Here is a 117522-nt window from a genome sequence, read left to right on the forward strand (position 1 = left end):
GCATTCTCAACCTGTGTCCTCAAGGCACACTAATACCCCTTTCACACCAGCCTAAATTCCTGGGTTGAGTCCGGGAACAACCAGGTACTAGCACTGGTGTGAAAGGTTCCCAGGACAAATTACCGGGCGAATTTGCCGGCAATCCAACCCTGCTAGGTAGGTCCTCGGTGTCCTGTCAGGCTGGGAATTGACGCAGGCGGCGGTCACAAATGATGGGACACAGGGGCTTAACTAGGACTTGGTGGGCCCCGTAGCAACATTTTTAAGGGGCCCCCCTTCTACAGGGTGTGGAGGTACACAGGTACAGTGTATAGGGTGACACACGCACAGGTTGTTTGGGGGTACAAGGCATCACAAACACACAGGGATAGGAGGGTACATGGTGTAACACACACTGACACACATACAGGGGTAGGGGGTGTGTATACTGTCACATACATTAAGGAGGGGGTTATAGGGTGTCACAGGCATAGGGGTAGGGGGTATACAGTGTCACACAAGGTGGGGAGAGGAGGGAAGCACAGTGTCACACAAAAGGGAAGGGGTTACACACTTAAGCTGCCCATACACGGTCCGTTTAACGGATCCGTTTGGGACTTAAACAGCACACATCGGATCGGATCGCATCCCTAGTGCATGCAGTGTGCATGCACTGCAATCCGATACGATGTGTACCTAGTACAAAAAGTATGTGCAGCACATACTTTTTGTACCGTACTATGTGATACGCGGGAGCGCGCATCGCATAGTACAGAACGGATGCCGGCGAACGGCTCCGTGTATGGGCAGCTTTAGACTCACAGTGACACTGTGTCTCACATGCACACGCAGTCACACACACAATGAAGTAGCAGTTTTACACCCACAGTAATTTGTCAGCCGACCCTGCTTACAGTAGCAGACAGCTATTTCATATACATTTGGATTGATAGAGTTGTATTGAGTGATTGTGAAGGTGTAAAGGATGAAATAGGGGAGGAGAGAGAAAATTAATTACCTCAAAAAAGCAGCCTGACTCCTGAGCAGTCAGCCAAAGGTCTCTGATGGGGGCGGAGCCTTCCCGGCATTAAGCTCCACCCCCTAAATTGCCGCGAAATTCGAATTGCGTCTTGGACGGTGCCCGAAGTGGGGCCTGATAGTTAAGGCTACGCTAGTGAAAACTGTGGTGGCTGAGGTAGGACACTGCCACCGCTACATCCTCTGTGGCTGCTGCTTCTGCGGGCCAGGACTGGAGGAGCAGGCTCTGCTACTGACCAGGGATAACTGGTGAACATTGATGGCAGACTTCAGTGGGTGCAGGGGGAGCTGCGGGCCCTGGAAACAGCTCGGGCCCCATAGCAGCTGCACCCCCTGCACTCATGGTAGTTACGCCACTGATGGGACAGGCAGTGGATTATGGTGACGCAGCTCTCCGGCGGCAGTGAGGGCGCCGGAGAGCTGCATCCTCTTCATCCGCCTGTGTGGATCCCCGGCCTGCACAGAGGACAAGCAACCGGGGTGAGTATTCTCACCACCTCCTGCCCACCTCCGCCGTCATCATGCCGACTGCCGGCCTCCTTCCCACCTCCTGCCGGCCTCCTTCCCACCTCCTGCCGGCCTCCTTCCCACCCCCTTCACACACCAGAAAATGCAGGGACTTTTCTGGTGTGAATGGGTCCAAACCCGGGAATGTCCCTGCTTGTCCTTGGAACTGAATTCCTTGGTTTGTCCCTGCATTTCTGGTGTGAAAGGGGTATAAGGCCCCGTACACACAGTGCGATTATGGCTAATGGACAATTTTGACTAAGCAATTATGGGAGAGATTTTGGCTAGATGCATTGGAGATTTTGATTTAAATGATTGTGTCTAAGTAATGATAGTCTTTGATCTAGTCAAAATTGCCTTGTCTGCACAGTCAATCTATGCTAAACAATATTGACTAAGCAGGAGAAAAATAGGGAGATTTTTGACTATCTATTCAATATCTCCTGCCAAAATCTCACCATGTGTTCACCACTTTACAGTACATGTTTTAGTGGTATCCAGGCTTCATCACCGGTGGTTAAATCAAAATAGCTGAAGTCAACTGTGTTGAAGCAGAGTTATTACTAAAACCTGCACTGTTAGGGCAGTATTCAATGCTCCCGCTTTTACCGTTTTTTTTAGGCGAATCGGGCTTTTTTCACTCCTTGCGGTGAATCTTTTTCACTGAAAATCTGGTTCACCCTATTCAATGTTCACTGTTCGCCGAAAGTGAAGAGTGAATGCCGGCCAGTTCTCTGTTTCATGCTTACTGCAATTCGCTGGTGTATTTCAATAGGGTTTTCACTGTGATTCGCAGAGAGTGTATTCAGTGCTAGAATGGAGAACTGCTTTCAGCATGATTTTCGCCATGATTCACCGTTTTGCATTCGACATCTTTTAAAGGTGAACTGAAAAGTGATCTTTTAAAATAAAAGGGTGTTTATTTTTTAGGTGTCAAAAAATCAGATTTTTTTTTTTTTTTGTGAAGGGGCATGCTATTTTTATTCATGTGCTTGAAGCACCTGAATATATATTTAATTTAAAAAAAAAATTTACTTTTTTTTTTACACATTCACCAGCAGGGGGCTGAGAACCGCTCATTACATATTCATATATTCACTTCACACTGCTCCCGCTCATTACATATGCATGAGCGGGAGCAGTGCAGCAGCTCCCTACCAGTGTCCCCTGCCAGCTCTCCCTGTGCCTGTGTCCCCGGGAGCCCTCCTTCTCCCCCACACGTTCTGGGGCAGTCAGGGAGGCTTCTATCTGCCTGCCGCTGTCCCCTGGCCCACAGGGGTTAAAATTTGCTGTCAGGGGCAGCAAGCCCGTGTGGCGTTGAATAGGATGACAGGTAGGGCTGGCAGCCAATGCTCCAGCCCTCCGGAACCCTGCGAATCACATCACGTAATTTATCATTGAATACTGCTATTAGAGTTGTTTGAGGACCACCATGGTTTGGAATGCCTGCCTTAGGGAATGAGGAAGGGCCCCAGACAGTAGGGCCCACCAGTCTTTTCTTAAAGGAGTTAGATCGATTTTGTTCCTTCACCTACATGATAGTGATGTGCCGGGAAAATGTTCAAGCTAATACATTTCTTATGTCTACTTACAATCATGGTAGATAATCTGCTTTTAATGCAAACGGAGCCCTTACATGTCACTTTTCCTTCCCTTACTACATAATTATTCCTTGAAAAAGGCTTTGTAAGTCGAAACATGTTGGTGTGATGCTAGAGGGCTCCTGAAAACCTGATCCATGCCCAGTTCTACGGTTGGTGATACTACATCCTGGGTACCCGTCCCAATCCTTTTGACCAGATGTTTTCTGGGTATATGTATCTGTGGGTTTTGAGGTTGCCCCAAAAATCTTTTTTTAACATTTGGAGTTTGTAAACAATTTTTGGGAGAAATAAAAGTATTTGGTTTTTAAATCTACTATTGGATTGGTATATTTTGGGGGGTATTCAATGTTTGTCGTGCACCCGCACAGAAGATGGCCGTGGGGCCTTATTCAATGCTGTCTTCCCCGACAGCATTGAACAGGGGTTTCGTGCAGAACGAGTCCGACAGCACAAGCTGTCGGGATCGTTCTGCCGAGAAAAGCCGGAAATAGGCGAGCTCCTGGCCGGAGCTCGTCTATTTTCGTCATCAACTCGCGGCCACGCCCCCTTCTCGCCGCTCGGCGGCTGGGTCATTGAATGCCGACTGCCGAGCTCCAGGCGAGCAGAACGGGACAGGGGCACAGCTGTCGAGTTTGCTCGACAGCCGTACCCCTGACATTGAAAATCCCCATTTGTGTGGAAAAACCTGGCCCGTTGCAAAATAAACAGATACCATTATAGGAGTGTTTGTGCTTTAGCCAAAGTAAGCATACATGTGAGCATTCACTCTACTGTTAAAATATACCTTTATGTGATTCGTCCTCATTATCTGATGTAAACTTCAAAATGAGTTTCCACTTTATATTGCCTCCACATGCGGTGATCACTTTGAGGTCCATGTGCATCAACCCTGAGAATTTCTGGATTAAAAAACAAAAGGGAAAAGATGACTCTCTTTTTGGGGCACTCTTAATTATTTTAATATCATTTATTAATAGATGTATTTAAAACATAGTATGTTGACAGCTTAATTACAAATGGGTGCAATGATATTACCAGTTCAGCACTTGACCACGTGAAAAAAATGTATAAATGTATCAGCAGGGATATTTGATGTTACTCAGATTGCGGGTTAACACAACCCTATGAGACATTCATCATCCCCAGCTGAATTTGATGTGCAAGTGGTACAAATTAAATAATGATAATAATAAGTAAACATAAAGAAATTTTTTTGTGTTTTTCAAATGCAATTAAAAATTTGACGAAATCTTAAACATGCTTATGCTTTTTCTGACGGGATACCTCTATTCATGACCCTCGTAAATTGAGGCATTCATATAGTCATGTATGGGGATACCCTTAGGATCGAGATGAGGTAGGGATAGAGATAAATACAGCTCACCGATAGATTTCCCTTAGTGGGCCTTTTAAGCTCAGCCGTGTGTCCCAAGGACAGTGAACGGAACTGAGAGGTTTACCTCCAAATAGTGGGGTCTCTATCAGATGAGTGAAGGAAGGTATGGGGATCTGCTGTTGCTGACAGAACTCAGTGGCACCCCTGTTGGTAAGACCAGTGCAGGGGTACTTAATCTGGGACCGGCAACAATGAAAGTCCCCTAGTTTAGCAAGAGAAAGGAGGACAGTAATATTGTGCTATATTTGATACACGTTTTTCATGAACTCATAAAAATTGATCCCCTTGAAACTCCTTGCCTATTATCCTCTACAAAGGCTAATTATCCTGGTGATCTCTAATTGAGATATGCAAATTTTCAAAATTATCATTCAGGATCAAGATGAAGTAGGGATAGAGATAAATATAGCTCACCGATAGATTTCCCTTGGTGGGTCTTTTAAGCTCAGCCGTGTGTCCCAAGGACAGCAAACGGAACTGAGAGGTTAGCCTCCAAATGGTGGGGTCTCTATCAGAAAAGTGAAGGAAGGTATGGGGATCTGCTGTTGCTGACAGAACTCAGTGGCACCCCTGTTGGTAAGACCAGTGCAGGGGTACTTGATCTGGGACCGGCAGCAATGAGAGTCCCCTAATTTAGCAAGAGAAAGGAGAACAGTAATACTGTACTATATTTGATGCACGTTTTTCATAAACTCATAGCAGTTAGTCTCCTTAAAGCTAATTATCCTGGTGATCTCTAATTAAGATATGCAAATTTCAATATTATCATAATTATGACAAACAAATTGTTTCCAGACAATATCAGCGGCATGTTCCTAATGTTTTAAAAGTGAGCTGACAAAAATTCTCTCCCAACCATGTAATCTCCTCAAAAAATTGCTCAATGTGTACGCTAAATGTTATAGAAGAGACACTGTTATCTGTCAGCAAAAATATGCTATTAACCAGAAGGATTTTTAGGCTGGTTCACAAAATATGTACCAAAAAATAATAATAATAATAATAATCATTGTGGGAATACACCCCACGGTACACAGATGACTGATCCTTTTGGAAATAAAGTTGCCAATACAATTGGAGTATGCCACTCAGAAGTGTATCACTTTAAGCAGCCTTTTTACATGTAGGCTGAATATCAGCAGCTCAATTAGACTTGTCTGGGATAACCAGACACAAATACGCTATGACTGAAAACACAGTTGCAAGTTTAAATAGAGACATTTAACATAATCTGCACATGAGAAGATACACTTAGCCTTTCCATGACTCGATCCATGTATGAGGTCCCATCAGAATTTAAGCATATGCGTGATGGACGCGCGTTTCGCCTTGAATACCAAGGCTTGTTCACCCACCTTTTCTCCAGAAAGTCTCCAGTTTCCGTGGAGACGAAACGCGTTGACGACTTCCGTTTCTACGTCACATCCGGGTCTTGAAAGTTTCCATGCAAGTCCTCCTGTAGCGTTACCGCACGCTAGACTTCCTGCTGGCTGGATTCTCGCCACAAACAACAGAGGCGAACGAGAAGCCCTTATCACCAACACAGCGCTTCTAGGGTGAAGAATCCCAAACCCCTCCAACAGCGTGTATTATCCACGCCACCCACCCGCTGCTGCGGACCACTACCTGAAGCCGGCTTACAAGTGAGTGTGAACGAATAGCCTTCATTACCAACACAGCGCTTTTATGGTGAGGAATCCCAAACCCTCCAACAGCGCTATTATCCACGCTAGCCACCCGCAGCTGCGGACCACTACCTGAAGCCGGCTTACAAGTGAGGTGACTATTACATCGTATTCACTCAGCCTGCTAATTAACAAATTAAATCTACGCTTACACAGCTTGCCGCTTATCTACTATATGAGCTTTCCTGCTTACTAACTGAGTTCTCTTACTAACAAATCGGATGTATGGGAAAATCACCCTGCCTATGTTCTAACTGGTGAACAAACAAAACCATATGTGCTCATTAACCCCTTAGCATGTGAGCATACACGCACGAACCACAGTTCAATTGACCAGCAGATAACACAGCAGAAAAAAGGGATACTTATTGATTCACTTCTTTTTGCTCTAACAAGCTAAATATTATTGGAGGCATCACCTCATATTGGAAACTTTGTACCGGATGTGATCTTTTATTGTAATTTTATTGCATTTAGATCTTAATTGATCGTAATTTGTATACATATGTCTTTTTAAAATTAAAGTGTTCTATTATATTTTTTTGCATATATAAATTGCATTCGTAAAATCTGAACAGTGTGTCCGATCTCTTTGTGCACAGCAAATTGATACTACTACCTTGCAGCGCAACGTAATATTCTTAATTGTTTTTCATTTTCTAGTATGAGTAATTGGCTGCTCATAATTTCGTTGCTGCAGCATTAAAAACTACTTTTTATTTTTCAAATTTAAGTTTATTGTTTTTCTAAACAAGCGCCAGGTATTAGATCGAGGAAACCTTGTGGTCTAGACCATTAGAATTCCCGTTCTATCTCCTCCCCCCCACATTTTAAAAGATCCACAGGTGGAGCTAATTATTTTGCCTGTGATTCTGTGTGGAGACCTGGAAAACGTGCACTGTTGGGGGTACTTGAGAACCAGGGTTGGGAACCACTGGTTTAGAGCACAAGGATTTTCCATGTCTGGGTAGACACAAGGTAACAAAACTCACACCTGTTATTGCCATTAATCGGTATTCTTCAGGTATCACATTGAAGGTATTTGGAGGAATATAGATCTATGCACATGTACTCAGTTTTGACTGGTTCATTTGTGCAGCCTAAAGGTGCGTACACACGGGGGTGATTATAGCAAATATCGCTGGCAATATGGTCGCTGAGCGACCATATTGCCAGCGATGGGAGTGTGCACAGGCGATAAATCGCCAGTTGCGCGCTCCTGTTCTTTGCCCGTAGTGATCGCTGATCCTGCGACCAGCTGGTTTCCACTGCCGAGCTCCCCAGGCAGTTTCTTTTCATAAGTTACCATCTCTGATGCAAATGGGACACCGAGCGATATATCGCTCAGTGTGAGCGATATATCGCCCCGTGTGCACAGGGCTTAAATATAGGAGCCTTGCACTCCTGCTACTTGGGGTAAGTGTGATAAGGATAACTATCCTTTGAAATATTTTTTTTATCAAATGATTGTATGATGATCTGCTCTGCACTGTGCTAAGAAGATTGTGCTACTCGATGAATACAACTATACAACCAAGAAATCACAATGGTTGCCTAGTTCTGCAGCATGCAAGTCCATCACTTTGCTCATATTAATGGGAATGTAAAAGAAAAATTTTGGCGATGACCAGGTTTTGGGAAACGAGTATGACCTGCAGGTGGGGACAGGAAATTTGCTATAGAGTTTTATATGCAAATGATTTAAGTAGTATCTAACAATCAACTCACTCCTAGATAATTTGCATAACTTTAATATTTTATCTTTTTGAAATGGAACATTTATTTTGATATGGTGTCCAGACGGTGGGTAGACAGTACCATGGTCAACCACTGAGGGTCAACGGTGTCTAGTTAGATGCCTATACTTGGTCATTGGCGTTTATATAAACAGTGATGCTAGATTGACGACAGTAAGGCATTGATGGGTACGAGGTCGGCACAGGTTTTTCATCTTTTTAATTTTTGAATATGATGCCACAAGCTTGGCACACCTATCTTTGAGCAGTTTCGCCCATTTCTCTTTGTAGTACCTCTCAAGCTCCATCAGAGATGTTATTCAATAGGATTTAAGTCTGGGCTCTGGCTGGGCCTCTCAAGGACATTTACATAGTTGTCCTGAAGCCATTCCTTTGATATCTTGGCTGTGTGTTTAGGATTGTTGTCCTGCTCATTGATGAACCGTATCCCCAGTCTAAGGTCAAGAGATTTTTTAAGCAGATTTTCATCCAAGATGTCTCTGTACAATGCTGCATTAATCTTTCCCTCTATCCTGACTAATCTCCCAGTTCCTGTCACGGAAAAACATCGCCACAGCAAGATGCTGCCACCACCATGCTTCACTGTAGTGAAGATATTTGCCTGGTGATGAATGATGCCTGGCATTTACTCCAAAGAGTTAAATCTTTGACTTATTAGATCAGAGAATTTTGTTTCTCATGGTCTGAAAGTGCTTCAGTTGCATTTTGGCAAACTCGAGGTGGGCTGCCATGTGCTAATTATGAAGGAGTGGCTTCCGTCTGGCTACTCTTTCATACAGGCCTGATTGGTGGATTGCTGCAGAGATGGTTGTCCTTCTGGAAGGTTCTCTCCAAAGCTTTAGCTCCGACAGAAGTATAACTGGGTTCTTGATCACCTCCTGGCTAGGTCTTTTCTCCCCCGATCCCTCAGTTAAGATGCCCTGTCTGCTCTAGGAAGAATGCTGGTAGTGTGGTGGTGAAATGATGAAACTGAGGGTATCACTTTACTAATTTGGGCATGAATAAAAAGTAAAAGAAAACATGGAGAATTAATAATGGTGGTGTTAGGAAAAAGAGCTGGTATTTTGGCCTGTTCTGGGAGGTTTGATGGTTCCTCTTAATTGGTGTTTTAGTCACAACAATATGGGGTTCCCGGTAGTAGGAATTTTTTTGGTACTTATGTAGTATCTGGGCTCCCATGTTAAATGCACCCCATTTTTTCATACCCCTACTATCCAACTACGCATGGAGTTGATTTTATATAGTGTGGCGAGCGCAGCGAGCCACCGTGCCCGAAGCGTGGCGAGGGGACGCGGTCTCATAAGAAAAACGGGAGCCCAGATATTACATAAGTACCATTTTTTTTGTCACAGTAACACTGTACGGAGATTCCCTATTGGGGTTCAGGTGGTCCTTTTAGAGACTCCTTTATACTCCCATAGGTCTTTTTCTGCGGCCTATGGTCTCCCTCAATGATTTGTGATGAAAATATAAATGGCATAAGAGTTATGTTTTTTTTTTTTATTTATAGTCGTGTTGACACATAGGAGGGGAGCCTTAGGGGCTTAGGGCAATTCACTGAGAACCCCTTTACTAGGTGAGCCTATGTCCTCTCCTGGCTGTGCCTAGTCTGTGTGTGTCTCACTGTTTAGTTACTGATCCTGCCTGCGGCATCCCGCTGGGCAGGTAGTGATGGACAGTCTGTTTGGCACTCACGGTTTGTAGCCTCCGGCTGCAGTCAGCTTGTCCGGTCCTGCGCTTGCCTCTGTGGGTCTGCAGTGCAGACCTCGTTTGGTGGGCGGCTGGCTGGTCAGTGCCACTGTCCCTCTTCGCTGTACTTCTGGGTGTGAATTGCGGGCTGCTAATCATGGCTCTTGAGAGTGTTGAGGGAACGGGTTGTGACCGCAGCTCGTTCTCCCCGGCGTGTTCTTTTCTGTGCACTTGTCCTGTGTCCAGGCTATGAGGAGGGTAATGCGCTGTGCAGGGAGGGGCTGAGCATTTGCAGGTGTGTTAACACACCTGCAAATGCTCAGCCCCTCCCTGCACAGTGCATCACCCTCCTCATAGCCCGGACACAGGACAGTATGTGTTTCCAACCATTGAATATGATTGATTGTCTCACAATCGTATGCATCACAGTGCCCCGGGAGAATGCCAGTCAAATGACGTGGGTCGTACCAGTCATCGACCGACAGATTGCATATGCAAAAACCCACTCACTATCTGAGCCCAATCATGACTGATCATATGTGCAGCACATATGATCTGAGCATCATCCTCTCAACCCGGGACCACGCATCATACCGAACATCACGAAGTGCGCCAACGCACAATGCAACATACGACCTGTTGAAATTGTGCATTCGGGCCTGAAATTGTTCTGATGTATGGCCAGCTTAAGCCCTGCCTGCAAATTGATGCAATGTGAAGGTCTGCAGGGGTGTGTGGCTTAATGTTGCACATTCACCTAATTTAGTCCTTACAGTTCAGGGACTCTCCTGTTAATCTACACATCCTTGCTAGCAATCGGGATGGATGCAGAAGGTGTGGGCCACTCTTTCATGGGTGCTGGGGACTGTCTAAAAAATGGAGTCTCCCAGGACTTGTGGGAAAATATGCAAGAATGCCATTTAGCCCAGGGCCATGTTAACCACATTACGGGCCCTCTGGAAAAGCAGTACAGTGGGGCCCCTATACAAAACTTCAGAAAAAATGTGAAATTGGCTGGCACTAATGGAACAACATGGGGAAAAGGTAGATTGGGAAAAAGAACCTGTGCACCAGTGCCACTTTTAAATTGTATAGGGTGTGTATATGATGTACTTGTATGATAAAGTCCACTATTTTTTTATATCAACTATGCGTTATACATTGGTAGATGATGTGGAGGTGCTCCCCTGAGAGTAAGAAATGATGCAAAAAGAGAAAAGAGAAAGTACTCTCTGTTTTTGGGGGCACGCTTATAAATTAAAACTTAACGTTTATTTATTAGTTCATTACAATAGATTTAGACATGACAAGACAGACATACAAAAAACATGTACAATTCTTGAGACTCCAATACACAGAGTTCTCTGTTAGTTATTGAGGTACCACAATATATGGAGTGGACCGCGAATATTTGTTGTTATGGTAAAATACCTTAATATGCACCGAAGATTCTTAATATTTCAGGCCATTATAGTTTTCTATTGACAGGAAGATTTTTGATGTAAGGAAAAAAGAGAGAGAGAGGAAAAAAGAAAAAAGAAAAAAAAGGGGAAAGAAAAAAGAAGAGAGAGGAAGAGAGGGAAGGGAGGGAGGAGAGGAAAGGGGCGGAGAAGAAAGGGAGTAAAAAGGAAAAATAGATAAGAACCAATTAAGTGTAAGTACACCCCTGCAGTTTGTTTGTGGTCACGGTGACTGCTGCTGATTGCTCTGTATGTCTGGCCAAACCAGACTGTGCAATTGAGCGGGTCTTACCATGCGACAGTTGCAGATAAGGGTGTTAGATAGTTGGGCTGTAATTCCCTCTCTGTTAGAGTGGGCGACTCCCTGATTGGCTGAGCCCTTGCAGGGAAATCTACCCTCAATCAGTAAGGTTTTGAGCCCAGAAAGTGTACAGTTTTAGAGAACAAAGTTAATTGCTTTGTAGGGTGTATGTGCACGCTGCTGTCTCCCACTTGCTTTGCAGTATTGGTGGGCGATGAGCGGTGAACCCCACCTTTAAAGACAATTTTGGAATTTCCCAGTTGTGTAGAAAGAGATATTTTTTAGAGAATAAAAGAAATAAGATGACAGGTGAAAGCAGTGATATATAGAATGTGTGATATCACCAAGGATCAAAAGAATGGTCCTTCGGTCACAGTATCATTATATACACCTGTATATCAATTAACAACTATCATACATCAGGTTAATCACCTGTATTTCCAATCATGGAAAGTATTCCTGTCACTAATAATGTAATTTTTACTAAGAAAGAGTAATCATGAATCTCATTCCTAAACATAAAAGGTATCACTCTAGGTAATCTTAATGGTTCTAAACCAATCAGAGCAGATAAAGGCAAAACAAACGGGAAAACAATGAAAACCTTTTTCCCAAAAATGATAGCAAGACAATACAGTTTCTGTGGGGTCGTATTCACAATTATATAAAAATGGTTATAATGCTAGCTGCCCCTTAATAGGGGTCTTACCATCACCTGGATAGTTGTCTGCTCTGATCTCAGGGACAGTCAGTCTGCTGCCAAAGGAAAGAGTATACTGAGGAAGCGGGACCTCCGCGAAACAGCTGTCTATCCCACAACTACTTTTTGCACCTTGAGCTACTGAGGAGATACCAGACTCCCCATTACTGCAATCAGGTCCATACCTAAGAAAAAATCTCTTTCCTTTGGCAGCAGACTGACTGTCCCTGAGATCAGAGCAGACAACTATCCAGGTGATGGTAAGACCCCTATTAAGGGGCAGCTAGCATTATAACCATTTTTATATAATTGTGAATACGACCCCACAGAAACTGTATTGTCTTGCTATCATTTTTGGGAAAAAGGTTTTCATTGTTTTCCCGTTTGTTTTGCCTTTATCTGCTCTGATTGGTTTAGAACCATTAAGATTACCTAGAGTGATACCTTTTATGTTTAGGAATGAGATTCATGATTACTCTTTCTTAGTAAAAATTACATTATTAGTGACAGGAATACTTTCCATGATTGGAAATACAGGTGATTAACCTGATGTATGATAGTTGTTAATTGATATACAGGTGTATATAATGATACTGTGACCGAAGGACCATTCTTTTGATCCTTGGTGATATCACACATTCTATATATCACTGCTTTCACCTGTCATCTTATTTCTTTTATTCTCTAAAAAATATCTCTTTCTACACAACTGGGAAATTCCAAAATTGTCTTTAAAGGTGGGGTTCACCGCTCATCGCCCACCAATACTGCAAAGCAAGTGGGAGACAGCAGCGTGCACATACACCCTACAAAGCAATTAACTTTGTTCTCTAAAACTGTACACTTTCTGGGCTCAAAACCTTACTGATTGAGGGTAGATTTCCCTGCAAGGGCTCAGCCAATCAGGGAGTCGCCCACTCTAACAGAGAGGGAATTACAGCCCAACTATCTAACACCCTTATCTGCAACTGTCGCATGGTAAGACCCGCTCAATTGCACAGTCTGGTTTGGCCAGACATACAGAGCAATCAGCAGCAGTCACCGTGACCACAAACAAACTGCAGGGGTGTACTTACACTTAATTGGTTCTTATCTATTTTTCCTTTTTACTCCTTTTTACTCCCTTTCTTCTCCGTCCCTTTCCTCTCCTCCCTCCCTCCCTTCCCTCTCTTCCTCTCTCTTCTTTTTTCTTTCCCCTTTTTTTCTTTTTTCTTTTTTCCTCTCTCTCTCTTTTTTCCTTACATCAAAAATCTTCCTGTCAATAGAAAACTATAATGGCCTGAAATATTAAGAATCTTCGGTGCATATTAAGGTATTTTACCATAACAACAAATATTCGCGGTCCACTCCATATATTGTGGTACCTCAATAACTAACAGAGAACTCTGTGTATTGGAGTCTCAAGAATTGTACATGTTTTTTGTATGTCTGTCTTGTCATGTCTAAATCTATTGTAATGAACTAATAAATTTGTAATGAACTAATAAATAAACGTTAAGTTTTAATTTATAAGCGTGCCCCCAAAAACAGAGAGTACTTTCTCTTTTCTCTTTTTGCTGGCACTAATGGAGCCAGTCAATTCACGGTACCTGGCGCTCTTATTTAAAAACAGATTGAATACACGACAGTAGTATAATTCCACCAGCTGCTGCACGTGTTGAAATGAGCTAGCCTGTGCTCATACAAGTAGGGACAAAGATGGGGGTTTCAACACACTGCGCTGCTAGGTGAATAATGCTTTGTGAGTGATATTAAGATGAATAGAAATGACACTGGACATGTTTGATTTAAGAAATAAATGTTTATATATAGTAAAAAAGGGATATATGTTTATAAAATACACATTTATGGGGCCCCTTCCTAATATATATACACACACGAAGTTGAGTGGCACTCATATATTTTGAAGAAATAAAGACACTTATATAAGTGCAGAAATCTATGTTTTAGTATATTCTTAAACCGTCATCAGGAATCAACCGAAACATAGATTTTAGCACTTGCATAAGTGTCTTTATTTCTTCAAAACTTATGAGTGCTGCTCAACTTCATCTATATCTACATCCTTTGGAGAAGACACCGGGTAAAGTAACCCCATTACCCACCACTACACTATTGGCCCTACTTTACCCGCCTCTACACTACTGGTCCTACTATACCCGCCACTACACTACTGCCCTGTCTATACCCTACACTACATTACTGACCACTCTCATGGTAGAGGGGGACAGGGAGAGACAGAGGCCAAGGAAGATGGCGTCTGAGAGGCAGTGGGTGACAGAGCAAAGGAAAGGGTGATCAAAGAAAAAGGAAGAGGTTCGAGCAGGAGTTAGAGAGAATGTCAGGGACGGAGAGAAAAAGAGGGGGAGCAACATAGTCGGGGCGAGATAATTAGAGAGAGGGGGTTCTCAACTAGCAAAACTCTAATTTGGTTGACACTTAGGGGGTGATTCTAATTGACTCGATAAGCAGTGAAAACGTGTACATTCGCATTGGGGATGCCCAGCGATTTCCTGGGTGAATGTGCACTGTTATTGTGTGTATGCCCAGAAAAGACAGGTGAATGCCCACCTGCCGCCTCCATCCCGACCCCTCATGTGTGAATGCCATAGTGACTGTGCAAGTTGACGAAGGTGCCTGCACAGAAGCTCTGCACATGCGAATATGCAAATGCACAGTGAGTTATCAGTTCCCATTGCAAATTCACGAAGACCGAATCAACCAGAATGTGGGTCTTAATGTAACGCTGATTGCATTTTACATTATATTGTTCAGCAAATATTATATAAGTCTGGGGTGGACTTTATTAGTTTACCACATGCCACTGTGTCAGAACTCTGGTATCAGGTGTTCCTGGTTGTGGCAGCAGTGGGCCAGTGAAAGTAACAGGAAACTTCAAGTTTGTTAGTCTTATATAATGATGGTTCATGTACTGAGGACACAGCTGGGAAGAGTACACAAAAAAAGAGAAAATTTATGGATTGACTTTATGCGCTATACCTTCGCTGAGGGATATGGAGGAGAGTGGGGGTCACCTTCCCTCACCAAACAGTGAACAAATATGGAAAGAAATTACCAATATATCCCCTAAGCGCTGGTAGAAGTATAATCCTTTTCCTCTCAGATGGTTACCCAAAAAGAGAAAAAAGGAGTACAATAGTGTAATACAGTTTATATACACAATGTAAATAAATGTTAGCAGATTCGTTTTGATATGACTCGTACCCTTTCCATATGTCTACTAATTTGTAGACAGTAGCGTTTTGTAAGGGGGCGGTCACGTCACCGGTGCATCAAGCTTTGTATCTTGACCCGTAAAGAGAAGAAGAAAACTGGATGGTGCAATACAGTTTTATTCACTTAAAAAAGTACATAAAAAAACAGCGGGATGGACGCTCACCAGATTGTGTGGTCCACACACAAAGATGCAGACTACAAGATGTTGTTACAAATGTGGAGGGTCCCAGGCGTCCCTGATCGTCTCCCAGGTTCCAGTCTCACCCAGCTGTTCTATCCAATAGCCAACGCGTTTCAAAACACACTGTTTCTTTATCAAGGCATATGGAGACTTTCAACTAATACCTCTATTTATACCCCTATACGTTATACCTAATGCCAGACATGGAGTATACCTACTAGCTAATACATTACACAAACATTGTAGTGAACATATACAGTCCATTTCGTGTCTTCTCTTAGACTCGCGGTAAAATACCGCTACTTCCGGGTTCCTGGTTGACGCGATACCGGAAGTGACGCTTGCGTTCCATCTCGCGTACTTCCGGTTCCGTTTTGCGTTCCAAATGCCGGGAGCTTGTGATGGTAATGTTGTTTGCGTTCCACGTCCTGTGCTGCGTGTCAAATACCAGGAACTTGTATTGGAAGCATTGTGTATCGTGGATCTCACATCACTTTACAGGATTGTAATTATAGAATCCCGTTTCCTCGTTTAAAGTGCCAAAGTGAGAGAAATAATGTAGAAAAAGGGGAGGTATTAGTATATTAATTTAAAATGCATAAAATACAATACATATATTCATTTTAAAAAATGTATTAAAATTTTTTTATTAAAATACTTGTGAAAAATATCAAAAAATATTAAAAAACTATTTGTTATAGAAAATGTGCAAAAGATATGTATGGGAGGGTTCGGGTTACATGAACCATTTAAGCTCAAAGTCTTTGTTAAGACCTTCCGGTAACAAAGTATTAAAGTTAAAAATCATTGACATTTCACTTTTTGCTAATCTGGAGCTCATGTCTCCCCCCCTCCTGTTCTGTTCTACTTTCTTTAAAATATAAAAAATTTTAATGCAACTAACGTCACAGTTATGAATAGACTTAAAGTGCGAAGAAAGTGCATGTACTTCTAGGCCTTTTTTAATATTGCGAACATGTTCGCCTATTCTCACCTTAAAGGCTCTGCTTGTTCTACCTATGTAGAATTTGGAACATGTGCATTCTATGGCATAAATAACATTACACGAGTGGCATGTTAAAAATTCCTTGATGGTATGTTTTTTGCTATTGATCAAAATTTCTGTGATTTTAGGGCCAAAAGTGTTTTTCACATTCTTGCATCCTGTACAAGCCCCACATCTATAAAAACCCACAGAACTGATAGTGGATTTTTTTGGTGAAATAGGGTGGAGACTTTTTACCAGTTTAGTTTTAAGGTTAGGTGCTCTTCTAAAAACACATTTAGGAATAGAAGGAATTTCTTTGCCAATAATCGGATCTTTTTTTAATATATCCCAGTGTTTGCCAATTATTCTTTTTACTTCTTTGTGTTGGGAAGAAAAATTGGTGGTGAAGGACCATTTGAAGTTATCGTTCTTGTTGCATTGGTTTTCTTTTGGCTTGAACAATGTTTCTCTATCCAAGTCTTGTACTAATGCCAATGACTGGTTCACCTTTGTCACTTCATAACCACTTTTAATAAAACGGTCCTTCATCTCATTTGCTTGATTTTTGAATACATTCTGTTCTGTACAGTTTCTACACAGGCGTTTAAATTGACCCGCTGGAATTGACTCTAACCATCTGTCTAAATGACAGCTGTTCCTACTGATATAGGCTTGTGAGTCAGTAGGTTTAATGTAATTTTTTGTTTTTAGTACATGATCTTCAACATAGATGACAATATCCAGAAAGTTCACATTTTCATTACTTATATTGAAAGTGAGTTTAATACCTTTATCATTCTCATTAAGATATTGGCAGAAGGAGTCTAAATTTTCCCGATCACCTCTCCAGATGAAGAGGATATCATCTATGTAGCGCCGCCAGGACACCAGGCTTGCCCCGTATGGGTGGTGGGACCAAACTTGGTCGGTCTCCCACTCACCCATAAAGATGTTGGCATAATTGGGGGCAAACCTGGTGCCCATGGCGGTGCCTCTCCTCTGCATATAATAATCCTCCATAGAATGCACATGTTCCAAATTCTACATAGGTAGAACAAGCAGAGCCTTTAAGGTGAGAATAGGCGAACATGTTCGCAATATTAAAAAAGGCCTAGAAGTACATGCACTCTCTTCGCACTTTAAGTCTATTCATAACTGTGACGTTAGTTGCATTAAAATTTTTTATATTTTAAAGAAAGTAGAACAGAACAGGAGGGGGGGAGACATGAGCTCCAGATTAGCAAAAAGTGAAATGTCAATGATTTTTAACTTTAATACTTTGTTACCGGAAGGTCTTAACAAAGACTTTGAGCTTAAATGGTTCATGTAACCCGAACCCTCCCATACATATCTTTTGCACATTTTCTATAACAAATAGTTTTTTAATATTTTTTGATATTTTTCACAAGTATTTTAACCCCTTCCCGACATTTGACGTATATATACGTCATGGCCGGGATGTACTTCCCGACACATGACGTATATATACGTCATGGCTTCAAACTGTCACTGCGTCTAGAGACGCAGTGACAGAGGGACGATGTCTGCTGTCCCTGACAGCAGACATGTCCCTGCATGCCCAGGGGGGGCTGCGATGCCGCCCCCCCGTCGGCGATCGCTGTGATTGGCTGTTCAGTGTGAACAGCCAATTACAGCGTTTTCTGTGTCACAGGCGAATAACGTTCGCCGGTGACACAGGGATCGGAGGTGATTGGTGCTGTAAAGTACAGCACCAATCACCGCGGGGTGTAAGGGTGACACTGGTGTCACCCCACCTCACCCCGCCCGCCCCCAAAGGCCGTGATTGGTTCGTCGGACCGACGGACCAATCACAGCCATGGAGGGGGGTTTAAACGAACGGTGACTGCACTGCAGATGCCATTCCGGTCTGGAATTGCGTGCAGTGCGGTCACCGTGCCTAGCTGCCGCAGTATACTGACCTGAACCTTGCCAAATACTTACCTGATCACTGCCTGGATCTTGCTACTTCTTGCTGTGACTTCCTGTGCTGTGTTGTGCTGCTGCAGTGTCATCGAGTATAGATAGAGAGAGATAGAGAGGGCTAGTGACAGAGAGTGCTATATTTTGTGCTGCTGCAGTGTGATAAAGTTATAGATAGAGAGATAGAGAGATAGTGACAGATTGTGCTATATATTTTTTATATAACTGACTGCTGCCCCCCCTTTTGTGCTGATCAGTATAAATTAACTGATCAGCAACTTTTTGGGGGCGCAGGGTTTTATTTTTATATAAATACCTGTCAGTGCTGCTGCTGCAGTGTCATAGAGTGATAGATAGTGAGAGATAGAGAGATAGAGAGAGATAGTGACAGAGAGTGCTATATTTTGTGTCTGCTGTCCCCCTTTTGTGCACCCCCAGCAACTTTTTGGGGGTGCAGGGGTTATTTTTTATATATATTACTGTCAGTGCTGCTGCTGCAGTGTCATAGAGTGATAGATAGTGAGAGATAGAGAGATAGAGAGAGAGAGTGATAGAGAGTGCTATATTTTGTGTCTGCTGCCCCCGCCTTTTGTGCTGATCACTATATCTGAGGTGATCAGCAACTTTTTGGGGGTGCAGAGGTTTTTTTTTTATATATATATATATACCTGTCAGTTGCTGCCAGTTGCACTGTCAGTTGCGCCAAAGGTTGTGCACCTGCTGCCTCTCACTGGTAATCAGTGTCGCATCACTGATCACCTTTTTTTTTTTTTTTTTGAGGGTGCTGTGGGGTCTTTTTTTTATATTTTTTTTTCCCACACTGTGATTTTGTGGGTGTCCTGTGGCCACTGTGCGCTGATTAGTGACGTACATCACTGATCAGCTTTTTCGGCACAGGGTTGATCTATTTTTATTTTATTTTTTGATCAAATTCCTGTTGCCTTTGAGCGCTGTTCAGTGACGGACGTTACTGACCAACATCTGTGCTCAATTTTTGGCGCAGGACCTTTTTTTTTTTTTTTTTTTTTAACCCCTTCAATTTATTTATTTTTTTTAACCCCTTCAATTTTTTTTTTTTTTATTGGGATCAAATTCCTGTATAAAGTATTTTTTTTTCTGCACTACATACACACTACACACTACATACCCCCCTGGGTTGAAATAAAGTTTGTACCCCCCCCCTACACTATACACGTGTTGAAACATTTCACTACCAGAAACACAAAAATAAAAATGGCATCCCAAATGTCATCCCAAATGTCATCCCAAATGTCATCCCAGTCATCCAGAAGAATGTATTCAGCGGAGGAGGCATATGCCATGCTTGCCTCTGACTCTGACACAGCCAGTGATGCAAGCGGGGAATTTGAAGGCTTCGTCTTAAGCTCCTCTTCCTCCTCTGGTGATGAGGGACCCCCTCAAAGACGCCCCCGTAGAGCAGCTGAGACCCCCCCCCCCCAATAATTGATCTCGTATGGACCCCACCACCAGACAATTTTGAGCCCCAGGTTCCTGAGTTTTTGGCCATGCCAGGAATCCAATTTGATTCCACAGGTCTCAGAGAAATTGACTTTTTCAAATTATTTTTCTCTGATGATTTTATAAATTTAATGGTGGACCAAACTAATTTATATGCCCAGCAGTTCATTGCTCAAAACCCCACGTCATCATTTGCTAGGTGGACCCCTGTAGATGCAGTAGAGATGATGACGTTTTGGGGTCTGGTGTTTCATATGTGCATAGTAAAAAATCCAGAAATTAGGCAATATTGGAGTACAGATGTTCTGTACAGCACCCCATTTTACCGTATGGCCATGACTCGGGCTCGTTTTGAGATGATCCTTACATTTTTGCATTACAATGATAATGCACAGTGCCCACCCAGAGATGATCCCACCTTTGACCGGCTATTCAAAGTCAGGCCGGTCATTGATCATTTCAGTGCCAAATTTGAAGAGATGTACATCCGTGAAAAATTTATTTGTATCGACGAGTCCCTTATACATTTTAAAGGAAGGGTTAAATTCCGCCAGTACCTTCCCAGTAAGAGGGCAAGGTATGGCATAAAAATGTATAAGCTGTGTGAAAGCACCTCAGGGTACACCCACAGGTTTAGGGTATATGAAGGGAAGGATTCAAGAATTGAACCGCCAGAATGCCCCCCCTCCCTCGTAGGTGTTAGTGGAAAAATTGTCTGGGATTTAGTGCACCCCTTCCTGGATAAAGGTTATCACCTCTATGTGGATAACTTTTACACTAGCATCCCCCTGTTTAAGGCCCTTGGTTCAAGAGGTACAGCAGCTTGCGGTACTGTGCGTAAGAACCAAAGAGGCCTCCCAAAAACGCACATTGCCCAAGTAATGAGAAGGGGTGAAAGCAGGGGAATATGCACCGAAAATATGTTGTTGGTCAAATATAAGGACAAGAGGGATGTCCTTATACTGACAACAATTCATGGAGACCGTACCACCTCCGTCCCTGTACGAGGTACCAGTACCCACACCTCAAAACCTAATTGTATCCTGGATTACAATAGGTACATGGGCGGAGTGGATCTTTCAGATCAGGTACTGAAGCCGTACAGTGCCCTGCGGAAAACAAAAATCTGGTACAAGAAGCTGGCCGTGTATATCATCCAGATGGCACTGTATAACGCTTACGTGCTATTCCGTTCCGTTCTACCAGCCAGTCATAAAGGGCCTAATATTTGGGAACCAGCAGGCAGAGGGCCCCAGTACTTCTAGTACTGGCCCCCGTATTGTACCAGGGCAGCATTTTCCTAACGAAATCCCCTCCACTGCAAGAAAGGGCAGGACACAAAAAAGGTGCAAAGTTTGCTATAAAAAGGGAATAAGAAAGGAAACTATTTTCCACTGTGAAACTTGCCCCGACAAACCCGGCCTATGTATAAAGGAGTGTTTTAAAATATACCACACATCTATGGATTATTAGGTTCATCATTTCACCGTGCTTCGGGGGTCTTGCTAATGCCACATAGCACCCACCATTCATTACACCAGAATCTGAGCTGCAAAATCCAAAAATCACTCCTTCCCTTCTGAGTCCTGCCATGCACCCAACTGGTATTTTTTGGTCACATATGAGGCATTGCCATACTCGGGAGAAATTGGGGCACAGATTTTGGGGTGCTTTTTCTCCTTCATACCTTCTGAAAATGAAAAATTTTGAGCCAGAACTGCATTTTTGTGTAAAAAAAAATGTCATTTTTCATTTTCACTGCCAAGTTGTATCAAAATTGGTGAAACCCCTGGGGGTTTGAAATGTACACTATACCCCTAGATGAATTCCCTGAGGGGTGTAGTTTGCAAAATGGGGTCACTTGTGGGGGGGTTCCACTGTATTGGTGTTTTGGGGGTCTTGCTAATGCGACATAGCACCCACAAACATTCCACCAGAATCTGTGCTGCAAAATCTAAATATCACTCCTTCCCTTCTGAGTCCTGGCACTTTTTGGTCACACATGAGGCATTGCCGTACTCGGGAGAAATTGGGGCACAGATTTTGGGGTGCTTTTTCTCCTTCATACCTTCTGAAAATGAAAAATTTTGAGCCAGAACTGCATTTTTGTGTAAAAAAATGTAATTTTTCATTTTCACTGCCCAGTTGTATCAAAATTGGTGAAACCCCTGGGGGTTTGAAATGTACACTATACCCCTAGATGAATTCCCTGAGGGGTGTAGTTTGCAAAATGGGGTCACTTGTGGGGGGGTTCCACTGTATTGGTGTTTTGGGGGTCTTGCTAATGCGACATAGCACCCACCAACATTCCACCAGAATCTGTGCTGCAAAATCCAAATATCACTCCTTCCCTTCTGAGTCCTGGCACTTTTTGGTCACACATGAGGCATTGCCGTACTCGGGAGAAATTGGGGCACAGATTTTGGGGGGCTTTTTCTCCTTCATACCTTCTGAAAATGAAAAATTTTGAGCCAGAACTGCATTTTTGTGTAAAAAAATGTAATTTTTCATTTTCACTGCCCAGTTGTATCAAAATTGGTGAAACCCCTGGGGGTTTGAAATGTACACTATACCCCTAGATGAATTCCCTGAGGGGTGTAGTTTGCAAAATGGGGTCACTTGTGGGGGGCTTCCACTGTATTGGTGCTTTGGGGGTCTTGCTAATGCGACATAGCACCCACCAACATTCCACCAGAATCTGAGCTGCAAAATCCAAAAATCACTCCTTCCCTTCTGAGTCCTGCCATGCACCCAAATGGTATTTTTTGGTCACATGTGAGACATTGCCGTACTCGGGAGAAATTGGGGCACAGATTTTGGGGTGCTTTTTCTCCTTCATTCCTTGTGAAAATGAAAAATTTTGAGCCAGAACTGCATTTTTGTGTAAAAAATGTAATTTTTCATTTGCACAGCCCAGTTGTATCAAAATTGGTGAAACCCCTGGGGGTTTGAAATGTACACTATACCCCTACATGAATTCCCTGAGGGGTGTAGTTTGCAAAATGGGGTCACTTGTGGGGGGGTTCCACTGTATTGGTGCTTGGGGGGTCTTGCTAATGCGACATAGCACCCACCAACATTCCACCAGAATCTGAGCTGCAAAATCCCAAAATCACTCCTTCCCTTCTGAGTCCTGCCATGCACCCAAATGGTATTTTTTGGTCACATGTGAGACATTGCCGTACTCGGGAGAAATTGGGGCACAGATTTTGGGGTGCTTTTTCTCCTTCATTCCTTGTGAAAATGAAAAATTTTGAGCCAGAACTGCATTTTTGTGTAAAAAAATGTAATTTTTCATTTGCACAGCCCAGTTGTACCACAATTGGTGAAACCCCTGGGGGTTTGAAATGTACACTATACCCCTAGATGAATTCCCTGAGGGGTGTAGTTTGCAAAATGGGGTCACTTGTGGGGGGGTTCCACTGTATTGGTGCTTGGGGGGTCTTGCTAATGCGACATAGCACCCACCAACATTCCACCAGAATCTGAGCTGCAAAATCCAAAAATCACTCCTTCCCTTCTGAGTCCTGCCATGCACCCAAATGGTATTTTTTGGTCACATGTGAGACATTGCCGTACTCGGGAGAAATTGGGGCACAGATTTTGGGGTGCTTTTTCTCCTTCATTCCTTGTGAAAATGAAAAATTTTGAGCCAGAACTGCATTTTTGTGTAAAAAAATGTAATTTTTCATTTGCACAGCCCAGTTGTATCAAAATTGGTGAAACCCCTGGGGGTTTGAAATGTACACTATACCCCTAGATGAATTCCCTGAGGGGTGTAGTTTGCAAAATGGGGTCACTTGTGGGGGGGTTCCACTGTATTGGTGCTTGGGGGGTCTTGCTAATGCGACATAGCACCCACCAACATTCCACCAGAATCTGAGCTGCAAAATCCAAAAATCACTCCTTCCCTTCTGAGTCCTGCCATGCACCCAAATGGTATTTTTTGGTCACATGTGAGACATTGCCGTACTCGGGAGAAATTGGGGCACAGATTTTGGGGTGCTTTTTCTCCTTCATTCCTTGTGAAAATGAAAAATTTTGAGCCAGAACTGCATTTTTGTGTAAAAAATGTAATTTTTCATTTGCACAGCCCAGTTGTATCAAAATTGGTGAAACCCCTGGGGGTTTGAAATGTACACTATACCCCTAGATGAATTCCCTGAGGGGTGTAGTTTGCAAAATGGGGTCACTTGTGGGGGGGTTCCACTGTATTGGTGCTTGGGAGGTCTTGCTAATGCGACATAGCACCCAGCAACATTCCACCAGAATCTGAGCTGCAAAATCCAAAAATCACTCCTTCCCTTCTGAGTCCTGCCATGCACCCAAATGGTATTTTTTGGTCACATGTGAGGCATTGCCGTACTCGGGAGAAATTGGGGCACAGATTTTGGGGTGCTTTGTCTCCTTCATTCCTTGTGAAAATGAAAAATTTTGAGCCAGAACTGCATTTTTGTGTAAAAAATGTAATTTTTCATTTTCACTGCCCAGTTGTATCAAAATTGGTGAAACCCCTGGGGGTTTGAAATGTACACTATACCCCTATATGAATTCCCTGAGGGGTGTAGTTTGCAAAATGGGGTCACTTGTGGGGGGGTTCCTAAATTTTAGCATCTTATAGTGCCTAGAAACCTACATGGTGCCTAAAAAATAATCTCATAAAAAGGAGGCTCCAAAATCAAGTAGGTGCTCCTTCTATTATGAAGCCTGTGGTTTGGTCAACGTGCACACTAGGGCCACATATAGGATATTTATGAAAACAAAAGAATTGGGGGAATCAATTTTTAGTCACATTTCTCTAGTAAAATCTACTGTGTTCCTTAGAAAAATGTATTAAAATTGCAAATCTGCAAAAAAAATGAAATTTTGAAATTTCACCTACACTTTGTTTTAATTCCTGTGAAACACCTAAAGGGTTAACAAACTTCCAAAATGCTGTTTTGAATACTGTGAGGGGTGCAGTTTTTGAAATGGCATCATTTATGGGGGTGTCTCACATACAAGTCCCTCAAAGTCACATCAGAACTGAACTGGTCCCTAAAGAAATCAGTGTTTGAAATTTTCTTGAAAATTTGAGAATATGCTATTCATATTGTAAGCCTCCTAGTGTCCAAAAAAATTAAAAGGAAGTTGAAATAATGATGGAAACATAAAGTAGACATATGGTCTATGTTAGTTATTAACTATTTTGAGTGGTATGATTATTTGTCTCACAAGCAGAAAATTTAAAATTTTGCAAATTGCTAAATTTTCCATTTTTTTACGACATTTTGGTATTTTTCACAAAAAAACACAGACTGTATCGACCAAAATTTACCACTAATTTGAAGTACAATGTGTCACGAAAAAACAATCTCAAAATCACTGGGATAAGTAAAAGCAAAAAAAAGTTATCCCCACTTAAGTGATACATGTCAGATTTGAAAAAAAGGGCTCTGTCAGGAAGGCAAAAACTGGCTCTGTCAGGAAGGGGTTAATAAAAAAATTTTAATACATTTTTTAAAATGAATATATGTATTGTATTTTATGCATTTTAAATTAATATACTAATACCTCCCCTTTTTCTACATTATTTCTCTCACTTTGGCACTTTAAACGAGGAAACGGGATTCTATAATTACAATCCTGTAAAGTGATGTGAGATCCACGATACACAATGCTTCCAATACAAGTTCCTGGTATTTGACACGCAGCACAGGACGTGGAACGCAAACAACATTACCATCACAAGCTCCCGGCATTTGGAACGCAAAACGGAACCGGAAGTACGCGAGATGGAACGCAAGCGTCACTTCCGGTATCGCGTCAACCAGGAACCCGGAAGTAGCGGTATTTTACCGCGAGTCTAAGAGAAGACACGAAATGGACTGTATATGTTCACTACAATGTTTGTGTAATGTATTAGCTAGTAGGTATACTCCATGTCTGGCATTAGGTATAACGTATAGGGGTATAAATAGAGGTATTAGTTGAAAGTCTCCATATGCCTTGATAAATAAACAGTGTGTTTCGAAACACGTTGGCTATTGGAGAGAACAGCTGGGTGAGACTGGAACCTGGGAGACGATCAGGGACGCCTGGGACCCTCCACATTTGTAACAACATCTTGTAGTCTGCATCTTTGTGTGTGGACCACACAATCTGGTGAGCGTCCATCCCGCTGTTTTTTTATGTACTTTTTTAAGTTAATAAAACTGTATTGCACCATCCAGTTTTCTTCTTCTCTTTACGGGTCAAGATACAAAGCTTGATGCACCGGTGACGTGACCGCCCCCTTACAAAACGCTACTGTCTACAAATTAGTAGACATATGGAAAGGGTACGAGTCATATCAAAACGAATCTGCTAACATTTATTTACATTGTGTATAAAAACTGTATTACACTATTGTACTCCTTTTTTCTCTTTTTGGGTAACCATCTGAGAGGAAAAGGATTATACTTCTACCAGCGCTTAGGGGATATATTGGTAATTTCTTTCCATAGCTGGGAAGAGTGTTGGCAGATGCTCAAGACAGAGGCAGAGAGTCTAAACCTATTGGTGGGTTTCTCCAGGGGATATGGGTTTTACTGCACCCGGTGGGTAGCTCATGGTCCTCTGCTTGAGTAATTCAGAACCCAACTGTGGCTCTGGAAATACACTGAAATGGTTGGTCTTATCCAGTGCTAAGTGTGGGAATTGTAGACTGTGGATGGGTCTGAGAAACGGTAACTTCAGACTAGGAACCTATGGTTTCAGGGATTGATCTGTTCCAATGGTTCTAGCTTTGGTCTGGGAACCGATGGTTAGGGTAACATTCTGGGAACCTATAGTTCTGGTATCCTTTGCTATAACCTGGGAACCGAAGAAAACTCAGGTGGGTTAGAGATGGAAGAAGCAAGGTATCTGTTAGGAGAAGGGTGAATCAGGAGCAATGGCAGCAGCAGCAGGACATACAGTAGACAGTACTGGTAACAGGTAAGTAGTAAGCCTGGAGCCTAGAAATCAGCCTCTGGGATCTCTCTCAGATGGAAGACAATTGTTCAAGGCGTTGAACTTTTCTCAGCTCTCCCCTAAAGGCCCCCATACATCGAGGCGATTTGGTCCGATTTCGGCCGATTGCGACCAATCGGCCTGTTAAATCGGACCAAATCGCCTCTCCCTGACATGCAGTCGGGTCCGATGCGCGGTCCCGTGCGCATCGGACCCGACTAGGTGGTCGGACTGGCTGGCCGTCCGACCACCCGTTCTGAAGCGGGAGGGAAGCAGGGACGCATGCGATCCTTCACAACGGATCGCATGTGTCCCTGCCGCCGGGAAGGTTCCGGCGGCTAGCACTCTGTCGGGTGTCCGTACACTGCTGCGAGACGTCGCAGGCAGTGTATGGGCACCTTTAGATCCCCTTCATTGGCAGCTGACTGCATGCTGTATACGGCTGCAGTTTGGTCCTGAATTGGATAGCAGGATTCAGACTGGACAGAATGCACTTGAGTCACATGACAGCTTTTGGGAACTTGGGATTGGAGCTCCTGGGTCAACTGCCCCTTGGTGTCTTTGCGGCATCGATGAAGAGCAGACACTGGTGATCTCGACTCTCCTGTTAAGCACCCTGCCGGATAGAAGAGCAGTGCTAAACAGCCATTACTCCCCATGACAGCAAGGCACAGCTGTCGCCCCAGTCGCTATGCAGTCCCCGGCGGCTCAATGCTGCCCAGGGCTCCACTTGGACACTAAAGGGAGGACAATGGGTTGTTGTGGCTGTATGCACCGCCGCATCTTACCTGCGCCCTGGTCAGACAGATCTCCCGCAGCCTGGCAGAGACTCCTTTCTCCTGCTGTGACCCAATGCCGGGCCCAGCCCGGGGTGTGCACTATACTCACAGCTACCTTTCCGGAGTCGATTCGGGCAAAACTTGAGTCCCGTCCCTCTGCAGTCCAGGAGTCGGGGGGCTGGGAGATGTCGGAGGAAGATTGTCTATCACTGACCTCGGGGCTGAGCTCAGCTGTTATCGGCTGGCCATCCTGGGAGGGAGCAGTCACGACTCACTAGTGAGTCAGGGTAGGGTTGCCTTCCCTCCTGGAATGGCCGGGAGGGTCCTGGAAATCGTGTCCCCTTCCCAGACCCCCAGAAATGGGGGGCAACCCTCCTGCATTGCCCTCCATCTCCCGCAAACTGAAATACCGGCATTGCACGGCAGGGCTAAAATGACACGACCACTCTAGACATGCCTCCAATAGGGCAGTCCGTTCATGGCTCCACCCCCTGCTTCACTGAGCTGGCTGCCCTCTCCCAGAGATAGCAGCCAAAAAGTCTGCAACTATGAGTCAGAGGCACGGCTGTTGTGCCTGGACAAATCCCTGAGTCTGCCAGTGAGTCAAAACAGTTCACTGTACAGGCTCAGTGCCTCAATGACTCGGATCAGATTCATTCAGCAGTGAACTAGCCTTCAGGAGGTGAAGTCCCTGAGGTACCCGGTACAGCTCATTGCTCCTGCTCAGTGTGACTGTGGCACACCACCTGGAGTTTAAAATTTTACATTTTGCAATTTTATATGATTTCGTTCCAGACTGAGTGATATGTGTTTCATGGCTGTTAAACTTTCTCTCCTCAGCCAGAGTAAATGTGCATATTCAGTAACTAAGATGCGACCAATGATTATTAATAATATATCAACGTAAATCTATGTTAGTATATTATTAACAATCATTGCATAAGCAGCTGCCTGCCTCCCCCAGATGCACTGCACAATCATTATAAAGGTGCCCATACACACTGCGATTATCGCATGCGTTTTGGGCTATATCATATCGCATTGCGTGCTATGCAATCCGAAGCTAGTTCAAAAGGTATGTGGGGCATATACTTTATGAACTGTGTGATGGGATGCCCGCGGGAGTGCGCGTCGCAAAGCATCATGTATGGGCAACTTTAAACTGGATAGCAAGCAGCAGCCAACTCCCAGAGAACTGTCATTTAATCACTTACTGGTCTGCCAGCACACTGAGGGGCAGATTTATGCTGCTTTCACACCGTAAAACCTGCTTAGACCAGGTATTTAAAACAGTTATTTTAAAACGGGTCAGAGCAAGTTTAACCCCTTTTACATCGCATGTAAATACCTGGTCTAAAGCAGGTTTGCAGTGAGAAAGCAGCATGAGACATCCCGGAGATGCGATGGGGAGAGAGAGGATCAGGCACCAGAGCCCGCACCTAGACTGCCAGCAGGAGCTCTCGCCCTGCAGGAAGGGAGGAGAGCTGCAGGATGCTGGAATGGTAGGGGGTCTGACAGTGAGCAGTAGCTGATCTGCTCTGAGCCAGTGCAGTGCATATTTAATGAGCCAACCACTCATTACATATGTACATATGTAATGAGAGGCTGATTACATATGCACATATGTAATGAGTGGCCGGCTCATTAAGTATGCACTGTGCTGGGGACCAATAGTGTTCACTCCTGCCTGGGTACCATTTGAGATCTGTTCAGGCTGCAAAAATAAAAAACGGGTCTGAAACGGATAGGACCCTGCTTTTTTACCGTTTTCAAAAACCGTTTTTTTTTTTGGAAATGGTAAAACCACTCTGCACCTTTCAGACCGCACATATTACCGTTTTAAAACTGTTCAAAATCTGCAAAATAAATTTTTTTTAGTGCGGTCAGAAAGGGGCATTATTAATCTTGTGAAGTTGTAAAGTGTCTGGTTTGTTATCACCGGCCAATCAGCTCCTCCTCTAAAGTTACAGGCTTGGTTTGAAAAATGACAGGTAGGATCTGATTTGCTGGTGATAAAAACCAGACACTTTATCACTTCACCGAGCTTAATAAATCTACACCTGAATGTGTTTTGAGCCATGCACTGTCTTTGCCTGCAAGACATTACATTCCAAATGGTCATGACTCATAAGCCAAATCACTATCATGCGTCCCACTCTTAACTCCGTTAAGTGAATCACTTTGCCCATGGCTGTGGCAAACCAACGAAGCCACGCCTCCATTTTACAGAGGCCCCGCCCTTTTTCCGGCTGCTTGCGGAGGGCCCGGTCAGCAAAAAAAGTTGGGAGGTATCGTATGCTAACCGTAGCAACTACCGTAAAGAAAGGCACTGGCTAAAAATAAATATAGCCGGTTACAGCTAGAGTCCGTTCCCACCACCCATTTATTCGTAGACAAGTGTAATGTGGAGTATTCAGAATGTGGCTACAATAAAATGTCTCAAATCTTAAACTGTTCGCACAAACTGCAGTTTTGCCTCTAGTGCTGCGTCGCCAGGTTGTGCATGAATGAGCTGCAGTCTCCAGCTCTCATTGGACGCAGCTCTTGCCCGGTATTTTTTCCCTATTGGTTATATAAGTGGGCGTCAGCGGGTGGAGGAGGCGGGACGGGCTAGAGCTCAGCTGTCCTGCTGTAGGGTGTGAAAGAAGGTGAGTCCGGCTGTGGGCGTGGGCAGTGCCTCCGCAGGCTCGGGAATGGCTCTTGTGCCCCATTGCCGTGTCACCGCTCTGAGCAGTAACGTGTATGGCTGGGTGATACCGCGGGCTGTGTGGTGATGAGGTTCGGAAGGCTAAGCAGGCTGTGCATAGTGCAGGGTCACCGATTATTTAAGCCTTCATTTGCAAATAAATTATTATATAACAATATTTATAGCAGGATTCATAAACGTAAGTTAAAGCAGAACAATAGTATGTCTGTTCAGTTTATTATGGCTCAGATAAGTATATTTCATGCCAGGGGCAGACCCGGCTTCACTTTGGCTACTGGCTGCATCCTTAATATAAGCAAATTTCTGTGAGTTCTTCCTTACAGAACAGAAGGCATAACTTTACATTTATAGGTTGGTATTGCCCTTACCCTTTATGTATATAGGCTGAAGCCATTCCTCCATTTGGATGTAATATGCCTGATTGTAGATTTTAAAGGTGGTCATGAATTGTAGATGGTCCTTTAGGCTCATTTCCCTAATATGTAAATGGGGGCTGACCATCTCTCCTTCCCTTCCCATTACCTGAAGTAGGCTGCACAATCTGTAGTATACAACATACAATACAAGAGTATACAACAGCATTTAGGGACTAAGTAAAAACCGGTCCAGACAAGACCGTGGAACGTGCTCCAGGGAACGTGCCCCCCCCCCCCCCCCCCCCTCCTAAAAAATATCGAGAAGAGTTTTTACATTTTTGTGTCTGCCAAAGATTGACATGGGCACTGTAAGTGTACCAATGTCTCCTCATCATGCTTTGGGCGCAGTACTTTGCTGCGATTGGCATACTATTTTATCCTCCATCTCTGCCCACTGGGATGGTAAATTATGAACAAGTCAGTTAAAAAATAGTTTGACCATGTTGACCTTTTTCATATGTTGACCAATAGTGGTCAACTTTTTGACTGATGACCTAATGACCATATCCCCTCCCTCTGCCTATGGCATTGGAATATAAAATGGCCCCCAAACACAAAGATAAACAAGCGACTTTCACATAGAAGAGCAATTCATTTCCAGCTCACAGGGACGCTTTAAGTTTAAATCATGTCAGAACTAGTAACCTCTATTTGAACATTTGCAGTTGTGCTTATAGGCTCACCTGTACTGCTTGTGCTGGTTAGTTTCATTGGCCCACAGAAACCTTAGTGTGCGGCTTTATAAACCAGTCCTATGTATATTTATTTTCAGTTTCTTCTATAGCGCAGCAAATTCCATTTCGCTTTACAAAAGGAAACAATGATAAAACAAACTGGGTTGTAACAACCTGACAGAGGTGGGAGGGCCCTCCTCGCGGGTTGGGATCATTTGGTCTATTGCATTATGGTAGAAAGTCATTAGGTCGAATCCATTAGGTCGACATGCTAAAAGGTCAACATGATTCTAGGTCGACATGGGAAAAGGTCGACATGATTCTAGGTCGAAAGGTCATTAGTTCGACAGGTCATTAGTTCGACAAGGTCATTAGTTCGACATTGTCTATGTCGACATTCACAAGGTCGACATGGGGTTTTTCACTGTTTTTTTACCTGAATGTCAACACAGTCGACATGGACACAGTTTAAAGTGCACTGCATCCCCTCGCATCGCTCGCTGCGCTCGCTATGCGTCGGGCACGGTGCCTCGCTACGCTCGGCACACTATTTTATTCTCCCACCACGCCCTAGTGGATGGTAGGGCATGAAATACCGCCTGTCGGCACATGTTGGCTCAAAAAACAGTGAAAAACTCCATGTCGACCTTGTGAATGTCGACATAGACAATGTCGAACTAATGACCTTGTCGAACTAATGACCTTGTCGAACTAATGACCTGTCGAACTAATGACCTTTCGAACTAGAATCATGTCGACCTTTTCCCATGTCGACCTAGAGTCATGTCGACCTTTTAGCATGTCGACCTAATGGATTCGACCTAATGACTTTCTACCATAATGCAGTAGACCAAATGACCGCATCCCCTCCTCGCAAGCTTAGAATCTATAGGGATAATAGGAGGGATACATAAGGATAGGATTCCATAGCATGGCAGTCCCACCAGATTGCAAGACCATCCTGATGGGATGCAATTAGATATGAATGCTAATTGAGGTTATGTGGGGGTTTTGCCTGAAGAGGTGAACGCTTGAAAGTTTGGCGGCTAGATGAGACTTAATGTGCTTGGAAGGGCATTCCATGGGGTGGGTGCTGCCCGAAGAAGTTGTACAATTGTGAATGGGAGCTAGCAATGAGTGTGGATGAGAGACACAGATCTTGTGTAGTGTATATACACCCACTACATCTCATGCTAGAAGGATGTAATCCAATTTATTGTGCTTATTTTCCAAGACATCTTGTACATCCTTATTTCTTTGCTAAAAGGTCTCCTGGAGGATGGTAGGATATGACCCTGGCTCGGAAGGGTGCCGTCTCTCTGTCACTGAAGTAGCTACTGCTGGGTCTCTTTCTGGACTGGTCACAAGAGCCTTTATTAGCCCTCTGGATGTCATTAAAATTCGATTTCAGGTATTGAACTGACTGATTTGGTTATAAGTCTGTAAGGAAGTAACTATGGCTTCTCATCTGGGATTCTCATACCACTTATGTGTTGAGGCATCCATTCTTTATTGTTCCTTTCTTTTATACCCCTTTCACCTAATTACCGGGTTCATGCCGGTTTGTTGCCGGTTCGACCCGGTAATTGGTGCGATGTGAAAGGGGTTACCTGTTACAGCAAACCGGTAGCAACACGGCAAAAAGAACTGGTTAAAAATAAGGGTTCTTACCGGTTCGTTTCTGTGTTGCTTTGCGGTGTGAACGGGTAAATCGGGTTTCCCTTTTCCCGTTCACACTACGGAGGAGGCAGTGCTTGGAGCAGTGCCAGCTCTAAGCGCTGCCTCCCGATGCCCCTCCTTCATGCCCCCGGATGATGTCAGCAATGTGAACAGTCCGCAATGGAACTGAACCATTTCAAAGTCCCGGTGCGACCCTGCATTTGCGGTCTGAAAGCAGTAGAAGTCATTCTTACCCTCCACTATTGTTTCACCTAGCTGCAGATCGAGGGTGTGACTATACATGGTGTTCGGGGGAAGTACAGAGGTATCCTGCAGGCAGCAAGACTGATCCTGAAAGAGGAAGGCGTGTATGGACTCTGGAAGGGACACATCCCTGCCCAGCTTCTGTCTGTTTCCTATGGGGCTGTACAGGTCAGATATGTATGAGATTATCCCCCATGCTTGGTACTGGAAAATGTCTTGGGATCCAACTAAAAGCGTCTCTGTTTCATTTCACAGTTTGTGAGTTTCGAGCTACTAACTGAAGTTTTTCACACTTCCACCACTCTTGACTTTCGTGCCCCAGCAGTGCACTTTCTGTGTGGTGGTCTGGCTGCCTGCTCAGCGACTCTGACTGTGCAGCCTCTGGATACACTAAGGACACGTTTTGCTGCACAGGGAGAGCCTAAGGTATTAATATGAATATTGGTGTGAATCTTCATATTTTTTTTTTTTTTTTTTAAAGCAATGAATAATTGCTTAAATTTGGCATGTAAAGGAATGGGCCTTATTCAGATCTGAGCTCAGTACAAATTTGTTTGGAAAATGGGCAAGACCATGTGCACTGCAGGTGGGGCAGATGTAACATGTATAGAGAGAGTTAGATTTGTGTGAGTTATTTTGTTTCTGTGCAGGGAAAATACTGACTGCTTTATTTTTACAATGCAATTTAGATTTCAGTTTCAGCACACCCCACGCAAATTTAACTCTCTCTATACAGGTTACATCTGCCCCACCTGCAGTGCACATGTTTTTTTTTCCATTTTCCAAACAAATTTGTACTGAGCTCAGATCTGAATAAGCCCCACAGTCACTGCCAATATCTCAATAGCACCCAGCAGAGCTGGAGTAAGGCTTTGAGAGGTCCAGAGCACTTAAAACTGGAGGGACCATAAAGTGCAAAATTTGGTCCATGGTGATCAGGTTCTTAAGAGGCAAGCATTTGGTGCATGCATGTACATAGGGTGTGATCACATATCACACCTATATTTCATGGAATTTCCTCTCCTCCCTGTGAGACACTATCTATTGCTGATTAGGGTCTTAAGCTGGCCATACATTTGTCTGATTTGGCCACTTTTCTCTTGCATCCGACGGATCTGGCCAAGAAATCGGGTGGAAAAATAACCAAATGGTAGGTGTTTGACATCTGATCCGATGTGCGGTCCTATGCACATCAGATAGGAGATCGGACTTGCTTGCATATCTGTCCTCCGACGAAGACAGCCAGGGAATGGGATTGTATGCCATACAACTCATGCAAAAGCACTGCATGCAATCCTGCTTCCCATGCGGCTCAAGAGGGGATCGGCTGCGTCTCCTCCAGGGGAGAAGTCGCAATAGTGTATGGGGGAGGGGCTTCACATTCTTGCTGCTTCAGCAAACCCCATGTGTATGAGGAGAAAGAGCCTGTGCCCTGTCCCTTTTATGCACATTGTTGCTGTTTTCTTGCTGGAGATACATCTCTAGGCTGAGGCAAGACTCCAGAGTGGGGAACCTATGAGAGGGAGTGGCACATGTTTATTCCTGTTCTGGGGTGCATTAAGCGCAACCAATTATGGAAGTCACGCCCCTGCTTCTGCAAAGGAAATCTGAGTTTTCATGATCTGTTTGCCACTGCATAGCTTTTCCTTATATCTAATTTTACATTAACCTACAAAGAGTTGGCATGTCCAATAGTAATAATGAATCTAAACAGGTTACCTTAAGTTTCATAGAAAAATAGAGCGAGCCAGTGCTTGGAACCAACTAAATGTTGTTTTTCAATCCCAACTCGACCGAGGATTCAATATGGATGCAGATTTCACTGAATTTATAACCAGAGAGAGATGACTTCAGAGGTTTTTAAAATATAATCTATAGCCTATGTCAAAAAATTAAATTTGATCTTGAATGGTGCAGTTTAAACATGACGGTACTTGTGTAGTTTCACGGCGCCACCGTGCGCACAGTGAAACTTTGAAACTTGGCAGTCTGCCAGACTCTGTGTTTACTGTGCGCGTGCCGCTCTAGCTGTTCTCAGCGCAGCTCGTGGCTGCTTTCCTTATGTAAGCTACGTTATCAGCATAGCGCTGGGCAGCAGCAGTGCACCCAGCGCTGACAGGTCACTGTGGTACTTATAGGCAGTCCTGCGCACCGCTGACAACCCGGCAATTTAGACTCCTCCGGCAATTTCGAAGTCTAGATTTAGACGTCTAAATCCAGACTCCCTGCAAACCGCTAAGATGGGGGCATCTAAATTTAGACGGTAAAGCGTCTAAATTTAGTAGGGTCTAGGGGTACACTATTAAACCTGTTCACAATGACAATAGTCGACGTAACAGCTGTGGACCTTGTTAATTCCACTATCCACGCCAACCCAAAGCGTGGCGAGCGGCGGCGGTACGCGTCCTACGACCTTTTCATACCCCCACTATCCACGTCGGCGTGATTTTATAAAGTGTGGCGAGCCCGAAGCGTGGCAAGCGCAGCGAGCCCCGCGAGGGGACGCGGATACCTTCACAGGTATCCGCGTCCCCTCGCGGGCTTCACAGGTATCCACGTCCCCCTTTGCCACACTTTATAAAATCAACTCCACGCCGACGTGGATAGTGGGGCGTGGATAGTGGAATTAACAAGGTCGACAGCTGTTACGTCGACTAGTGTCATTGTGAACAGGTTGAATAGTGTACCCCTAGACCCTACTAAATTTAGACGCTTTACCGTCTAAATTTAGATGCCCCCATCTTAGCGGTTTGCAGGGAGTCTGGATTTAGACGTCTAAATCTAGACTTCTAAATTGCCGGAGGAGTCTAAATTGCCGGGTTGTCAGCGGTGCGCAGGACTGCCTATTTCACTGTGGAACTACAAGTATCACAGTGACCTGTCAGCGCTGGGTGCACTGCTGCTGCCCAGCGCTATGCTGATAACGTAGCTTACATAAGGAAAGCAGCCACGCGCTGCGCTGAGAACAGCTAGAGCGGCACCAGCACAGTAAACACAGAGTCTGGCAGACTGCCAAGTTTCAAAGTTTCACTGTGCGCGCGGTGGCGCCGTGAAACTACACAAGTACCAACATGACATTTCAATAAAGACTTTTAAAGCACAAAATAAAGAAGAGACAAAGATAAAAGTCCACTTAGCAAAGAGATAAGAGGATAGAGCTAAATAAATGTATTTAATATTGGCATTTGTGCTTTCCAAAATAGTTAATACAGTCCCCAAACATTTACTGAATAGTCATACAAGTCACCACCACACATCTCATGTCAGTATCCTGGCATTAAATCCTGGGGTTAACCTGTGGGAGGGGTGGTTTAGGGTTAGATTACCTACCGAAATGTACCAGGATGCAGCTGCTGGCAGGGCCCGACTGGGACCAAAAATCGGCCCTGGCATTTTGAGCACACAGGCCCACCTGCTGCGCATCAAAAAGGGGGTGTGGCCTAATGGAAAGGGGCGCGGAATTACACATTATACTACACACTGTAATGCCCATTACAGATTTTAGAAAACCCATTACACATAAAGGCACATGCCATAATGCCAATTACACATTATGACACATACCGTAATGCCCATTAAATATAAGGCTACACAATTTGTTATGCCCATTACACACTGTAATGCATACCTATTAAACATTGTGCCTCTGTGCATCTACTGTACTTAGGGTAATGATTCCTGGTTCATCATGGATATATCCTTAATACACATGTGGGTCCTCCAGAATAACACTTTAGGCTTGGACCACAGTCACTCTATAGAATTCAACTTTTTTTTTTTTTATCCCACTGCAGAACTACAAGTCCCATCAGCAGGGCCAGGGTCTGCCTAACAATGTAAAAGATCCCTAGCATAAGAAGAAGCAGTCTGGTACTGTGATTTAACAAAATAAATTGGCAATCATTCCTGGATGGGTGACATGGTGGTCGTGGGTGTAAAACTGTAAATGTATCTCATGTGCTCCTCTCCTTTGCAGCAGCCACAGCCAGTCAGTCCAGAGAGGAGGTCACACTGCAGTCAGTCAGTGGGTCACTCATCTCAAGCAGGTGCCGCTGCTGTGAGTCCAGACTCCAGTCCACATTGTGCTGCGCCCGATGGCCTCTGCCCGGCCGCTCAGCTCTTCCCATGCAGTTCGGAAACTTGGAAGGCAGATGACAGCTTGTGCCATGATGTCAGACGGTCGGTCAGACATCCACAAATAACTGTCGGCTCCGCCCAACTCCCCCCCATGCCTGTCTGCTCCGCCCCTCCCCACCCAAGCCGGCGACGCTCAGACTAGAGGGACTTAGGGGTGAATTTATGAAGCTTAGAGAAGTGTTATCTATCCCCATAAAGAACGTTATGAGCAAGGTGATAATGGTTCAGCCAATCAGCTACAATATGTAAATTGACAGGTAAGAGCTGATTGGCTGAACCATTATCACCTTGCTCATAACGTTCTTTATGGGGATAGATAACACTTCTCCAAGCTTCATAAATTCACCCCTTAGTAGCTGTCACGTCATGACGCAGCTGTGTCATCACATCATATACAAATTAAGTGGCCGTCCGCTCAGCACAGTGATGCCCAGGAGGCGGTGCACACTGCTGCTGGCAAACTACCTTTTCGGGTATAGAGAAAACCGTCCCAGCAGGTCATCAGCCCTTCTGGCATTTGCCAGAAGTGGCAGATTGCCAGTCCAACCCTGGCTGCTAGCATTCTGACAATCTGAATATTGTGCACTGGATATCTATGCCAACCTATATTTTGGTACACGCTAATCTCATGTTTATAAACCATAAGTGAAGCTTTGTTGTTTTCTTACTGTAAAGGGTAAAAGCCATGTGGGAATGATTATATAACTTATTTTATACTGTGGACATCTAATGCTTATTCTGCCAGTTGTTTTACCAGTATGTAAGACAAATCCAACCATGTAATTGTTTTCCAGGTGTATAAGACCTTGCACCATGCCATCAGCACAATGTACAGAACAGAAGGATTCTTCACATTCTATCGTGGCCTCTGTCCCACTCTGCTTGCAGTATTCCCTTATGCTGGTCTTCAGTTCTCCTCCTACAACTTATTAAAGAGAATATGGGATTGTTTATCATCATTGAGCCAGGACAAAGGAGGTGACTAACATCTGAAGTAACTTTGTAAAACGTTTAGTTCTGTCACAGCGGTCATAACCTCACGCAGACTTTTATTTATTTAGACTCCAAGAGCAGGGTGTCTAATGTCTCTAATGTCACTGTCTGCTACATTACATGGCTGGAGTGTCCCAATTGCATTCAGTCAGCTGATGTGTAAGGAAAAGTGCAAATAGGATATATTCTTATTCTCTTTTTCACTTATTGTTTTTTTTACTATTTCCACACTTCATCAAAAATAATAAGTTATTTTATTTGTCATCATAAGACTCTTAGTGCACCAATACTATTGCTTACTACTTGTATGGGTGTTTCAGAAATTGAAATACACTTTAATACGGGTTTACTTGCTATTCATCCTAGTAGCCACAAGCAGAGGCAGTGTGGCAGTCCTGGGACCGCTATACGGTATGCAAATGAGTCATGATGACTCTGTGTAGCCCTAGCTCTTCTGTGCGTATCCAAAATGGCACCACGCACAGGCAATGGAGATGCTGTTGGCCTATGACTTCCAGATTTATTGCACCATACAAATAAACTACAATGGACCCTGAACCATATCCCCAGTCAGTGCCCTAGCAAGATAAGTCCTTATTGGGGTGCCACATTTTATACTAAGAGCAGGATGTATCAAGCCTTTGGGAGAGGTAAAGGGTTAGCAGTTGCACAAAAGCAACCAAACTGCTTGTAATTGTATTTTCAAAGACAGTGATAGATAAGCCACAAACTGCTTTACGCAATGTTCTCTCTCCATGGCTTGATCTGTCTCCCCCTTAATAACATGATTAATTTAGTATAGGGCCAGGGGTGTCAAACTCAAATTCATTGGGGGCCGCATCAGCAGTTTGGTCACCCTCAAAGGGCCGGTTGTATCTGTAGGACTGTGTCCACTCTTTATTATCATAAATTATTGTCACTGCATTCAATTATTGTATACTCAGCAGTAGCATTTCCCTCCTGCTATTGCTGTGAACTGCAGTGCATTAGGGCACACGCTGCCTGCACAGGGGGGCAGCACTCAGTCTTAGGGCATATGTCCTGCTTATTATCATGGGACACAGCAATTAATGATGGGCTGCAATGTGCCAGTGCACACACACACACACACACACACATAGGCAGAGAGTTTGACACTTACCCGCTCTGATGCGTCCACTCCAGTCTGAGCTGCTCCACCACCAAGGACACAGCTGCGCTCTCACACAGGCGCATTTCCCCCTCCCTCCTGTGAGTATCTATCCAGGAGTGGGGGGCAGCGTGCTCCCGGTCACTGTGCAGTGCACACTCAGCAGTAAGTGACCTGGAGCACACAGCAGCAGCAGCACCATTCACCACGACGGACCTGCTCTTTCCTCTCTCTGGCTCCTATACAGCAGGTGGGAGCGGAGGAGGGGTTGACGACCGGCGGCACTGCGCTAGAGGGCAGACGTTCTCTGGCTTGTAGGCTGCTGCACATGCGCTGAAGAGGCGGCTTTCTTGTTTAAAAAAAAATTTGGTTTGCATGTCATCTCTATCTACTTTATCTCACTTCAAACAATTGGACATTCTTAAAAAAAACTTATTGCATAGACTGTATTGTGATGAATGTTGCCATTTGAATGTACGACTATACTGTGAAAATTCTGGCAGGGGTAGCCAAACTGGTCCTCAAGATCTACCAATGGTCCCTATTTTCCAAATAGTCTAGCTGGTGCACAGCTGTGGTCATTACTAAAGGTGGCCATACACTACTGCGAGAAGCCGCAACATGTGTATGGCCATCCGATCTACCGTGAGCCACCTGGAACTTTCTTGGGCAGCACGATCGCATACGATACATCGTATATGGTCCTTCTGCATGTGATTTATTGCATGCGATCCTGTACACTGCCACTGTGGGGAAGCCAAGTCAAACTTAGAGTTGTGCAAGTTCAGGGGGGGGAGGGGGGATGACCATGCTGAGAAATTGGCCAACAAATAAGCATTTCAAGTAAAAGATGCAGATACCCCTGTCACCTGTCAAAGTTGTAGTGAGCTTTAATATTTATGATGGAGATGTGTTTGTTTCCTCTCCTTTTTTTTTTAACAAGATAACCACATCAAGAACTTTGTCTGTGGCAGTGGGGCTGGAGTAATCAGTAAAACGATCACCTATCCACTTGACCTTTTCAAAAAAAGACTTCAAGTTGGGGGCTTTGAGCAGGCGAGAGCTGCCTTCGGAGAGGTAATGAATGCATTAATGTTTTTAGAATCTGGATGTTCACATTATGCATGTCTATTAGCAGTGTTAATGACTATATAAAAAAACAACAAATTGGTCCATGTAGATCAGGGCTGGGCAACACCGGCCCTCCAGATGTTGATGAACTACTCATCCCAGCATGCCTTGCATCAGTTTCAGCATGGCCACATAGCAAAACTAATGCAAAGCATCCTGGGATGTGTAGTTCATTAACATCTGGAAGGCCGGTGTTGCCCAGCCCTGATGTAGATGGTCAATTTGTCAATTTTTCAATTTTGTGTTACTTGTAGCCATAATGAACCTGTTGTAATTTAATATCCTCCAATACAATTGTTTTCTGAAAAACTAATAAACAGTATCTTGCACTCTGCAAATAGGATATAACTGTGCAGAGAAACAGATACATTAGTAAAGGATAAGTAAGGTTTTGCTTATGAGCAAAGGCTGTAGAGAATGTTGCCATCTTCCCAGGATTCCTCTGGGCAGCCCTAAGTCAGAGGCTCTGTCCAGAGTCCTCCTAATCCTAAATAGGTGGTGTCTGGAAATCCCACAGTGCTGCGTTGTGCTGGGGATGTTGTTGTCCGTACGACACTGGGTTGCCCTCTCTGCTGCCCACTTACTTTTTGTATTTCAGCCATAATCGTGGAGATTTAATGGTGGCTTGGCTCTCATACTGTTCTTAATAGAAAGAGTTCAGGTTTGCATGATGTATTTGTTTGGGCATCTCCACAGTGCACGTTGTGAAGCCATTAGACACATGATTGGGGTAAGGGTGACCAAGGTTTTATGTGAGTGTATTGTACAGACTGCAGTTCACTTTACACTTGATATTGCTATGTAAAAAGGCATGAGGGGCCCTTGGGCTTACCTGATTATATAAAGCCATGATGGGGCTTTGAAGCATGTACTTGGGGCATGTTGGGGCTCTGAGGCATGTACTCGGGGCATTTTGGGGCTCTGAGGTTTCTCCATTTGGCATATAAAGGTGACTAGAGTACGGTTATTAACTAATATGACCAAACTTTTTTAGTATTTTAACTCATCCATATAGAGCAGTGATTCCTAAGCTCTGACTTCAAGGCACATTAAGGTTTACATTTACTAAAGGTTCTAAAATGAAAAGAGGTAATGTTGCCCATTGCAACCAATCAGATTTTGTCATTTTCTAAGATGCAATCGAGAAATTGTAGAATCTGATTGGTTGCTGTGGGCAACATTACGTCTTATGGTTAAATAAAAATAACTGAGATACTTAATGTCACCTGTGCTTAAATATGGCTAGCCTTACAACCTGGACCAGTGATTGCTAACCTTAACACCAGATGTTGTTTAACTATACCTCCCAGCATGTCCTGCTTCAGTTTTGCTATTTGGCCATGCTAAAACTGATGCAGGGCATGCTGGGATGTGTAGTTCAACAACAGCAGGAGTGTCAAGGTTAGCCTTCACTGGACTGTCAGTGTGCCTTGATGGGTTGCCATAAGTGTCTGCATGTGTATTTAAGCTCCCAGTTATAGCCTTTTATCAACAAGTTTCTATGTTTAATAAACTGCTATAACTATTACACATACAAATAGGGTGATTCATCTAGTGCACAGTTCTCAAACTCTGTCCTCATGACCCCACACAGTGCATGTTTTACAGGTCTCATAGAAACAAGTAAAATAATTTGCTTCTCCTGTGGATATTTTAAAATGTGTCATTGAGTAATGAGTCGGGTGACCTGGAAAAAATGTGAACTGTGTGGGGTCCTGAGGACCGAGTTTGAGAACCACTGATCCAATGGGCCCCATGATTCAGCAAGTTAACTATTATATCATGCACCATAATTGTGTATTTAAAACATCCAGATTGTGTGTTTGACTCTACTCCAACAGGTCAGGACATACAATGGGCTTGTGGACTGTGCGTCCTGCATACACAGGGAAGAGGGGTTTCGTGGCTTTTTTAAAGGACTTTCTCCAAGCCTACTGAAAGCTGCTGTTTCAACTGGACTTACATTTTTTTGTTATGAGATGTTCTGCAATATGCTGTGGAGTTTAAAAAAACGACACGAAAACGAATTGGCAAAATAAATGAAGGTGGGAAAGAAAAAAACAATTACAGTATTCAGCGTAGGTGGTGATAAAAGGCTGCGGAAAGGAAGCAACAGCCTTATCCACGGTGTAAGGTGTCTACTTTTACTATAAATACTACTACACTGCCTATCTTTTATGTACCTCATCATTTACTGTGCAGGTTTAAGAAGAGGCAAGTTACAAAATGTAGTTCTGTATAATGTTGTCTCTATACATGTATCATCCCTGCAGGTTGGGAATTTATTTATTTTCTAAGCTTTTCATTGTAATCTGTTTCAGACTGGTGTAAAATTGGTCAGCTACTTGCTGGTTTTGTATTTCAGGATGTGCTATGCACTTTTTTATTTTAAGTATGTGTAAACCATATACCATTCCTTTATATTGCTGAAAATCTCTGGTGTTTACATACATAATCATTGGTGAATAAAGCAAAATATAAAGTAATAGCAGTAATATGTATACTTCCTAGATCATTGCAGCCATTAGGATATATACATACACAGCATCTGCGATTTTTTTTATAGAGATACAAGGACTCGTGTACACAAGAGTCATTTTATCTCTGTTCGGGTGCCCATACACGGTGCATTTTGCACTAGATGCGATGCAATCTAGTCCAAAAAGTATATGCAGCTTATTTTTGTGCTGTGCGATAGGTTTTATCCAGGGTTGCCGACCCTCCCGGAATTCCCGGGAGTCTCCCGAAAATCGGGTCCTCCTCCCGGCCCCCCGGAAGGGTGGGCAATCCTCCCGGAATCTGGGGGACCCCCCTGAGTCCCCCGAATCGCGGCATTTAAATGCCGCAATCCGCGGGTCTCAGAGGAGGGGGCGGGGCTAAAATGGCACAATCGCGTCATTTTAGCCCCGCCCCCTCCATAGAGATGTCATTTTTCATGTTTCCCATAATGGGGGCGGGGCTTAATGACGTCACAGTCAAGCCCCGCCCCCCGATCGGGTAAGGAAAGTCTCCTCTCCGGGCTTCTCCCGGAGAGGAGCATTTATAAGTCGGCAACCCTGGTTTTATCTCGTCACACACAGCAATTGTACCATGTACGGGCACCTTTACTAATTTTCTGCTTCAACATATTTTACATTAGTTTATACAGCTTTTTTTTTTTTTCTTAGCAGATATCTGATTTTATGTTATTGAATGGAAAACTACTCACACACTTGTTCATGTACTGTACAGTGCAATTTAACCTACTCAATCATTTACGAAGCACAATCCAGTGCTTTTAGTCTAAATTTAGCAACCTCCTCAAATTCACTTACAATGCGCTTGGTTCTAGAAGTACAGGGAAAAGGTCCAAGCATCTAAGGACAAGATGTATAGGCCAATCTAGATAAGTATTCCAGATTGGAAAAGAGACTGCAACAGATAATATCTTTGAAATATTAACTTTGTACCATTATTAGGTTGTTCATTGAAATGCATAAGCAACTTTTATTTTATTTTAAGTAGCTGTGCTTCATTCAACCATCATGGCTGCCCTTAAGAACTATTGTGGCTTAAGGATTACTCTCAATGATCTCTTTGCATATGACATTGCGTTGACATTTTTTCATGAGGAGCAGATGATCTAGAAATGTGACAGCGGGTGGAGAATGATTTGGCTGCAAAACTACAAAAAAAACTTGCGACTTATCTGGGCGCCCGATTTTCTTCATCGCACCTAAAAATCACGTCAAGTCGCATCACATACAATCAGATTGCATACGATGCGATTTGACGCGATTTTAATATATGAAGGCACCCAGATGCCTGTTTCATATGTGAAATGGCCCCTCAGACCCCATTTTTAATTGTATACCCACCCTGATGGCTAAATGCCCCCCATTGTTAACGCCACCCCACTATCAATGCCAACCCAAAGCGTGGCGAGCGCAGCGGTACACGTCCTCCGACCGTTTCATACCCCCACTATCCACGTCGGCGTGGAGTTGATTTTATATAGTGTGGCGAGCGCAGCGAGGCGAGCGGACGCGGATACCTGTGAATGCCGCGAGGGGATGCGTATAGCTGTGAAGGTATCCACGTCCGCTCGCCACGCTTCGGGCTCGCTGCGCTCGCCACACTATATAAAATCAACTCCACGCCGACGTGGATAGTGGGGGTATGAAAAGGTCGGAGGATGCGTACCGCCGCCCCTCGTGGGCTCGCTGCGCTCGCCACGCTTCGGGTTGGCGTTGATAGTGGGGTGGCTTTAACAATGGGGGTCATTTAGCCATCAGGGTGGGTATACAATTAAAAATGGGGTCTGGGGGGCTATTTCACATATAAAACAGACATCTGGGTGCCTGTACATATTAAAATCGCATTGCATGCAATACAATAGCATACAATGCAACGCGATTTTCTCTTCAAGGGAAATCGCGTCAAATCGCATCAAATCACATGCTTAGGGTACTGGCATACAATTTCAACATCGGGCGCCCAGATAAGTCACAAGGGTACTTGTGACTTATCTGGGCGCCCGATTTTCTTCATCGCACCTAAAAATCGCGTTGCATCGCATACAATCAGATTGCATGCGATGCGATTTGACGCGATTTTAATATGTGAAGGCACCCAGATGCCTGTTTCATATGTGAAATGGCCCCCCAGACCCCATTTTTAATTGTATTCCCACCCTGATGGCTAAATGCCCCCCATTGTTAACGCCACCCCACTATCAACGCCAACCCGAAGCATGGCGAGCGCAGCGAGCCAGCGTCCTCCGACCTTTTCATACCCCCACTATCCACGTCGGCGTGGAGTTGATTTTATATAGTGTGGTGAGCGCAGCGAGCCAACGCGGATACCTGTGAAGCCCGCGAGGGGACGCGTATAGCTGTGAAGGTATCCACGTCCCCTCGCGGGGCTCGCCACGCTTCGGGCTCGCTGCGCTCGCCACACTATTTAAAATCAACTCCACGCCGACGTGGATTGTGGGGGTATGAAAAGGTCGGAGGACGCGCACCGCCGCCCCTCGCGGGCTTGCCACGCTTCGGGTTGCCGTTGATAGTGGGGTGGCTTTAACAATGGGGGTCATTTAGCCATCAGGGTGGGTATACAATTAAAAATGGGGTCTGGGGGGCCATTTCACTTATGAAACAGGCATCTGGGTGCCTGTACATATTAAAATCGCATCAAATCGCATCGCATGCAATACAATAGCATACAATGCAACAGCGATTTTCTCTTCAAGGGAATTTCAAGGGAAATCGCGTCAAATCGCATGCTTAGGGTACTGGCATACAATTTCAACATCGGGCGCCCAGATAAGTCACAAGTACCGTCACAAGTACCAAAAAAACTAAAAATAAATAAATAAAGAAAAGTACAGGTACTGTAAAAGTACTTTCCGTTGGGGCTAACGTGTAGCCAGGTATAAGAGGTGAATAGCATAGTTGCTACTAAACACAGCCTTGTGTATTATAATGCATATTGATGAAATAATAACATGCCAATATTTGCGGAAATTATATTTTTAAATGGGTCTTGGATTCTTAGACGTTATTTATCTTATGCCTGTTACATTTAATTTTTTCAATAAACTTCTGAATTTGTACCTGGTTTTTTAACATGAAAATTGTTCTTTTTCTCTTTTATCTATCTCTTGGGTGTAATCGCTTATTGCTTTCGGTGTCTTGTTCTCAACATTTGAGGTGACTTTGTGGATTTGATGCTTTTGAGCTAGGCTCCATGGAACCCATGTAAAGGGGTGCAGCTGGGCGATTTTTTAAAAAAAAATTTCTAAAGTGATTTTGCTTAGTCAAAATTGTAATGTCTCTACCGGAGATAAGCCGGCGACCAACCCCCGCAGGAGCCCGCGTGTACAGTCGAATAGACATTGCAGCGTCTAGTCAAAATATTAGGTACTTATGTAATATCTAGGCTCCTGTTTTTCTTATGAGACCGTGTCCGCTCGCCACGCTTCGGGCACAGTGGCTCGCTGCGCTCCCCACACTATATAAAATCAACTCCATGCGTAGTTGGATAGTAGGGGTATGAAAAAATGGGTGCATTTAACATGGGAGCCCAGATAATACATAAGTACCAAATATTCTTGCCTGCAGTGTCTATTCAGCCAGGCGATAATGATGCTGTGTGGCTGAACATCGCTATCGCCCGCTGTGTACACATGGGGCGAAACCTCAAAATCGCTTAGAACAATCACTCTTAAGAAGGGAATGTAGCCATAAGTTTGGTATTCATGGTGTCGATGGCACAATATCAACAGCTAGAGTACAATGTTGACATAAGGTTTAGGCTGTGGGTTAGGTACTACAGGATTGTTAGGGTTAGGCTGTGGGGGGGGGGGGGGTGATTAGGGCTAAGGAGAGAATACTCACTGGAATGAGTCTTCACTGAAACTGCTCCTCATGTGACTGATGCATTCATAATATGAATATTGACCAGGTATACTACACCCTGGAGGAGATTTTCTGCTTCAACCTCTTTATTGCAGCTAACCTAGAAGCATTACCAATATGCAATGTTAACCTCTTGTCGGGGCCGGTGCCCCGGTGCTCACACACTCCATGGGAGAGGGATGGGAGATGCAGCTCTGTATGGGCTCCAGGAGGGTTGCTGCAGGCTCTACCCCCGCCGCTGACAATGACCAGCACGGGGGGATGGGCACGGCTCAGTCACTCACCTGCTCCCAGTGCCTTCTTTCTTCTGCTCTCCTCAAGAGCTTTACCGCTGCTGCTTTTTCTGCTGCTCAATACCACCCTCCAGTGGCCGGCGCCCTAGGCAAATGCCTAAAGCTGCCTAGTGGTGTTGCTGGCCCTGGCTCGGAAAAAGAAACCCTCTGGTGATCCCTGCCAGTGGCACAATGCATTAGCCTAGTGCTTATGCTGTGTGTTACCTCTTAGTAGGTTCCACTGGGCATGTGCGAGATCTCATAACTATTGTGCGATATACAGTGGGCAGCCTGGAGCCCAGCAACTGCTGCAGGTGTCTACACAGAACGCCAAGTAATACTTGGTAATATGTGAAAAAATCATAACCAAATGTGCGCTTCATATATTTGAATGAACTAGATTTTATTTTTTTGCAGCGATACAATATTGATAGTATTGCCTTTTTTTTTTTTTTTTTTTTTTTTTTTGGTATCTGCTTTATACATACATTTATTTTTACCACTTAACACCTCTTCATTCAGCCCCAGGTGTAATAATTTCACCCACCTAAAGGATTCATTAATATTCTCTTGAACTGAATACCATTCCACTACTCGTGTCAAAAGGCAAATAGGGCACATTTTATATGCTTTAGAAGCACTGATTCATTCCTTCACAACAAGATCTGGAACCTACATTCTTATTGCATATCTGTAATGCAACCTCTATATTCATTTTACATCTTATTTTTGCATTCAATTAAAACCAGAAAGTTTTTATCTTACAGATTTGCTGCAGTCACTTAAAACAGCCCTTCTAGTCAGGCCTAATCATCTTGGGCAATTTTACTAAAGCCAAGCGTCTTTTCTTGTCTCGATAATATTTACAATGCAATATAATAGGGAAGGGTAGATGGGAGGTTAAAGCATTGCGCGTTGTGTGGTTTGGTGCATTGGAGCTGACCATGCTGTACGGGATCTGTTGGCTTCCGTGCTCTGTGTGCAGGACTCAGTGGGTGAAATGTAATAGGATGAGAGATTCAGAAAGTGAGAGATTTGGTAAGAAATCTCCAGTTTTTTTAAAGTGGCAATCATTTACACTGCAAAATCCCACTGGTTTTGCAGTGTAAATGATTGCCACTTTAAAAAAAACTGGAGATTTCTTACCAAATCTCTCACTTTCTGAATCTCTCATCCTATTACATTTCACCGTGTGTCCGGAGGCTAGATGAGGCAGGGTGACTTGGTAGCATGCCATCTTAAAATTATACCTGGTTTGCAAAGAGACCCACAGTAGGAAGGCAAATACATGGATTTCACGCTAAAAATTATTGGATTTGGATATCCATTCCTGGAATGAAGGTGTGTATGCGCAAAACGGGACCCGACCTCACCGCAGCAGAAGCTGCTTACTTACTACACATGTAGGCACTCCATCTCCTCCACTCACCTGATGCCTAAGAAACATGCAGACTCACACCACTAGGAACCCGGCCACACTGCAGTGGTAGTCGCCATCTTCTTAGACCAGCCACAGCCTCTATCACCTCCTTTCACTTTATGCCTGGGAGCATGCAGACCCACACAACCAGGTGAGTGGGGAACTGAGGAAGGAAATCTGGCCTATTATCCAATCCTGGAACTAAAATCATTTCAACTCGGAGATTGAGAAAATTTAGTCTTCCAAAGCCCAGAATTTCCCTCCAGATTTTGTGTGATGATGGTTTTGCCATTACATGCGGTTTAAACATATTCATAGTGGCATCCAAATGGTTAAGTAAAATTGACAGGTGCCAATTAAGTCACCTGTGCTCAAGCATTGATATCCTTAAAACATGGACTATAATGTTGCCAGATGGTGTGTACACACGGTCAGATGTGCCTTCAGATACTATCCACGATCCGATCAAATCGGATCGTGGATAGTATCTGAAGGGGTACTTATGTAATATCTGGGCTCGTGTTTTTCTTATGAGACCACGTCCCCTCGCCACGCTTCGGGCACGGTGGCTTGCTGCGCTCGCCACACTATATAAAATCAACTCCATGCGTAGTTGGATAGTAGGGGTATGAAAAAATGGGGTGCATTTAACATGGGAGCCCAGATAATACATAAGTACCTCTGAAGGCACATCCAATTTGCATACAAGTCTGACTATATAGTGCAGATCTGCACTATATAGTCATGGCAGACAAGACTTTCTGCCTTGCGATATGTGAACGCGAATCGGATCGGGATCTGAAGGGTTAAAACCCTTGCGATCTGCATCCAATTCCGATCCGATGTTGACTATATAAATTTGGTGGTGGGCTTCTGGTGTCCATCCCTACTCCTTTGTGTGCTAAAAGATGTAATAGCCACCAAAAGTGAAAGCAATTTTGCCAGGGACAATGGTCTGTTTCAAATTAGCTGGATATGGAGAGAGGGAATTGATGAAGACAGATTGGAGGTAAGAGCAAATAGGGACTATGGGTAGAGAGTTTGTGGGATAAAGTCTGCCACAGCTCAAAGTGAAAAGTACATTGCGAAAGCCTTCATTTTGTTGGGCTTTTAACTAAAGTGGCTTATAATAATAGATACAATTAGAAGTATAAGACGTCAAGAGTTGGAAGGAACACATGATCTAATTCCTCCGCCAGATGTCACTATTGCCATCACATTAGTCTGCATGTGCAGCTGTACCCCGATAGGTGTCGCTATATCTGAAAACAGCTGCGGCCTGCTCCAAGTCCAGCCGCGGCCTAGCCTGGGAATATGTCCCTATAAAAAGACGGCCTGCAACGTAAGCAATATCATGCACGGTTAAGAGGTGAGGAAATGTGCTGGAAACCGGGTGTTAGGACATGAATGAGCGTGTTTGAATATTTGTTGCGCGTATCACCAGCCGGTGCTGCCGTGGTGGGCCCCATGCAGTTGGTCCCTCCTGGAGTGATTCTGGTCTCTATACTGGCAGCTTTGTAAGAGCGTCTGCAGGGCTCTGTATAACGCTGCTATTATGGCAGCAGAGCTTGTCTGTACATTTGTTCTGATCTGTAATAGTCGTAGTCGCCGCCCCCTCCTGGTTGGACTATAATAGCCTCAGTCTCCCCTAGACCATCAGTGACTGGTTCATGTATCAGGAAAACATATCCACCACCACAGCGAATTGTAATACTATAGCAAACAGAATGCAGGAATGTTTATCAACATATCCGTAGTCCATGGACTGTACATTTTGCACCACTGAACTCACTAATATGTTTTCCTGCCCTGTGCATGTAAGGTCTCTGACCAGTTGCTCGTCTGTGGTGCTAAGCATTGGCGATAATCAGCATGTGTCATGAAACCTGCATTGCTGACCACTGTTCCTCCTTGCTGCCAATAAATTCCACTGGTAGCGGATAGTTCCCCTTTGCCGTAGAGACCTGGGGCGAGAGGGGGCAGGGAGAGGAGAGGAGGAACAAGGTTAAAACACTGGACCCAAACAGACCCTCACAGGCTTGATTCGCTCGTCACGCTTCAGGCATGGAGGGCTCGTTTCTTCGCTATCCACGCCACCACTGGTTGCCTTAAGTAAACAGGTGGCAAGCGGAGTGAGCCCCCTTACCAGAAGAGTGCACCTCTTCTCCCCAGGTCCTTACGGTGAAGAGGAACTAGTCACAACCGATCAGCCAGGGGGATCCCCGGCAATGCACCCAGAGGCCGGTAGGATCCCCCCTATCAGGCCACATCAGCCCCGGGTAACCCTGTGCCGCACCCCCCCCCCCCCCCCACGCACACACACACACACACACTGACTCTCCCCCGGCCTCACTGACTCTTTCTGCCCCCCCATCACTACCACCACTCCCCATGACTCTCCCTACAGGAAGATTCAAGATGGCGCAGCAAATGGCTGCCTAGGAACTGTGAACTCAGGCATATGTATCCCGTGTCTTCTATGTGATAACTGTACTGTTTCTGCTAGAACTGTGCTGTCTTGCCCACACTGTTACCTCATACTGAGCTCACACTGTCGCCTACCTGGCTGCTACAAGGACCAGTGGCGCCGCTGATGGCTGCTTAGGCGCTGTGCAGCTTGGCGGGCATGTGATCTCCGCAAGTGATGTCTAAATGCTCTCAATGTAATGTGTATAGTGTCTCAATGGAATGTATGTAATGTCCCCCCTCCCACCCCCCATTTCATCCCTGCTTGATGCTGCACTGTAATCCACAAGAAATTCCTAGTGTGCGCAAGCACACATGGCCAATAAATGTGCTTCTGATGCAGGGCCGTTTCTACAGGCGGACAAGCCGTGCAGCAGCCCGGGGCGCCGCACGGCTTGTCCACCTCTTTTAAACAGATGGGCGCCCGGCCAGCAGCTAAGCTCACACCAATGACGCCCGCCTGCCGCCGCCTCCTCCGCCTCCCTCCCCCTCTCCCTGTCCGCAACGGAGCAACGGAGCAGACACAGCCAGCGGGAGCAGGCACAGCCAGCGTGAGTTATTTCCGAGGGGAGGGGAGCGCATCGCGCGACGCTCTCCTTCCCCTCGCTCACTGTGTCATTAGGCTGTCAGCCAATCATAGGAGCTCGCGGGCTGGCAGCCAATCAGGAGCCAGCCCGCGAGATATGAATGGCTGACGGCACAGGGACACAGTGAAAGCAGCAGCACCAGCGGGGGACTGGAGGGGGAGACCCAGTCACCCAGAGAAACAGTAAGTTGTGCTGCTGGCACTTTGGGTGCATGTGTGGCACTGGGGACACATCTGTGGCACAATGGGAGTATTTGGCACTGTGGGTCATATATATGTGGCACTGTGGGGGCATATGTGTGGCACTGGGGACACTTCTGTGGCACTATGGGCATATTTGGCACTGTGGGGGCATATATATGTGGCACTGTATGGGCATATGTGTGGCACTGTGGGGGCATATCTGGCACACCTGGCACTGTGGGGGCATATATATGTGGCACTGTGGCGGCATATCTGGCACTGTATGGGCATGTGTGGCACTGTGGGGGCATATATGTGTGACACTGTGGGGGCATATGTGTGGCATTGGGGACATATCTGTGGCACTAGGGGCATATTTGGCACTGGGGGCATATATATGTGGCACTGTGGGGGCGTATCTGGCACTGTGGGGGCATATATGCCACTGTGGGGGCATATTAGTAAACGGCATGAGTTGTGCGGCAGCGGCGTGTGGGGCATAATGTGTAATAGGCATTACGGTGTGGAGAGTATTGTGTAATTGCCATCACAGTGTGGGGTGTAACGGGCATCATAATGTGTAATTGTCATCACGGTGTGCGACATAATGTGTAATTGTCATCACAGTGTGCGGTGTAATGTGTAATTGTCATCACAGTGTGCGGTGTAATGTGTAATTGTCATCACAGTGTGCGGCGTAATGTGTAATTGTCATCACAGTGTGCGGCGTAATGTGTAATTGTCATCACGGTGTGCGGCGTAATGTGTAATTGTCATCACGGTGTGCAACGTAATGTGTAATTGTCATCACGGTGTGCGACAATGTGTAATTGTCATCACGGTGTGCGGCGTCATGTGTAATTGGAATCACGGATAAATAGTGTATAATGATTCAAGTAGCCTGTCTTTGTTTGGCCTTGATCTGTGAGGCGTACTAGGTCACTGTGTGGGCCTTTATATTTTTATGTCACTGTGTGGCCTTCACACAGTGACATCACAGTACAATGACAATTCCTGCGGTAACCAATATCTGGACCTGCAGGTTGCAAAGGTGAGATGTAAGGTAATTGTTTTCCTGCTAGAACACGCCCTTATATTAAGCCACACCCCCTTTTAAAATAAACCACGCCCCCTATTTCGCGGCGCGCGCAATTTCTTCTATGACATGTTCACTTTTTTTGGGGGGGGGGGGGCGCATTTTCATTCCTTTGCCCTGGGAGCTAAATTGTCTAGAAACGGCCCTGTTCTGATGTTAATATATACTGAGCCCTCTTTGTAACGGAAGCCTCTGTGAAACTGGGACCAACTTCAAAGCCACAGGTCTCATTTTGCAGCTATAATTAAAAGCAACTAGGACAGTCTACCGAAGGGAGTAACTACCATAGGTACAACTGCTATGGGGCCCAGAACTGTAAGGGCCCCAACTGTCAAAGTTGCATTTATTATATACTGCTGAGAAGATCATCGGGACAGACATTCCCTCTGTCCAGGACCTGTACCTATCCAGAGCAAAAAAGCGGGCAATGAAGATGGTGAAAGACCAACTACATCCTGGCCATGGCTTGTTTAACCTGCTGCCATCAGGCAGACGCTACAGGGCTATTCCCACCAGGTCCACCAGGAGCCTAAAAAGTTTCTTCCCTCAAGCGGTTCACCGGACACGTGAACTCATGAACACCTCACTGTCTAGTTACGCCATAACCCTTTGCACATAATCTAATACGGTGTCACCTCGGAATAACTTTCTGTATAACTGTACATGTTCCCCCACCTGTTTATATTGTGTATACTGTTATATTGTATACTTGTTACCCACCTGGCTGCTGCACAGCAAACCGAAAACAAATTCCTAGTATAGGTAAGTATACCTGGCCATTAAAGCTGATTCTGATTAATTTTTCACCATTGTGTGTTACAAGGGGCCCTTACAAACGTTTGCTATGGAGGCCTACAAATATTTAGTTTACCCTTCACACTAAACTGGGATGTTGGTTTCTTAAATAATGAGCCATTCATGTGTGGTAGCTTTTTTTTTTTATATATATAGATTTTTATTAATTTTATGATGGCACAAATACACACAATAAAACACAAAACATAAAATAAATACACATAAAAATAGTTATATAGACAACAGGCATTTCAATGGTTAATTATTAATGAATGTATCCCTTTCTTCATTTACATAATATGCCTTATCCCCATTGATCCTGTATTCATAAATATTTCCTCACAAACTACATACATATATACATAATCCAGTGCTGCTCCTCCTTTTTATATTTATGTTTAGATGGTTTTCGAAGACAGGTTTTTGTTCCATATCCCCTACAGATATGGCTTATTTCTTCCCTTGCGTCAAGCACTCATCCTTCTCTACTTACGTGTACATCTCCTGAGACATTATAATTTAAATATTCGTGCGTCATGTGTGGTAGCTTTTAATGTGAAAAGGGGTTCATTCAATTAGATGTGAGGGGTGTCAGTTATAATGATGTGGAGAGGCTAAAAATGCCCCTATAACCTCCCAATGGCAGCTAGCTCAGGGTTGCCTACCGGACTCTCTCATTCAGGGAGAAAATGCTCTGTTCCTGGACTTCCCTTGTAATGTATGATTGCCATCACCTGTGGGGAGCCAGGTAATTGATAAGAAAGGTGTTTCACCACAGGTGATGGCAATCATACATTACCAGGGAAGTCCAGGAACAGCATTTTCTCCCTAGAGAAGAGGGTCAGGAAGGCAACCATGAGCTAGCTTGTAGATGCATGGAAATCACATCTACCTGAATTTGCGCTTATTGACTCCTTTGTGCAGATGTTTTACTTTTTTTTGTGTATTTTTAGGATATTATTTATTGTTTTTATTAATTTCGTCTTTGCTTTGGACTATGGGTGAAGAGTACAAAATCCAGGCATTTGATGCTGAAACTCAGAATCTACTCAAGACTGCTCTGAAAGGTGAGTACTTATTCTGGTTTCTGTGGTTCAATGACCTTGTGTACCCGCACCTCCTATATCCTCCGCAATATCAGTGACCCAGCCAAATCTCACCTTAACTCTCTGTTCCATGTTTAGTGTCTACCCCAGTGGCTCAAAAACTTGGTCCTTAAATACCCCTAACAGTGCATGTTTTCCAGGTCTCCTTACAGAATTACAAGTGAAATAATTAGCTCCACCTGTGGATCTTTTAAAATGTGTCTGAATAATGAGTGCACCTGCTGGGTGACCTGGTACTTGAGGACCAGAATTGGGAACCACTGGTTTACCTCATCTGTATCACACCTGTTTGCCCCTCCCTTTTAGAATGTAAGCTCTGAAGAGCAGGGCCCTCTTCCCTCATGTGCTTTTCTTTGTCTTACTTAAAACATCTGTGATGTAACCAAATTCTGCGGTTTAGTGCCACGCTGATACTTATTTCAGTTTTCTTTTGCTAATGCAGCTATGTACTCTGTAATTGGGCGCTGCGGATCCCTTGTGGCACCAGATAAATAAAGGATGATAATAATGTACCTGTTCTCTCTAGTAATGGAGATATATTTACTCTTAGAGCCAGCCAGTGTGGATCTAGACAAAGTGGCCAATGTGATCGTAGAGCAGTCACTGAGAGATGCTTCATTTAGCAAAGAGGCTGGGAAAATGTGTTACACTATCATTCAGGTGAGAAGACTTGCAATCTTCTGGCAAAGTATTTAAACCCAAAAAATTCCCTACATACAGAGTGTTTTATATTGGGCAGTGCAGCATGTACGATCACGTCTGACCTCCTGCAGCGGGCAGGCAGCAGCGGCTCTTAAATGAGTGAGCCGCTCATGGGGTACCTGTGAGGAAGCAGCGCGGCCGCGGCGGTGATCATCAGCATGCTGTTACTGTGTGCAGCGGGCAGGCAGCAGCAGCAATTACAACTTTAAAATAATGTGTTAAATGACTGCCCGGCTAATGATTGGCTGAGAGAGAGGACTCTCAACCAATCAGCGGCCTCCCTCCACGGCCGCTGATTTGGCTGAGAGTGCTCTATCTCAGCCAATCAAAAGCCGGAGAGTCATTTGCCACATTATTTAAAGTTGTAATAGCCGCAGCTGCCTGCCTGCTGCGGCGCTGGACACTGATCACCGCTGCCGCCCCACTCTTCTGATTACTGGATTACTGCCGCGCCCTCATTCCTCCTCGCCGCCCTGCAGCTCCCAGTTTTTTTGTCTTTTTTTACTTGTCATATATTGCATGCGATTTATCACTTGTAAAAAATGGCACATCATGTCCTAAATTGTGGCACATCATGTCCTAAATTGTATGTGAGCCTCCCGGGGAGCTGCCGGGCGGCTCGGAGGAGAATTGGGTCCGACTTGTCAAGTTGGCCTAATGTATGGGGGCCTTTAAGTGCCAGCTGACAATTATTCTTAATTCCTCTTTCATCAGACAACTTTGTAGAAGTAAAAGAGTAACCAAAGTAATAGATATGTAGACTGTTTGTTGTATGGAATGCCTATTTCTTATCTGCTCATTCACACTATTGTTTGTCCCTTTTTGCCTTTCAGGCAGAAGGCAAACAGACAGGTCGCAGTGTGTTCCGTAGCGGACTCTTGAACAGACTGCAGAGCGAATATCGCAATCGGGATGAGATGAGAGCTCGCTCTGTGCAGGAGTGGGTGTGCTATGTCAGTTTCATCTGCAATGTTTTTGACTACCTAAGAGTAAGTATTATTGCTGTAAAAGGTATAATTTCCTTTGTAATTTTTGTTTTCTAGATCACGGTATCCAAACTTTATTAGGGAATTTGTTATTAAGAACCACAAAATACTGTAATGCAAAATAACAAAAATGTGCTTATGTGTCTTGTGTACGAAATCCCTGCAGTTGGTAATCCGATGGACAGGATGCCGACGGCGGCATCCAAGTGGTCAGAATCATGATGGATTGCAGTATGTATTTTAACGCTTTGCTTAATGCTAACCATCCCCTACTGGAGCTCCCCCTAGACCAGGGGTGTCCAAACTTTTTGCGATGAGGGCCAGATTTGGTGAAGTGTAAATGTGTGGGGGCCGACCATTCAGCCTGACCTTGTTTAAATCATTAATCACATCAGAATGGTTCCCCATTCACTCTTTGTCCCCCAGCCTGCCCCTCCTTCACTGTATGTCCCCGACTCTGCCCCCTCCCTTCTCTGTATGTTTCCCAGCCCCTTGTGTGAGCCAGAGGCAGGAGAGGCAAAGCAGGCACTGCAAGGACAGGAGATGCTTGGGCTCCTGCTGCTGCCCTCCTCCGCTCTGTATGTTACAGGAGCAAGCTTCCACCTTGCTGCCCCCCTCCCCAAACACTGCTGTCACTGTGATTGTGAAGTAGGGTGATATACAATTGCAGCAGCAGGGGTAGGACGCCAAACACATCTGACTGTGTCGGCCGGCACCTCTTCACTGCAGACAGCAAGGTAAAGGCATGCTCCACGGGGCCCCACCTTTAGTGTCCTGTGCTGTGCTTCCCACATCTGATGCTCTGCCCGCTTCCAGCTGGAGGCCGCTTGAAATGACAGCACGGGCCGCAATTGGCCCCCGGGCCTGACTTTGGACATGCCTGCCCTAGACCCTAAACCCAAGTCCTATAATTACCTTCAGGGTCACTTGACATGCAGACAGCAGGGATACTTAACTCATCCCGTGTATGTATGTTCTAAAATCATACTTGAATTTATCCCTGGGTACCTACATAATTATGGTTTTCTGAGGTCCCTTAATTGCAGCAAAGTGTTTCAGTTATTTAAATATAAACACATCTACATGTGCTGGTGAAAGTGAATGGAGACTGGGGGCAGACCAGCAGCTGCCAGAGTGCTGGGCTGTTCACAGTATGAAGCGGAGCGATATCAGTTAGGGGGTGCAGACTGACAAGATGATTGCAGCCATCTGCATTGTGAATGGTTCTGCCTAGGGAATATCCCAGGTGAGTGCAGCAGTGGGAACAGGATAAGTCCCAGGTCTGATTCTGCTTTAAACAATGGGGCAAATGTATGAAGCTGCGCAATGGAGGAGATGGAGTATCAGCGCACATTATGTGTCCCCGATGCCAGCTCCAGGCTGTGCAGGGGATCTCGCGCATGACCAGAAAACCGGGCAGGCAGAGACAGGGAGTCAGTATGACCTGATGCACTGTCTCCAGGAGGGGGGAGTTTATGTTCCTTCCTGATTCAGTAGGTGTCCCTTCCTGCTTTGCCTTGGTAATGAGGTGAAGCAGGAAGTGTTATTGCACCGCTAGAATACATCTACCATAAATTTAAGATTTTTGGATTTATTAGGATAGTATCATGGTAAGCCTTATTATAGAGAACATTCAAAACAAATCTGGTGGTTATTTATCAGGTTGTAATATATTTTGTCTACACTGTGAATGCAGACATTAGGGTTTTCAATTCATTTTTAAATCCACATTCCCACTGGGCAATATAATGACCGATATCTATCTATCATTTTAGCCCTTCTATTGGTCACTAGATCACTGGGTGTGCCTGCCCTACCTGACAGCGGATGGGTGCTCCCGCAGCTCGTAAACTCCCTCCGTTTTCAGTGCATTGATTGTTAATGAATATTTTGGCCCCTGCTCCTCACCGACCTCTGCATTAGCAAGTGTGTATGTACTTGACTACGCCGACTCCCCACCGGGTACTTGCTGTTGCCGTGACTGGCCAGTGAGTATGTACCTTTAGTCTAAGCTGAACCCTGATTGCAGCCTAAAACTAACATTGTATGTTGGCATTCTCAATGTTAACAGTGTCGATGTGAACGTTCTAAATGCTGGCAATTCTAAACATTTATTTAGAGAATTCTTCAAAACTAATCACAAAGTCAGAAGGCACTTTTTAGGGAAATCATGGTCGGAGATGGGGTATGAACTGTTAAAGGGACAACCCACACATGAAATGGATAAAGAGCTTCATGAACTGATTAGACCTGGGGTAGCCAACCCTAGTCCTCGAGAGCTACCAGCAGTGCATGTTTTGCAGGTCTCCTCACAGAATCACGTGAGCTAATTATCTCCATCTGTGGATCTTTTAAAATGTGTCAGTGATTAATGAGTGCAGCTGTGCAGCAGCTAGGTTGTCTGGAAAATGTGCACTGTTGGTAGCTCTCGAGGGCTAGGGTTGGCTACCACGGGATTAGACTAATAGTGAATGTATCAAGTATATCTATGGCACAAGCCTGACATTGCACTACATTCCAAGAACTTTCTTTATCATGAAGCGCAGGGATTTCTTTTAGCCACTCTATGGGCCATATTCTATGCGGCCGGCAAAGGGGTTAAACGGCGAGGATCCTCAAAAATAAGTGACCCTCGCTGTTTAATCCCTGCGCCGACTGCTCACCCTATTCAACGTTCCTGGGGGAATCCTCGCTTTCAGAGGATTGGGGCTAATGCAGAGAGCCCACTGCATTTAGCTGCAAGCCTTGCTGTTTTGGCGGGCGCACACGCCGTTTCCATGTCACTGTAAAATACCAGCGTGGTGGAAACTGCGTGTGTAGGGGGGTCAGTTGAATACTGACCTGCAAGCTTTGACAGCGAGCAATCAGCACTGCTCTGCGTTACAGCTCACAAAAAGGTATTGAATACAGCCCTATAGATGAGTTCAAACTGCTTGTGAGAGGTTATACGCCATACTTACGGTAACTCCAGGCTTGCTGATCTTTTGTTTGCAGCCCATTTGGCTGCGTACAGATGTCAGAGAGTCATGGGCAAGAACAGGGCATTGTCAGGGTGAGGTGAGATTGCTATGCCATTGCAATGGAGTAAATTGATATAACACCTATGTGTGTGTTGTGTAATGCAATGTCTATCCTGACTGCTTTTTATTGTGTTGTTTTTTTTTTTCCTCTCACTACTAATTTTAGTGAGTAGTTTGTCTGTTTCCCTTCAGGTCAATAATATGCCAATGTTGGCCTTGGTTAATCCTGTGTATGACTGTCTCTTCCAGCTGGCACAGCCTGAGAGTCTACAGAGAGAGGAGGAGGTACCATGTACTGCATTTACACTACTTTTTACTGTCAAACTTTTTAGTTCAAATTGCATTGGGTCTAGTTTAAATTGCACTGTATTTATTTTACCATGCGATGCGCACTCACGTGTAGTGCATATCGCAAGGCAAAATAGTATCTGCTGGCAGGTATTTTTGTACTACATTGCATCTTGTCTCGCACCCTGTGTAGGGAATCGCATGCAATATGTACTTTTTATATTTAAATTACATATGGTAGTGTAGTCGAAATCTTATGTAGTTCAAATCGCACAGTGTTTAAAGTTCCAATTGCATAGCACAAATTGTATAATGGTGCCCATACATGGTGCGATAGGCACTATGCATTTTGGACTAGATTGCATTGCATCTAGTTCAAAACTCATGCGATGCCATCTAGTTCAAAAAGTATGACAGCACATACTTTTTGTGCTGTGTGATGGGATGCTTGCGGGATCAGTGCCTGTAACGGACCTATTTTTCTTTGGCCTAGGTCTTTTCAAGGACACTAGAGCAAATTGTACATTGATATCCACACGTACACAGGAGGCAAGCCCCCTGTAAAGACTGGACCTTGAGATAAATGTACCTTCTAAATTTCAGTATTGTTATAGCTAAACTCATGAATAATAGTACAAAAATTTTAAACCAACTTTTTCAGGTTCTTTAGGCCATATATGCAGAAACTTTGATTACGCCTAATACAAATGTTATTACAACCACCATTTTTTTTTTTTTTTAACTAATGCCACTTTCTTGTCTTCTATGTATTTGACTAATCATACCCCTTTCACACAGAAAATGAAATACCCGGGTGAAGCAGTTCCACCCCGGAATTTCATTAAATACACAGGTCCTCTTTCTGTGTGAAAGGGCACACCCGTGTCGTAAATCCCGTGTCTCCGACCCTGGAATTGACCAGGGTCGAGGACACAAGATTTATGACCCGTGTTGACCCTTTCACACAGAAGAAATACTTATTGTTATTCAGCAAATTACCGGGTAGAAATTTTCAACCCGGTAATTTGTTCTTCTGTGTGAAGGGGGGTCAGGCTGCTCCTGGCAAAATGACACAGCATTTGAAATGCCGTGTATTTGCCAAGATTTTCAGACTTTTCTGTCTGAAAGGTTTATAATATATAAAAATTTCTTCAGATACGTTGCTCACTAAATTTTGTATATGATCATACCACATGGTGCTATTTGAGTGAAGGTTATACTGTACATTTTACAATGAATTGTATACTATGGAATAAACACTCTGAATGTATCTGCAGGTGGATTGTCTGGTTCTGCAGTTACACCGTGTTGGAGAACAGCTAGAGAAGATGAACACACAGAAAATGGATGAACTTTTCTCACTACTAAGAGATAGCTTCTTACTGCAAGGAGGACTAGGATCATTGGCCCAGCTCCTACTGCTTGAGATGATTGAGTATCGGGCAGCAGGCTGGAAAATGACGGATGCTGCACACAAGTATTACTACAGTGAGGTGTCAGAGTGACAGTTAGCTTCTGGTGGTTTGTAATATTTTAATAAGAGGAAATTTACTTTATCTATGCCAGAGGAGTCAGGTTCACATTGCAATAATTCCATATATATAATGTTACAAGTAATGAAAATCCCTGAACACAAGAAAAGTATTTTACGATGAGCAGAAACTGGATTTTATATTTTATAGTATTTCTGCTTTGTGGCAGAGAGGTGTATGCCAATTGCCCCTCAGCCATTACGTACCAAAATAAATGAAATTGCAGTAATGCAGGTCCAACAATGAAGTACACAACTTTTCTATACTGAGGGTTGTTTAAATATAATATCATGGCTTTATTGTTGGATAAACCAAATCATTCCGTTTTCTGGAAGTGCTTCTAAGTATTCCAGCAATATTCAGACTCTCACTAGTTGATGGAAACAGATTTGAGAACTGCACAAGGATTTTTAAGGTCATAGAACACAATAATTGTGCCACATTTACCATTCACACTCCTCAGTAACTCTGAACTGACAAGCAATTACTTCCTTACCCTAAGGGTGTGTGTTTCTCCCTCCTCTTTGTGATGTGGTGCTATGTTACATTATTATTGAATTGGGAAAGAATGATTAAGGAATTTTATTTCCATGACTGAAGATGTGGTGGAATTTGCATAGGAATCTGTTATATTATTATTTTTTTAATAGCTCTCTAATACTGTAATTGTTATTTCTCTGACATGCAGCAGGGGTTATTTTTAAGCTGCGAGTTCCACAGGTGTTACAAAGCACACTTTGCCATTCAGACTGTTTTGTACACGAACTCTTTTCATATATATTTTTCTTTTTTTTTTTAGTGGACATTGTACTTTTCTGCATAACATTTTGTAGTTTCAACTGTACAGATAAGTGGATGCTTTTATGAATTTTAATACAGTTTTTAATGTAGTTTGTGTCTTCCCTTTATTTAATTAGGATACTCTAAATTGTAAGTTCATGGTTAGCTACACGACAAGGCTGATATATATTCGGATATCCCTTGTAGTTTGCATTAGGCTATTTCTTCTACATGCCATAGGGAACTTTTATTCGGTATCAGCCACAGTTTTGTTTAAAAGAAATAAAAATAAAAGCAAAACTGTGACTGCTTTTTCTAATATGCTGGTACTGCCCAGCATGCTGAATTTCTCCCCTCAATGCAATTGCAAATTATTTGCAACCGCTTTTCATAAATGTGATGCATTGGCATAACTATGGTAGCCCCCTGCTTGCACAGCCTAGCTGCGAAAGCTCCCAGTGGCTGCGTGTTGTGCAGCTGCTGCTAACCGCTCCTAAACACCCTGGACATGCTTGCTTTGTCCAGACCATACCCACTCAATGCTGCTTTGTCACGTCACTCAAACTAAGGTTGCATTTTTCTGGTATGCACAGTTGTGTGAAAATCGCCAATTAGTGATCTTTCACACAACTTCAAGGGATGGTGAATCACTCCCCCTTGGCTTTGGACAGTGTGTATAGGTTGTGACTTTTGGGAACCAAACAGTTAATGTTTTTTTTTTTCTCCCAGCAGCTGCCTGGCTGTATTTGTATTGATGTAAATGTGTGCATGTTGTGTATTTTTTATTTTATTAACTATTATCCACTATATAACTTATTCTCTGTCACTTTCTGTCCTTTTGACTTATTGCATAACTGAGCCAGTGTTGTGGGGTTCATGATTGTACTTCCCCTTCTGCTAGGTCCCACTTATTTGTGCCCTCTGATCTGCTCTAGAACCTCCACGGGGATTCAGTATTGAATCCCGGCGGTTGGGATCCCGGCGTTCAGAATCCCGACAGCCGAAATGCCGACAAGGGGGGGACGTGGATCGCCCCCCCCCTTGCGGGCTCGCTGCGCTCGCCACGGCACACTAATTTATTCTCCCTCCAGGGGTGTCAGCATTTCGGCGGTCGGGATTCCGGCGTCGGGATTCTGAACGCCGGGATTTTAACTGCATCCCCTCCACGGCTGTGCTTCTTCTCCCATTCAGTTCAGGGTGTACTGCAGGTGTCTGCCTCTTTTCATCAGGTGCTGGATACAGACAGAACTTCCATGTGCAGACCCCAGTTGAGTTTTGGACTTTGAAGTTTCCTCAGGCCATGAGGCAAATTGTGTTTTTTAGGCAGATGTGGCAGCTCTAATTCAAGCAGTTAAATCCATTATTTTAATTGAGGATGCAGAGCAGGTCTCTAAGTCAAAGGTTCTGGTATTCAAGTGTTCTAAGAGGGTTTAAGTAGAATTTTCTATGTCTTCACAGCTTGATGATCTTTTGGTGGAGGTTTGAGCTATTCCAAACAATTATTTCATGTCTCTAAGCACCTTGCTGCTGTTTAACCACTCTCTTGTTGTCAGGGATGAATTTAGAGAGACCGAGAGATGAAATGACATTTTCATCATTCTTCACCTGTGGGCAGAGGCTTTTAAGCTCTTTTGCATGTCTGCCACCCACCTTCCAATACTTCCACAGCATCTTCTTTTTACCTGGTGGGCAGCAGTTTTTAAGCTACTGACTGACTGCATGACTGACTAATATCCAGGGGCGTGGTGATGACACGGTAAGCCATTTACGCTCTTGTAACAGAGGAGCATTGCAGAGCTTATGAAGATAAACAGTGTGGGAGTCCGTGATAGGTGGCAGCCATGCATAAAAGCTTTAAGGCCACCACTGCTCACCAGGTAAAAAGAGAAAACCCTGTAGAAATCCTGGATAGATAGCAGCCAGACAAAAGAGCTTAAAAGACTCTGCCCACCAGGAAAAGTGGATCACCGTTGAAGTTCTGGGGAGGCGGAGGCTATGAAAAACAGCCATGCAAGAAACCTGCTGCCCATAGGCCAGTGCCTCATGGGAAATCTGGCAATGCCTGTTGCAAAGTGGAAGTCTACCACCTCAGGGGATGCGCACATTGCCCGCCAAGTTAACACTACCCTTCCTATCCCTAACCCAGCTTTTCTTAAGTATCCTACTGATAGGAAGTTGTAAAGTTTCCTTAAGGTTATGTATTCCTATGCTGGTGACCTGGCCTCTCTTCTGTAATGTACAGGAACTAGTTGTGACACACATCAAGGAGGCAACTTCCTATCTTGCTGAGATAGTAATAGATAATGATATTCTCTCCTCCAAGGTATAGGCTTTCTCTGTGTTGTCTAGGAGAACACTCTGTCTTAGTTCCTGGTCTGCTGACACTTGTGGGGACATTCTTTTGGGTCCAGAATTGGACATTACATTAGTGGCATTTGTGACAGCCTTTCTCTCTCCAGTGGTAGCTCCTGAGCATCTAATTTTCTTTTGTCTCCAGGGAAAGATTCAGAACTAATCTCTTTCTATGTTTCATGGGTTTTTTTTCTGTAAAAAAAGAGCTGTAAAAAGTCCTGGTGTATTACAAGGTGTACCCAGAAGAAAAGGAGACTTCACAGTGGGTTAATATGTTTGTCAATTGAGGGTGTGGTGTTTTTCCCAGTTGCACATGTGTATTGAACCGGCGTTGCCTCAGTTTCTTCATTCCCGGAAAGTAATTTTGTGCGGTCGGATACCTCCAGATCAGATCCAGACACAAGATGCCTACCCTGGTGGAACTGGCTTGTGTGGTTTTGTTTAGCTTCCACTTTCTGCATTTTGACCTGTCTGCGTGCGCTGGTATTCTTTCTCCTCCTTGCTCCTGCCTTGGGGCTTACTCTTTTAACTGACTTGGTTGTGGTAAAGGGGCCTGGCTCGCTGCTGAGAGAAAAGTTATGTTTTGTGTCTAGACTTCTTCTCACAGCCAATACCCACAGTCTAAAGCTATTATTTTCCTATGGATTCTGAAGAAAACAATTTAGAGGGTTATGCAGAGTTGAATTTTGATGTGCGAATTCGCAATCCATTCGATTTTCAAATGATGCAATTTGACTGGCAGTCAGTACTGTCCCGATCCTGTTGTGGAAGGGTAAAACATTCGCCTATGCACAGACTGGGAAAATAATTTGATGGTGAGTGAATTGAATATGGATGTGCGACAGGATAGCAGGTAGCTATATTTTCTCAGTTCACACGCAAGCTTATAAAGGGCAGGTTTTCTTTGTCTGGGCCGTGGCTAACTACTCGTATTCATCTGCAACTACAGATAAGTGATCAGGTCTCAATTAGGTTCCTAACCAAGTAAGAATGTAAATCTTTTTCAGCAATCCCTATTGTTAATAGGTGCCTAAAAGCGAGAAGTAATACTAAAGTGCTGTGTGACCTCCAGCATAATAGGATGCTACCTTACCACCAAGAGCTGTCACAGTACACAATAATTGCTGTTATTGTAAAGGAGAAACAGATAAGAGCAAGTACAGCACAGCCGCTAAGTGGTAGGCCGCATAAGAGCAGAGAAAAGGGTAGATGATTGCTGTTACAGCACTCGCTACCAAGTTACACTCCGGCAATGTTGCTGTAAGTGTTTAGCAGCAGCTTCATGAATTAATGGGTGTGGTATAGTAGCCCGACAGTCATTAGTCAGACTTCGGAATCCTGACTGCACAGCGTGGGGAGCGCAATGAAGCCCCTTGCGGGCTCGGTGGCGAGCTGCGCTCGCCACCTATTTTATTCTCCCTCTATGGGGGTTGTGGACCCCCCACGAGGGAGCAGTCGGGATTCCGACGTCGGAGGAATGACTGTCGGAATCCCGACTGTCGGAGGAATGACTGTCGGAATCCCGACTGTCGGGAAGCTGTCCGGCACCCGAATTAATAGTCCCTGTCAGAGCATCCATCTAAGACTTCATATTTACTATGTTCAGTACCAAACATCAGCTGGAGTGGTATAATGAGCATCTGCCCAAATGGTACTCTTTGCATCAAGCCCATTAGTTTACCGGATTTAAACATGCATTTATAGGTAATGGAGGTTGGGAAAACTTGTGAGTTTTGATAAAAATATGGTAATGTCCACAAAAACAGTACCTCCCAAATGGTAATATGCAAACCTACCAACATGACCCTCTCCAAGAGGGACACATTGCTCTGCTCCTCAACTTCCCTCTTACTGTATGATTGCCATCACCTGTGGTAACAACACCTTACTGATCCATTAACCTGTTCAACACAGATGAAGGTAATCATTAATTAAGAAGAAAGTCTAGGACAGTGGTAGCCAACCCTAGCCCTCGAGAGCTATCGACAGGTCACATTTTCCAGACAACATAGCTGCTGCACTCATTAATCACTGACACATTTTAAAAGATCCACAGATGGAGCTAATTAGCCCACTTGTGATTCTGTGAGGAGACCTGCAAAACATGCACTGTTGGTAGCTCTCGAGGACTAGGGTTGGCTACCCCAAGTCTAGGGGCAGAGCAATGTGTCCCTCCTGGAGAGGGTCATGTTGGGAGGTATGAATATGTACACATGCATCCCTACATGGCCCTCTCCAGCAGGGACACAATGCTCTGCCCCTGGACTTTCCTCTTAATGTATGATTACCTTCATCTGTGTTGAACAGGTTAATGGATCAGAAAGGTGTTTTGCCACAGGTGATGGCAGTCATACAGTAAGAGGGAAGTTGAGGAGCATGTTGGGAGGTATGCATATTACCTTTTCATACCTCCCAACATGATTGTGATAAGATATGTGTTTCTGCCCCTCCTGGAAAGGGGCAAGTTGGGAGGTATGCGTATAGGAAAATAATCTTATTGGAGCTCTCAAAGTGGAGGTGTTTCCCCTGAGAGTATATAACAAAGACAAAGCATGCACTCTTTGTTAGAGATAAAAATACTATATTTTTTAATTCAGGTTAAAAACACACTACTGAGGACTTGCAATGTTAAAATAGAAATGGCAGATACCTCTCATTATTCTGCTTAGCCATCAGCAAGACCCTGGCTCACTCACTCTCCCACACCTGGACAGATAAGCTGTGTACACACGGGGGCGATAGGGGCTGAAATAGCTGGAAATATGGTCGCAGGCGACTATATTGCCAGTGATGGGAGTGTGCCCCGGCAATAAATCGCCGAGTGCGTGCTCCCGTTTTCAGCCCCATTATAATCGCTGGCTCCTGCGACCAGCTGATTACCTCTGCGGCACTGCCGGCAGAGGTTCCCTTTCATCAGCAACCATCTTTGGTTGCTGATGAAAAGGAGAAACTGAGCAATATATTGCTCAGCCATATATTGCTAGCAATATATCTCCTCCGTGTGTACGGGGCTATAGCCACAGAACTAGCAGCCATAACCTTGCCATTAGGCATGGTCACTTTTTTTTCCCCTTTCTCAAACTTTTCCGATAAAAACAAAGGAAACAAACCTTAATTTGATCAGAAATTAACTACTAATTGCATGAATTGCGATATATCATTCCATGTATTTGTGAGAGGGTTCTAGAAACTAGATGAATTGTCTTTGACTATTATTTATCATTATCCTCCGGGTATCAATTAGGAGACTGTCTCCGTGATTATAGCAATTATTCTATGATTTATTTCGACTAGTTCCTCCGATTTTTTTAAATGGTATACAGGATGAGCTGAACCAAATGGATCTGCATATATAATAAGATCCATACCTCCTGTGAACTGATGACTATCATTGTGAACTTTTGTTGTGATTAACTTCTGACTGCTACTCAAAAACATATTGAATTGCGATTTTAATCAAAACCCCATTTCCACAGGCTGTGACACAGTAACACTATACTACACATGTTGAGTACTAATAATGAAACAGCCGGTTTCCTTTTGTAAAGAAATGTTACATAGAAAATGACACATTTATACTGCACAGATCAGAGGCTGCTCGTTCTAAACCCTTTCAAACAGGGCAGAGTCCAGTGCAGCTCCTGAGTAGCAACATCAGTTATAATCAAAATCGGGAAATTACCACAGGAATTTGCGGCACTTGGTTCTTGTATATCTATTATGTTTACACTTTGTGGATAAACCTTCTCTAGATTAACACCTGATACTAATTAACAGTGCTCAATTGAGTAAATCTGAGTATCACTATGTCCTCATATCGTGATATGGAACTACACTTCCATTTTTTTTAACATGATTTAATAAACCTAGTATTTTTTTATCTGTAACTAAGCGTGCCCCCAACAAAAAGTGCCTGCTCTGTCTTTCGTCCTTACTGATTTAAACACCTCAGTATGTCAGATAATAGGAATTCACTCTTAAGTATAGCTATATACCTATAGTAGGATACAGCATTTCCAAGTCCTCCTTTCACAGATTCTGCATCAAGAAAAGTACAGTCACGCATATATAAAAATTGGATCTTAACGTGTTTGAAAATTAACCTGACCCTTTTCAATGTTGAGTGTCATTGCAAGGCAAAACAATGACCAAAGTAGCAGTAGTGCTAATTCGCAACATGTTTAAAAATGCATTTTAAACACCAGAGGGGTATAAGGTCTCACATTTGATGAATACAAGAAGCGAAGAATAGTGGCTTTAACTATAGTGGCACAACCATTATATAAATCTGAGTGCAAAGCCACGTCAGTAAATATGCAAACAAAAAATGCTAATTTGTACTATTTTAAAATGTTCTGAAACCAATGAATGTGTCACGTTTGAAATGTATATATTTTTGTCAAAGAGAACATAGACAACAGTTTGGTGGCCGGAAGATTATAGAAATTGTATATACAGGTATCAAGGCAGATATTATCAGTCAGATGTGAGAAAAGGTGACGCCTCAGGTAACACAGCTACCACCAGCGGAAGTGAGCAAAGGCCCGATTTGATTCTGCCATTTTATGTAGATCATGCTTCTTTTTAATAACATTTCCCTCTCCGTAAAAAGATTCCAACAGTACAGCTGCAAGCTTCTCATACATAAAGGTCCGTCGATCTTTGTTTTCTCTACTTTCTGTCATTATCCACTTCAAGGCCATAAACTGACGTTTGGTCTCAGTCAGTGGTGTGGGCACCTGCAATGGAAACAAGATGTTTAGTTTATCAGGTAAAAGACAAGTGAGAAGACCAGAGATGCTGCAGTAAATACCTGATAGGATTTGCCTCCTCTTGTGATAGTGGTGAGACCAATAATGGGTTTACAGTTATTCACAGCTTGATGAAAAATGGTGTATGGGTTGCACTCAATATTGTCTCTCTCCTCCGGGCTGGACAGGTAATATTTCTCCAACTGTGTTCTTTTTATTTTTTCTAAAGTCTAAAAAGAAGAAGAATGTGTCAAATATAAAACAAGAATATTGTTCATTACAAAGATGGGCTCATTGTTGCCACTGAGATGTAACCGATACTTAATATAAAACATAATATGGACAAGGTTTGTGGCAGACAAAACAAACAGGGAAACTTATGAAAAACAATGAATGCAGAAAAGGTTCATCTACTTCAATTCCAAGATATTGCTTGCTGTGTGGTTGCCATTACAGCACCTAATTCTACAAGGATTTATTTTCAGAAATAGCACTTTGGTTTTCTGTCATTTTAAAAAGTCACACAAAATAGTCTCTCCATTTAAAACTTATGTAAAAAGAATTTAACTTTGTCCATCATTATTAAACTTTTCCACACCTAGGGGTTCATATAGAGCTGGATGCATGTCTGACTGAGAAGCCTTGATACACTTTTCTTTACTGTGCATGGAGCAGGCCTCAGTCTGTATACATAGTGAGATGTATCTCTCCTTTGCAGATCTCTATAGATAGAGGTGGGACATGGGAAGGAGAGGGCGGTCTTTAGACTGAGGGCAGTGAGGGGGTGTTAATGATACCAGCGAATGGAAGCAATACATGACTCTGAGGCACCTAGCTTCTTCCAGGTGCAAGGGTAATAAAATAATATGCATATCTTAAACTCCTAGATGAAAGCCTATAAGATAAGGTTATAGCAGACTGTAACTGAATTAGCCACAAGTTGTAATAGCATGAAAACCACGCCAATGGCATCGCAACTTTCTTCTCTCACAGCTTGATCTCGCCCTTGGCTTGTGGAAATTTGTATTTCTAATCCAGGAATTCAAGGTAGTGATCACATGGGATGCGGTCATTTGGTCTACTGCATTATGGTAGAAAGTCATTAGGTCGAATCCATTAGGTCGACATGCTAAAAGGTCGACATGACTCTAGGTCGACATGGGAAAATGTCGACATGGGAAAAGGTCGAAAGGTCATTAGTTCGACAGGTCATTAGTTCGAAAAGGTCATTAGTTCGACATTGTCTATGTCGACATTCACAAGGTCGACATGGAGTTTTTCACTGTTTTTTGAGCCAACATGTGCCGACAGGCGGTATTTCATGCCCTACCATCCACTAGGGCGTGGTGGGAGAATAAAATAGTGTGCCGAGCGTAGCGAGGCACCGTGCCCGACGCATCGCGAGCGCAGCGAGCGATGAGAGGGGATGCAGTGCACTTTAAATTGTGTCCATGTCGACTGTGTTGACATTCAGGTAAAAAAACTGAAAAACCCCATGTCGACCTTGTGAATGTCGACATAGACAATGTCGAACTAATGACCTTGTCGAACTAATGACCTGTCGAACTAATGACCTTTCGACCTAGAATCATGTCGACCTTTTCCCATGTTGACCTAGAATCATGTCGACCTTTTAGCATGTCGACCTAATGACTTTCTACCATAATGCAATAGACCAAATGATCCCAACCCGATCACATACACATGCTATAGTACATATTTCACTCTAAAATGAGCGGTTGGTACCCAATAGCTGAGGACCATAGGAGTGGAGGAGCAGCCAAGCATAGGCACTGTTCACTCCTGGATACACTGCTACATGACGTATTGTGATTCACCACCACAACGGAGCTGTGAAGAGGCATCATCGTGTGAATGGACTTCACTTCAGTGGCATCCCCTACCCTGGAGGATTCATGCAAGTAAGCTACTAACAGTGGTTGGGCATAGGACAGTGCCCATCATACTCTCCCCACACTCACAAGGTCCCCATTATACACACAGCGTCAAGCATACGCACATCCCATAGCCACAATCCCCAGGAATTGCACTTGTGTACTATTGCTGGAGGTCTTCGACAAGGACATGGAGGAGATAATCTTAAAGGGTGTAGACTAGCATTGTATCCTGGGGCTTGGTTATCATGTGACAATGCTAAAGTACCTATGATCTTCCCCTAGTCTAGCAATACTGGGGTACTGGTCACCTGCCCATGGTCTGACAATATTGTGGTGCATATCACATGACTCCTGGTCTAACAATATTGGGGTATCAATGGCCTGCTCTACCCTTTATTCTGGTCAAACTATATTGGGATATCACCTGTCTTGGCAATATTGGGGTAATGCTACACTGGTCTGTCAATATTTGAATGAAGGGTTCAATAACAGAGTGTCTGGGATACCCTTCCCCTTGCATTGCTCCCAGTACAATCAGCTCCTAACTGCCCCCTTGCCCCCAATACTGCTGCATACCCTTGCCCACTGTGTAATATGGTCGCTGAGCAATTTTGGCTTAATATCTCTCAGCAATATATTGTTCAGCGACCATACTGCTCAGAGTACCGTTTACATCAGCAACCAGCGATTTTGGCTGAAAATTGCAAGCTATTCTGTCTTAAAAATAATAAAATATATATATATATATATATATATATATATATATATATATATATATATATATATATATATATATATATATATATATATATATATATATATATATATATTTTTTTTAACCTCTATTGTACTAGAAATCGCTGGTCGTTGGTGAACAGAACATTGTAAAGCAGCAACCAGCGATTTGTAGCCATAATTTAAGGAGCCTGCCCCTGCGACCACTAAGGGCTGGCTGTGGGAGTGTGCTAACGATTTATCGCCCACAACACACGGGCGATATGGTCGCTCAGCGATACTGGCTAAAACCGCCCCGTGTGTACAGGGCTTACTGATACTTTCTCTCCCAGCACAGCCCAAGCTGCCACCTGACCCACACCCAATGCACTGTCCCAACTGCTGCTTGCCCAGCATTGCACCTGTTGGCTATTTTGAGAGCAAGCATTATCAGTAGGTAAAATAGGGGGGTGACTTTCCAGGGTGTAGGTGTAGGGTATATGGGCTGGTCTACTGCCATGTGAGGAAGGCATATGGGGAGTTCAAAAGCATAAACAGTGTAGGACCCCAATTGTGTGTGTCTGGGGGGGTATGCCATAAGAGGATTGTATGGCGGGCCGACAGTCGGGATTCTGAAGCTATGTATACCAACATCTGAATCCTGACCGCTGGTATTTCAACGGGGGCGAGCGCACTGAATGCTTGCTGCACTTGCCACAGGTTCTATTCTCCCTCTATGTGGGTCTTTGACCCCCCACGAGGGAGAGGCGTCCCTGTCAGTCAGGATCCCGACTGTCGGTCATTTAGACATGGGGTGGTGGAACCGGTCCTCGAAATCTACCAACGGTCCACATTTTCCATATCATCTAGCTGCTGCACAGCTGTAGTCATTACTAACGGTCACATTTTCAAACATGCTGCATTCATTCCTACTATACATCCACAGGCTGCCTGAAACACATGAACTGTTGGTAGATCTGGAGGACAGGTTTGGCCACCCCTGATTTAGACAGTTGGGATTCCAATGTCGGAGTACTGACCGTCGGAATAATGACTGTCGGGCCGTCTACCGGCACCCATACCATAAGGGCAGCATGTACAGACTTGTACAAGGTATTCACAAGAAGCATTCAGATGCCCAGTGGTGGTGATTTACAGTGAAAATATTGTGGCAAATACTCTTTGTTTTATGATAAATATTAGGCTGAGCCTATGGAGTGAAAAATAACTTCCTAGTTCAAATAAGTTTAACTTTTGTTTTATCTTTTCCTCACATTACTGTTCACTTAAAACATACATGTCCCTTTATGTTCTTGCATGGTGATGTCTGTTGTTTATAATATGCATGTTCTATTTATAGAACTATATGAAAAAATGGCCACATACGAAGATGTATGGAGGCATGTAGAACCAATATGTTAACATTTTGTGCAGGTGGAATAATATAGTAATATGTTATTACTGAAAAGGGAAAGTTGTATGTCTTTTCCTAAACTAAGAAGTAATTAAGCTTTATTTATGAAAGTGCCAGAAGTGGCCCACAGTGCCGGAAATAAGGCATAAAATAATATATTAAGCAGTAAGACTAAAAACAAATACCATTATAACTCTCAACACAATTACAGAGTTAGAACCCCTACACAGCAGGACAATTTGTCCTCCAATCCCGCTATTTCGATGCGTTCTACGACCGATGTTATAGAAAAAGCGCAGAATTGTACCTATTTTCACAACAATTCTGATTCAATGCGCACTCCGCCGCTCATGTGCTTCGATTGGGTGCAGATTGTGTGTGTTTGTATCTCACAATGGTCGCATGGTGTACTGTGCAACACATGATGCAAGATCTTATTGGCTATCCAAAACGTGACAGCCGATAACCGATTGGAAAAATCTGAACTTGCGCTGATTTTGTGATAAGAACCAAGTAAATCCGAGCTGTTTATCTCTAGTGCAGACTCATGGCCCATGGAAGGAGCAGGTGCTGCAGCTCCCACTGGGGCAGATGTATTAACCAGCGTTAAGTGCAAAAATGCACTTAACGCTGGTTAACTGGGGGGGGATTACGTCTGTCCCTAATGTATTACTAGCGCACCTAACGTGCGCTAGTGACAGCCCGCCGAGTTACGCTCGGCGGGGCTGTCCCTGCAATCCCCCCCAGGGATTAACGGCCGGGGCGATGTATTAACAGCCTTCAAGGCGTTAATTCGCCCCGGCCGCTTCGCCAGCTCAGGGCTAGCGTTGTCCTATCCCCCACTATGGGGACAACGCTAGCCCTGCGTCTGGCTTGGGCTGCGCTGGAGATCTTGCGGTTTTTGCGAGATCTCGCGCATGCCCAGTGCGGCCGGCCGGGGGACAGGAGATAGCGCATCAGTATTAACTGATGCGCTATCTCCAGAAAGGGACATCGCCGAAAGGGGGAGTTAACGCTCCCCCGCGTCGGCACACAAGATGTTAATACATCTTGTCGATGTCCCTTCCTGCTTCGCCTCGCTATTGAGGCGAAGCAGGAAGTATCATAGCGGCGCGATAAGCGCTGCTATGATACATCTGCCCCACTGTCTCTATTCCCAACTCCAGCGCTAAGGGATGGTTCCAAATATTGCACAGCTTGTGAAGCGAAAGCAAAGGCAGAAGGAAGGAAGGTTACGAGGCAATATGTTTTTATAGACTGGTGTGTTTTAGCTCGTGTTTAAGTTATGCAGGCTGGGTGGTAGTGTGATAGAATGGGGGAGATTGTTCCAATGATGGGGTCAGTATCTGAGAAATATTATATTTGGGAGGGAAATTTGGTTACCATACGGAGAGTAAGGGAATGCTAAATGGTTAACACAGAACAAATAGACTTCAAATAATACTAAACTACATTATGAGTCACACAGCAAGACATGAGTGCAGCGCATGTTTAAGAAGTAAGACTAACCTTATTCATAATAGTTCGAGACAGAATCTTGTCACCACCTTTCATCATCATGCTGGTGAATTTGCTAATATGTATAGAAAAACAAAAATTAGAATTGTAATATGCAATAAAACCTGCCTGAGGAAAACAATGACATTCTTTCTTGTACCGACAGCAATAGAGGGGACAAATGACTGAAAATTACTTTGGAATGGTTATGTTCGCTATGCAAAACACTCAAGGTAATTCTGAAAGTGTATATGTAAGAACAAATTCACATTGAACAAACTAAAACAAATTAAATTAACCACATTGGGTGTTAGTGTCATTGCGAATTACGCATTGATATCAAACTCCATAATGGCCAGAACAGACACCAACAGAATCAACTCCAAAACCACAGGGGAATAGATTAATAATGGTCTTCTGATATTGTAAAAGAGATGTTGGCGCAATTTTGCTGCTTTTTGTTATAAATCTAACTTATTTAACTTTCTGCATTGGTTAGTAAAACTATATATTATAGTATATCTAATCCCCCTTTCACATCGCTATGCCGGGTTGGACCTGGGATCTCGATCACGGCTCCAGGACTTTCAATTTAAACCCGGGCCGTCTATTAAACAGAGCGCAAACTGGGTTTAATCCTTCTTATAACCCAAATCGAACTGCCAGGTTGGTCAACCCAGGTTATTCAGTATGGTGCTTTCACACCGCACCTCGACACGGGCTGACCAGGCTGCAACCCAGCAATTACCTGGGTTATCCGTGTGATGTGAAAGGGTAATAATAGTACCTCAATGTCAAATCTCTCTGCTTTCAGCAAATACCTGATAAGTTGGTCATAGAAGACAGAGCTTGTTAGATTGGATGGACATGCCTTGATTGGTCTGATGAGTTTAAGTTCCCATTCTTCCTGTTCTTCTTTACTTAGTTCCTCCAAAGGACGTTTGTACTTTTCTTTATCTGTGACTGGGTCCAGGTATGATGGGTTATACCTGCTCCACCGCACTGGGATCAAACTGCATAAAAGCATAATATCAACTATTAATTTCAAGTCCCAAATGGTAATTGGAGCAGTATAATTTTATTATTATTAGCATTTATTTATCTGGCGCAACAAGGAATCTGCAGTGTCCAATTACAGAGGACATAAACAAATAAGCAAAAAACAGGAAACAGTGACTTACAGTACAGTTGCAACAAGCAACACTGAAATATGTATCAGGGGGGAAGAAAACCCTGCAGGATTTGGTAACATCGAAGATGGTATACTGTAAGTAAGAGGGAAAAGCATGAGGAAAGTGGGCCCTGCTTGTGCAAGCTTACATTCTAAAGGAAAGGGGCAGACAGATTTGACACAGATGGGGTAGACAGTGAGCATGAAACAGTGGGTAAGGATGAGGTTTGTCTGGGTCTGGTGAAGAAGTGCTTCTTGAAAGCCTGTTTGAAGTTTTGTAAAGAGTATGAGGGGGAGATGTAGAGAATTCAGAAGGTGAAAAATCTTGGAGGCAGGAATTGGAGGAAGTATTCAGTAGGCAAGAGGGGCAGCATACATTAGTGGTGCAAAAAGAATGGGTGGGAGTGTAAAGGGAGAGGAGGTCAGCGATTTATATGGGATAAGAATGGGTGAGAGCTTTGTAAATGAGTGTGAGAAACTTGAGTTGGATTCTGAAAGGGAAGGGAAGCCAGTGAAGTCATTGTAGGAGAGGGAAGGTTGATGTAGTGCATTTGGTGAGGAAGATGGTTGCAGTAATCAAAATGCTGAATTCCGTATTGATTTGAACTCGAGTAACAATTCTAAATTATTAATTTGTAAATACAGTTTCTGATATTTGTGTCCAGCAATGCACAGTGAGACGTGAAACATAAAAGGGCATCCAATTAGTGCTGATGCTTTTTTTGGTCCTAAAAAATAAATAAAAAAAGGGAAGCTTGAATATATGACTGAACATTATTGGCCAATACAATTAGGGCCTTTTTTTTATAGGCAATAAAACATGGGATCCTAGTGTTCCCTCTAGGAATTTTGGGGGGCAGGGCGCCGCTGCACGGGGCAAGCGCAATGGGGGCAGACCAGGCCCGCCAACGTCACAGTTGTGGGCGGTCCCTGGCCACCGACGTCACAAAAGGGGCGTGCCCGGGCTGCAACATCATGAAAAGGGGCGGTGCCGGGAGACGCTGTCACTAAAGGGGGTGGGCCCGGCCCAGTCGAAGTTGCTGAGCTGCCGGGGAAGCGCTGGTCATTGCCGTCTACGGTGGCGCTGGGCTTCCCCGTGCAAACCATCGGACGGCACCAGGCTGTTTTAGCGGGGCGCTGCTAGAGGGGCAGGGCTCAGTGCCCTGCTAAAACAGCCTAGCGGGAACACTAGGATCTGAGATAACTTCCCAGACCAATGTGTTCTCATTGACTCACGAGCTGCTTATCTGGGATTATGTTTTGGGTGCCTGAGCATAATAGGTGATACATTTTGGGTTATCAAGGCTTATTGGATAACCCTGGGCAACACCATTAGCTGAGAGACTTTACTGTAACTAAATGGATATCGCCCGTAGAGCATAGCTGCCTTCTCTCTACACTCTCTGCAAAGCTCCCCCTACAAAAACCAAACCCTGAGTGGGATATCCGTTATTGTGCCTGTCAATAATAGAAGCTCAACTGATTTGGCCATTATATCCCTGGAGCATGGATATTTAGTGTTCACTATAGCACCCTGCATGTTTCAAAACACATGCAGTTCCTCTCTCCTGCCTTGGGTGTCGCTCTCTGCTTTTCAAAAATCAGGGTTATGGTATAGCGCAGTGGTTCTCAAACTCGATACTCAGGAGTCCACACAGTTCACGTTTTCCAGGTCACCCGACAGGTGCACTCATTATTCACTGACATATCCACAGGTGGAACTAATTATTTAACTTGATTCTGTGTTGAGACCTGGAGGACCGAGTTTGAGAACTTGTGGTATAGCGGATTGACCCTGTCAAGATCTACCAAGCTATCATTGAACACCCTTAGACAAACTTGTGTAATTAGATGCCTAAATAGTCAACCGACTCTAGATCTATAGTAACGAAAGTTAGGTGCAAGCGTTAGATCAGCGGTCACGTGGCTGACATGCAGTTTTCACGTTTTTGGTGGCACAATGTCCGCTCACCATGCTTCGTGCACAGTGCCTCACCATGCTTGCCACACTATTATAATCTAACTCTATGTCCACTTGGAAAGTGAGGTATAAACCAAGTTGACCTGCACACAAAAATAATGTGACAAACTCATGTCGACCATGTGACCGTCGACCATGCTCCAGTGGATCTAACTCTTGCCTCTAACTTCCATTACTATCAATCTAGTCGTGGTCAACTATCTTTAGGCGTCTAACTAGACGTGTTTCTCTCAAGGTGCGTACACACGTACAGATTTTCTGTTTGATTTTTCTGGTGGGAACAAAAACCTGGAAATGTATGGGAGCATATGACAATCAAAAATTTCCACCCAAGTGCAGGAAAACAGAAAAAAAAATATGCTTTGATAATTGTTATTATGTCTGTTTTCAAGTGTTTGGGAACAATTTTTTGATTGTCAGTTGCGAGGGGCGGCGGTACGCGTCCTCCGTCCTTTTCTTACCCCCACTATCCACGTCGGTGTGGAGTTTATTTTATATAGTGTGGCAAGCGCTCGCCACGCTTCGGGCTCGTATTTCGGGAGGGGACGCGGAATACATGTTAAGTAATCCACGTCCGCTCGCTGCGCTTGCCACACTATATAAAATCAACTCCACGCCGACGTGGATAGTGGGGGTATGAAAAGGTCGGAGAACGTGTACCGCTGCGCTCACCACGCTTCGGGTTGGCGTTGATAGTGGGGTGGCGTTAACAATGGGGGGGATTTAACATACTCATTACCCATCAGGGTGGGGATACAATTAAAAATCGGGTCTGGGGGGGGCATTTAACATGGGAATAACCCCAAATCGGGCATGATCACGTCCACATGCCTTTATAATGGCATGCGATGGGACGCGATGTTAAAATTGTCTGAAATCGGCTCTCATCGCATACCTTAATTAGTGGTATGTGATACGATGGGCGCCGTGATAATACACAAGTACCAAAGTAGAAAATACACTTTTACCTCTCAACTGCAAAATATAAAACACCTTTCCAATCAACACACCTCCATGTACTCATTATTGAGATTTCGAGATATTCACCTGACGAAGGACATGTCTTTATTTGACAAATTATGCTATTTAAACCCGTCTATATTATTTATTAAAATGGGTGCACCATAGGTTCTGTGTCCCAACATTTTTAACCAATATAAACATTTACCTACAAGCTCTTCCGCAGCTTCAAAAACGCACATTTCCATACCTCCCAACATGACCCATTCCAGGAGGGCTTCCATCTTAATTTATGATTGCATCACCTGATTTAAACAAATTAATTGATCAGACAGGTGTTTCACCACAGGTGACAGCAATCACACATTAACAGGGAAGCCCGGGAACAGAGCAATGAATGGGGGTCATGTTGGGATGTATGCATTTCATCTAGAAAAAGCGATGAAAGTTTGTAACTTGATTGCAATGGAATTCCCAGTGTGCGTTCGCTGTGAGAATGGCTGACAGGACCCAAATGCCTCTAACTCAGTGGTTCTCAACCTTGGTCCTCAGGATCCCACAACAGTGCACGTTTTCCAGTTCACCCGGAAGGTGTACAGGTGCACAAAATATTCAAGATCACAGATGGAGCGAATTATTTCACCTGTGATTCTGTAGGTAGACCTGTAAAACGTGCATTGTTGGGGGTCCTTACTGGTTGAGAGCTACTGCTCTAATTGGATTGGTCGCTAAAATATATGCACCCTGAATGTGTTCCTCCTGTCATTTCGTCAGGTGTTTTCCCCCTGGTCAACCTATCACCTCCTCACGTTCACCCTACTTACTTTTATCCCGACCATCTACTATACAGCTGCAGCCTGTCTGATAGCTGCTACTCTATTAAAACAAAAGCACACACCTCAGCACCCCAGCCCTTATCTGCCGAGAGAACAGCTTGCATATGGGCGCCGCCATCTTGGGGAAACCGACTCTGTCTCTGTCTCACGAAACTCCGTCAGAAGGCAGAGGAGACTGCAATCTCGCGAGAGTCAGTGCTAGCTCTCTAGCACTCGCCGCCTTGGGGCGGGGCCTCCGCAGGCAACATGGCGGAGAGTGACGGGGAGACCCTGGAGTCCTGGCTGAGTGAGTGACAGCAACACCCGCCGGGTCACCAATTGTCATCCCTCACCGGCGACATTTCCCTCCCTGTATGCGTACAGCAGCCCGGCGCCCCTCCCCGCTGTCACATCCCGGGCGTGGGCACCAGGCATCCTCTCTATTGCAGGGATGATGCAGATCATTGGCTGCACCGCTCATCTAGTCTCTTTGCTCCCATCCCACCCAGTCATTATATGTGCGAGATTTATCAAACCTTGCAGAGAAATAAAGTGGACAGTGATAAACATCCAGCCAACCGGCTCCTAACTGCCGTGTTACAGGCTGTGTTTGAAAAATTACAGTTCGGGGCTGACTGGCTGCTGCTTTATATTTCTCTCCATGATATGATACATCTCCCCGTAAGAGAAGCCTCTAGACGAGCCGCCCGTTTCTGACTTCATGGTTCCCTGACACACCCTCACTATTAAATCACCAGTGTCCTACTTCCCATTTTTGGAAGATTGGTTTTCCTCAGACCTTGTGAAGCTAGAATGGCACCACAGCATGGTATAGGGTGTAAGTGCAGCCTTGGGTGGCAGAGCAGGGTGAGCTGTAAAAATGATGACTGTCAGGCAGTGGGCGCTTCCCTTATGCAATTCCAGTAGTTTCCTGAAAAGTAACTGTGTCACGTTTCATTATTGGCATGCATTCATTGTAATATTGCCTCAATGTTTACCTGTAATTGCTGTAAAGGTGATCTTAAACCACCTCCTTTTCAGTGGCAAGTGTAAACTATGTGCCTTCATCATAATGCAATGATAGGTTTACACTGGAGAGCATTCATTTGGCCTAGATTTGACCCATATGTAATGGTTTTGTATTTGTGAGATGTAATCATCTAAATCATGATATTATGGCTAGAATGGGTGCATTTATTGCGACTGGCACACTTATCCTGGTACATTTTTATGGAAAAACTCATCTAATGTCTATATAATATTTATAGGATGCAGCAGCGCTGAACAATAAATTTTATAAAAAGGACATACATGCTGGAATAATCTGAAGCATGACTGCAATTTAGCATAATAAGAAATACATTAATGCAATTACACAGGATAGCAGCATGAGGTACAAACGCACAATGAGTTGTGAAGAACCAATTTCAGATATTTGGCACAAAGTCGGTAAAGGTAAACAAATAACATAGCAATTATACACGATTTGGCAAAAGACATGATAAAACAGTGCGTTTTAGGCTGTGATGTGCGCTTCTGTGCACATCACATCGCATAGTACAAAAAGTATGTGCTGCATGTACCTTTTGGACTAGATGGCATCGCATATAGTAACACGCATGCTGCTTTAGCACATTGCATGCGTTTTGAACTAGATGTGATCTAGTCCAAAACGCACGGTGCGCATCGCTCTGTGTTGGCACCTTTAAAGATATACAAGGTAAGAAAAAGTAGAGAAACCATTGACTGTGAGCTTACATTCAAACACAAACATGGCATTGAAGACTGTCCTGATGTCCTTTCAGGCAAAAATAAATTACTGAAGGTTTTTTCATGATAATCTAATTTAGATTATTCTCTCAGGGAAAGACAAAATATTGAAATTAGTGAAGGGTGCACTCCTCAAATGTCAGTAGGTTGTACCTTGAATTGTTTCAGTAATTTTACTATTTGCACTTGCATATTTCCCACCAGCCCTGAAATCTTAAAGGCAGTTATTTGATTAGCACGAGGCAGGAATTAGATACTTTTGGGCACTTTGAAATATACTACACATCCCCATATGCTCCAGTGCATAAATGACCTTTATGAGTTCTATTGAAGATGGGATGTTGCCCATAGAAACCATTCAGATTCTACCTTTAGCACCTTCTAGAAGATATCAGATAGAATCTGATTGGTTGCTATGGGCAACATCCCATCTTCAAAAGAACTCCCATCTTAGTAAATTTTTCCCTAAAGGTGCGTACACACGGGGCAATATGATCGCTGGCAATATATTGCTCAGCAATCATATTGCTCAGTGTCCCATTTTCATCAGCGACCAGAGATGGTCGCAGATGAAAATGACACACTGCCGGGAGAAGAGGCGCAGGGGAAGTCGCTGGTCGGAGGAGCATAATCCTCCGACCAGCGACCATTAGGGGGCCGAAAACGGGAGCACTCACCCGGTAATTTATCGCTGGTGCTCACTCCAATCGCTGGCAATATGGTCACTCAGCGACCATATTGCCAGCGATAAGTGTACCGTGTGTACACAGCTTTAGTGTTTACTCTTATTATAACTATTTCACACTCTCTTTAGAACTTCACTCTTTAGAGTTATTTTTCACTGGTTTACAAAGTGCTCATTGTTGATTTAAAATGTGTCACTTCTCAATATCACTATACATTTTGCAGCTTGGGTACTTGTTTCCTATCTGGGCGCCCACGATTTTAATCGCGGGCATCGGGGGTAAAATCGGGGCCATCGCGGCCGATAAAAAATCGGGTGCGATGTGCCAGACGCGATGCCCGCGATTTTCCCATAGAGAACAATGTTAAATGCCTCAATTTACCCGCGATGACCGCGATTTACCATAGGAAACAATGTTAAATGGATCAATTTCCCCAAATTATCATAGGGAACAATGGGAAATGGGGCAAAAACACCCCTGAACATAAAAATGTCCCCCCAAAAGTATTTGACGCCACCCCGCCATCAACGTGAACCCGAAGCGTGGCGAGCGCAGCGGTACGCGTCCTCCGACCTTTTCATGCCCTACTATCCACTAGGGCGTGGAGTGAGAATAGAATAGTGTGGCGAGCGCAGCGAGCCACCGAGCCCGAAGCGTGGCGAGTGCACGCGGATACCTTCACAGGTAAACGCGTCCCTTCGCGGGCTTCCCAGGTGTCCGCGTCGCCATGGACACCTGGGAAGCCCGCGAGGGGACGCGTATAACTGTGAAGGTATCCGCGTCCCCTCGCCACGCTTTTTTGCCCCATTTCCCATTGTTCCCTATGATAATTTTTGCAAATTGATCCATTTAACATTGTTTCCTATGGTAAATCGCGGTCATCGCGGGTAAATTGAGCCATTTAACATTGTTCTCTATGGGAAAATCGCGGGCATCGCGTCGGTCGCATCGCATGTCATTATAATGACATGCGATGTACCCGCGATGCCCGCGATGGGCGCCCAGATAGGAAACAAGTACCGCAGCTTGTGTACTAGATAAAGTACCTTTTCCGCACTACTGCCTGAACATTTTCAAAGAAAAAATGGTACTTGTGTATTTTGGCGGCGCCCATCGCATTGCATACCATAACGCATACGATGGTATGCGATGCGACGCAATATCGTACGACGGTTCACGATGGCATACAATTTTGAAATTGTATGCCATTGTACATGGCATACGATGCCATGCGATTAAACATTGTATAAGCACCCTAATGGGTGCTTATACAATGTTAAGCACCCTAATGGGTGCTTACAATGTTAAATGCACCCCCATGCCACCCTCCCACTATAAACGTGAACCCGAAGCGTGGCGAGCGCAGCGGTACGCGTCCTATGACCTTTTCATACCCCCACTATCCACGTCGGCATGGAGTTGAGAATAGAATAGTGTGGCGAGCGCAGCGAGGGGACGCGGATACCTGTGAAGCCCGCGAAGGGATGCGTTTACCTGTGAAGGTATCCGCGTCCGCTCGCCACGCTTCGGGCTCGGTGGCTCGCCACACTATTCTATTCTCAACTCCACGCCGACGTGGATAGTGGGGGTATGAAAAGGTCGTAGGACACGTACCGCCGCCCCTCGCGGGCTCGCTGCGCTCGCTACGCTTCGGGTTCACGTTTATAGTGGGGGGTTGGCGTGGGGGTGCATTTAACATTGTAAGCACCCATTAGGGTGCTCAAAAGCACCCTTTAGGGTGCTTATACGATTTTTGATCGTATAGGGGGTCAAAATCGCGTCGCATCGTATGCCATCGGGTGCATGGCATACGATGCGATCCGTTCATCGTACGACGGACATCGGGGGCGCCGCCAAAATACACAAGTACCGAAAAAATCAGACTAGCCTTGCTTGAGTTTATAGACAACAGTTCATTTGCGAGGACTTCTGAATGTCGATTCTCAGTTTCACCTAGGCTGTCTAGGTCAACAGCTTAAAGGTTGAGTTAGACATATGACATACATATGGTCAACATGGTTACAAGGTTGACTTGAGCAGTAAGTCAGCATGGCAATGATTGACACATGAAACACGAAATCAGTTACTTTCACTTCACCCCACCCCCGTCCCTATCTGTTCCGATTTCCAATTGCTGTCTTCACAGATCCCTCTCTATCCAGCAAGTTTGAAACAGATCAGTGCCCCTGCAAAAATTGCTTTCATTTTCCACATACAAAGGAGTCATTTGAGTGGCCTCTAGTGGTAACTGATGGTACTTCACCTCATAGAGGTTAGGAGTAGTTAGTGTTTGTATGTATGTATGTATGTGTGTGTGTATATATATATATATATATATATATATATATATATATATATATATATATATATATATATATATATATATCTTGAATGAAATAGCGACACTCCAGGTACTTGTAAAAATCCTTTACTGCGTGATGTCTACAGTGTTTCGGGCCGGAGCCTATCTCCAGCCAGAAACACTGTAGACATCACGCAGTAAAGGATTTTTACAAGTACCTGGAGTGACGCTATTTCATTCAAGAGATATACATGCACTGGAATCTTCCAGTGAACAGAGGGCACCCAGGTCAAGGTGCAGTAGTAGAGCAGGAGCCAGTAGTGGGGAGTGCCGGACCTTCTGACATTGTGTGTGTGTGTGTGTGTGTGTGTATATATATATATATATATATATATATATATATATATATATTCCATGTATTGACTTTTATTTACTTTCTTTTCAGATAAAGCCACAAACCCTTGTAACCGTCAAGAGGACTGGGAGTACATTATCAGTTTCTGTGACCAAATCAACAAAGAGCTTGAGGGGTATGCAGAGTATACACTAATCTATATATGCAGCTCACTTTCCTTATTTGCCTCGCCTCAATACATAGACAACAGAATGTTCTTGTGATTTCAACCTATAAAGATTTTTAAACATGATTCAACTAACATACCCACTATTTGCGTAATCTGAATGGGTTTGGCTGTTGCAGGACATGTAATTTTTTCTATCATACTCATGGTGGACACTGGGACAGTGGGGTGTGGGTGGAGCCACCAGCGACAGGCACCAAGGAGATTAAATTTCTTTGGGTGCAGCCCAGGCTCCTCCTCCTCCACGCCCCCCTAGGCTTCAGTTGTTCCTTGGTGCCGTTAGGCACAGGTTACTAAGGAGAGGGCTCCGTGCCCAAACTTTATTTTTATTCTTAAATTTTTTCTTCAGGAGACAGCGCCGTCTAGCAGCTGCTCCTGCCTGACTGGGTCCGGCGCGCTAGTCTCATGACCAGACACACCGGACACCTCACAGCACACTGAGGCGCCGCTTCCAGTCAGAGGTAAGCGGGTCCCGTCTCTGAGAGAGTGGGACGCCGAGCAGCGACACCGCCGGGGGAGGGGTGCATTCCACGGCGGTCCTGGCAGCAGGCACCCGGTCTTTTCTGTGCGGCCGCTAGACCACCAGGTTAGCTGTACTGGGGAGCGCCATCTTGGATGGCGCAGAGCACTGGGGTTTCCAGGGGGAGGCGGACAGATCCCCAGCTTCCGCCCCCATGTTACAGAGCTGTCAGTCACGCTTCCCGCGCTCAGCTCTGCTTCTCCCCGCCTCCGCAGCGTCTGTATGCCATTACAGGCACAGCGCTGAGAGGGAGAAGTGCACCCAGACTCCTGCTCCGCTACACCAGGGACCAGGTTTCTTTATCTTTCCCCTAAAACGCTGATATCAAGCTATATTTAGCGCTGATACAGCGGGTAATATTGTGTGCTTGTTTTTTCTTAACCCTACCTTGTTTGATAGGGCTTAAGTGTACAGTTTGTCTGTTTTTCTATAGACAGCTTGTCATTGTCAGACTTGTGTGGGGGGCTTGTGACTTATAATATGTCACAAAAAGGGAAGCCCACAGCAAAACCCTCTAAGGGTACTGCTCCCAAGCTGCACGCTTATACATGTGGAAATTGTAAGGAGAATTTCTCCTCAGAGAGGCAGACAGACCCAGGTTTGTGTGACCGTTGCTCTGTAGATGCTCCCTCGCCTGCCAGTCCTCCTATACAGGAGTCCACTGAGCCAGCTTGGGCAGTCACTCTCTCCACAGTAATGAGAGATTTAGCCACACAGTTAGCTGCAGTCAGGCCACACACGTCTGCTTCTGAGGTGGCCACAACACAGGCTGTGCCCACTGTACCCGCCCCAGAACCAACCTGGGTTCAGGGTTTATCTTCTTCCGTACAGGGTCTAGTACAGGTGTCTAACTCACTTCAGTCTATTCTGAAGGCACCAGTTAGACGCAGGGCTTTGCCCACTTTACTGCCTCAGCAGGATGACTCTGACGGGGGAGATACTGGGGATGACGGTGCAATTGGCACTGACGACAATGATGATGATGGTGATGATGAGCCAGACTCTTCTAAAGAGGATTGTATGACTCAGTCACGGGTAGATGCACTTATTAAGGCGGTTCGCTCCTCTCTAAAGGTGCAGGAGGATCAGCCTGCATCATCGGATGCTCCTGTTTTCAAAAAGAAGAAAAAGGAGATAGCAACATTTCCTCCCAGCACTGATCTGGATGGGGTTTTGTCTGAGGCCTGGGCTCATCCAAACAAAAAAATCTTCGTCTCCAAGCGCCTTCTATCTTTTTCCCCCTTTAATGCGGCTGACCGTAGCAAATGGGAAACACCCCCACAGGTGGATGCCCACGTGGCTCGGTTAGTAAAAACCACCACGTTACCTATTCCTACAGTGGCTTCCTTAAAGGATCCCACTGATAGAAAATTGGAGAATTGCTTAAAGGCGATTTTCATCACTTCGGGGTTCTCTGCCCGCCCGGCAATGGCCTCAGCCTGGGTATCTAGGGCTATAGCCTCCTGGGCAGACGAATTACAGGAGGCCATCATTTCAGGTACACGCCGGTCTGAGTTACTGTCCTCAGTGGACCTGATCAGAGAAGCGGCTACATATCTAGAGGAGTCAGCAGTGGATGCAGTCTCTCTTTCCTCAAGGATCTCGGCTTCCTCAGTGGCAGCTCGCAGGGCCCTCTGGCTGCGAGCTGCCACTGAGGAAGCCCTTTCGGCCCTACCATCCACTAAAGCGTAGCGGGGAAACAAAATAGTGTGCCGAGCGTAGCGAGGCACTGTTCTCGAAGCATGGTGAGTGCAGCACTACGTTTCAGTGTACATGTCGATTGTGTCGACATTCAGGATAAAAAAAGTGGAAAACCCCATGTTGACCTTTTGACTGTTGACCTAATGACCCTGTCGACATAACCAATGTTGGCCTTCAGTCATGTCGACCTTCATGCATGTCGATTTAATTGCTGTCTACCCAATGATCCATACCTGTTTAAATTATGACATTGTCATTGTGCATGAATAAGATTAAATATCCCCTCTAAATATATTTACATATTGGTACTGCTTATTAATATATATATATATATATATAATGCGATGAGGCCGGCACTCAGGTCTGGGGGTGGATGCCAAAATGACTTGCTCCGGTGCCCTCTTTCAAGAGGGGATGTATCCTCAAGGAATATGCAACAGAAATAAGCGGCACCCGAGTGCCGCTTATTTCTGCTGTGTGTGTGTATATATATATATATATATATATATATATATATATATATATTTATATATATATATATACATACGACTCGGGCACCCAGGCAATTTAATAAATCTAGAAGCACATAAATGTAATACATGTAAAGCATCAGGACAGAGTAATTATTCCTCTAGTTGGAGAATACTTTCTTTGTTAACATAATGATATGTCTGCATATACAGTACAAGGACAGCACAATCGCTCACACCTGCTCAATGAAAGGCAACATTGTAGTATATTTGACCGGTATGTTCACTTCAGTCCACAGATAGCTGTCAGACTGCTGGCTCATAAAATCCAGTCCCCACAAGAATGGGAAGCTCTGCAGGCACTCACAGTGAGTACATTTCCCTACCTGATTCCAGGCTGTAGTGTGTGTATTGTAGCTAGTCATCTGTGATAATGGAAAGTGCACTTGAGAAATAGTTGTGTGGTTCTCAGTCTCTTGTGTAAATGTTGATGTCTGATTTGACTGCATCCCTTCAGAAAAACATGATTGAAATGATAGAGTCTACATCTTGGTGGCTGAACATTTACACACCCACTTAGCAATAATGATTAGACCTGACTTTTATAATGAAAATATGCTGTTAGTTTTTCTGGATCATGATACAAGATATACCTGGAGAACATTCTGGTTATAGCAGTCATAGCAATATAGATGATAACCTTATTGCAGGAACGTGGTTGGACAATGACTGGGACAAAAAGTTAATTGTATGCTCACTGAAATAAAATAGATGAGGCCATACTCCCCTCCCAGGCTGGCCATGCTCCCTCCCAGGCTGCCCATGCTCCCTTGACAAACACACATAAAAGTAATTTTGCATACGATATATCGCATTTGATCCCACTCCCCACTTCTGGGAGGCTGCCTATGTCAGAGGTCAGACCTGCAAGCAGTTCCGATCTCTTAACTCCGATCTGATGCACACGGACCACGCATCCGATGTTAAACACATCCTATTAGAACACTATTCTCCTGATTTCTCATCCCGACCAATCAGAATTGGGTGAAAAGTGTCATAAGGCTGTATCCCACTCTTTGGAAAAATATTATTCTTCATGCGTTCTTCTCTAGCTGTGTAAGCCTGTATTCCTTTAGTTAGAGGTGGTAGAATATATTTTGCAATATATTTGTGATGTTCTGCTAAATGATAAAACATTTTTATAATTGTTTATTTCATTAATTAGTGGATATTTGACTATTTATTATTATTAATATATATTAATAATAATATATTATATATTAATATTCAAATTAAATAAAAGGAAAATGATTCAAGTATATGGAACAACATGAACAATTCACACTATCTTAAATATTTTATGTTACAAATGTTCATTTTTTTTTTTCTCAATCAACTCTTTATTTAATAAAACAGAGATTGGAGAATGATGAGGGAGGGGGTCCAATGGGATAATGGGCTGGAGAGTGGCATGCATGCATGCATACATACATACAAACATACATACTGTACATACAAGCAGTGGGACTGTAAGATAAAGGTTACTTATATATATTTTGAGGGCACTCAGTGAAATAACAACAAAATGTAAATAACTGTTATAAAGTAAATGAGATTTTTCATTCAGACACATGCCTCCATAGCTAGAGAAGAATGCATGAAGAATAATTCTGTAGGTGTGGGTAGAATAATATTTTTCCAAAGAGTGGGATACAGCCTTATGACACACAACTCTAACCCCCTAAACCTGTGGCGGGCAAAAGATGGATAAGCAAGACTTCGTCTGACGACCGCTGCTCTATGCTCCCTCTCTTGAAAATATGTACAGGTTGAGTATCCCTTATCCGAAATGCTCGGGACCACGAGCATTCCGGATAAGGGAATATTCCGGTTTTTGGAATTTTTTTTTTTTAACCATACTTACCTGCCCCTGGTGGGTCCCCGATGGTCCCTCGGCGTCCATGGAGTCCTCCGGCGTCCACGGCAGGCCACCAGCACCGTCTCCGGCGTCTACAGCGGTCCCAGGAGTGCTTTGCGCAAGTTCCCAGGCGCGCAAAGCACTCCTGTGACCGCTGGAGACGCCGGAGAGGATGCTGAAGGCCCGCCGTGGACGCCGGAGGGCTTGGTAAGTATTAAAAGAGGGTTAGGGGGGAAAAAAAAATTTGAATTATTCCAAAAAAACACGGTTTTTGGAATAATTCGGATACGGGATACCCGACCTGTATAATATATAATGAGAGAGTGCAATATATAAAGCACAATAACCTTTTAATTTTGCATTCATATATAAACATATTAGTACAGTATATAAAACCACAAACCGAAGCTATAGTTGATTAAAAAGGCACACAATTAAAATGTCTCTTATCTTATTATAGAGGTGATTCCAATCATGATTTTGTGCTTCAAATATATAGAAATGCACTTCTTTATGTAATGGGGCGCTCTCATTATATATATATATATATATATATATATATATATATATATATATATATATATATATATATATATATATATATGTGTTTTCTAGCTTGTGATTGAGTACTCCAGATTACTCAGTGGGAGCAGCATCAATTGTAAAGTCATCGACCTAGTTATTTAGCTTAATTAGATACAAATTTGCGCCTGATTCTTATACTACTGTATGCTCCCTTTCCTAATTCTATGTGTCATGTGAGCTGCACGCCTCCTGGATTATAGCAGCAATGTAAATTTCTGTTGCGTGTACTGCTATGTTGCTGTACTTTGTTTTCAGAGTGTCCTCTGTTGTTCTGTAGGTTCTGGAGGCCTGCATGAAGAACTGTGGGAGAAGGTTCCACAGTGAGGTTGGCAAATTTCGCTTTTTGAATGAACTGATTAAGGTTGTGTCTCCTAAGGTAAGTGTGTGCAGAAGTACCAATATCCCCCCCTTCTGAGTACAGCTAGTTTGTAGTACTGATTTGTAGGATAAAGTTTGCATTTAAAACATTAGCAAACTTAAAACAAAAGATTCTTTGTAACACGCCCTCCCAATGCTCTGTGCCAGATTTGCACGTACAACAATTATGCAGGGATTTTTTTTTTCAAGTTTTTTTTTATTGAAGCATTTGCACCAACGTAAATAACACAGTCACTCTAAAATTAACATACGGAGTAGAAGAAAAAGTAATAATACATAATACAACTAATAGCTCTTCTAGTACAACATGTTGAAAATATCACATGTAATGATTAGTAAAAAACAGAAATAAATAAATTAAATTAGCCATATATACATTGATTTAAGGATGTATAGCTTCAAATCTCCCAATTTTCAAGTTTTCCAAATCCTAGAAAAAGGAGGTGGAAGCTACAGAGCACACGTCCTGGTAACAAATAATGAGGTAACAAATAACAATATAAATAGTCAGCCTGCAATCTTAAATATAAAAACATTAGTAGACAGAAAAAATTAATGTAGTTAGCACAATAAGCAGTCATCCACCCATTTCTATTGTAGCTGAATATAAATAATACACCTGGGATCAGAGACCTTAAATCATATTTACATATAAATGAATATTGTTTTAAAAAATAAAAGAAAGAAGGGTCCCCAAATTGCAGTTTCTAGTCTTTGTACTGTAAGTAGTAGGTGCCAAAATATCTGGTCAGACAAAGATACATTATCTTATCCAAGAGTGAACTGCTAAATTGCTATAGTTGGAAATCAAACAGAATGTGGGGAAAATATATGTATAAAAATAATAGTCTGCTCTCTTATAACCAGCAGTCACACAACAAGTACTAATATAATTGGAAACCAGATTGTAAACAGCACATAAACCATCCTTGTAACCAGTGGGTATTCTAGATCTCAGAGGGCATAGTCAAAGTATGTCTATTAGGAGAAAATGATAAGGTTTTGACTTTTCAATAATATGCTATCCTCAAGTTACTGCCCCTGTTGCTGCTTTCACATCACAAAATAAAGGTTTGCACTTTGAAACGGGTCAGTCCCGGCGCGAACCTTAATTTTGCTATGTTCACATCCCCACAGCCAACCAGCAATAATGCCGTTTCGCTGACGTCATCGGGGGCGCAGAGGGGAGTCAGCACGTCATCGGGGGGCGGGGGAGGAGGCAGCGCTTAGAGCTGGCGCTGCTCCGAGTGCTGCCTCCTCCATAGAGTGAACAGGAAACTGGTCGCAACGAACCAGTAAGAACTCTGCTTTCTTACCGGTTCCTATTGCCGTGTTTCTACACATTTTAGGGACAAAGTAACCCCTTTCACATCGCACTAATTACCGGGTCAAAATGGCTTGCACCCTGTAATTAGTTGCGATGTGAAAGGGGTATGAGAGACTTGTAGATGGTGGTAGAATAAATACAGTGGGGGGGAGGGATGAGTTGCTTCAGATTGAAAAATGGCTCTCCAAAGGGTTTCCAAAGACGGTTGGAAACAATAGAAAACCAAATGGAGTATAAATATATCATTCAATGGCTCTTGGTGTGTCCAGCATGGAGCCATCATTGATAGCATTTCTTTGTTCAGCTGTATGGCTGGTACCATAGGAAAAACTGGTATTATAGTGCCCAAAGATAAACTGGAAAAGTTAATCCCATGGTACAAAGCAGAAGCAAATTCAGAAGTGGCCACCTCAACAATGTGTGTGGATTTAGCAGAAACAAGCTCCTCTATGGGATTTAAGTCTATAGGATCAACAGGTTCCTCTATGAGACGAACATAAATAGGATCAGCAACCTCAAAATCTTCCTGTAGCAGGGGAGGCACATTTAGACATTAAGGGGGATATTCAATCTCCGGCGAGCACCTCCCGTCGGGGAGATGCCCGCCGGGCCCTATTCAATGCTGTCTTCCCTGACAGCATTGAGCAGGGTATCTCGGCAGAACGAGCCCAACATCACTAGCTGTCGGGCTTGTTCTGCCGAGAACATCCGGGAAGTGACAGGCTGCAGCTTCCCTCTTCCTGGCCGCAACTCGCGGCCACGCCCCCTTTTCGCTCCCCGGCAGGCGGGACATTGCATCCTGCCTGCATTTTCTTGGTCGAACTGGCCAAGAACGGGACTGGGTCACGGCAGTCGAGCAAGCTCGACTGCCGTGACCCTAACATTGAATACCCCCCTGAGACTTGTAATCTAAAGAAACATGTGCACGGTCAAATAGAGATAATATATGACTGATTTTACTGTCTAGGTACGGTATTAGCAGTTGTGACACCTCCTTAGGCAATTGGGTTGCAAAATCAGTAAGTACCGTACCCGACGCATAGCGACCGATGCGAGGGGATGCGGTGCACGTCAAACTGTGTCCATGTCGACTGTGTTGACATTCAGGTCAAAAAACAGTGAAAAACCCCATGTCAACCTTTTGAATGTCGACCTAGACAATGTCAAACCAATGACCTTTCGACTTAGAACCATGTCGACATTTCCCCATGTCAACCTAATGGCGTCGACCTAATGACTGTCGACCATAATGCTTTAGACCAAATGATCCCAACCCCTATATATATGTCTAGTGTCTGCGGGTCTCTGAAACACTGCCATCTGCTGGCAGAGAGTGAAACAACATCTCTTTAGCACACATGCACAAACACAGAAGGTAGCAGACTAGCTTTCGAAGCTTCGCTTCGATGCAGACTTACTAGTACGTTGTAATTCTATTAAGTTACTCTTTATACATTCAACAGTAATAAAGGATATAAAAACAAGCAAACAACTTATAAGTACAGATGTGCAAACAGTTCCTGTTTAGGGAAAATGATCTGTTTCTATTAAAAATCACTTCCGTCTCTCAAAATAGTACTCCACGCTTATAATATTTTGTCTTGTCACCGGAGGGAATAGGAGAAATGGTGCTAGAAAGCATTCAATAATCAAATCAGCAACCGGACCAAACAAAGTCCAATGCAAGATTCTTAGCAGTGAGAAACAGCAAATTCCAGACTAGAGGGTTTATGTAGTCACTACTGTCACAGATAGCAGATCTATGTATGAACAGGGAGAGCCAGGCACATGTGTGATGGAAGGACTGATGAGCAGAGGAACTATAGATATAATGATGCCAAGGACTCCATCACCTCGCAGCCTAGCTCCTCAATTAGTGAAAGTCCGTGGCCACAGCTCCAATCAGCAATCGGTGTTCAGGAGAGAGACCCTCCGTGATGGGAGGCAGACTCACAGGGCGAGCAGGTGAAAAAGAAGTATCCAAGAGGCAGGGACTGCACTGTGAATGCTCCCTGTATAGCGATCAGCAGGATCTTCCTCCAGGTAAGTAAGGAGACAGTCGCTTCACACTCCGATAGTACAGTCCTCCACATAGCTTAGTGTGTGTAGGTGATTGTGTTCTCCTGCGGTCGGTAGCGACGGATGCTAGGTTTGATGTGGTTGATAGGGATGTTTTTTGTCATCCAATGCAAATTTGTATGTAGACACTATTGGTTTCTTTGCATCAGTGACTGGGAAATATTTGTGCCTGTGTTCCTCTCAAACAGAGCCGGCCCTAGCCTAAATGACACCCTAGGCAAGATTTTGGCTGGTGCCCCTTAGCACCGCCACTAGTTCCGCCTCTGACCCTGCTCCCCTTTCCCAGCACCATCAACCCTCATCATAGCAGTCATCATTTTGGTGCTCCTACCCGCAATATTTTAAATAGAAACAGTGCACACATTCTGTGCACAGCCCAAACAGGGGTGTGTTCTTGCTGGAAAGGGGAATGGCCTCACTCACACACAGAATATAGGCATGCTGCATATCATTTTAATCAGCAGAAGCTACTGATGCCCCTAGGCATTCCAAATGCCCTAGGCAATTGCCTAGTTTGCCTATGCCTAAGGCCGGCCCTGCTCTCAAAGAACTTGCAGCATATTAAATCATACTGTAGTTTAGTAACAATCTGACTGCAGGAGAGTCCTCAGATTGCACTAGAACGCTTGTAAAAAAAAAAAAAAGAGGGAGACAATGTAATTGAAATAAGAGTGTAGAAAACAGATTACAGGGATGTTCTCTGATTTATGAAAGGGACTCTGCTTTTTTTCTCCAGTGTAAAGGTCCATACACTTATAATGGACTGCACCTTTCAGAGAGATCCTAACTGTAATAAAAATCTACAACATAAAAGCGTGAAGTTGTAATAAAGAAATCCCTCACTGTCAAAATGCAAAATATATATATATATATATATATATATAAAACGAAGGAGCGTGGCACTCGGGTCTGGGATAAATAAGTACAAGTAGCCGAATAATCGTTTGACGTTTCAGCCCTTTAATCAGGCTTTTCTCAAAACAGCTTACAGTTTTTGAGAAAAGCCCGATTAAAGGGCTGAAACGTCAACCGATTATTCGGCTACTTGTACATATTTATCCCAGACCCGAGTGCCACGCTCCTTCGTTATATATTATCTGGACCCGCCGCGGCGGCTCCAGCTTCGGAGGCACCGGGCGCATTAGAGCCCGACAAGGAATCGAGTGCCGGCATAACAACCCCACAATATATATATATATATATATATATATATATATATATATATATATATATATATATATATATATATATATACAACCTCACTCCCGGCACTCTGTTGCCCCTCACTCGGGGTGTCCTGCCCTGGTGCCCTCCGTGGTGGATTCTCCACTAGTATACCCTCCTCGTCGGCGGAGGCACTCAGGGACTTCAAACGCTTGTACTTAGGTGTACTTTGATTAAAGCTTTTTCACCTAAGTACAAGCGTTTGAAGTCCCTGAGTGCCGCCGCCGACGAGGAATGTATATATATATATATATATTTATTTATATATTTTCCCCAATAGTGGTGAGGCGCCAATTAATAAGTGTACAGTCCTTATGAAAACATCCAATTCATCCAATTTGAATAAAATGACAGAGAAATGTTCTCCAAGCGATTGTTTGGTACTCTTTACCTAGAACGGCGCCCACGATTTTGATCTTGGGGTAAAAAATCGCGTCGGTCGCCAAATAGCTACCCTCAAGTGTGAAATGGCCCCCCCAATTGTTAACGCCACCCCACGATCAACCCGAAGCGTGGCGAGCGCAGCGGTACGCGTCCTACGACCTTTTCATACCCCCACTATTCACGTCGGCGTGGAGTTGAGAATAGAAAGTGTGGCGAGCGGACGCGGACACCTGTGAAGCCCGCGAGGGGACGCGTATACCTGTGAAGGTATTCGCGTCCGCTCGCCACGCTTCGGGCTCGCTACGCTCGCCAAACTTTCTATTCTCAACTCCACGCCGATGTGGATAGTGGGGGTATGAAAAGGTTGTAGGACGCGTACCGCCGCCCCTCGCGGGCTCGCTGTGCTCGCCACGCCGTTGATCGTGGGGTGGCGTTAACAATTGGGGGGGCCATTTCACACTTGAGGGTGGCTATTTGGCCTCTGTGGGCCATTTAACATTGTTCCCTATGTAAAATCGGGTCAATTGGCCCATTTAACATTGTTCCCTATGTGAAATCGCGGTAATCGCGTCGGTCGCATCGCATGCGATTTTTTGGTCGCATGCGATGCGACCGACGCGATTTTAATTTTAACATGTATTTCTATGTGAAATCGCGGGCATCGCATCGGTCGCATCGGATGCCATTATAATGGCATGCGATGTACATGCGATGCCTGCGATGGGCGCCCTTCTAGGTAAAGAGTACCAATTGTTTTTATTTTGTTCTTTGATTTGGTACGTGGTCATAAGACGAAAATATGATTGATGTACCAACGCGTTTCGTCTTATAAAGACTTCATCAGGGGAACAACAGTACAATCGTATGGATGATATAGGGTTTCCTATTATCGTATATAGGTCCTATTCGGTCCACTGTGTGAATCCGGTGATATTATTAGTTCTCCTTATTGGATAATTGATTCTCTTTCAACGAGAATTAAAGATAAAAAGATGGTGCCATAAACTTTGTTTTATAATATAGTTTTTAGGCTATAGCGCGTGGAGGAATATTGGGGGTTGAGATATATATATATATATATATATATATATATATATATATATATTTTTTTTTATTATTATTTTTATTTATTTAATGAAATGGATATTTCTCAATTGATTGGGATTGAACTTCAAGGTAACAATTACTCTTTTGCTAGTGTACAGACTTATCTCTCTAGACATGGAACATCACTTTGATATGTACCAGAAGAACACTCTGATTGCAATAGTGATGATTACTCAGTGAGCTTTGTAATCTGACTGCATTCTATTTTAACTGGGGCGCATACTGGGGCAGAAGGAACACCCTAAACTTTGTAACTTATGTAGTGTGCCTGATGTCTGCCTCACCCAATATGCCTGTGGGTAGAATGCGTGGGTCAATAGGTGGGACTACTAAACTCTGGCATATATTGACAATTTTGTGTATTTGCTACTACTGTGTAGAATATATATTTTCTATGGGCAGTATTCAATGAGAATTTTGACGATGTGCAGTGAATCCTGTTTAGGATTCGCTGCACATTCGCCACTGCCCGCCGCGTTCCGGAGCCTCGCCGGCTCCAGTATTCAACGAGTCAGGGGCACACTGCCCCTGACCGGCGAATTTTAACTCCTGCGGCGATGCCGCAGGGAGCCTGAGGACGGCTGTCTCCCTGCCTGCCCCAGAACGTTTGTGGGGGGGAGGTGGGCTCCCCGGGAGCCAGGCAGCACAGGCTGCCCCCCGGGATAGCCAACAGGGGACCGGGTATTCACTACACCCGATCGTGCATATGTAATGATCGGGTGCAGTGAATATATGAATATCTAATGAGCGGCTCGGCTCCCGGCCCCCTGCTGGCTGCTCTGTGTAAAAAATAAATAAAAAAAAACAATTAAAATAAAAATTTAATATATATTCATGTGAATAAAAATAGCATGCCCCTCCTCAGAATAAAATGCCTGATTTTTTGACACCAAATGTAAAAAACAAAACACTTTATTTTAAAAGTTCACATTCCACTTCACCATATAAAGATAGCGATTGCTACTCGGTGAATCATGGCGATAAAAACCTTGAAATGTATTCTCCATCTGGTCATTGAATAGAGTGATTCACCGTTTTAGTCAAAAAAATCGCCGTACAGCACGAAAATAGCACAAAATCGGCATAAAACATGGCGAATCAGCCTCATTGAATACTGCCCTATATGTCTGTAACCAGTCATAGTGCTCCCAAACAGATGTTCTCATTTACTATTTCTTTTCTGCAAGTGTAATGCACTTTCAGTCAATTTGGAGAAACGTCCTATATAAATATTAAGATACTATATACTTATTATTATTACTGACTCCATTATGTTTCTTATCCACAGTACTTAGGAGAAAGGGTGTCAGAGAAAGTGAAGAACAAAGTGGTGGGTCTGTTATACAGTTGGACTGTGGCTCTTCCTGAGGAGAATAAAATAAAGGATGCCTACCACATGCTGAAGAGACAAGGTCAGTTTTCTTTAACTCTGCATAATAGTGTTGCATAGTTCCTCCCAGACTGTTATTCGCAGTGGCAGGCTGGCTGTTAATCCATCTGTCTATCTGTAACATCGCCTGTGTACACAGCGACTCAGATGGTGATATATTAGTGGTATTTTGGAATATTTGGAATATATTTTGACGATCAGAAATCACTTGAGCTACTTGCTCTGTCTAAAAGCCTTGGCTATATGATCTCCTAACTCATTGGTAACATAAAATATCTTTACCCTAGAATCTGTGTAAAAGTAAAAATGGGATTCTTATCTTACCTGTAAAATCCTTTTCTTCAAGTCCATGGGGATACAAATTTAATACCATGCATGGGTATAGGGTGGTGAGCTGCGCTGGGCACCAAGCAGATAAATTCTTCTTTGAGCCCCCAAGGCTCCCTTTCCCCTTATGCCCAAGATGAGGAGCAGGAAGAATGTAGAAACGGCAAACATGCATTGCAAACACACAGACAGATGGGGAGCATTTGAACGAACAACTGTGCAACATAACTTTGCATGCCAGGAGCATCAGGATGGGCTCCCTGTGTTCCCAATAGACATAAAGAAAATGATTTTACAGCTACATCAAAAATCCAGTTTTTATTTTCATCCATGGGAAACACAGGCTTAACCATGGGACGTTCCAAAGTCAGCCCCTTAATGGAGGGGATGCTCCTGAGCTGTGCAAATGCCATGTCGGAAAAAGCAAATATGTCAAAAGAATAAAACTTGGTTAAAAATATGGGCAGAAGATCACGTCGCTACTGCTCTACAGTGGTGCTATGCCAAAGTGTCCCTGACCGGGTGGAAATTGGCCCGTACCATGGCCAGGACAGGAAAGTCTGCTGACTAGTCTTGGTGGATACTTAAATGGAGCCATCGAGGCAAGTTTTGTTTAGAAGCCAGCCAGACCCATTTTTTAATTCATAACAGAGCAAAAGGAGAGCCCGTCTTGTGGAAGTTCCTAGTCCTGTCAATATAGATTCACCGGCCTCTTACTACATCCAAAGAGGCTTGCTCTGGGAAAGAACCTATTACTTGGAAGAAGGGGACTACAATCTCATGATTTGTTGTGAAATCTGGAGACAACCATGGGAAGTTAGGTCAAATAGGTGTGGTCCGAGTGAAAAATAATAAAAAGAGTGAAAATATAATGTACTCCTATCGAATACCCGCCTAGCGGAGGCTATCGCAAGGTGGAAGGCAGTCTTTCAGGAAAGCCAACAAATGTCCACAGTCCAATGTCAAATGGCTCAAAAGCAGCCAAAAGGACTAACAAAATTTTCCAAGGAGCCATCGGAGGAGCAAGTGGAGGCTGTATATGAAGGACACCATATAGAAAGGTTGTGACATCCGACAATAGCCGCTAAGAAACCGAAACAGTTGAAACCGGCACCTTCATTGAGGAAAGACGTAGACGTAAATGCAGACCTGCAACAGGTAGAAGGATCTACGATTCAAGCACCAAGCCGACTGCCACTCAAAATATGTCTGGTAAACCCTGTGATGGCACAAATAGTACTCATGGCATGAATAACCAGTTTTAAAAAACATTCGCTGTTAAGACATATGTCTCACCCCATCAAATCTAGATGACTCTGATCTGGTAGGAAGCACAGGACTTTAGAGAGAACAGCTGGTCTAGGTGGAAGAGGCAGCAGAGTTTCTAAGGAGAGACTTAGTAGATCTGCGTACAAACTCTGTGTGGCCAATCTGGGGCGATTAGGATCACTGCACTTCCTTTCATTTCAATTTGTGGAGAACCCCTGGAATCTGTGAGATAAGAGGGAATATATTTTGGAGTGGATAGGTCTGTTGAACAGTCATTTGCATCCACCAGTAGAGCGTCTGGATCACAGGTGCACAAACAGTATCTGGAAAGTTGGTTATTGTGATGAAACACCAAAATGCGACTTCGGGGTGGTGTGGGTTGCCATTTACCTGATCGCTGGGCTCTGAATATTGTGTTATAGGATTTGCTTTTAAAAATGACAGGGCTATGTAGTTGCTATAGAGAGATAATCTCACGTGTTATTTTTCTCCAAACATTGGGGCAGATGTATTAAGCCTTAACAAGAGATAAATTCAAGGGTGATAAAGAGAGATAAACATCCAGCCAATCAGCTACTAACTACCATGTTACAGGCTGTGTTTGAAAAAAGTCAGTTAGGAGGTGATTGGCTGGTCTTTTTTCTCTCTTTATCAACCTTGCATTTATCTCTTGTTAAGGCTTAATACATCTGCCCCATTGACACATATGCCTTGTAGGTATTTTGTGTTAATATGTTTCTCCCTGCTTATCTTATGTTTAAACCCCTCCCCCTTTGGTCACGACAGTGCTTCTACCAGAGTGTGTGTGTGTGTGTGTGATCATCCAATACTTTATAGTCCATTACAGGCAATGCCCAGTAGAGTTACAATGTAACTGCAAATGGTGGAGGATGCCTGTGGAATTAAGTTACAATTATGGAGCAGATGTATTAAGCCTTAACAAGAGATAAATGAAAGGGTGATAAAGAGAGTTAAACGTCCCGCCAATCACCTGCTAACTGCCATGTTACAGGCTGTGTTTGAAAAAAGTCAGTAAGGAGCTGATTGGCTGGACGTTTATCTCTCTATATCACCCTTGCATTTATCTCTTGTTAAGGCTTAATACATCTGCCCCTATGTTACAGGAAAATGTCACATATTCCCTTAGTACACTACTTGCTCTTCCCCCTTTTATTTCTTATATTTTTTCCTTTTCACTTATTTTCTACAATTCCCCCCAGGTATTGTCCTCTCTGACCCTGTGATACCAGTGGATTGCACATTGATCCCTTCACCTCCAGTCAGACCCAAAAATCCAATTTTTGATGATGAAGAGAGGGCTAAGGTATGAGAAAGAGAATGTGTTGGATATCTTATATCCTTCTGGTTGGTGTCTCCTTTTTACATATTGTCTGTTTTTTACCACATTTTCCAGTTGTTAGCCAAATTGTTGAAAAGTAAGAACCCAGATGACCTACAAGAAGCGAACAAGTTGATAAAGTCCATGGTAAAGGAGGTGAGTGTGCAATGATATTCATCGAACCGTCAAAATAATATATATATTTTTTCATTGATAAAATGTATGAATATGTTTCAATTAGAAATTGTTAGCAAAGTGAATAATGTGATTTAGCTATGGTGTGTGGTACTAAATTGTAAACTGCTTTAGTACTTGTTAACCATTTTGGTGTGACAAAAATGTCTCCATTATTTAAAAGAAAAGTGAGGATTGTAAGAGTGACAGCTCATATAGCCAATAGATAAGGCCCAAAAGAAAACAGAGCTTAAATGGTGCTTATTAAAAAGCTATATACATTATTTAGTTTATTTCATTTAGTCCTAAGAACATAAGTAAATGTATAAACAACACATAACTGAGTGTGCCAGTATTTGTTCTAATGGTAAAGCTTAGAAGCATCTTTAACAACATTGGGGCAGATGTATTAAGCCTTTTAAAGTGATAAAGTAGTGATAAAGTGAAAGGTGATAACGATCCAGCCAATCAACTCCTAACTGGCATTTTTCAAATACAGCTGATTGACTGGGGCGTTATTATCTTCCACAGTATCACTGTTTTATCACCTTACCAGGCTTAATACATTTGCCCATTTCTCTTTCTATGTGTAATAAAAAAAAAACTTACATCATGTGTCTATACATTTCTGTATGCAAATGTACATTTAAATCCTTGCATGCCTGCAATCCCCAGGATGAGGTGAGAATACAGAAGGTGAGCAAGCGAGTCCACACTCTGGAGGAAGTAAATAATAACGTGAAGCTGTTGCAAGAAATGTTGATACATTATAATAAAGAAGAATCATCAGAAGGGGACAAGGAGCTCATGAAGGTGAGTGATTGGCATAATGTGGCTTGAATATGATGAATAAAGTTGAAATAGATGCTTCAATACAAAGCCAATTTATATATAATATGTCTCACACAGTTATACCCCCTCAGATCCTCCTTTCTCACATAGCTCTCTCCTCCCACAGACACCCCTCCACATGTACATCGCTCAACCTCCCCCCTCACTCAAATCACTCAAAATGCTATCTCCCCCTTCAGACACACACACACACACACACACACACACACACACACACAGCACCCTCTCCTCACTCAAGACCCCCCCCCCACACACACACACACAGCTCTATCACCCATCCCATCAAGACAAATGATCAATATACACAACATTCACAGCACTCTACTCTCAAGAAGATCAACCATTCTACACAAATGCTCCCTTCTCACTGACAGCACCAGGATCACCCGCTAAGCCCAATATACTAATAAGCCTCTATACTGGGTGCATGGTGTGGGTAGAGCAGGGGCCATTAGTAATGCTCTGGTTACACCACATCCCCTATCTGGCGGCACTGATCTATATGCTTCTGGCTCATAGGCTTCCATGTATCCAGTATTTACTAGGACATATTTTGAAACTCTTGAAACAAAATGAATAGGACATGGTACAGTGTATTCCTATAACTATACCTTACTTGGAACCTAAATAATATATGGGTGGTTGTTCTGTTTAAAGCAAGCTTCAGATCATGTGAATATTCCAGTTTTTCATTTCATAATATTCTGAGCGAATGTAGGGATTTTCTAATGATGTTATCTGGGGAGTTACAGAGACTCAAAACTAAACATTTCTATTTGGCATATATGCAGGATAACGATATTGTTATCTATATCATCATGCATATCGTCTAGTGCAGGCATTCCAACAGTACAGGTGTTAGTGCTATCCAGGCTTAAGCACAGGTGACTTAATTATTATCTGAGTTATTCTGATTAATCCATATGTGCTGAAGCCTGGATATCACTAAAACCTGCACCGTTGGTGTGCCTTGAGGATCGTGGTTGGGAATGCCTGGTCTAGTGTGTACGCACTACATTGTTAACAATTCGCTCTCCCGCAGGTTGTTAATGACTTCACCCTGTCAACTGAACATGTAGTCAAATTTTAACTATATCGTTAACGTCTGCATGTTTAGCGGGAGCCGGGTGACATCACTGAGCAATATTGTTCAGTTTGTTTGTACTATACCGTTTGCCTGGGATTTCCGATAGAAAACATGACATTAGGTGACGGGAACTCAATCTTGTTAAGATTTGCCCAGGCATGATTAAACAGGAGACAAAAATCACAGTTGTTGTAGTACCAATTGTGGACCTATGGTGGCACTGCAGAGCCACCTGATCTCCCCAGTTCCTGCTGATTGGACATTGAACCTTGTAGAATATCTTGGTACAAACCTCCATTTATACCTTGATCCCTCTTGACATAAGGAATTTGGTTATAAACATTGTGAGAAGAAGACATTTGCGTAAACTGAACACATCTAGAAATGACTTTAGTGTAAAGGTGCGTACACACGGGGCAATATGATCGCTGGCAATATATTGCTCAGCAATCATATTGCCCCGTGTCCCGTTTTCATCTGCGACCAGAGATGGTCGCAGATGAAAATTTAAACACTGCTGGGTGAAGAGGCAGGGGATGTCGCTGGTCGGAGGAGCATGTTCCTCCGACCAGCGACCATTTAGGGGCTGAAAACGGGAGCGCGCACCTGGCGATTTATCGCTAGTGCACACTCCAATCACTGGCAATATGGTCGCTTAGCAACCATATTCCCAGCGATTTCAGCCCCTATCGCCCCCGTGTGTACACAGCATAAGTTATCTGTTACCAATATACTGTGTTTACTATATATATATGTGTGTGTCTTATGTGCATGCAAGAGTATGGTTCAAATATTCCTCTAAATTTCCATTAGGAGCTGTTTGAAAGATGTGAAGCCAAGAGACTCACCTTGTTCAAAATGGCCAGTGAAACTGAGGATAACGATAGCAGCCTGGGTAGGAGATTATTAAATCTGTGTATATTTGACCTCCTCATGATTGATGGGGTATGTTCCTTCTTACATATTGAGTTTTTGATGTTGTCATTTGGGTTTATGTATTATCTGTTTAATATTTTAATAAATGTGGCATGTTAGATTTAATGTCCTTAATGATTACATTAATGGCTATTTCTCTGGTCACTTATACAGGGGACATCCTTCAAGCCAGTGACAATTTATCTCGCGCCATCAATACATACAAAAAAGTTGTAGAAGGTCAAGACATCAACGGAGAACTGGACCTTCCAGAGATAAAAGACAATAGAGGTCACTACCACGCTGTCATTATTGTTGTAACTAGCTTCTGCTCTCTTGGGAATATTCATACAATCTTTCATACAGGCAGCATATTAAGGCAATGGCTATGACAATATAAAGAAAAACATTGCTCACTGATACCCCCCCCGCCCTGCTCAACACAGGAGCAGACAGCACTGCTCCTTGCCACACAGTGCACCAATGTGTATATTTTTCTGCCCACTGCCACCAATATATTAATAAAAATGCATCAGCTATATATATATATATATATATATATATATATATATATATATATATATATATATATATATATATATATAAATAAAACACCCAGTTGTGGAATGGCGCCTCAAATTAATAAAAGTCCATAAATATGGCGGTCCAATCTCCAGTGAAGCACTCAAAGCAGTTCTTTCGATATCTTTATTTTCAGAAAGTTGTTCCAGACACAAATAAAGATGTACAGAAACTTCCCAACGCGTTTCGTCTTAAAAAGACTTCATCAGGGGAACAGTTTTGTGTCTTCAATTTAATACCGATTTCCAACAAGCAATGGAAATTTTGGGGAGGTGCCTCCTCCACTTGGAGTCCTTTTATAGGACTATCTTAGATCCGTTAGCCTTCACAGAATTCTAGGCCGAGGGTACTCAATTACTGATAGTGAGTATGCTTAAGTATAAATAACCCAGTGACTTTAATATCCACTTAAATTTCCTTCCCTGCCAGTACTTTAATGAGTTACAACTTGTCAGATCCAATAGTTGAAATAGGTAACAGCATATCCAAAATATGCAGCTGCAAACCAATGGGTCTTTTTCAAAAATCACTGTGTCCTGCAGGGAAGGTGCATACACACACCCGCTCCACTGGGGGGGGGGGGGGTGATGCGGCTGCCGCATTGCTCCACGGGGGGAATTTTGCAGCCGCGGCCGCATCTCTCCGAGGGAGGCAAGGGGCTGGCGGGTGATGCGGTCTATGCTGCATGGCTCCACTGGGGTGGTGGAGGCACCTGCGGGTGATGTGGTGAGGGCTGCCGCGTTACCCCACGGGGGTGGCGGGTGATGTGGCGCCGGCCGCCGAGTCGCTCCGGGGGCGTACGCGGGGTGGGGGAGGCACCCTCGTTTCGTCCTCACATGCCATTTAATTAAATACATGGGTCGGCAGTTTGCATTTAAATAAATATACATTGGTGGCAGTACCTTGACGGCGGCGCTGCGGGTCGGGGCGGCGAGGGGCAACGGGGGAGGTGGCTCGTACGTGCACGCCCCTGGTGAGAGCCAGCCGCTGGCGGGGGCTGGCGATAGAATAGCCAGCCCCTGCAAGAAAGAGGCCGGCTCCATCTGTATGGAACCCTTGGAATTCAAACCCAGCCCATTTATAATGAAAGATTTTCAGCACAGTCTTTCGCATCCTGAAATTCTCTCGCTCTTTGGGGAAAATAGCTCAGTGTGTACGCACTACTTTGGTGAAAGATATATCTATCACAGATTTTGGCAAAGTCTTTTGAAATGAAAATCTTCAAGTGTGTATAGGCCTTTAGGCTTAAGGGGTTATATTTACTGTACACATTTTACATATATAAGGAAATATACTAACCCATATATTGATTTAATATGATGGCACTAAAAAAGGTGTTCCTTATACCCCTTTCAGATTGCACAAATAACCCCGGTCTGACCCGAGTTTTTGCCAGCAACCTGGCAATCCGACCCAGTAAAAAAAGAAGTGTTTTACCCGAGTTGCTGAACAGTCTGAACGTGTAACCAGAGTTGAGCGACCTGGGATCCCGTTCTTCTTGCCAAACATTTTTTTAAATAGAATAAACTATTTTCACACTAAGTGATGCAGTTATTAAGCAGAGGATTGTTCTTGTGGCTGTTCCCTTCCTAGGTATCAACTTTTTGGCTGTCTTCACATATTGCAGTATATGGATGTCTAAGACTACATGATTCCCAGAAAAACAGCTGTAATTTTAAATTTAAAAAAAGTCACAATTCCATTAGATTTGATAATTCCATTATTCAAACCCTGTGGTGGTTGTAAAACATTGTTACAGTCCCTCATGTGTGTATTTTACCTCTGTATTGATAATCTCAATGTTGTATGGTTCTTTGAATCTAATTGCTGATTCTCCTTATGCAGAAGCAACAAAATCCAGTACCCAGCTACCTACTCTGATTGATTTAGCAGGATTTGAACCTTCCATCCCTCCAGTGGATCCAGAGCCACTCCCATCAGTAGCACAGCAACTGCCAGCACTTATTCCCATTCTTCCTCCTCCTCCACTTATTCCAGCACATTCCCACACTCGCACATACCTTTCCGATCACACCATCACTCAAATGAACAGTGCATCCAACTCACTGAGTTTGCTGGATGAGGAGCTGCTGCATTTAGGTAATGCATTTATGTCTTTGTCTAATTTCTCTGTTGGGAAAAGTTGCAGTTTCACTGATACCTTTTCATTGGTTTCATTATTAGTTTTCATCCGAGCTGCAAAGTGCCAGGTTACCACTGGCACAAATGATTATATAGACCATAGAATTGCTTTCTTTTATAGTATAACGTAACTAAGAAGGCATAATTTAACCGTACTATGATACTGACTCTTTTATACTACCTGTATATAAACCGCATAATATTAAGACAATACTTGAACTTTATTCTGGCTACCAAGTTTTACTCATTAGAACAGGTTCTAAACTTGAGCTCAATGGGCTGTATTCAATGGTTTTTGCGAGCTATGACAGCGAGCGGTGCTGCCTGATCACTGTCACAGCTCGCACGGTCAGTATTCAACTGACCCACTGCACACACCGTTTCCACGTTGCTAGGCTTTTGCACGACTGGGAAACGGCGGGTGCTAAAACAGCGAGGTTCGTGGCTAAATGCAGCGGACTCCCTGCATAGCCCGGAGCCTAGCTGTTTCGGGGGCTCCTACAATACATTTCTTTTTTTCAAAGATTGGTAGAAGATAGGATGGTAATCCTTGGTGCAGATGACGTGTGGTTTCCGATGGCTTTTATCATTGTAGGACGGATGTTCTAAGTATCAAATCTGCAATGCAATACATCCTACCACTAATATTGCCTGTTTGTACTTAGAAAGTATGAGACAGCGTCCACCAGGGGTGCTTGGAGGGATTTTATTGGATCCCTCTCAGGGCATCTATTGGGTAATATCACATAAAGATAGCGTTATTCGCTAAGTCCAAGCTCCAGAATGTATAGCATTCCAGACTAAGGGGGGTATTCAATGTCAGGGGCACGGCTGTCGAGCAAGCTCGACAGCCGTGCCCCTGTCCCGTTCTCGCTTTGCTCGACTTGAGCTCGTGGTCAGGATTCAATGACCAGGCGGCCGAGCGGCGAGAAAGGGGTGTGGCTGAGAGCTGATTTCGGAAATAGACGAGCACCGGCCGGGAGCTTGACTATTTCCGGCTTTTCTTGGCAGAACGAGCCCGACAGCTTGTGATGTCGGGCTCGTTCTGCCGAGAACCCCTGTTCAATGCTGTTGGGGAAGACAGCATTGAATAGGGCCCCGCAGCCATCTCCCCCATCGGGAGATTGCTGCTGGAGCACGACAAACATTGAATACCCCCCTTAACGTGGGAAATTTAATAAGATGAGAGATTCAGAAAGTGAGAGATTTGCTAAGAAATCTCCAGTTTTTTAAAGCGGAAATCATTTACATGGCAAAATCAAACTGGTTTGCAGTGTAAATGATTGGCGCTTTAAAAAACTGGAGATTTCTTACCAAATCTCTCATCCTGTTACATTTCCCCCAACGTCATGACTGAACAGAGCAGAGCCGAGTGGGTCTTGTCACTTACTCAGAACGAGGGTTGGCTCAGCATGTCGGTCTTCCTGCAGTGGGATGTTCGGTAGAGTTTAACTTTCACGAGTCCCGGTACTGATTGCCAACATTGTGCTGAAGTGAGCTGATCACACTTTAGCTAGTCATTATCCTGCTCCTTGGTCACCTGTTCGCAGCAGCCAATCATTTTGTCCTTATACATTAGAGGCATTCCAAGAACAGAATTTGCCAGAGCAATGTTTTCCACAGTTTTCTGTGTGCTAGTTGTGTGTGATTCTAGTTCAGTATTACAATTGTCATCAGTCCAGTGTCTCTTGTTGGTACTAGTCCCGTCGTGTACAACCGGTGTTTCCAGTTAGTTCCAGTCCGTTGTGTAAAACTAGTATCTTCAGCCAGTTCAAGTAAAACCAGTTTCCCTAGCCGGTTCGTGTCCTGTAGAACATATATCCGTTATTTCTAGCCGGTTCCTGTTCGGTCAAGAGTATCCAGTGTCTCCAGCTGATTCCTGTACTGTTGATTATATCTGATGTCTCTAGCTTGTTCCTGTCCTGTTAAGTATATCTAGTATCTCCAGATTATTCCTGTGCTGTTGAGGATATCTGGTGTTTCTAGCTGGTTTCTGTACTGTTGAGCAAATCCATTGTTTTCAGACGGATCGTTTGTTAGTATAAAACCAGAACCTTCAGCCAGACTCAATCCGGTTGAGCATATCCAGTGTTCCCAGTCGGTTCCAGTACGGTTATCTCCTGGGGTCCATTTCCGCCTGTCAAATCTATATGGTTCCTGCATCTTCGCTACTATACCACTGCAACCTTCCGAGTTAGCATAAACTGACCTGCTTGTAAATTTCAGCAAAGGCAAAACTTCCTTTTGGGGGTTCCTGCCGAAAACCACTGGCTGGACATATGCCATGCCCCTGTTCTGGGTTCTCAACAACCACTTGGTATTAGTCTTTTACCTCACTTCAGTTGATGAGTAAGCAATACATTGTGCCCGCTACCTTTCAGATTCTCATTTCTGGTCCAGCACTCAGCCAAGACCCAGATTCGGATCCACAACAGCTCACTAGTTTGACACTTTGGTACATATGGAAATGTGGCTAAAAACTCTTTTTAGAGGTTGTCCCATGTTATAGAAGTAACTTTGTGTCTGGAACAAACCATGTTGCCGTCAAGGGGAGCAAACATATTTATGTTTTTTTTCTGTTTTTTGCATGTAGCCCACAAATGTTCCCTTTATTTTTACATTGCAGTTTAAATTTCTATTTGAACACACCCCACCCATATCTGCCCCACTTGCAATTCAACATGGTTTTGCCCAGCCTCTTGCTTTTTTTTTCTTTACTTACAAACGTGAATCAGATCCCCAGTTATACAACATATTGTCTTATGTTATTAAGTAAATCTACAGTATTTAGTTCCATTTTAATGTTTTTCAGGTCTAGATGATCCACCCACAAATACAGCACCAGAATTGGCTTTACACTCCAAGTGTGATTTATTCCAGGTATTAATCTGTGTCTTCCTAGACATATAATTTGATACATGTATACACTGTGCTTGTCCCTTGCTCTTTACTTAAGTTTGACTCTTTTTGTGTGTGTCTTTTTTTCAGGTGGACAGTCAAGAGCTTGATTTCTTCACAGGACCTTCACTAGATCCTTTAACCTCAAAAGCCACCCCATTGTTGTCACAGTCAGTGATACCCATGGCCACCTCAACTATTACTTCCTCGTACTCCTCCTCTTCTACCTATACTGCTTTGTTCAATACTTCTCCTACAGTATCTGCAACAGTGGCTGAATCTGCGCCTCTTACAGGAGGCATCGCACTTCATGAACTTGAGGTACTAGGACAGCAGCTACTTGAGGAAGCAAAAGGGTAAGTTTGGCAGGACAAGATTTATCTTACCTGGCAGCTGTGAAGCCAGATGGAAAGAACTATTTATATTACTTTTTTTTTTCATTTTTAGAGCCTCATCCAAACCCATATCTCCTGCTGCTCTAAGTGCCATTCCAATCTTTCCACCAGTGAAGCCTACAAATGCTGTTGGAGCTATGGTTTCTGCATCGTCATATGGTTCCTTGCCTGTTGCTCCCGGTAGCCCCCTTTTCTTGTCATCGCAGCAGGAAAGCCCTCAGAAAGGATCACATGTTTCCCTAGCAAATGTGACGGTACCCTTGGAATCTATTAAACCAAGTGAGTTGAATAAATATAAATCAGCGTTGCAGCAGTTTTCTGCAAATAAAAGGCTCACTTTAGTAGTTAATTGTTGAATATAGACTCAAAATGTATAAAAATATTTTTTTATAATAGGCATTATAAAGGCATTACTTGGTTCAAACACAGTGACAGTCTTCTGACTTCCATGGTGGGGGTGGCCATATACAGGAGACCAAATATGTCAAGCATTTGCCAAGGCTGAAGCACTCCAGTACAGGCAGTAGAGAATGTGTCTTGTTAATCAGATATGAGATTCCTTTTGATCTAATTTGCAAATCTAAAGTATAAAAAGTTTACCATAGCTTTTTTGAAATGACATATGTTGTCAAATTGATTAATGTTAACATTGTGATGACTAAAACAAGGATATATATATATATTTATATTTTATATATATATATACGTGTATAGGTACATTACAAATTCCTATGAAAGAAAGCAGAATGTCTACAGACACATATCAGTGAGTAGGAACATACATAGAAATGTCAAGTACCTAGACCCCATAGGACAGATTATGAACCGGATGTTGCCTCATTCTACCCCCCCCCCCCCCCCCCTCCCACAAAAAATATATAACATAATACAATAGAAGCACACATCCACCATGCCCCATCATAAAATGGACTATCACTAAAAACATAGACAAGACACAAGTCCCCACACATAAATCCAGGAGCTCCACATTTCCTTTATCGCCAAAGACGAATGATGCCTTGGTGTTGCAGTAAATATGGGCACCGGAGAGACCTCAAAGAATAAATCTTCAGGCTTGGCGGGCTCCTGCAATAGGAATCACAGTCCATGGATACAGGATGTGCTAAGTGGCAAACCACTTTAATTTCTCAGACACAGAGGAAGCCAGATCCAAACAGCCAAGGGATAAATCAGCATGGAGCTCCACCACCCATGCAGCCACCCTGACTCCATGATAGTTCCATGGCACAAAGCTCAACTCAAATTAGGGTCAGATCTGTGGTGAGGGACAGGGTTTGCTTCTGTTTGTCCACATATTTTAGGATTTAAAGTTACAAAGTGTTTTTTCCTGTTACATTGACCATAAATAGTGTTAATTGGTCATGAACTAACAACCCAAAGCACCTCTGCAAGTGTCCCAAGGCACCCCTGGGTGCCACGTCACACAGTTTGGGAACCACTGATGTAGGTAAATGAGAATTGGGTGGACATTACTTGCAATCTGAAATACCATGCCTTTGGTTTTTCAAATGTACAGTTTCTAGTAATTATTGTTAAGAAAGAGCTAATGTGCAGATTCAGTCATGACGAGAGTTATTTACAGAAACTGGACATTATGGATGATCGTTGTTATATAGGCAGCATAGGGGAAAGGTTGGGGCTCATAGTTATTCTAGAACAAGATAGCACTGTAAATAACAGCATATTCCTCTGCCACAGTCATTGTCAGCTGTACATATCTTGTAATGAGTCCCATTACTGACATATATGATCATGGCTCTCCAGGTTCTCTCCTACCGGTTACTGCTTATGATAAGAATGGCTTTCGCATCTTGTTGCACTTTGCCAAGGACTGCCCGCCTGACCGCCCAGATGTCCTGGTGGTAGTGATCTCTATGCTCAACACAGCTCCACTGCCACTAAGAAATATTCTTTTTCAGGCTGCAGTGCCCAAGGTGAGTATGTTAGTACTTGCACAATGCATGTTTATTTTTGTTCCTATTCATATGCTTATGACCAAAACTACTAAATCACCCTCATGTACTTTCTTAATGTATACAAAACCATTGTGATCAGCATACCACATGCTTTACAGATTGTTTGTCATAGTATGGCTTCCAATGTCTGCAATTAAGCATCTGAGATCACAATCACTTCCATGTCTGACTGTGTTGCTTTGCGATCATACACCCTGTGTATTATACCCCATGCACTCTGCAACTTCATAGCTTAGACACATACACAGTTGAAATTTGAATATAATCCTTGTGTGTGACTCAGGCCTCATGTTTGTTATATAACCATGTCCTGTCTTTTTTATATTAGACAATGAAAGTGAAGTTGCAACCTGCTTCTGGGACAGATATGTCTGCATTTAATCCGATCCACCCCCCTGCGTCAGTCACACAAGTGATGCTATTGGCAAATCCTCTAAAGGTAAGATGGTGGGAGTAAAGGTGTTTGTATATATTATGAAATTATTTATGCACTAGTGTTTGCCCACGGCTACACTTGTGTGGATGTCTTCCAGGGGAAAAATATTGTCTCCATAGTTCCTAGAAGTATATTTCTCTCCCAAAATGTGTATATACATGTTGTCATGCTGTATTGTAGGAGCCTGCACACACCGAATGTCAACTGCCAAGTTTGGGCCTGGGCTCCCTGTATACCTTACCCTAGTCCATCTTTACACTTCCTCTTGCACTGTCCGATTTGTTTGTTGAGCACTAATTGCCTAATGAGTTTTAAAAAAGGAGTATTGAATGTAAAAAAGGAGTATTAAATATATTTGTAATGGGGCTATTGTAATGAAACTTTCACCAACTTTCTGCAACAACTCCTGCGATCCACATATGCAAGGAAATCAAACTATAAACCAAGTTATGTGTAAAAATGTGAAATGACACAGAGAAAATGTATTAGTGTATTTAATACTTTGTACAAAAGTCTTTGGGAGGTATTCAGCCCCAGCCGCTATTTCCGCTGGTGGAAATATAGGCCGTCGCCTATTCAATGCTGCCATTTCCGACAATATTAAAGGCAGTTTCTGACAAAACAGATCTGACTTTAAAACAAATTGGGTCTGTTTTGTCGTAAACGGCCGCGGATTATTGAATTCACGGCCATTTTTTGACAAACTTCGGACTTTCCAACACTCAACTGTCAGTATTTTGAATACCAACAGTCAAGTTGAGGTTGAAATAAGCAAAAGCAGCCCAGGGTTCCGACTGTCTGAATCCCGGAATAAATACCCCCCCATTGTTGGTAATGACAGCTTCCACACACTGTACCTGCTAATTCCATGTCTTTCTGAAGCTCTCCACAAGTGGTCCTTGGACAACTCTTCTGATAATAATTTTTACCTCTCGGTCAGAAATTTTGTCAGGAGCTCCTGGTTGTGGTCAGTTTATGGTGAAGCGATATTCTTTCCTCTTCCAGTAACACTATTGGGGCCATAATTAAGAACATTTAGACGTTTAGAAATCTTTCTTTAACTAGTGCCACCAGCTACGCAGAGAGAGGTTCCTTTAGACATAACTGACATTCAGGAACAGACATTACCCATTATTGCAGATAATATACAGTGAGCTTGCAGCTTCTGGCCTAACTCTCCATCCTAATATATCTCCAGATGAGGCCCAGTTTACCAGCATGCCCATCTGTCATGGACCAACTGTTGTTACAATTCTTCAATTTATCTGCACAGCTGCTGACACATCTGTCAGCACCTTTCCTGCAAAGGCTTGACAGATGGTGCATCTCCTGTGTCATTTGCTTCAGATGTTGAGACTTCAGTTCTGCCTGGAAGCGATTCAGGTCTGTCGCATCCTCAGTGAGGTAAAGTGCCATCTTCAGGCACTCACTTTTCAGCACCTAGTGCTGTAGCATGCTGGAAATTGTCAAATTGGTGTCTCTACATACCAACAGGCTGCCGAAACACCATTCCTGTATCTGAGCGCTTTGAGTTCTCCTGGTGGTTGCTGTTGCAGTTCTTTTCTCAGAGATCCTGCATGTCCATTGTAGGTTGACATTGGAACGATGTAAGGTGTTCCCTAGATCTAGCTATGGTGGGCAGGTTTTCTATGCCTTCTCCCAGTACTCTTCTGCGTCTACTGTGGCGATCTTCTATCTTAAGACATAGTTCTTGAGACATCTGTCTCAAGAGCAAAAATATTTTCCAGGAGGGTCATTTGTACCATGTTCGATTCCTATTTATTTTTGTATTTTGCAGACATTCTTTGGACAGGTAATTTCGGCTCTCCCGAATCCTTCTTTCTACAGGTTCTTCTTCCCCTGGATTTGGGATTCTGCTCTCCTCCATGCAGGTAGTTTTCTTACCGCATGAACAAGCCTCTTTTCATGATATCCTATATATCCATCCACAAGTTGTCTGTTGCTCCACTTGACCTGTCTTTGGATCTTAAGGCTCTTCAATCCTCTCTTTGTGAGCCCCTTCATAGTGTGAACATTTGGTGGCTTTCAAGGGTTTTTCAAGCTCATTCTTTCTGATTTTTCATATGTAGTGGGCGGTCCTTAAACCTCCCAAGGTGGTGTCTCATCAACCAAGAAATAGTTGCCTCTCTTGATGCTGTGAGTAACAAGAAAGTCTGCAAGTCAGATTGTCTATTTGTCATGTTTGAGCACAAGCAGGGCTGGCTGGCTGGCTGGCTTGCTTTAAATCAGACTTTGGCCAGGAGGCTCTGCTTAACTATCTGCTTACTGTTAGGTGGTTTTTCCTGACCCTGCTGTGGTAAAGGCTCATTCCAGTCAGTCAGCAGGGCTTCTTGGGTAGCTCTGTGTGGCGCTTCTGCAGAGCAGCATGCATTCAACACCTTTGCATTTTCAGAAGCAGCCTTTGAGCATACAGATTTCTGCACAGCTTTTGGGCACCCCAACTCATCAGGGATCATCTTTAGGATGTCCCAGTGTTTCTTGTGTCACTTACTGGAAGGAAGCAGAAGAGAGGATCTATATTCTTACCTTGATAAATCCTTTTCTTCAAGCCCATAGAGGGCACAGAGCGCCTACTGTGGCGCACCTAGCTTGTGGTGGATAGTTCCTATAGTACCGGTTCTCTAATCTCCTTTCATGTGATTCGTATTGCATGTATCCCACGATCTTTCTTCTCCTTCCCCTTTTCCTCAATCCTGTCGTAGGCTTGCTAACTTAACTGGCCGGCTGGTGGCCAATCAGCTCCTACCTATCTTATGTTTGAAAAATGACCTTTGGCACCATCCGAGTGATAAGAATATCAGTTGTTGATAAATCTGCTCCTCACTAGGCTCTATACCCAATGTTTTCTGTGCTCCTCTTTTCAACCTAGGAAATCTTAGATTGTTAAAAGTGGGCTATGGGGTGGAGGAGAGTTGGGGGGAAAAAGCAAGTAACTTTATATCTGGAACAAATCATGTTGAACTTCAGTGGATGCATATACAGTTATTGTTTTTGCATGTGGGATATATACTTGCTTCTTTTGCATGTAGCCCACAAATACTGGACAGTTTTACGCATTCTAGATGCAATTGTACATGCCACATAAAAATCCTCCTAAACCTCTTAACATGTAACATCAAAACCGCCAGCAGTGCAGCATGGTATTACCAAGGTGCAGTTACTTGCACTTTTTTTTGCTTTCCAAATCATATCAGCCCCTTACAGTTTTGTATCAAATGGAAGAGGATTTCTCCATTGAAAACCTATAGCCAGGTAAATTACTGCAGTGTTAGGAACCAAACAAGAGCTTTAACTAGACTTCTTTGAAATGCCATAATCATTCTTATGATAAAGTGCACAGACCAGTAAAGTATTTTCAAAGTTGTTTGACATTAAGGGAATTGTCCACTTATGTGATTGAGGGGTAGATTTATTAAGCTCGGTGAAGTGATAGTGTCTTGTTTTTATCACTGGCCAATTAGCTCCTACCTGTGATGTTACAGGCTTGATTTAAAAAAATGACAGATAGGAGCAGATTGGCCGGTGATAAAAAACCAGCCACTTTATCACTTCCCCGAGCTTAATAAATCTACCCCTGAGTTAGAACTGGGTTGCTTGTGACAGGTTCAATTTCACAAGTGGGGGACAGAGCAAAGTAGGCAAATTGATGTTTAAAAATTGTGCTGGCAAATGTAGCATACACTGGTTTAGATTTCCAACTTTTGTTTTATTTCCTGCAGGAGAAAGTGCGGCTCAGGTATAAACTGTCCTTTGCACTTGGAGAAGAATTCAGCACAGAGATGGGAGAAGTAGACCAGTTCCCAGAACCTGAACAATGGGGAAAACTATGACCCAGGTTTCCAGTGTTCAATTCAGACTGACATTGCTTTCGGATTCAGGTTGTTTTCTTGTCCTGTACACTGGCAGTGATGAACTGGACTCAGAGGGAGTAATAGAGACCCTCGCAGCACTTTATTCTCCTGAGTGGACTCATTCATCTCCCATCAGGGCTCTTGGTATCCAGAGCTTTTACTGCATTTGCACTACTGTCGTGTAGTGATAAGCCTTTCTTCTGTCTAAGCCCTCACCACTAGAGACCCAATTTGTAGGTGCAGGGCAGAAGCTTTCATATGTGGCAACTTTTTTCTGTACACAGTATTATTGCTAATTTATTTGTTCTTGTAGAGACCTGTCTGCACCCTAACATCATGTGAAACTGTTATAAATAAAAGTTAAGTGCGGTTAGTTTATTTTCCTTCCATGATAGTCCAAATCCATATGTACAGATATAATTTAATAGTGCTATAGATCCCAATTTGGTGATGCTGGATCTAAATGGCCAAAGGACCTCCATGTGGCCAGCAACCCATCTCCTTCTCATGAGGAGGATGCACCATTCCTGTGGCAGTTAGGCACCAGGGAAATTACCAGGTTAGGTGCCAGGGAGAGCTTAGGGTTAGGATGCGGGACTAGGATCCAGCACTCTCAGGGAGGTTAGTGTTAGGCTGTGGGATAAGCATTCAGCACTGGCAGGGAGGTTAGTGTTAGGCTGGTTTCACACACTCCGGCTGCTGCCGGACGGTGAAATCCCGCACACGGCCAGGGAGCCGTGCCGCACACATTAGTTGTGAATGGACACTATTGTGTCCATTCACACGGGACGGCCACGGGGTGGCCATCCCCACCATTGTAATCTGCTGA

At 43.8% G+C, this 117522-nt stretch overlaps 4 protein-coding genes across 8 annotated transcripts; 3 read left to right on the plus strand and 1 right to left on the minus strand.

Moving 5' to 3' along the window:
* Positions 1-29959: 29959 nt before the first annotated feature.
* On the plus strand, positions 29960-44060 carry SLC25A19 (solute carrier family 25 member 19). Of its 4 annotated transcripts, none has more exons than XM_083148030.1 (7): positions 29960-29981; positions 32758-32901; positions 33426-33581; positions 33669-33839; positions 38345-38528; positions 40616-40749; positions 42645-44060. In XM_083148030.1, exons 2-7 carry the CDS (start codon positions 32770-32772, stop codon positions 42840-42842), a joined length of 975 nt encoding a protein of 324 aa, XP_083004156.1. In that variant the 5' UTR covers positions 29960-29981; positions 32758-32769; the 3' UTR covers positions 42843-44060. The 4 variants fall into 4 exon arrangements, with proteins under 4 accessions (XP_083004156.1, XP_083004152.1, XP_083004153.1 ...); XM_083148026.1 differs by lacking the exon at positions 29960-29981 and adding an exon at positions 30193-30244; XM_083148027.1 differs by lacking the exon at positions 29960-29981 and adding an exon at positions 30219-30341.
* A 6058-nt stretch (positions 44061-50118) lies between these two features.
* On the plus strand, positions 50119-62543 carry MIF4GD (MIF4G domain containing). 2 transcript variants are annotated; one of them, XM_083148032.1, is made up of 6 exons: positions 50119-50262; positions 54973-55086; positions 55676-55785; positions 56661-56816; positions 60083-60118; positions 61399-62543. In XM_083148032.1, exons 2-6 carry the CDS (start codon positions 55017-55019, stop codon positions 61624-61626), a joined length of 600 nt encoding a protein of 199 aa, XP_083004158.1. In that variant the 5' UTR covers positions 50119-50262; positions 54973-55016; the 3' UTR covers positions 61627-62543. The 2 variants fall into 2 exon arrangements, with proteins under 2 accessions (XP_083004158.1, XP_083004157.1); XM_083148031.1 differs by having other exon boundaries at positions 50120-50262; positions 60026-60118.
* A 6328-nt stretch (positions 62544-68871) lies between these two features.
* MRPS7 (mitochondrial ribosomal protein S7) lies at positions 68872-80223 on the minus strand. Its single transcript, XM_083148034.1, has 5 exons — positions 80070-80223; positions 75881-76072; positions 75072-75135; positions 69599-69766; positions 68872-69524 (listed from the first exon to the last, which is right to left on the minus strand). Exons 1-5 carry the CDS (start codon positions 80123-80125, stop codon positions 69303-69305), a joined length of 702 nt encoding a protein of 233 aa, XP_083004160.1. The 5' UTR covers positions 80126-80223; the 3' UTR covers positions 68872-69302.
* Positions 80140-117066, plus strand: GGA3 (golgi associated, gamma adaptin ear containing, ARF binding protein 3). The gene is made up of 17 exons (XM_083148033.1): positions 80140-80293; positions 85190-85274; positions 88309-88384; positions 90797-90895; positions 98307-98430; positions 101225-101328; positions 101419-101499; positions 102193-102330; positions 104270-104351; positions 104546-104662; positions 106799-107053; positions 109908-109975; positions 110084-110349; positions 110441-110667; positions 112174-112343; positions 112714-112824; positions 116562-117066. Exons 1-17 carry the CDS (start codon positions 80254-80256, stop codon positions 116670-116672), a joined length of 2154 nt encoding a protein of 717 aa, XP_083004159.1. The 5' UTR covers positions 80140-80253; the 3' UTR covers positions 116673-117066.
* The last annotated feature ends 456 nt before the right edge of the window (positions 117067-117522 follow it).

The sequence above is a fragment of the Crinia signifera genome, chromosome 6 (assembly GCF_055691185.1).
Source record: "Crinia signifera chromosome 6, ASM5569118v1, whole genome shotgun sequence".
NCBI classification, from domain to species: domain Eukaryota; kingdom Metazoa; phylum Chordata; class Amphibia; order Anura; family Myobatrachidae; genus Crinia; species Crinia signifera.

Excerpts from the sequence above, each read along its gene's own strand:
- GGA3 (XM_083148033.1), top strand. The coding sequence starts at position 80,254 with ATGGCGGAGAGTGACGGGGAGACCCTGGAGTCCTGGCTGA. Across the intron at positions 104,352-104,545 it reads GGATAACGATAGCAGCCTGG|GGGACATCCTTCAAGCCAGT; the intron begins GTAGGAGATTAT and ends TCACTTATACAG. Across the intron at positions 110,350-110,440 it reads CTACTTGAGGAAGCAAAAGG|AGCCTCATCCAAACCCATAT; the intron begins GTAAGTTTGGCA and ends TTTCATTTTTAG.
- MIF4GD (XM_083148031.1), top strand. The coding sequence starts at position 55,017 with ATGGGTGAAGAGTACAAAATCCAGGCATTTGATGCTGAAACTCAGAAT. Across the intron at positions 55,087-55,675 it reads ACTCAAGACTGCTCTGAAAG|AGCCAGCCAGTGTGGATCTA; the intron begins GTGAGTACTTAT and ends ATTTACTCTTAG. Across the intron at positions 55,786-56,660 it reads TGTGTTACACTATCATTCAG|GCAGAAGGCAAACAGACAGG; the intron begins GTGAGAAGACTT and ends TTTGCCTTTCAG.
- SLC25A19 (XM_083148026.1), top strand. The coding sequence starts at position 30,197 with ATGAATGAGCTGCAGTCTCCAGCTCTCATTGGACGCAGCTCTTGCCCG. Across the intron at positions 32,902-33,425 it reads TCATTAAAATTCGATTTCAG|CTGCAGATCGAGGGTGTGAC; the intron begins GTATTGAACTGA and ends TGTTTCACCTAG. Across the intron at positions 38,529-40,615 it reads ATTGAGCCAGGACAAAGGAG|ATAACCACATCAAGAACTTT; the intron begins GTGACTAACATC and ends TTTTTTAACAAG.
- MRPS7 (XM_083148034.1), bottom strand. The coding sequence starts at position 80,125 with ATGGCGGCGCCCATATGCAAGCTGTTCTCTCGGCAGATAAGGGCTGGG. Across the intron at positions 69,767-75,071 it reads CTCGAACTATTATGAATAAG|ACTTTAGAAAAAATAAAAAG; the intron begins GTTAGTCTTACT and ends TCTTCTTTTTAG. Across the intron at positions 69,525-69,598 it reads GAGGAGGCAAATCCTATCAG|GTGCCCACACCACTGACTGA; the intron begins GTATTTACTGCA and ends TTTCCATTGCAG.